Source organism: Pseudopodoces humilis, chromosome 1 (assembly GCF_049639895.1).
Source record: "Pseudopodoces humilis isolate 2021_Gansu_Grassland_sample_001 chromosome 1, ASM4963989v1, whole genome shotgun sequence".
Lineage (NCBI taxonomy): Eukaryota > Metazoa > Chordata > Aves > Passeriformes > Paridae > Pseudopodoces > Pseudopodoces humilis.
In genome coordinates this window covers 111245251-111389429 of record NC_142200.1, presented here as the reverse complement: position 1 = coordinate 111389429, position 144179 = coordinate 111245251, and the positions used below count along the sequence as shown (strand labels likewise).

The window sequence follows — 144179 nt, the reverse complement described above, 5'->3', positions numbered from 1 at the left end:
GGAGACCTGTATTAGGACAGAGATGAAACAAGGAACACTATCCCTATGACAAAAATTTCAGGATCCATTTTAATGAAACAGACTGGAACATCACCATGCTATTGTTATTAATCACCCTGTCAATTTGGAGATCTTTCCAGGTCAATCAGAGAAGTCTCCTGTAAACCAGGATCAGACCCTTCCTGAGAATGGGAATAAATACTGGTCTAATTCCTTAGTCAGTCTTCAGCTCATGAATTCTAAGTTGTTTCAGTCAAGTCAATGGTAATGATAAAGTCAAGAATTCCACCTGCAATGAACACAGCTCCCACTAAGTAGGGATGTGGGGGGGTTCTCTGAAAAGCAATTAATCTTCCTCACCAGAATTTTGCCTTTAAGTAGATGACTCAGCTTTTTAACAGAATTTAAGAACCAATGTGCAGCGTGTAAATAATAATTTTCATTTGTATTCAAAGGAAAACCCAAACCTACTTCATCCAGGTTTTTTTATAACCTACCATGTTCCTAAGCAAATCCTAACAAGGAAACGAACAGGCTACATAAATAATTTTTATGCTATTCATGTCCCTAACTGGGGATAAGTCTTTTTATATATCTATATAAATTTGTGTTTGTGTGTATATATATTTAGTTATATTTATCTATTTATGTTTATGGATTGTGCACATGCACCAGCCCAGAGAGAAAGGAAATGGTTGGATCACAGAAAAGGAAGGCGTAATTTCCATCAGCAGTACAATGTAAAATCTGTGGACTTCAGGGTGTTTCAGGAAAAAAAAAGAACAGGCCAGAATTTTTTGAATGTGTGTGCTTGGAGAAAGCTTAAAATTGTTATTTATTGCAAATACTTCACAGCCAGTGAAGAAATGCTGTATATTCCTTCTTTAGCTCTAACAAAGGCAAGAATAGTATAGCCTAACTTCAAAGAAAAGGAACAGTTTATTGAAACAGCTTCTTTTTCCAAACTATCAGACCTCTGGCCATAACTTACTTTGAATGGTACTTACAGAGTGGATCTTTCTTGCTCTTATCTTAATGTAAATAAATCATTGTTGATTCTGACCATTCTTGGGCATGAATATTAGGAGGACATGGTTGTGGGCAAGCTGGTTCTGTGCTGCATGCTGATCACTACTGTGTCTGAACATCCACCTCGGCTCTTTAGCAAAGTGACTGACACAAGTGGCTGCAGCACCAAGTTAGTCAAAAATCTCAGGTTCCATTGCCTTATCATAGGCAGTGACAGACAGGAACAAATGCATTCTGAAATAACTACAGGAATTCACTGCTTTGTTATTTTGTTTTCTGTGCAAAAGAGTAATTTTTTTCCTTAATTACTTGGCCACAAGTGAAACTGAACTTCTCTGTTAAGCTTTTTGCAAAGCGCGTCTCATGAATAGTGCAGCATAGAGGCAGGAACAAGCTCTTTATCTCTGGGAATACTTTTAGAAACAAAAAAAAGGCACAAAAGTTTTGTGGGTTCTTCAATTAGCAAGCAGCATCCTGTAGAGCTATATTGCTCTACCTTGTTTGCAGCAAACAATAGCACGTTAGAAAAGCCCTGAGAAGAAGAGTTTTTAGTTTCTCAAACATCAGCATTGCTTTGACTAAGTGGAGGAAAGGCTCCTTTCAGTGGTTCTGGTTTTATGTTCTTTTTTTTTTTCATATTTTATGGATTTCCATTTAACATAAGCATTCTAGCCGAGTTACAAAGGGAATTTTACACCACACATAGGTAGTTTGGTTTCTTTAAGAAGTGTTTGCTCACTTAAAGAATACCATGTTCAGTGCCTACCTCCCACTCCACATTCCTGGCTCATAGTTGAGCATCCCTGCCTTATCTTCTAGAGGTCTTTTTCAGTGGGAAGAGTAACCAGAGAGGCTATGTTCTTGTCTGAGGGAGAATACTCAGGTCCCTCTTCTTACCTTTCACTTGTTCTCTGCCTTACAGTCAACACTTGGAAAAGTACAAGTGTTTCAGAATGTTGTTTAACTTCAACATAATTGAGAAAAAAAATATTTTTATATCTGAGGGTTTGGAGATTGCAGAGACCAGTAGCTAAGAGTTGCCAATAGTCCAGACCACTTAGTATGTATATCTTAGACAAAAAAATAGGTGAAACTCTGATGAGGAAAACAAGGCTCAAATTTTCCAATTTTTTTTATTTTAGTCTAAATTAATTTTTTTATTTAGTCTAAATAACTATAAGAACTAGAATGCTCAGCCTTAGTGAATATAGCAAATCAATTTCCTCAAACCTCTGCTTTCAGAGACAGTCCTGGTTACTACATCCAAACCTACAAGCTCTTTGTTATTTAAATCATAACTATCAAATAGTATTTCACTTTTTTGATTAAACCACAATAAAGTACATGATCCTAACAAAGGGAAAAGCAGGTGAAGAATGAAGATAGAGCTAATTTTTACCACCTGGAACCTCAAAACTCTTTCCTTATGAGATTTTTATGTGAGTCAGGGCCACTGAAGAAATAACAGTCCATAAAATTGAATCAACACTCATTAAATCCAGAAGGTGAAGTTAGTTTACATGTAAAATAATCTACAAAATCAATGGCCTACACATTTTTCTATGGCTGTTTACGTTAACTGCATTCATGGTTAGAGGAAAACTTATCTCTGGGTAGGTCACCATAATTTCCTCGAAGTTAACTGAGCTACTCACACACTGAAATCGGTCTTTTATGTTTTGAATGTCAATGGTTCAAACTATAGTTTGGAAAGTATTGGTAGCTACAACAAAGGTTTTCCATTTGCATGTTGCTGCTGTATCTCCTGGCTTACACAATTGATAAGAATAGCATCAGATAGGACCCATCTGTGTCTCTGAGGTCTGAGCTTGTTGGGGAGTTCTGGTGCAGGGAACACCCCGGGTAGAGTTCTGGCTGACTCTGGAAATCAGCAGTGTGTGTTGAGATGTTAATTCTGTATCCAGCACGTACTCTATGGACACCACATATCCCCCTTGCAAGCCTACATCCACTGTACTGCCAGATACTTATCTCACAGAATAGATAAATATCCTTCTCTACTGCTTAATTATCTTCATGGAAACTGACATTTTTTTTATATGCAAGAAAAATCAGTTCATTCTGATTTATGGTTGCTGTTTCTTATTCTGCCACTGTTCACCTCAGCAAAGAGCCTGAGCCTCTGTAGGTCCTGGAGAGCAGCAGGTTCCTGAAGCCATCCCACCTCCAGATAGAGCCAGCCCCACTCCCTCAGCCTCTCCTCACTAGAGAAGTGCTTTAGCCTCAGCCACCTCAGGGACTCTCTGCTGAACTGCAGTTTATTGAGAACCTTCATGTACTCGGTGGCCCAGAGATGAACCCAGTATTCCAGAGACAGCCAAACAAATGCTTAGCAAAAAGGAATAACTGCTTCCCCCATCTGCTGGCTGTGTTCCTCCTGACACAGCCCAGGGCACTCAGCCTTCATCCCTGCCAGGATCCTGCGGGCTCAGGTTCAACCAGGTGTGCCCCAGGACCTCAGTCCCTGCTCCACAGGCAGTCCCAGCCTGTTTCCTGTTGGGTGTCAGTCTGTCCCAGACACAGGGCAGGTGTGCTGACTGAATTTCATGAAGTTTACTGTCAGTTCATTTCTCCCATCTAGCTCCCTCTGAATGCAGCCCTGCCCTTGAGCATATCAGCTGCGTCCCCCCACAGGCCTTGCAAACTTGGTGAGGATAATTCCGTCTCCTTCTCCAGACCTAGGCCAGGGCCCCTGAGCAAGGCGCCTTGTAACCATTTACAAACACTTGCATGTAACTTTTTTCCATCCATTCTTAATTACAAGTTAAATTGTTGTAAGTGTTGCACAAAAAAACTCTTGGACAGTAAATCTGTCCAACATGATATTTCCTGCAAACTTGTTGCAAGATGGTCTAAGGAAAATAAAATTAGCCTGCCAAGATATTTTGTAAGGCAACAGGAATTGATGGAGTAATTTTACACATAATTTTGGCGTTTTCCTATCTGACAAATTTATGGGCCTGGTGAGAAGTGACTTAGACTTCACTTATGGCTTAGCTCTAAAGTACCTCCAGAAACAAATATGGAGGAGTGTCAGCATGCCCAAAATGGAATTGAAGACAAAAAGGATAACATGGGGGTGGCAGGACACTGTTCAGGGAGAGAAAAAAAAAAAACCCACTCTGGTCTAATTGTATTTTTATTTATCTTGAGATAACTGTCTAACTCTCTGATGCTCATGTGGCTCTGACTTCAGAGATTGTTAGTAGGGTAATTAATTGGAAAAAAAGCAGAATAAAAGGTTCTTTAGAGTTAGGATCTCTTTACACTACTAAAACATGTACACACACAAAGAGGCAAAATGCCAAAAATGTCATATTTAAAGCACAAAAGATGCAGAGCCAGAAATTCCCTGGCTTCGTTAGAGGTGTGAAAATTTCTGTGTAGTTTTTACTCTGAGTTTTGGCTCGGTTCTCAGCTGTCATCTTTATTCATAAGCTCAGAAATTCTGCTGAGTGTGTCAACTGCCTCTTTGCTGCTGTGGCCAAATGTCTTTTCTTCTGGTTTAGAATATTTCTTGCAGATCCTCTCTCTGGTGATACATTCTTATTCATCTGTTGGCTTGATTTTGCTAAAAGGATGGGACAGGTAGGCTTGAGAAAGTAAAGAATTCTTTCTCTTAACCCCCCATAGTTTAGCATTTGCCATCTTGCTGCATGATTAACAGATTAGCTGATATGAGAGCTTTTCTTTTTTTAATAGATCCAGTGAGTATTTTGTGATTTTGTCCGACTATTCCCACTTGAGTGTCTGTTATCTTCATGGCAGCTCTCTGAGTTTGTATTCCATGAGATAAAGTGCTGTGTGAAAGATACCTGGCTATCCTGAGTGAGTTGCTCTGTACATATAACACAGCTCAAATTCCAGCAGACACTAGCTTCAGAAATGGAAGCAGCAGAGCTGCATCAACCCAGCACTAAACCCAGGCTAATTAATCTCCCTGCAAAGCTCACCACACCACCTAAGTCTTTCCAGCATCTTGGGTCACACCTTGTTTTTCCCCCTTGAATACATGGTGTGGCTGCTTGATGTCTAAGCAGCACTATTGAGCATGACTCCAGCATGCCCCCACTAATTGTATGGAACTGGGAATTAATTCATGACCATTGTTATAAAGTTTCTCATTCCTAAAGTCCCTTTCCTTTTGGCTCCCATGAGCCAGTGTGCTTAGGCAGCAGGATTGAGACACACAGAAGCTATTTTCAAAGAAGAACAAGAACAGCTCTGTTATCTGTAGACGTGAATGAGAAAAGTCCAACTTCTCTTGGAGAGAGAGAGGTACTACACAGAGTGGCAAAACCACCTTTGAAGATACTATCGGCACAATTTCTTCAGCTTGTACACTCTGTCTACAAGCATAACAATGATGGTTGAGCCCAGACAACTTTTAAAACCTAAAAGATGGCTCATATTGCTGCCTTTGTTCTGGTGTTTTGAAGACTGTCACTGAATTTTGACATCCACCAGGACAGAGGTTGCTCCAGGTCACGGCACCCAGAAAAGGTCCAAGAGGCCTCCCTTGCTCTGAACACAACTGGTCTGTCTTCCAAACCAGCCATGTGAGCCCACAGTACCCAAGCTGTTGTCAGTCCTGTTCTGGTGATTCTTCCATGTGGAAATAAAAACGTGTATTTTGCTGTCATAAAATATTAAGTTAATAGCCTTAGCAAATGCCAATAATTTCTGGTTAATGCATATTTTTCCAGTTGTAGAGCAAAATGTAGCCATATACAACCAAGCCATTTTTATTGTTTACCTAAGAAGGCTCAGCTTTGAGACAAAGCTTGGTCCTGTGTTTATCCATTTTTCCGTATAAAGCATGTGAGGTCCCAAGGAGTCTTGAGATTTTTTTGAAGACAAAGACATGGCTGTTATAGATTTGTATTGTTCATTTAAATCAATGGAGTTAATGTGATGCTTGCTAGCTCAGGATCAAGCCTCCAGACTCAGTGGAGGATTTTACTAAAATTAGAAACACCAGGTGTGTTTCTGATGTATCTCCAGGTTGCTTGTAAACAGATGGCAGAAGTTAAAACATTCATGATTTGCAGTGTATGAGCTTAAGGTCCAGATACCCACTGTGATCTCCAAAGTCAGATAGGAGGAGGACAAAACCGCGGCACTTATGTGCGCTCATTGCGAAAGGAAATATTGCCAAGGTAAGGATTCAGGGAAAAGTGCAAAAGTGAAACATAGAAATGGCATAGGAATTTTGTGACCTTCGATGTGAGAGAGACTTCTCTTTGAAATGAGGCATTTAGCTCGCTTAGCAAGTGCTGCACAGTGCTGCAGTGGCAGCCTCCAGTTTTAGCTGATTGTCACCTCTTTAAAAATGTTTAGGGTGAGCCGACACAGTACTTCCTTAAATACTGCATAAGATACCATTTATCAAAAAGAAATAGGTGCCATTTGGCACCTGCTGTAATTGCTGTGATGGAAATAGTAATACATAAGTCTCAGAAGAATGAGTGCCACATTTTTTAACAGCTCTCAGCTATTTTATGTATTTCTAATGGCCAATGAATAAATGATGCAACATACATTTTACATATCTGTGAAGTAATGAATCTGAGATTAAGTCTTACATAATGATTTTTAGGTGCTAGATACATATACTATACTGAAGGAAAGACTCATTTGATGTGAAGCATGAATATAATTACAAGTATGTTGGAGAGTTTGTGTGAGTTCTTGCTATACCTGTAGAAAATTTTGTGGCTTTAGAAGTAGATCCACCATAATACATGAAGAGCAGACCCACAGGCCTCACCCCAGCTGCTTAGGTCATCTTCTAAACCTCCAGCCTTTAAAATCAAATGCTTAAATAGTCTTGTTTTAATTGATCCTGCCCCTGCTTGCTACTAGTCTTCAACATGAACCACTAAAAGACACATGAACACATAAATAAGTGGTATAGACTTAAAAAACTTATAATAATGAAAGAATTACATGACCTTCTTCCTGCAAAAAAAAAACCCTCTCTTAATCAGCTGAAAAGAACACTTTTGTGTTGTTCAAATAGTAAGAAAAAAAATATTTTTTCTTTCAAACAAAATGTCTGATTTTTTTTTTTTTTTTTTTTACTCACTGGAAGGAAATGAGATAATCTTTAAATAATGGAATTTTTTAGTCATTTTTTGACTCTTAAGGAGAGAGTACATTGTCTGCCAGGCAGATAAATCTTTCATCAAAGAATTTTAGATGTGATTTTTTTTTTTTTTCCTAATGTAATAAGACACTATGCATTTTGTCCTCAGTTCTCTGGAAGAGATCTCAAAGAAGCAATTAATATCAAACTGAATGACTGACCAACCATCTGCCAATTCCAGCACATTCAATACAACTGATGCTTTATTCAAATACAGAATACAGACTCTGCCACCAGAAGAACTGATTCAGGTCAGATGGGAAGGGAAGAATAATATATGTAATTATACATACAGTGAGACCTGCTCATATAAGACTTTGATGCAGTAAAAGTGTTTTTCTGCTACAGTAAAGGAGAAAACACGAAACTTTCAATGTATTGCAACATGTAAGATTCAAGGCAAGTCATACTGAATCTTTACTTGTCATGAAGTTGTCTGGTGAAGAGGAGGAGTTGCCTCATTACAGAAGGTTTTGCTGTTTAAACTCACATATTCAGAGATGTTAAAAGGATTAAATGCTCAAATCTGATTTATTTTGGTGGACTTGGGCAACATAATCCTCAGGCAACACTTAACCCTCATGTTTTGACATCACAGAAGGCAGCTGCAGGAACAGGAAGCCATCCAACAAAGGGAGAGGAAATCCTGGGTTGTTTGGTTCAATAGAATACAAATGAAGAAGACATTATACTGAATAAGGAATCAAAGCTTGCAGAAGACATTTTGTGTCAGTTTCTGACCACTGATTTGGTGACAGCCTATAAATCAACTCCAAATTCAGCTGCAAAGACATGTGAAGTTTTCTACAACATTGGGTCTGTACTATATTTTGCCTCAGTTGATTTGCCTAGCTGCAGAGGGATGTGTTAGAATCTTTTCTGGAAACAAGGAGACAAAACCCTCGCATGTGTTAGCATTTCTGTATTTACACAGAAAATATCCTTAAGTCACTCTGCAGGATGTGAGGGGAAGTTAGAGGAAACATGATTTCTCAAAGTGGGATTTTCGTGGCTGGTTGTACAGATCCTAGGTTTTCATAGAGAAAAAAAAAATCATAACAGTGATCAAAATTAAAAAGACTAGTTCAGAGAATACCTACTTTTTCCTTTGTTTTTAAAACTTTTTCTCTGTTGAAAAAATGCTACTCTGTTATGTGATACGGACAGAAATCAGGAGGAGTCATATCAACCAGGCTTATCTCTACAGCATGGAATTCTGAAAACAGGCGAAATGCACACAAACTTGCACAGAAATGAAAGTGCTAGCCTATTTATTCTTGAGAATCTTAGAAGCTCTGCTTTGAAATTGCACAGAGTCAGTCATTCAGAAGAAGTGGACTGTGAGTCATCAACACCTCTATGATATCAGTTGCAGCTCAGGACATTTATGAGAAAACTTTGAAAACAGAACTTGATTCTTGACCCAAACACTTGAGCCTTAGGATTAACTAAGTACTTTCATTGTTCACCTATTGATTCCTATGTGAAGCACCTATAGAAAGCACAATATCTGCACGGTTCAGATATCATAGATAGTCAGTGCTTTCTCCTGAAAAATAGTTCTGAACCCAGCTATTCACACAGTCCATCCTTTGCCTTTAAAACAATTTGGAACTAATTAGCAGCATGTGAAAATAATTGCTAACAATTAAATCCCTGTTCATATAGCCTGGCCTGTTGTAAAGACAGCATAGTAGGTTTCCTGTTGGTGCCTATAGAAAACTTCTGCGTTAATTTTTAGTTATCTAGTAGTGCTTAAATCAGACCTTTGCCTGTTATTCTTTGTATTTCACAGGTCAGTGAGGATTTTTTTGGTTTTTTAAAATAAAGAAAATTAATTTACTTTAATTTTCAATCTCATTGAGTTAATTTGGTGTGAAGGAAGGAAACTTTCTGCTTCTAAGGAAACATTAACTGCTTTTATGTAATCTGACACTCTTGCTCTATCTGCCATCTCTTAAAATATTGCTGCTGACATTTGTCACCCTAGCAAGTGCAAGGAAATGAAATTTAGTGAACTTAAAATAATTCAGATCATCTAGCAAAAATTAAGCCTGCTGCAATTTTCTACCACTACTGGGGAAAAGGGTAGGAGACCTCTAGCCTAGAGTCAGGCTTGTCTGCAGCCAAACTTTCTTCTTGTTAGAGGTTCTCTCTCTGTGCATTCCACCAGGCTGCACCTCCAAACTGGCCTGCAGACAATGACACTGTGGGAAAGTTGACTGAAGTTCTTGACATTAAACTCTGCTAGCCCTTGTGTGCAGCTGCTATAGAGAGAAGCTCTTCTTTGCCTTCCTCGGCACCTTCCAGGGGCAGCTGTAGGTGCTGTGCTGAACAACCCTGCTGTACTGGCAGAGGGATAGCTGCGATGGCTGTTTACAGGTGGTGAGGTAATTCTGTTTCCCTGTATTTCTAGATACCATTTCCTTCTTCCTGTTGTTGCACATTTTATCTCAACAACATAGAGCATCAAAAAGGCCAGGTTTTAGCCCAGTGTGCTGGGTCTTTAGGCTGCCTTGCTCAGTCTGCTCTGATATTGAGACCTGTCTTGGCTGAAGGGCAGCCCCTGTCCAAGCCAATCCACAGCACCCTCATCCTGTCATCCCAGGAGGATTTGCTGTCTTGGAGGGGAACAAGGGCACAAGCACATCTTCAGGCTACTTTCACTTATATTAAGAAGTGATTTAAACAACAGCAACAGATTTCTCTGCACCAGTTTCTTTCCAGCAGCAGAGATTTCTAGGAAGACTTTCTGATTCGGCTGCCTGCTGAGAGACATAATATATGCAACTATCTCTCAGTAGACTTCTGCCCTAAAAATTATCTTTTCCATTTCATTCTTTTCATTGTTATGCCACCTAACATGAAGGTAGAAAGGACAAAAGTAATTCTTTTTAGGGATGTTTCTTACTGCAGATGTGAAGCTCTTAGTGGCCCTTTTAAGTTAATATGCATTAAAATACATGCTCAGACCAGCAGACCCTGAGTATCCCAGGAACAGATGGTGTATTGACTGCTAAGGGCTAATCTTCATTTAAGGTGCTCTGATTGCAACTGAATCTAATGAAAAGGTATGATTCTCAAACCCCCTGCTGCTTAAAATGCTCTGTTTTATTCCTGCTACTATAGTTCTCTTTCTTCTTTTCAAGATTGGGAAAATTAAAATATGAATGAGATCTCAAAATTGAAAGACAATGTGTAGCCTCGTGAAAATTAGATTTTTATTTCTTCCTGATAGCACTAAAGTTAAAAATTATTAACCTTGTATTCCAATTCCCTTCTCCAAGTTTCCAAATCTTTGTTATTTCTTATGAATATTTGTTTAATATAATATGAAAATCCTGCAATTCCCTCATCTACAGTGATGTTTAGTATTTTCTAATAACAAAAAATAGAAACCATTTTTACAAGATGAATGACTAAATACCTCTGTATTAATGCAAACCAAATTGCATTATATATCTCTGAGCTGTAAGATATAAATTTTTACTTTAAAAATATACAGCTTATTTCAAAAAATGTGATCATTAACAGCGGTATTTATTTTATACTTAACAATTGTATTTAAGTCACACTGACTACTACTTCCTTTTATGGACTTTTCCTCAGGATGCATTCTTATATTAGTATTTCCCATGCTTATACAAAAGTCTGTAAATGCTTGCAATGTTTTTTGATCCCTTTTTAGTCCTTATACTTTACTTTGTTGTCTAGTTTTTAACAAAGTATTTTAAATGGAACTTTTAAACATTTTTGATGCTTCTGCAAGGATTTGATCAAAAGTTTTTGCCAACCTTTGTGACTAGTAGAATACTTTCAGTAGTGTCATTGCTATTTTTCTTTGATAAATTAATTATTCACAAGAAATAAAAATTACTTCATTCTTGGGGCTGCCCTGTGCAGGGCCAGAAGCTGGACTTTGATGATTCTTGTAGGTCCCTTCCAACTTAAGATATTCTCTGATTCTATGATAAAAAAGATATTTCTTTACAAAGACTTCTTTGTATTTAATACAAAATACAGAAATGCAGAGGATGAATTGGGTGAACTTGGTGATCCTGAACGTTCACTAACAAGGGAACATAAAACCCAGAATTGTTTCTATGGTTTATATGTAAAATGGATCTCTAGGTTACAGTGAGAAAATAATAGCAATATTATTTCATCACAAAAGGAAATACCACTGTAGGAAATGAGAAACCATGCAGACAAATGATAAAGTCAGTGCAGTTTTGCTGTAATGGAATTGTGAGCCCAAATACATATTGAAATATTACTTTTTCTATTTAATTGAATGTTGTGGTTACTGTTTCACAGTCAATACCACAGAAATGACTGTACAGGCTGTATCTGTATATGATTTAAAGATGCAAACATTCACCACATTTCAGGCTTGAAAAAAAAAAACTGAAAAAAATTCAGGTGTCTTCTAAAGAAATATGTATATGTAAAAAAATGTAATGTAACCTCTTTGCTGGTTCAGCCTCACTGTAAATTTAAAAAGTTAGTAATAATTATGGATGCACCTTCCAGTGAAGTAAAGTTGTATGTTCAGTCTCTTCTGTATTTAGATCAATAGCATCTGAAAAATGGGGAGAGAATTAAAGGCAGGTAATTGCCCTTCAGTCTTACCTCAGAACCCCTAGCCCATGTCTGAAACATAGTCTGCTGCTCTAGTAGCGTTTTCAGGACGTCATGGAATACTTGGCACTAGAGTAGCTTAGTTTGGATTTCAGGTGTTTGCTGGAACAGTTGTGAAAAGTAATGCTTGGACTCATCTTAGAGGTTTTCCAACCACAATGGTTCCATGATTCTGTAAAAGATCCCAGTTGACAGGTCTGTACAGTGAACTCTTCTGTTAATTGCTCCACAGAAAATGTGCAGCAGCTGATACGAGCTCTCTGCACTTCAGAACCACCAACCTGCAGAGCTGCCTGGGGGAGTGGGAGGAACAATCTCATTTCTCTGCCTGTACCACTGCTGGGATTAAAGGTATTGACAGTCATCCTTCTGTAAAAGCCTTCAGTGCACATAAAAAGAGAGGAAAAAGGTACCAGAAATGATGCCTTAGCAAAGGTGCTTTTTAAGTGAAAGCAATTTGGCATCAATGTGAATAGTAGTAAATTATGGCACAACACCCTGCAAGAATGTTATAGGTAGCAGAAAGGTATTTATACATGGATTTTTTTTAAGCCTAGGGAATTCAGTGTTAAGAATAAATTCACAAGTCATCAAACAGCTGAAAGTTTGTAAATTCATAGTTAGGGTCCACAGATTTATGTGGCTTACTTCCATGGATGATAGCTATCTTTCCAAATTCTCTCTTGTAGTAAGTAGCATTTTCTTGGTTAAGAATTTTTAAAATACCTTAAGAAGTCAGCAAATTTGAAAACATTTTACTTTACTTGCACAGAAAATTCTGGAAGAGATCAAAGTGTGTGTATGGTTTTGGTTTTGGCTATCCCTTCTCTGTCCTTGAGTTGCTGGTGAGCAAATATTAGAACATCAGGATGGATTGTTAGGAAATCATTAATAAGCTCTGGAAGTCTGAGCGTAGCTGACTAATATATCCATTGAATCATGATGTATCTTGGTTTTTTGTCATGTTTTTGCCGTGAGAGGACAGAAACTGAGGAAGTATTGTGGGGTCTTGGTTTTGTCTCATAAATGATAAAAAATCTTCAAAAAAATCTAGAAGTCCTGGAAGGTTCAGACTATTGTAATGATTATTAAGTTCTCTTTTCTACAAAACAACAAGTAGAGGGGAAATTATATCTTAGTCCTTGCTTTGAATCTCGAGTTGTAGATGTGAGGGCATTGGGAAGGGCAAATTTTAAAATTAGGATAAAATTACAGATAACTATGAAATCTGTAGATGAGGCATCATTAATGTATGGTGTTGAGTATATAAGAACAAGGAATCTATTATGTGTGTTGAAAACACAGCTATTATCCTCGTGTGGATGCTTCACGCAGTTTAGTGGTGATCTTTTCAGTTCCAATACCTGTGTATTGTATGAGATACAAAGATACTAAGCCTCTATCTTTTTTACAAATCCCAGAGTACCAGAGGCACTGCAGAGTTCAGAGCAGAGCTTCCAGAAGCTTAACCAATGTCAGACTTCACTGATGCCCTTTCCAGTCAGGTGCATCCTGCTAGCTTTGCTTCTGAATACAAGTCAAATATAGCTGCCTGTAGAAGTAATGTAGAAATACATTACCAGTGTTTGGTTTTAATTCTCCTTGCGACCTGGACAGCTTATGAACAAATTTGGAAGCTTAATTAAAATAATGCATTGAAAGCTGTCATTGGGTTTGAACAGAGTGAAGAAGTAGTGTCACTTTTTTTAAAAAATTTAAAAGCAGAGCAAGTTTGGAATCAGAGAGAAAAATAAAACCCTCTTTATTTGATGGCTCTCATGATGAGCAAACAGTGGAGATGTCTGGAGAGGTCTCAGTTTTTCCATTCCTCTCCCTTGTGTATTGCAAATACTGTTACAAGAGAACCACAGGTAATTCTGGCTCTATGAATCAAATGGCTAGCAGTTTTTCAGGCTAGCAGCAGAGAATCACTTGTACTCTTCTTGGCTGGTGAAGACAACTAAAAGTGTTTTCAGTAGCTCAAAGAGGCTGTTTTGATTTAGAATCAGCACAGAATATGCCATTCCCTGCTTATCTGCAACAAACATCTGTTTAAAGATTACAGTACTTTCTGTAGAGCTGCAAAAAATGTGTTGACATGTTGTAAGTTAAAGGGAGATGGAATTCACAGTATAAGCACACGGGATATTGCTCCCACTGGAGCCAAAAGCAGAGCTTGCTGTGACTTCACACAGTTCAAGGATTCAGTCCCAGCTTCTGAAACAAATACAGTGAAAAGACAAGGCAGAGAGTAAAAAGGGCTGTGCAGTAGATGAGTACTGAGTCAAATACTTAAGAACAGTCAGTCAACCTCTGACCCTGGCCAGCCAGCAGTTCTTAAGTGGGTTAAGGCCAACAGGTTTCCACCTCTTCTGAGGAAAAGGAAATATGAATGTCAGAGTTTGGCTCTGTAGTCTCCATAGTGACATGAAAGCAGGTACATCATGATGCAGTTTGTTTGGCTGCGAGAGAACCTCTACAAACTTTGATGTTCCACAACCACCAGCCTCTTGTAATTTTCTCATGCATGTGTCTATGTATTCATACTTGATTTTTTTCTGAAACAAGGATTTCTTATTTAACATCATCAAAACAATGTGCAGAAACATGCATACACACATATATGCCAAGGGAGGAAATGTTCAATGTGTGTTCTGTAACATCCAAGATTAACTATTGTCTTTTACTGGAGTTATAAACACCAGTTAATATTTTCCACTGTCTGATACTAAGTCATGCTTATATTTCTACAGACATATTGCAATGCAATTTGTGTTTCTCTTGTGATACTTTAACAGAATTAAGGCTTTGGATTGATTAAAAGTAATCTTGGGGGAAAATTTCATAGCCATTTTTTTCTTAAAGCACCAGGTTAAATTTAATAGCAATTAAGAGCTTGGTGTTTCATATGTGCTATTCCTTTAGAAGTATCCATTGTCTTAATGTTTTCCTATTTCATCAGCTCTATATTTTATATTTCTTTTGTTTTTGTAACCTCACTTACCAAGAAGATAACTGGGGATGTAGGGATAATTTCTCAGCAAAAAAGCCTTCACGTCTTTGGGGGGTTGTAGGAACGTTGGACAGATTTAGCAGTGCCTTTCAATCAATGGAGACATAATCTTCTTAGTGTGATCCAATTTCATTGTGTGCATTTGTATTCTTGTGTGCTTTGAGAATACCTGTAGAGGTGCTTCTGGAGGAGGTAAAGGTAAGCAGCAATGAGCCCTTTGTGAAGAGCCCATGTAATTTACATGGATTAGTTTAAATAGGGAGCTCCTACCAGATACTACATGTCAGCTGTAGTTTGTTACATAAATATTCATAGGACAGAGATAATAAAAAGGAAATCTCCCATATTTTTCTTTCTTTAGTCTTTATGTCTAAAGACATTGAAAGTAAAATCTATGAAAAATTACACTGTACCCTTTTTCCAATTCACAACTGAATAATTTGCTCTCCTTCCAGCCAGATGTAGACAAGCTCCCTGGTCATGTGTTATCTCTTGGATTGAATTCCATGTGAGAAGTAAGACTCTCTTGTCATTCTCCTCTTGTGTCTGAGGGTCTGTGAGGGCTGATGCAACTTAAGGAGGAGAGCTGACAAGGTAGTACGTGCTGGTAGCTTTGTGGGGTGCTGCTGAGCACCTCCCTGCCTCAGACATCAGTGTCCCACCCAGGAATTCCCTTCACTTGTGATTCCCCTCTTTTTTGAGGAGCCTTGGAGGTAATGGCTGCTCCCCAGGATTCAGAACCTCCAGTGTGACATGTTTGGCCTGCTGTTGTGAATGTGTGAAGGGAGGGAGCTATGTTTGATGGCAGTCTTGGGTGAAGTCATTTCCCTGGTGATCGTGATCCCAGTCATGGGTTCTGAAATGCCTGACACAAATTAAGTATCCTTGTTGTTTTCCTCTACAGAAAACAAGACATTTTTCCTCCATGCTTGATAGAGAGGAACATAATTGAGAGAGATTAGCATATTTATTGACTGAAGTAACAGAAATTTGGGGAGGGGAAAAGTGGGGGGAAACGTCGTGAATAACAGTCAAGTATTACTTTCTTGACTGAAACTCAGTGTAAGAATATATGTTGACTTTGTTAAGGTTTGTAAAATAGCAGATGCTCTTACTGAGGCTTGCTTGTTCTGATAAAGCAGTATGGATGTGAGGAAAGCAGACCATGTCCATCAGAAAGACAAAAGAAAAATAAACAGGCCTTCCCACTCTTAAGTTCACCATATTTGGTCCCTTGAGGCTTGTTTCATATCAGTTTGGGCTTCCACTTCTAATGTGTCTGCCATGACTAATCACATAATTTCAAGTTTTAAGCCACTTAGGATATAGAATGGCAAAGCTCTTCCAGAAGGGTGACCAGCAATATATGAAACCCATCTTAATTACATTGTTTGAATCAAAACCACTTGCAGGTAAGAATTAGCTGGATAACAGAGCAAACTGCTGCTTTCTGTAAGTGTTAAACCAACCCTAGGAAATCTTGCACTGTTATGAAATTCTCTGATTTATATCAGCGATTAAGAAATATTAAAAGTCTTCAACTATGCAGAAGCGCACTATAGCTCGAGGGGATCTGGAGATGCTTGTATTGTGAAGTGATCCCTTATGAGAAAAACTCTTCTTTACTTAACAGCTGCATTGTTCACCCCATGATATGCTTCCAAAATATTTCAAGTTGTGGATTAGCTGCACTGTTTTAATTACAAAATACAGGCTTTTTTAATCAACCATGCTTCTAATGCCTGAGGAATTTGCCCGATCCTCTGGTAAATGTTAAGTCTTTGTTAGCAAGAGGCATTTGAAGAATAGCTCAGTAGTCTGAGGGCTAAAGAAAATCCATATAAAACAAAGATATTTTTTCAATTTTTTAGTTCTGTATATGACAAGAAAATGCTGATATGTTATAAACTATGTAGCCTTCTGCTATTTTTCTAACCCTTGGGGAATGCATCGCAGAATGGACACTTGTTCAGTCACTAAAATTTCTTTTCAGCCTCACAAAGACTTGGCTTCCCAGCTTGATGAAAACATTCTTAGGAGTTTATATATAGCACTGACTCTTTGAGCAGTATTGTTTAGTGACAATAATAACATTATTGTTTTAGTTTCTCAAAAGCTCCCTTCACAGCAGTAGTTGAATAGCAGCAGACTAAATGCCACAGTATGCTCCTATGTGTTATACCATTTTCTTCTGTACCCACAATCAGAGAAGATGCAGGTGTTTGCTTCTCTCACCAAATATTTTATATTGTTTCGTAATGTCTATGGGCATAAAAGTATTACTGCACGAACCACACCTTCATAAAATGTGACTACAGCTTCATGATTTGTAAAATAGAATGAAAACAGTGATTTTTGGAACAAGTCCCAGCTGGTGTCAATTAAATTAGATTTGTTGAAGTTTTTGGTTTTTTTTTTTTTTTCAAATGCCCCTATATAGTTTAAGGGAAATATTTTGGCACAGTCATTTTATCCTGGCTCTGGATTTGTCTGCCTAGAGAATTTGACAGCCCTTCCAGTGATATGAAGTCAATACAGAGGTTAAGCACTTTTTTGCCCACCCTGTCAAGATGCTTTCATTTAGAAGTAGACCTTTTTTCACTGCAGTTTGCACAATAGAATATTTGAAGTACTTTTAAGGAATTTTTTTTTTTTTTCAACTTCAAACATTAAGCTTAAGCTTCCAGAGCACCTCTAGACAGATAAGAGAAGAGTCCTTGACTTGCTCAAGCAGTTTAACTGCATATTTGCTTGGTATATATTTGTGGTGCCATAACTCATGTAAAAGTAATTTAAAAATCAGGGGATCTCTAGGTCTCTAATTTACTGTTCAGCACCCGTTCTTGTAAAACTGCCATTTTGCTTAGCCAGAGCTGTGAGAAAACACCATGGTCCCAACCCCAGTTTTACATTATGCTCACAGATGTTGCATAACCTCATGTAATTGAGACAATCCCTTGTGACATGCTATAATATAATATAATAGGCCAGCTGGTAAAAGTGGAATAATGAAGAAACGTAAGTAACTGTTGATGTCAAGATAGGGCTGATGTGAATGTTGTGCTCTGGCTAAATCCCAAATTAGAGCAAAAAACAGTCAGCTAAGTATGGTTTGAAGCAGCATTCAAAATGTTAGAATGCTGTTGCAATGTTTGAAAAGCTCCTAATTCACTTACTTTCAGAGGAACTGAGGATTATCAGCACCTCTGAAAGAGGCCCCTTTCTAAAGAATATTTCACGGTGAAGTCAGAATGCATGAGAAAAAGTACTTTGCAGAAATCCCTCTGCAAGAACTGTGGTACAACTTGCATCAGTCATACTTTTACTATATATTTGGTAAAAGTCAGGCGGTTGAGGGTGCAGGCACATTCTTACAAATCATATTGATAAAAAATGAGTTGTACTTGTTTGTGCTCAAAGATACAGGATGTGCATTGGCTAAAAAATCACTGTGAGATGCTTATCAGCTTGACTTCTTGGGAGCAGAGATACACTTGTATGTCCAGATGGTAAAAATTCCTTTTCTTTTTATGAATGTTGACTTGAGCACAGAAATATTGGAGTTTCTTGTCCAGAGTATTCCTGAAAGAAGAGAGTTAATTGTCTAGAAAAACAAATGTTTTAAGAAAACTTCAAAAGAAATAATCATGCTCCACAGAATGTATATTTTTTTCTCTTTTCCTCCCCTCCAGCCCCTATTTGCAAATATTTCTGGTTAATTAAAAATTTACTTTTTGATTTTTCTTTTGCATTTTTTGATGTTCAGGCTTGGAACACACAAAGTCCTTTCCCTGCTGTACTGATAATATTACCAACACTGGAGGTTAGAGTAGCCCCCTGGGGACTGTAATTTCTCCTGGTTTTCACGCAGTGTTTAGAAACAACCCTGAGACCTAAAATGATTGAAGTTTTGCAGCTTCTTTGGACCCACTCCTGTGCTAGTCTTCTAAGACTTGAGGTTTCACATTCAAGTTTATCATCAGTCTTGCAATATGAAAAATTATCTAAGAGGCTAGTAAGCTTCTCTCACATTGTTGAACAAGTTCAAAATCTGACCCATGATGTTTGATGGTATTTTGAGTATGAGTGAGGTCAGGAATGTTACTCAGGGTTTAGAATTTTTTTCACTTTGAGTTCAACAAATACAAGCCCTTTCTCTTCAACACTCATTTTGTTCAAACTACTGAAGGTTAGATGGTTTCTAATTTGGTACCAAATTGATCTTGTCAGTGGAAATAACCAAGTGCTTAACATGTTCAAATAGGCTCTAGCTGCAAGAGATAAGGCTTTGTAAGCACTGAAAAATTGAAACTCTTATTCAGCTATAATGTATCGAAAGCACAACTTACTGAGATAAATTTTTCACATCCCTCTGTTTCCGAGTGGAATGAGATGGCCAGGAAAGGACAGAAACAGCTTTAAAAGGGGATGTTGGAACACGTAAGTTTTTTAGATGGAGGAGACAAGTTATCAGTCAGGCATCCAGAGCTGTGTTTCTGTGTTGGGAAGGGAGAATACAAAGACACTTCAGAGGAAAGAGCAGTCTCCAATTATTATATTGCTGAACATGAGTTCAGCCTCTGTTCACGTCTGTCAAAAGCAAGCAAGTTCTTCTTGGTCAGTTCTGTAGAGCAGACAAGGAGAAAGTGAAAGGAGATGTTGTCAAAGTACAAAAGTATGCAGATGACTGTGTGTTCTTCTCCCTGCTGTCACATAAAATCAAAAATTTCTGGAAGTCCCTGACTGAGATGGGAAGGGGAAGGAGGAACCCAACAGCACATGTATTTTAAACAAAATTGAGACATTGAAGACAAGGTAGTTTGAGAAAATTCAATTGCAATTGATGTCGAAATCTTGATTTGCATTTTTTCATGGCCATCAAGCAATTGCTTGGTCTTTCTTATTTGAGAGCTATAAAAGCCACTCAAGTTTATGAGTTGAGACAGAAAAGAATCAAGAAAGAGAATAAAAAATTTCTCCCTCAAATTTTCATATTGTCCACATGTTACCTAGTGTAAATCCTCAATGAATACTGGTTTGAAGTACAGTGTGGCAGAGAAATGAACAAAACTAAATGCAAGAATTCTCTAGTTCCAAATGCATGCCCTTAAGGGAAAATCACTCAACTTAAACAACTCATTACTTTTTCTGTGTAATTGAAGAAATATTTACCTACCTCAAAGGAATTTATGGATTGGATCCTGACTCTGGTTTTATAGTCACATAAATGGAAATTTTAGCAATGAACATTTTGTCTGGTAAAAAGACAGGTTAAAAAAGAGTCCTTTTTCAAAAGAGCCTTGTGCAGGTGCAAAGCAGCAAACATTAGTATTTCCTTAATAGAATCTGACACTACATAAAATGTTAAATAGTTGCCCATCTCTTCAGATTCCAAAGCCACTGTTAATGATGATGCTACAAATAAAAGCTGGTTTATTTTGTGTCATGTTTAGACTGTTAGCTCCATATGGAAATTTTTAAAAAGTTTAATTTTAGTGTAGCTGGATTTTCACTACGTTGACAATAGTGTCTAGACTTGAAAAGAAATGTAACATAAGGATATCAAAACAAAAGTTTACATTCAAATCAGAATTAATGTGATGAGGTTCTGAGTTCCTTGTCTTCTGAAATTTGATGTCAGAAGTACTGCTGACTTGAAGGTGCTTCAAACATCTGTCCATGCCTGGTAAATTAGAAAAAAAAATCATAATTCGTCACACCCTCAAGCTTTAGGAATCTAAACTATCACATCCTTATCCATTTGCTGCTTCGTTTCTTTCCTGCAAACCTTTACCCTTCTGGTCCTTTGTCACAGCCCATGTTTGCTTTGCTGTACTTTTAGACATTTAGGATGGGATAAGCAGACACAGCTGGTCTGTGCTTGAAGTAGATAGTTGTGTGCCTTGAAATTGTTGGCATCAGATATATGGAATCATAGAATCCAAAAATGGTTTGGGTTGGGAAGGGCTTGAAAGATTATCTAGCCCCAAGCTCCCTGCTATGGGCAGGAACACCTCCCACTGGATGGGGTTGCTCCATCCAGCCTGACCTTGAATACCTCCAGGAATGGAGTAATAGTCACTGCTCTGCCTCAAAGATTACTTTTTGCTGTTTTATGAATTGCTTTCTCCCTGATGTCTTGGTGTATTCCCTTTTCATGAAAAAGTTAAAAATTGAAATTTAAAATGCTTCCTTGCCCCAGACTTTATGCTACTGGCAAGGGAGGGAAGACTGTGTCAGTAGCCTTGATGATGTTTTCAGTCAGACTTTTGAGCAAATCCAAACAAAACCACATAGGTCTCAACATAAAAAGTTTTACAATATTGCCAATTCCCTCACAGGCCCGGTGCTAAATTAAATTATTGATTGCTTTGCCCATTATAAATTATTGGGAAGGACATTTGCAGAAGTTCCTAACTTCTGATGTATTTAGTAGTACCAATCATGAGCATAGCTCCCTTCCCTACATTTATCCCCTAAAATATAATCTAGTGCTACCAGACTGTTCTGTGCCAGCAGTTCTTTTGCCATAGTGGTACAAGCAGCTGTGCTGTAACTTCAAGGAGGCCCAGACTTTGCTCTAAAAATTTTCTTAATTAAGTAGTCCAAAATGCAGATGAACATAGCAGAGTCTCTTGCTCATATAAGCAGTGCAAATGCAGCTGATGGTTGCTTCACTTTCTGAGTTCTAAATCTTTTACACCGCTGCACTCGATTGGATGTATGAAAGCTTCAGCACCTTAGAAACAGCTGCAGTTTGTCCTTACGTCAGAAGATAAAAATATTTTGCTCTAAATGTCTAATTATGTTCAGTTACAGTAAAACTGGTGCTGAATTTAGGGATTCTGGCTTTCAGGTTACTTAAAAAAAAATCTGATAAAGTTACATCAATTATAATTTTTCTAGAGTCAAAATAAATGTACTTGAATGGCAGAAAGTGACACATTTTCCTTTAAAAAGGTTTTTCTGGAATTCACCTTCTGTTCTCACAGTCTGCCACACAGCATATGCATCTCTTCCTGTTCATGATTTCTGTGGTTTACATGTGCGTTGGTAAAAGGAGTATCTTAAATAGCTTTTTATTTGTGTACTGAACTCCATGTGGGACCATATGTAGCAAATCGTAAATGAAGTAATGGCAAAGTTTGTATACACTTTCCTCCTACCTTTCTGTCTCTGTTACAAAACAGCTCATTTTTGCTCAGGTTTACATGGCTACCAATAAAATCATCATGTAAAAATCAATTTTCTAAGAATTTACAAAATACTAACCATTTGTAAAAGCAGACACTAAGGATTCACTAATTATACCTCTAATTAAAAAGAAACCTCTCTCATGGAGCTGTAAATAATTCATTTTTTATGTAATACGCCTGGGAGGAGTAGTCTCTTCTTTTTAGGGGAAAGGAGTCAGAGTTTTCTCTAAATGTTACCAAGTCAAGGATGGAAAATACAATTAAAAATGACATTTTGATCATAATCCTCCTTTCTGATACGGTATGTAAAAGAAAAGATATATTTAGTGTATGGATCATTTCACAGGAAGGCTTAAAATGTCAATGCTGCTCATATTTTCTACCTTTGCTCTGTGTGTGTCGATAAGCACTTGTTCCATTTGCCACCTACACACTGATAAAGCTTTAAGTCCCCTTCTCCAGGTGAAAGGATAATCCAGTGGTTAGACTGAAATTTTAATTTGATGAGCAGCTTTGCCCTGAAAATATATCTGGTCACCTGCCACAAATCCCTTATTGAGGTATGCAAACAAAAGGCAGTAAATGTTTCAAGTTTAGCTATTTTCTGGTATTTTCTGGCTTGTGCTAGGCCTAGTTGGGTTGGTGAGACACCTTGCCTGAAGAGAGCCACCTTGAAAAGTGGGAACGCTCAGCTTGGGGAACCAGGCTAACTCAAGGATGAAGTAAAACACATAAAATAACTTGCACAGGATCCTTTGCACCAACTGCTTGATCTTTTACCATTCCACCGTGCTTATTAGTGGGACTGACTCCTGACTGTTTCAGCGCCTCATCTTCCTGACTGTACGCAGCACTGTCTGCTTGCTAGACTGATCCCGAGATTTTTGCTGGAATGGGATAACTATTTCTCTGTCTGGATAAAGTTAGCAGCTATATGGGGTTTGAACAAAGATCATTCCACTGAGCAGGAGGGTCTTCTGGTACAGACTGGTCCTACAACCAGTCTGGTCAGTCACTCACTGCCATTCCAGAAAGCAACCGATGAGCACATGACCTCCTGAAACAGCATCCAGAGACTCATGCTTAGAAAAGCTTTAAAATGTATTTAAGATGTCTCAGCCCAAAAGAGGGACCACAGGGGAATTGGAGGAGAGATGGGACATTTACACCAATATTCCTAAAGCTGTGTCCCACGAGACTATGATATTGGTCAGCTACAGAGATGTGGAGTGGTTTCACCTGGAGGGGTTTAAAAACAGCGTTGAAACTGTGATCTATACTAAGGTTCAAGGCAGGAAACTGACATACCAAGCACAGGGCAGTAAGCCATGGACTAGAAATGCATTTGACAGAGGGAAAATGGAGGTATGTGGGACAGCTGTGGAGCCAGGGCTTGCAGTAAGGGGTGTGAATTGTGGAATTGACTGGATGAGGCTGGGTGTGGATAGAGGCAAGGCAGTGACAGCATGGGGCTACTCTGGACACCTTGGCTAAAGCAAAGCACCCACCCATGGGTGGAAACAGCAAAATGAGAAACTTACACACCTCAGTTCCCCAGTGTCAGAATGAATATTTCACTAATGTGTGTTGCGAAATGAAATTTCAGAGACACTTGGACATTATTAATGAGATTTGTGTAAGCAAGAACAAGATGTGCAGTGGATAACTATTGGCCCTTGAGTTAACAACATTTACACATTCTGCTAAACTAGGAAGGATTTAAACAACAGCACAAGGTCAGAGTCCCTGTTTTGTTGCTTTTTTCTCTTTGCTTGAGACCTATCAGCATCTGCTGCACTAAATCCTAAACACATTAAAATAGTCAGGACAACACTTCAGAAAAAGCCAGTTTTCATTTCATACTAATTTCCTGACAGGAATGGAGCTAAATTGGTTAGAACATTTTTTTTTAGGGAGCATCAGCATTTGGCAAATAAGGATGCATAAAACTAATTGAATACACTATACATTTCAGGAGAACAGGCTTGGATAGTTCCTGTACTAAATTACATATGTGGATCCCACTGTTTCATCTGAGATCATCTCAGCAGGGATGACTATGGAAATGCAAATTTACACTGCTGCTGACTCCTTGCAGATTTTACACTGTGTGTCAGTAATTCACTTAAGGATCTTGGCATGGTTTGTATTCTTTTTTAACATTTAACATCTCAAGCATTCTGCTCTCCAAATTAGATAAAATTATTTAAATAATAATAGTATTTTCAATATATGATCTTGGCCTCTTTTTCTTTTATGCAAGAAGTTCCACATTTCCCTGTCTCACCTTTGTGCAAGATATGCATATGTCCATCACTTCATCTAAAATATGGAGGGGACTTTATGACAATGATCTTTCATAAGATGATAAAATGTTCATTTTTCTTATAAATGATAAAATAAAATGACAAAATATAAATTTTCTTAATTTTCTAGTTTTCCAAAGACAGAGTCAACATGGTTGACAATTTTGCTGTGCACACAAAGCCCTACAGTTGTTCTGCCATCTATTGTTCTTACAAAGCTTCCTTCAAATTCACTGGAAGCTATGACAAGGTAATGACTGATGAAGCATTCCCTGTATGGAGGTATTAGATATCTTGTTAGACTGACTGATAGAATTGTTAAAAGACAGCCAAATTCTTGCCCATGCAAGCTGTTTTCACATAGTCTCTCTCATAGCCTCTCACAGACTATCACAGCCAGTCTGACTCCAAGTCTGTAACTATCCAAAACTGGCAAACTCCTAATTGCTTTAACCCTTGTACTAAAGAAGAAGCAATAAATGACCAAGAACTGGCTTGCTAAATTTAGGAAATAAACTACATCTCCTAATAACACTATCTTGCTTTTCTCCATTAGAAAAAAAATCAGCTGTACTGTAAACATCAAAAAGAAGAAAACTTACTTTCCTATGAATTTATTTGGTCCTTGACTTCACAGCCTAAGTTGGGAGGTTTTTCTTAAGCCTTACTAACAGTGGACTCATTAAGAGGGGTTTCTGATACGGCAGACTTCCTGGTATCCTATAAACACTGCATTTTTTTCCCTCATGGGAGGCACTGATGGCCTGACTCTACCCATCCTTCATGGGACTGGTAGGAAGTTAATGTCTCTGAAACTGCCGTCGCTCTGCCACGCTCGCTTGAGCGTGTTATTGGGAACTGAATGGACAGATAAGCACAACTTAACACAACTCCTGTGACTTAACAAGTCACAGGAGCATAGGTACCTTGCTAACTAGTGTAGAAAACCTGTAGCTAGGCTAGTTAAACTCATATTTTGGGATGTACCTTATTGTCAGGGGATTGTTAACTTCCTTTCAGTTTACAGTAAGACTCTGACACATGCTTCTCCATCTGCTAAAATCCAGTTGTGGTAGAAATTTAGGGATGTTTAAAATAAAGAAAACCCCAGTAATTCTGAAAAGTGAACTGGATTTAGAAGAATCCTCAGAATAAACTGATCTTTCTGTTACCTGTGCTCTTTAGTGCTGTTTCTGAGAGCAAAGATTTTTGGGAGACACGGTGAAAACGATAACACACTTGTGTGGCAGTGCTGAAGGTGCTTTTAGCTTACTGGTATTCCTTAAAATGAGAGAATTGTGGGAAACGCGCTTGGAGGCCTAACTGACCGAAGCATGCTGCTCTGGTCCACTTAGCTCAAGGGCTGTGTTTTCTGTAGGTCAAAGAACAAAAGGAAGTCTAGTACGAGAGAATTTCTAGCCATCCCAAGAACAGAATGGATATTTTCCAGTCAAACCATCCTTCTTCCTTTATTTTTTTTTTTTTTTTCCTGTCAGAAAATGGTGAGTCATCACATCTGGAATGATTTGTGGAACTCTGTCAGTTTAGCGAACTGACAGAGAACTGCAAGGAGATTTTCTTCATTGCAGTCCGTTTTCTGGCAGGAGGCTGTAGAGCCCAGCAACAGTCACTTCTTCAGCACCACAGGGCTTCTCTGGGTTTTTATGGCTGTCAGCATCTCTTGCAGGCATTTGGAGGCCAGAAACCCAAGAGCCTATGGTCCACTTGGAGTTTGGCCCACTGTTGTGCAGCAGCTGAGAGATCATGCTGGGAACCCCTCTTAGGGCCTTCATCCAGACACTGTTGAAATTTTCCAGAAATAAACTGCGTATTTTTTTCTTAATGCAAAAAATAGCTGTTTATATCCATACAAGAAACTTACAGATAATTTGGGTGGAAAAGAAAGTCAACACACTTCTTTCTTAAAATGACCTAAAATTAAAAATACTAAACCCCACCACAAATCCTTGAACTACAGCATTTCATTCTGCCCAGAAGAATCTTGCTTTTGTATTTGGAAGAAAGAGAGGCTGAGACATTGTTTCCTAGTTTTTGATGTTGGTAGAAATGCAGAAAGCAGGACTTAAATAAGCCAACTTAAAATCCTGCTCTATGTGAGAACCCTGCTCTGGACACCTTAGCCAATGAGCTGGAATGCTGATTGCTGTATTTCTCATCTGCTGCCTCACTCATGGAGTGTTTGGGCCTTGAGTCCCTGTTGCTACACTAGGGGCTGGGCATTGAGCAAGAGTCTGTCACAGTCTCCAGTTTCAGTGTCATTTTGGCTATTTCGAAACAAAATATTTGGGAATTTCTCACTTCCATAGGAAACTCTTGAAATGTCTGTATTTTTGTTCCAAAGAGGGAAAAAATCAGTCTAGAATTTCCTACAGAGAAGAAATGCCAGGCCTTAATGTGTTCTCCTCAGGAATATCCTTGCTAGAGGCTACAACATTGCAGCTTTAGAAGCAATAGAAGCTGGGTAAAATAGCTGGAGGCAATCTAAAGTGTCCATTTTATGTTATGTCATTTTATTTCTATCCAGGAGTAGCAGACTGCTCATGCTTTGGCAGCCAAAATCACAATAAGCTCTAGCTCTAATGAGTGTAGGGATGCAGGCTTGCCTGCAAATCATAAGAGGTGTGAGTTTTGAATGCAGTCATTTGTACTGCCAAACCTTACCCACATGTTGCTCTGTTCTATCGTTGGGATTTTTTCTACTGTTGCTTCTCTTAGGAAATAGCACTGCTCTCCGAAATTGCAGAAAGTGAAGCCTGCCGCCCCCTCCCCAAACATCCCATTGTCACCTTTTCCTTCCACAAATGTCTTGGAGCAATTAGAGTTTTTTAACATATCTGTTTATCAGTGAGTGACACTAGAGCCCTTCAACAGCAATTATTAGCAGGGGGACATTGATTAGCCAATCACCCACAGATTCTTTCCTTTCTCAAGCTTGGAAAATGATCGTGGTGAGATTAAAATTACCCTGAATGTGCTGTTTGCTAAAGAACAGCTTTTTGGCTCCATGGAATAAGAGTTGCCTCTTCTGCTGTGCTGTCAAAGCTTGTCCCCTACACTCCCAAATTAGTATGAGTCATTTCTGAGAGCACTGAATATTTGTCTGCTAGTGAGGCTGCAGGTGTTGGGTGTTATTCCCAGAGTCCTCTTCACATTCCATTCTTGCTGTTGTGTTCCCCAGCACTGCCCTTCACTCTTTGCTTGTTTGACTGAAGCATGTATTTGATTCCTTGCTTGGCCTTTGTTGCAGGGAGGCAGTGATCCAGGTCTTTTACAGTAACTTCTGACATCGGAAGTGTCTGCATGCTCTTTTTGAAAGCAACCACAGACTTGAAGGGAGAGGCTGGTTTGTGCATTAGACCAGCTGAAACACTTGGAGAACAGAGACAGGTCTTCACGCATGCAAACTGAACCTCTGGCCTGAAGGAAAAGCATCAGGCAGACTCAAATAGTATTGCTCATGGCTAAAAAAACCACTGCTATTATCATATTGTAATGTTGTTTGTAAAGATGCCAGAGAAACAGAAAATTGAAAGCTGGGGAGGCGTACTTTAAATTTTTAGTGTTCTGCATGAGAAGCAATTCCCTAAACAGAAATAATTTTGTTTGGCATCTTTCCTAGATTTGTACTTGCACAAATCTGACTCTAGAGTAAATATAATCACTTAACATAGTCACAAAAATATTTATCAGATGGCATCTTTAAGCTTGTCTTTCTCTCTTTTGCCTTCTTTCTGTCATCAGGACACTCCCTCAGCCCTGCAGTGCTTCATTTTCCTTCCAGCCTGAAGGATGGTTCTCAGATGTTTATTCACATGCATAATAATGTCTCAAAATATCAGGACCAAGCATGAGACTTTTCAGTTTGTAAATAAGGGCAAAATCTATTAGGTACGCAAGGAAGCAAGAATTCATCATTTAAACAATGGATTAGAAACAGTGGGTACAAAAAGGTTCTTGAAACTGTATCCTGCATTAAAAGGAAAACAGACCCTGTCATTTACTCACCAGAATTTACTATTTTGGCTTTTTTTTCTCTCATGCAAGGAGTGGGTTTCAGCTCAAGGATCATACTAACTACATCTTAAACTCATCTATTTTAAATATCACCCTTTAATCTACATGAATTATCCTAGTTCTCTCTGGAGATGGAGGAACAGAGACAGGCAGCTCCTGAGACTCATTCAACCCAACTCTCTTAAGAGAGAATGAGTAGTCCTATGTGACTGGCTTGGATTGCCTATCTTCAAGGTAGCTAAAGCTAGCTGAGATGAGCCTTATTTCCCAAAATGAAACCCTAGATTTTTTTCCTCATCCCCTCATCCTAATAATTGATATGTTTTTCTCAGAAGCACTAAAGGAAAAAAGAGTAGATATCGAGTCAGTTGGCAAGATCCCCACAGGATGATGCTTCTAATCATCTATATACTAAAAAAAAACAAAACTCCACTTAATATTGTAAAATCTATAAGGAGTTCTCTACATTTGGCAGAAATAAAATGTAAAGTATTTATCCCTATATTGAAAAGGCCCCTGGAGCTGCAGCAATCAACACTTTTAGCAGCTAAAGTGGTGTTGTAGGAGATGTGCTGTAAAGCAGAACCAGACTCTGTGGCTATGCAATTCCATGTCTGTGGTGACTTTGACAAAGAAGGAAAAGTGGAGATTGTTGTTTCACAAGGAGGTTTGGATAGCTTAATCCTGGGAATCCTAGTGGTAAATGCAATGTGGTTGGAGAAATTTTTTATAGTTGTATTAAAGTCTGAAGAGCATTCTCCACAGTGATGGAACTAGTGGGGCACAAGGAGGCTTGTATTTTGCATAATCAATCCCTTATTTATTGTTTGACTTTGTAAAGAAAATGTTATGAGAGAAAATCCATTTTCAATACCAGTGAAAATGACCAGAACAATCCACTTTGAGGGGCATCTTTAGGCTCCCAAAAGCATCCAACACAGTGTGGCCTGACTGCAAAGTGAGCTGGGGAGCAGTGGCCCTTCAAACTGTGTGGAGATCCGCCATGCAGGGTTCCTGTGTGATCTCCCCAAAGTGAATCTCACTGCCACCTATCCATGGGACTCTGCAAAAATGTTTCCAGTCAATACACAGTAAAAACCTTTATTTGGAGAGAGGTGCAGTTCTCCAGATTCCATGAGAAGTGCCTTTTCTTCAGCCTTCGTCAGAATTGGGGACTGACTCATTTCAGTACTTGAGTGGAGCCTACTCTGCCATCTCACAAGTATTTAACCACATTCCATGAGCCCCAAAACCCACAGAAATTATTTTGGGGTAAACCTTAATCTAGATGTTTTGAAGCAGATGAGCTGTTTCTGGAAAAAAAAATAAAAAATTAATTATTCTACTCTACCTTTGCATTTCTCTTTTCCTTAGAAAAGTCTGTAACTTCAACAATTAAATTGAGGCTTTAAAGAATAAATTTACCTAAAGCCATTTCTACAAATAGGAAGTAGTTAGACCACAGCCTTTGCTTCAGTCTTTGCCAGGAAGGTACTTCTTACAGTCACCTTCATGCAGGCAAACCCAAAATTGTCATATTGACATGTTCTGCAGCTGGATGGAGTGCTTGAACCATTTATGACTTTTTAGGCCAAATCTCATATTCAGTGGTTACCCCATGTCCCTCTATTTACTCTAACGATTTTGATATGGAAAGAAATGGAATTGTTAGGAACTCGCCCTGTGCTTTCAAGCCAAGACTGCAGGCAAGGAATTCAAAGCACATTGATTTCATGTGTTCTGATAAAGCAAATGTCTTGGTCCCAAAAATAAACAGCCTGCTTAAATGAGCAAGACTAATAGGCTAAAGTCTGCATGGTTCATTGCAAACAATCGCACATTATACTGGCAAGGCATGACTTGTAGGAATAAGAAATCCAAATTCTGGTAAATAGACACTAATTTTATACTCAGTAATTGTACAGCAACAGAAAAGGGAAGAAAAATGCTATCTTCTGAGATTTTCATCACTAGTCCTGCTAAATTTCAAGCACTCTGATCCCACAAATTAGGCAGACTTAGTTGCAAGTCTGTGAGTAGTCACATGGAATTAATTACCACCATTACATTTCTTTCATATGGATAATCAAACCTAAAGTTGCAGCTTCTTTTCTGGCTGACACATTGCACCTACATAAGGGTCTGTCTGTGGAGGTGCTTAAGGCCTTCCAGAAGGCAAATCATGTAACACAGGTAAGTGAACATGCTTCTAATTCTGGGTCTTCTCCTAAATGCCTGGATTTGGGTGGAAATAAAGCCAACTATAGCCTTTTCAGGAGGATACCAAAAGCCAACTGCTTATATATTTTCAAAAGGCAAATCTCACAGTGTCCAGAGTAGGTGCAGAAAGCACAGTGACAGATCATGAGTGTATGTGACATGCCCTTGAAATTTCTCATCCAGAAACACGATCTGTTTCTGAAGACAGGACTGGTGCTGGGCAACAAGGCTGCAAAACTACGTGGTTAAAAGAAGCAGTTAAGCTGCTGTGTTGACTGAAAGGCATTTGGGAAAGAATGAAATGGGGATGCCTTTGTGTGTTAAGTGTGAAGTTTAACAATTGCAAGAGGAAGGAAAATAGACTGTAAATCTCTCCACTACGATGGAAACACATGTAAGAGGAGGTTAGTTTTCTGGAAGATGGTCATTTGAAACACATTCTCTTCTCATTTGAACTTTACTTGCCCTTTGCTTCCTAAAATGAGTGAAGTTAGTTTCCAAAATGGAAGATGGGGAAACAAGCTCTGAAAATCTCATGTCACTTGAGTCTTTTCACTGGTATCTACCAGTGTTGTTATATAATCAGTATAGGAACAGAGAAAAAAAATCAAATAGGCAAGAGACCCTTGGAAGTATTCTGATTAAACTATTACTCATAAAAGGCTAGTGAGAATTTTCAGAATTTCTAACTTCTAAATCTTTGTTAGCAGTACCATAAACTGTGTTCTTTGATTTTGATCACTGTGGTTAGTGTAGAAACTGAAGAAAGAGAGAGATTTTTTAAAAAACCTCTTTGATTTTCCTGTATTTTTGTGCTCTCAGGTTTGACTGGCTCCCACTGTAAATTGAGATCTCTCTAAAGTGTGTTTTGTTAATGGGCCATGAGAAAGAAAATACAGATTTAGCACTCCCTCCTCTGCCTGTATCTTTTGTTCCCGTTTTAGAGGACTGCCATTTCAGAGGGAGCTGAGAAGAGAGCTGTAATAGGGTCATTCCCACAACCTGTGCTGATGGGGGAGGCTCCTTTGCCTGGTCCCACAGCACTTTTCATGCTGAAAGATAAAATCTAAACCTTTTTTTATATCTTTTGCTGTACTCCATGAGATAGTACAAAGGACCCATACATTTAGGTTTCAAATAACTGTGTTTGCTAATACACAGAGCCCGGCTGCATACAAACCTCTGATGTTTGGGGTGAGTTGGAATACGCCCACTTCTGAATTTCAAATTGGCACTTCATGCACCTCTCGGAAAAGCAATAAGAGGAACATAAAGAAGTGATATATATAGTTCCAGACCAAAATTTCCCTGTAATTAGGAATATTTCTAGTCCTCTTTTTCGATATCAGTTATATAAAGTGGAAAAACTCATCATAAGCTAAAGGCAAGAGATTTTCTATCTGCATGTGAGACATCATTTATCATTAGGAGCTATGAGAGCATGACCATTAATTTTTTCTCAAGTCTTTCATATCTTGTGATTTCTAACTCACTTTTATGTTACATATTTGAACGATAGTATTCAATTCACTACTTAGGGATTTTTCTCAAACTCTTTAATATAATCCACATCCATACAATATTGAAGGATCTGACTTAAATTAAATCTACAGAAGAAAGGATATTCAAAGTTCTCTATTTTTGAGTGTATCATTCATCTTCATCTGTCACATCAATCTTGCTCTGTACTGTAAGACTGTGCACTTGTTTTGCCCATTCTAAATTACTTACATATCCTCAAAGAGCCAGAAAAAAAGATTAGAACCAGTGAGCATTTTGTCATCAACTTCATGGAACCCAGAATTCAGCTTTTAAAAAAAGGAGTCCTGCTTATATGGAAGTCTTTGCTCAGCCACCACAGAAAATTAAGTATGACTTGTCAGAGGTTATGGAAATGATACTTTCATTAGTTACACAAATGTTGATCAAAACTATTTTGATTAACGGATGACTTAATTCCATGGATTTAAATGGAGGTGCAACAAGGTTGGCCAGATGCCAGACAAGAACCAGATTCATTGAGTCTTAAGGGAGTCACTTCCAGCAATTTTCTAGACATTGCATTCTCCCATATCATTGCAGGGTGAATGAAAAGCTATAGGCAGCAGTAAATAATAGAAGAGAATATGATGAAGTAGCAGGAAGGTTAAGGGCAACCCTCCTGTGAGGTTTTTCCCTGATATGCATTGCTTTACCCTGCAGTTGGTTTGCTAGCACACAGAATGCCAGGCTGTTGCAAGGCTGTTTCAGGCACAGCTGTCAATTCTCCAACCAGTGTTTGCTCTATGCGCTGTGTGTGTGCAACCTGGCTCCCACGTACTGTCTAAAAGGGCGCAACTGCATATGAACCTGAAATGTTGTTCATAGAGACCTTCAGTGGTCTGGCACCCATGGGAACACAGTAAATCATCTGATATCCATGCACCACTTGTGCAGGAATTTGCTTCTGAGAACACTTTTGGTACCGGCATTTCAGTTTTAAAATTTATCCCTGACCAGAAGTAGGTTTTACAGTGTCTGCTACTTAGAGCAGTTGTGCACTGTATATCTCCAGAGGACATTTGTATGCTTTTGTTGTAGTTTAAAAACAGATTTGCAGAACAAAATACAATCCAGTATAACACAGCAGTAGGAAGCTGGTTAATTTTTGCAGCCTAAATACTTATTCCACTTCTTAAAGTGAAAAGGCTTGGCTCACTTCACTACACCTTCTCTTGTGGAGAAATGCTATCATGCATAAGTGATGATTGTCTCTTAAGAGCTCTTTTCAATTAATTTATTACTATTTATTGTAGGCACTGTAATTATTAGAGCATTTCATTGAGCATTTTTGACTTTTTATCAATTTAAATAAGAAGACAGAATTTTCTTCTTGTTTGTGCTGCTGTAGCTCCATTGTTTTTAGTGTTTCAGGAACCAGTACAATTTAGAGGATAATTGGACTATATATATATAAAAAAGTTCATAATGAAGTTAATATAAAATTTTGTTTCCATTTCCCTTATTCCCAAATAAGCTGTCATAAGAAAATGCACTTCAGAGGAGTACCATTTGGTCATGGCATATCTTAGTAATTCAAAATCTTGGATTTAAAGTGAAAAATAGTAACTGGAGGAGAGGTTTTTTTTTTACTATTCCCCAGTATGTCACTGTTCTGCACTGGACACATGTGGGTTTTTAACATTCTAGTCTGGACACCTGCAGCTATTTTCCCTGTTAACAACTTTCAAGGCTCCAAACCCTCAGCAAGCAGAAATGCCTGACTGCAGAGCTGTGTCCTTGCTGCCCAGCTGGGAAAAGCTCTGCTTGACTTTACCATCTGCCTCCCTCCAGCACTTCTAAGAACACCGTGCGGTGGGGTGGAGCGCTCTTCTGGGAAGAGTTAGCACAAAATACAAGGAACCTGAAAAGAATGAACTCACTGTGTGGTTGGGGGAATGTGTGTGCATGAAATTCAAACCAAATGGCTTACAGAATTAAGACGGGGTTTGCAGGGAGACCTCCTGTGTTAAGATTGTAAGCTGAGCGTGTTCTGCCAGCAGAAAGAGATGAAATATGAATATCACGGACCCCGCAGATTTGCAGTCACCTGGGAACTTGGGCATGTGTGAAGCTTCTGGCACATAAGCAGCCACATGGAAGTCAGTGCCCACGATTAAACTTCTTCCTGAACTGGGACCTGGTTATGAATTATTGGGTTAGTTCTAATTCTTGCCACACAGGACTGCTTTTAATTCTAGATTCACTCATTAGTGTTTATAAGGTGCGCTGAGATCTTCCAACGTGCGAGGCACTATTGAAATGTTAAGCGTTGTTACAACTCGTGCTTGCAAAAGCAGCTGAAGATAAATGTACTTTAAGTGGCAGTCGGTAATGGCTCATTTGGAACAGTTACACATTCTATTGGGTAAATAACAGGACTGTTATAAATTGTAGCAGTGTTATGTTTACATAATAGACAGTAACCATTCCAGAGGTACCATAACAGTCAGCTTGATAATAGGCATTTTGAAAATTATGTAAATACATCTATATGTGAGGAAGCAAAAATGGCTGTAGTGGACAGAAAGCTGACAGTTACTAGTAAATACTGCATGCTTTCGATGTTTCCAGCATTTTAACCTTTTTATGCAAACACGTCCACCCGTTAACCAAACGTGATGGCAGAGCAGAAAAGGGGTTGAGTTCCACAGGCTTTTACTAGTGTATACACCAGTGCTATTAGAGGCACACTAAACAGTGTGCTGCTGAGTTTGCAAGTCAGGCAGCACTGCTAGAAGATTTCAGACATGTTTTTTTCCCCGGGACACTCCATCTTCTCATCCCCCTTTTGGCTGTGTGCTTTCACGTAAGCTTCCTCCCACACTTGAAAAAATGCCGCCACTTCATTTCTGCCAAGCACATTGCCTGTCCTCCAACTTCCCTGTGCATCAGGGGGGAAAGTCCTCCCAGCTTTGTTCTCTGTCTCTACAGCAGTTACCTGGTTGCTTCTCCTTTGTCTTGCCTTAATCTCTAATGTTCTGGGTAGTAAAGTTCTGGTAAGGAATGCTGCTTTATGGAACTGTGAAACCGTGTCTGCCATATCCCATAACCACGCTGTTAATGGTTGTGCTCACTATGTGTGAGGGGAATTAACACCATAGCATCAGCTCTAAGAATGAAACCCTGTTCTTGACAGGAACTGTTCTGTGGGTGTTTGCAAAACCCTTTTTCAACAAAAGTATTGGAAAAGCATGTTTTGATAAAAATCATTCATTTTGGAAAAGGAAAAGAGGGACTATATGAAAAAGATATCATTTTAATTTTAAAAAACATTAGGAAAATTATTATACCACTTTTTCCCCATAATATCCTGTCCAAAATGGTCATATCTATCTGTGTTATTCCATAGGCTTAATGATGCACCTACCATTACATATTTCATATCAGGTATTTCCCCATACCTCTTCCACCATTTTAAGAAAAATCACTCTGTATCAGTCTCTTTGGTTTCCCTGTCTGTTAAAAAATTAATTCTCTAATGAATTTTTAAGGATTAAGTAATAAGGAAAAGCTAAACATTTTAAAACTTTTTTTTTTTTTTATTAAAACTATTTTTACCAGCCAAAAATAACAACCCTAAAGGCAGGAAAATTTGTCAGCAAGGAGTTCTGTTAATCCCATGCTGCAATGGCTATACAACAGTCCAGGAGAACTGTATTCTTAGTAAGAATCATACTGGTCTTTCTATATTTATCTGGATTCTCTTTCTTCATAAGTCTGTACAATTGGGACCCTCATGACAGGTTTTCAGTGGGGCAAGCCACATGAGGTGCAGAAATCCAGCTGTTTCCTCAAATCTAAGTAGCACTCTGCAGGGACACAGCCTGCCTTTGTGGCTGCTGAGCTGCACAGGTTGCTTGGTGGCCAACCCTTCAGTCAGGCTCATGCAGTGGGGGCACAGCAGAAAACCCTGTTACAGGTGGAGTCCTCTGCTCCTCCTTGCCCTGACTGACACAGAGAACGTGATTCCTCCCATTGGGTCACCTGAGGTGACACTTGAGGAGAAAGAAGTCTGGTGGAGCTGGAGTAAGGCACTTTGGAGGTGTAGCCCACTGACAAACTGGGGTTAGTGTGTCAAATTTTATCTTTTTTTAGCAGTAAAAAATGGAAACATTTTCTTAGGGAGATTGGGCTGGGGAAATGCTTCACTCCACCAGAGCTCTTGTACATCCGGTTTGTTCATTAGGCATCTCCCTTAATCAGACAATGAACCTGGACTGCAGTTTTAATACACTCTTGCAATTCAGGGTTTGCTCCTTGCTCCATCCTCTTCCATAAAGCTCTCAAGACTCTTCCACTGCTTCGAGAAGCCAGAGAAGCTCTGGAACAAAAAGGTCTGGGCATAAGCACAGTGTCAAAGCTGAGCAAGTGGAGCAGCTTTGAAGATGATATGTCTTTCCATGTTCCTAATAAGGATTACTCAAATTTAGGCTAAAATTTACTGTTGGGATTTGATTTGTTTTTTAACTTACTGTCCTTCAATAGTGTCTACAACCAAAAAACTTTCTACTATTACCTAACTCAACTTAAGTCAGCTTAAAACAGTTGACTGTTTTAAAATCTGAGATAATACTTTGATCCAGATTTATCCATGACTTTATAAATATTTTACTTCTTTGAGAATTCTGTTACCAATTTACAAGTAATATCTCAGTGTTAGAGTACGTGGCAGATCGAGGGGTTTACAGTCAATAAGACAAAGCCCAGGGGAGGTGGGGAGTCTGGATTTCATTCTTATCTGTGTGTTCAGAAACTGGGTTAAGATGAGGACACGCTCATAAGATTGATTTTCTTTTCCTGTAAATACAATGGAGGGATGAGTCTCTACAACTATAGAGAAACACACCCTGCCATAAGAGGATCCCCACCCTGTCTCTGCTCGGTCCTTTTGATAAAAGCCCCATGCTGTGGGCAATGCAGATTAGTTTTAGATGAAGCAAACTGGAAAGGTTAAGGGGGGTGGGGATGTGTGTGTCCTCTGACTTACAATGCTGTCCATTCCGGTTTTCTAGGAAAATGCCTAGGACCCACATCTCATCCCAGCAGTTCCTAAAATCTCTGTGTCTTATCAATATTCAGTCCAGCTGTGGGACTGGGACAGTTTCACTTTTCATTTGGAATGGTCCTGTCTCCTCTCAGAAACATGACTTTAACTGAAATGTTGTGTTTACGGTATAATTTTTCTCATTTATTTTGCAACATCAGCTGTCATTAAAAAAAGACATTTACAGGAAATATTAGGGGAAAAGGAAAAAGTGCAAGAATTTCCATCAGCAAGACATTCACTGGGAAAGTGAGAGACATGCAGGCCAAAAAAGGAAAAGAGATATTACCAAGCGAACCTAGGGGCTGACATTTTTCTTTCTAAAGTCAAAATGTCATGGCAGTAGAAAGGAATGATATGTATATTATGATATTTTAACTGGGCTGATTTACGGTTGAGTCACAAGAGTTGCACAGAAACAACCCCAGTGACAGATAAATTTTAATCAAGATATAGGTCTTTCTCTTTCCCTTTATCCTTAAAATGTGTCATTAGCTTAAAGAGTGACTTTTGCTTTCTTTTTCCTGTTCAAGCAGTAAGAAAAGCTGGATAGGATAAAAAAAAAATCTAATCTATGGAATAAATCTAATCTATGGAATAGGCTAAGTTCTTAAAATTTAGATTTTGGACAACATATTTGGAAGTGCTAACTGGGGGACAAACAGAGTTTTTCCTTGCAAGTCCTTTAAGGTCCTATCCAGCAGCTCCAATCAGGTTGGTCTGAAGGACAGTTTCTCATAACCAGAGTCTCAGTATCCAGTGAGGAGTGGGATTGGCTTATACACATTGTTTAAATGCTTCATCCAAATAACAACAACAACAAAATTCTCTTTGCTCTCTTCCAAATATCCTTTGGGTGATGATGACCTGATTGTAGTCCAAACTTTGCTTGTAGTATTTTTAGTTGGGAGTTTCAAACTGCCTAGGCAAGTCTGATATTTCTTGCTACTGCAGTGCAGGGCTAACTGGGAATCATAACTATTTTTATTAGCTTCAAAAATCTGGTCTTTTATTTTTCCATCTGTTATTAATTTCTTTTAAGAGATTTCATTTTTTGAGGTGTGAAAAAGGCAAACAGATTTTATTGGCATTTTTTTCCCCCTGAAAAACCTGATTAAAACACAACTTTTTGCACAGAATACACTCAGCCTTTGACACTGTGGTTGTGGAACTCTTCCGAATCATGATGGAACAGGAGATACATTTAGTAGATAATTCACATTTTAGTAGGCAATATATTTTTCTTTCCAAAGTGTAGCTTCTTCTTATAATTTTGGTGACAACATTTGTCATCAAAAGAAGTGTATGCATATATGTATGTAATTCTACTGTGCTAGGGAATGTGGTGCTTTACACTGTCTAAAGGTACTGATGTCTGCATTGTAAAATCTAAAAAGAAAGTAAGTTAGCCATTGTGACACTGAGGGGGCACAGAATAACTAAGTACTTTCTTGTCTGCCAACTTGTACAAAGGCAGCAGGGCTGGTGTGCTGTGAGACTGGGGAGGACCTGTGGTGGTGCTGCTTAGTTCCTCAGGTATCACCATCTCTCATTCCCTTTACTTCTTTCTGTGTTGAGCACATCAGTTTCAAGTTTGGATATTTTGTCATCTTTCTTCAATTTTTAGAGGCATTTAAATAAGTGCCTTTCAAAGAAGCTCTCTGGTCTGGCTGCAGGAATTGTTCCTTAGAGGAAGACAGCCAGTAAAATACTCTAGAAACAAAAGAAGAAAATGAGAAAACCAGCCCTGATGGGAATGATTTACAGACAATCTCAGTGATTTTAGCAAAAGGAATAAAAGCCAAGTCCACAAAAGGAGAAATGAGATACTGATCTCTCTGCCAGAGACACTGTCCCAGAATTTTGGTCAGTTCAACTGAGCAGCAATAAACAAACAAACAAAAGCCAACAGAGCTTACAGTATTTGCGATCACAAAAGGCTTAAAACCATTCTGGAAGTCATATTAATGCTAAGCCAACAGAAGAAACAGAAAAACTTTTGAGTAAGCTACAGCACACCTCTTAAAAAAATTGCCTAGCATCCCCCTGAAGTTCTAACATGAATATACATTATGAGATTTCCTTAGCACTAGCTGACCATATCTTTTGCAAAGTACTTTACATGCTGTGCCTTGTTTCTGTTGCATTATTTCTAGTAGTCAATGCCTGTATCTTCTCACTGTCTTCATCCCTTCCTGAGAAACTTGTCCTCCAAATCCACACACTCAGGTCTGTCCTTGGAAGGTGGTTTGGAATCTTTCACCTTTTTTAAAAAATTATTTTATTTTTGGTAAAATTAAAATTTCTAAGGATGATGCATCATTTATGACAAAACTTTATTTGGAAAATGTTTTTCTGTTCCAGGAACTTGCGGTCCAAGTGAGAGAATAACATTGTTTCAGAGTAGGTTTCAGTATCTCCCACTAGAAAGAGATCACTGGTTTTCTACATTAAAGGCATGGCATCAGTTTTGGTGTCCTGATGGGTTAAAAGAATCTGACAATGGCATAGGAATGACAGGAAATATACTTTAGGCTTCTTTGTGTAAACTGTGAACATGAATGAATTATATATTAACAAAATGCAGTCAACTCATCTAAAGCGGTACTTGGTGTAGCACCATGATGGATATTTCTGAACTAGTTGTTCTGTTCCAGATCTGGGGCCCTCTTTGCTGCACCTCACTCTGTTATGCAGCAGACATATGACAAGTTCAGGCGCTGTAGATTTTGCCGAGGTTCATGTCTATTATGATCCAGATCATATTTCTGTCCACACAGTCACTGCCCACTCATTACTGCTGCAGGCAGCCCTTGAAGAGTTCTAGCAGTTTGCCCAGTCCCTATTCCTAATCATGTAGGCAAACACTCCTTAGTTCTGTAAAAATAAAACAGATCCCCACTTTACAATCAGCACATCCATTTTATGTTTTAAGAACAGATTGTTCTGTGCAGCAAAGTGCTATTCATCATGGAGGCATTTCCCACACTACAAGCCAGGATCTTTTAATTAGACTCCAGGGATTTTTGCTCCCTGGCCTGCATTTCCAGCTCAAGGGTATGGTGGAGAGAAGTTCAGCCTGAGAAACCTGTGTGGCAACTCACCTTCACTGGCAGATCTGAAAGCCTCACCTTCAGGGCCAAAACCTGCACTGAACTTTGAGTTAGTTCTTACTTCTCAGTTGTCTGCATGCTTGAGTTAGCTCAAAGAGAGTTACGACATAAGGCATAAAGGGACTCAAAATCCAGCTTTTTCTGGTTGAGTTGGAAAGGACATTTAGAGAACATCTGGTTCCAACCCTCCTGCCATGGGTAGGGAAAGCTCTTCAGTGTAGTGGGGGAATAAAAACAGAAATGCATAGAGGTTAATTAAAAATTATTTGCTGTATGAAGCAGTTATATAATGTCCTAAAATATAACATGGATAATAAATCAAATCATGGAGTTCTTTTATGTTCAGGATGAAACTCTCACTGATGAGCAATCCAGTAGCTGGAATTGCTGTGAATCCATGTTAGAAGTGGGTTGAGATTATTTTAGAACAACAGGAAAAGGATAAAAATCAATGAAATACAGCAGTTTGGAAAGACTTTTCCTGAAGGAGAGATATACCTTTTAGGGTGTTCATTACCCAGTGTTAATTCTACTGCTCTGAAAAATGATTTTTTTTTTGCTGCTTCACAGTCAAAGAGAGAGCCACTTTCCAGAGTGAATGGAGCTGGGTGAATCACATGGTCTATGGCAAGCTCTGGAGTGCTTAGTAAATGAAGTCATCCAGACAGGATTAAACACAGTTATGTCTCCGTAGCAGAGCCTTGTTTATGGAAAATGAGTTTGGGCCATTGGCTTAGCCTAAGCACATACTGTTCTTTTTTACCTAGGCACATAAGACTTTCTTCTGTCCCAGGCAGAAAAACGTTCCTGAGTTTAGTTCCTAGAGAAGGAGCTTAGAGCAAGGAGGCTGGCCTATCTGTTCCTCTGATTTCCCATAGGCTTGGCAAGCTCCTCAATGTATACAGCAGCCTGTGCTGCTGGTTTTTTCCTAATGAAACCTTACACTTTTTGAGGTCTCTGTGTCTTTTCCAAATGAAGCCGCCAAGAAACACATGAAGCATATATCAGCTGCAATTAGAAAATGGTGGTTTAAAATTAGGTTGGTATTTTAAAGCATAAATATTCCTATTCATATGCATCTAAAATGCAAAAATGCACCAGCTGTGAGGTTTTTCCTTTACTTCAGCTTATGAAAAACTCCAGGGGATCAGGAAATTTAGAGCCCAAGAATGGTTTATTTTTATACCTATTTCCCTTGTCATTTCCTTTTCCCATTCCAGTCCCTCTGAGAGGAACCAATTAACTTGAGACATTTTCCACATTCATTAGTATCTTCATTAAAAAAAAAAAACTCCCACAGAATTGTTTCAAGACTGGTATTTCATGCCCAGTAAACTGTGATAACATTGTCTGTCAGAGTGTACCAAATAGCAAAACTGTTAGAGATATAAAATCTGTGAATTAATAAAACTGCTACATTTTGCATCTGCACCTGTATCAAAATGGAACAGACACCACTACAAAACAGCAGGTTAATAAATAAAATGTACTTTAATAAAGCAGGGCAGTGGCCATAAATTAAAAGGTGATTGTCAATGCTGTTGGAGTTAGTTGCTGGAAAAGAACCTGATTAGCACTTTTCAATAGAAAAGTAAGGTGTTGTGACTCCAGCAAAAGGCTTTAACACTATCAGGCAAATAAAGAATCATCAAAATGTCACCTGGGCTACATGACACAATCAGAGAGGTGAGGCTGCCTCATCTGGAGGCTTCCTGGGGAGTCCTGGACCCATAGAGCCCCTGTTGCTGGTACTGGTGCATGTTTTCTCTTCTCGCTGTCTCTCCTCTCTTTCCTGCTGCCATTCAGTGATGCCACAGCCACTCTGCCATGATCACAACCAGAAGCACAGGCAGGTGATGAGGAGAAGCACAGTACACAGATGGGCAGGGAGAGCTGGTCCCTTATATGTGTGGTCTTTCCACCTGTTCTGGCTGGTTGGGGATATTGCTCTTGTCCCAGAACGCTTCTTACATGCCTGATTTGATTTGGGCCTGATGCTTTGTTCCCTTGCTTCTTGGCCTCAACAGAAAAACAAGAGGTCAGTAATAGTGTGGGAGAGAATTACTTTTGCTGGTACATATCACTCCCTGCTGTTTATCACTGTATTTCTATGGCCATACTGTTCCCTTTTTGCATACCTCCACATCATTGCATACCACTTTTTTATTATTGTTATTTCTAGGGGATACACTAGCAGGTTCCTTTCCGATGCTATTTTTTGCTTTTTCACTATTGAGGGAGCTGGAATTGGCTCAAAACATGCAGCCAAAATTGCCTATAATATTCAGAAGTCCTCAGATTTCACAAGACCAAGGTAGATGGTTCTTACAACCACTTTAATTCTTTGCTATGGAGACATGAAGTCCAGTGCAGCTTTTTCCCATCCTTCAAAAATTGAATGTTGTAGGGTCACCATTAGGTACTGAACAATAGTATACCTTGGAGCAACTCCAACAAATTTTCATTTTAAGATTAGGCATTCCTGTGTATCAGCAACACTTGATGCTACTCTCCACAGTCTTTGCTTTTTGCCATGATGAGCAACTTGTCATGAAGTTATCAGCTCTCACTAGCAACCCTTCTCTGACTGATTTACCACAAAGAACTCTGCAGTCTCTTGCAGTGACAGTTGCCCAGCACACACAGGTCTGACACTATTTTTGGTGAAGTTCCAGCAAGTTGCTCTGTAATTCCTAGCTGAATCTTTTTTCCTATTATTAGGGTTTTAAAGTTGCCAAGCACAGCCAGCATTTAAGACCTAGGTTTTGTGGTTGAAGTCAAATACAGTCAATTCTGAAGGCAACTAGGGTCTAGTTGCTGCTTGAATTAAATGACTAGGTCTTTGTAGCTCCATCTCAACCATTAAAATGAGAGAGAGAATGAAGATGGAAGGCAAATTAAAGCGTTTCTGATGAAACAAAACTGTCAACCCCAAAATAAATGAAGGACCCTTTTTCATAATTCTTAATCTGATCTCCCCAAACCTGTGGTAAGATTAGAGGGGCTTTTTGGTTGGAAGTCCTTAGTTCCCAAGCTCCTGTGTCTTCAAGACTTCACTCCCAAAATTCAATTTGCTCCTATGTGAAGGATTAAAGTTTTCCTGACTAAATTATCAAGATTGCAGCTGCATTCAGCAACTGCTTGAAAATTATTGTTTCTCTGGGGAAAAAAAAAAGACCCTCAGTTTTAGGGAAAGGACTTGCATATGCATGGCAGTCTGTAGGTTCAGACATAGAAAAGAGATTTCTAAATGCAAAATTTAATATGGGAAATACAATAACTGAGTTCTTGATAAACACTATATGACATCACAAACAGCCCTGAATATAACCTCCACCTCTCACTCATATTTGCTGCTGTAATATAGTATCTGTTATCACTTTGCTTTAGAGGCTTCACTACACATAGAAGATAAACCTGAGCCAAGTATCACAAGCATCTTTCAGAGTATGCAAGCACAATACCTTATAATAGAAAGTGTTTCAGAGTGCTGAAAAATTCTCATGTTTAAGAATGCTATGTATAGGACACTTCACCTCAAATTATGTTTAGCTTTTTAAAATAACATTTTTTTCTGATTTTAATCAGCTTAATTCTTCAGTCTCCTGTATTGAAAATACAGGAAACAAGAATTAGACAATGGATAAAAGAGCTCATAATAACTAAAACAAAATATCCTCCATGAAGTTGGAGATCTGAACCTTGCAGGAATATCAAAGTGCTGCATATATTTTATGTGCACTAAATATTTTTAAATACCACAAAGGCTTTTAAAAATAAATACTTTAAAGTACTATTCCCCTTAAAAAATATTTTTAACAGACAAAATTTTTGTTTTGGTTTCTATATTGCTGAAAAGAAGAAAAGAAATTCTGATGTGGTGGAAACCAGAAAACAAAGCAAAGGCTGCAGAATTCCTGTGGAAAAATAAACAAACAAAAAACAAAAACCACTGTAGGCAAAGATGCACTGAGCTATCAGATTGTAATGGCAGTGAAGGGAATCACAGACACCACACTAGAAAAGGGAAACTACATATAAAGACAAGTCAATCTCATTACAGAAAATAAAAAAGATAACTAAAGTATGTGCATGCATTCTGTCGGGTTTACTTGTCCCTGCCACACATCTGTGGGTTTCAGTTGTTGATTAAGGATATGGGAGGTTTTTATATTTTCACGTGTCTGCCACTGGCTTGAGGATATAAACTCTCTCCTTGACAGCATTCTGCACAGGAGAGATGGAAGCTTGCAAAAACAAATGCTGGGTGTCCTCAAGCCAAGCTTAGATCTGTGCATTTCAGTGTTTTCTGTGGAGCTGGTTGTGTAGTACTCAGCCTGCTATAGTCATTAGGGATACATCTGCCTTTTCCACAGGTTAAGATGGAGTGATAGAGCCAGATCACTTAACATGATGAAAAGTTGGATAATAATATTTGTGGATGTTTTCTAAACTGTGGAGTAACAGCTGGGACTGTTCTGATGGCACAAGTGCCTTTGCGGTGGAAAGGTCAGCAAAAAATGTTATCCACTGATTAGTGATAGAGTAGCTGCAGCTAAGTTTTGTGAGCTTTTTGTCTAATGAATTATGACTTCAGTGATATGATCATTGATCCAGCTCCTACTGAAGTCAACAAGAATATTTCCATTGATATTCAAGAGAAGCTGGATATAAATAGACCTACGAAGTCAGTAGTCTTCGGGAAGTACTTCTTTGGCTTTGGATGGAGAAAAATGCAGCCCAATAAGGCTGTAAATATTTCAGGATGGAGTTATATACTTCTGCTGGTGCAGCAGACAGTTCCTTTTTATCTGGACATAAAAAGCACTTCAGACAGCTTCTTGATTTTAGCTGGTTAGAACAGTTTTAAAATTCACAAAATACTGCATTACAAGTGGCAGATGTATTCCTCACTGCTGTGGGTCAACAGTAGGAAAGTTTTGAGAGAGCTTGAAAGAACTCACTGTTTGCCACATTGATGGACTTTCATCGATTTGCTGCATATTCTTGGGGGTTAATTGCAACTTTATGTGTAAGCATTCTGACACATCCATGGATCAGCAAAAGCTCTTTGTGGAGTTATTGCAGGACTGAACTTGCATAGTGTGGATGATTGAGTCAGAGAGGCTGAGCCTCCTCCTTGTGCCTAAGATCATCCTTTAGAGAGCCATTTTCCATGTTTGCTGAAGTTCCCTGAAGAGATTAAATTTATGGACTAAGGCAATAGCTAGAACTAGTGAAAGGGGGGTGGAAGAACCTCACAGCCCTTCACATACAGAAAATTGCTATGGGATTCAAGTTCTCCAGCATAAGAACCTGTTAGAAGTGGGCCAAGAACAAAGACGTGAACAGATCTCTGAAAACCTCAAAGGAATCAGAGGAAATCTAACTAAACAGACACAGAGCTACCTACATCTGAAAATAAACACACTGTATGGGGAAATAGAAGTATGTGCATAGTGGGGTGGAAGGAAATTCAGTTTCCCCATTAGAAAATCTGGCAATATATCTTGCACTAACCAATGTTAAATGAAGCAGACTATATTTTCATCACTACCTGATAACTCTGGCCGTGCCAATGTGTATGTGTGCATGCTAAAACCGTGTGTGTGTGTGGAAAAGGACATTTTTTCTGTCTGACTGCACCTTCTCTTCCCTTCAGTGGACAAATCTGGCAAGAGACTACTGTCTTTACCTCTACTTCTGCATGACCTCTCCTGAGAATAAACACTGTAAATGAAAGCTTTGCCCTGCAAATTTTTATAGCTCCACTAAAAATATTGTACACACACTTAAAAAGACATCTTATCAGAAAACAATTACGTGGAAGCCCTTTTAGAGTAAATTACTGTAGGAAAAACATATCCTTCCTCTCCTCACACAGCATCAACACATACCATTATTACCTATGTGTTCCTGTCAGGAGTCCAACCATGTATACTGCTACATATTAAAATGTCTGTACATTAGATAATTACATACTTTGACCAGTTTCAGAAATGGCAAGCAGATTTTAAGCACATTCTGTGCTTCGTCCTTATGGCCCAGTTCCTGTTATCCATCAAGCCTGTTTTAAAATAGGATGCATTTTTGGTACTGTAAAGTCAACAGTGCTGGAAAGTTGGCAGGTAAGCTTGTTTAAACAACATTCCCAAGTAGTCTCCTGGCAGGTGTTTCCAGAGTACTTTGAGCACAATTCTTTGGATGGGAGATCTGCCAAAGTACATAGCAACCGGGAAAGAAGTGTTTTCCTCTTACCACAGTTGGGACAGTGCAGTGTTTTAGATGCTGTGCTGTGCATCCATTTCGGGAGCTTATTTTGGCTCAGAGTCAGAACCTATACAATGGCAAAATACACAGCATCTTCCTGCCTGTTTAATGCAAGTGAGTTCCAGAATAGCCACTGGTAGGTTATCTTCGGCCCTGGGGCAGCCTCTGACACGCCTCTCGCGCCGATCCAGTCTGTCAGCTATATAGAAACCTTTCACCTTGGAACTGCTTCCCACAGACCGTCATGCTGCAGGGGTTTGTACAAGTTCAGAGCAAATGTTCTTCTCATAGCTGGCCAAAAGTACAAAATGGGAAGGGCAGATGGGGCAGGAGAGGGATCAGAGGAGCCTTGTCTACCTGGCACTGATTTCTGTTACAGCCAAACCTAGCTTTGCTTAATTGAAACCTGTCCTTTGTATTTGAAAAACACACGATTGGTTTTATAATCCTTCTGGCAGCCTGTCCACTTCTCAGTATGTGTCCTGGACCTAAAATTACCCTCTATAATATCCCTGCAGAAATAGCCTCTTAGATATGTATACTCTTACCTACATACAAATGCCCTCTGACCTAAAATAGAAACAGGTATGTGGAAGAGTAAACAGACATCAAAGGCTAAAGGAAACATTAACTGAGGGATATGCTGGTTTGAAATTTAACCTTTAATGCTGTACTGAAATAAGCCCTGTTCAAAGATATGGTCACAGCATGTTTGGTTGTTAAGCAAGTTCTTAGTAGTCTAATACCAGAGCTGCAGCTACAGGTGAGCTGCACTCATGCAGCCTTGGCACAGCTATGGAATGTGCTCTACAGCACAGAACTGTTTTCCAAAGTAAGGGCTTTAATCTAAAATCCAATTTTAGCTCTTAGTTGTAAAGGAAAAAAAATCCAACAAAAAACCAAAAAACTGGGTCAAACCAAAACACTTATATTTTCCTAGATATGTGGACAGCCTAATGAAAAAGTTTCAGATGTGACCTATTCCAATCACTTGAGAACCTTTCACCATTGAGACAACTGTGTCAGCATCTGTACTGAAGTTATTTCTCTTGAGCTGTTACTGGGCATGTGACAGCACTCCACACTGCCTCTGTACCCACACCCCTACTCTTCCCCATCCTCACCCACCCCACTGGCTGTACAGTGAGCTAGAAACACCTTCACCTCTCTCATTCCTAACTCTGCAAGCTGGCACATGGACAGAAACCTGCATTACTCTGTAAGCTGCAAATGACAACACCGTGTGGTAAATTCTGCAGGAGGACAAGCAGAGTGGGTGGTAACTTTTTTCTGTTTCATTTTGTAAAAATCTTCATTTCCCTATTGAAATTGTCTGGCACAGAATTTTCAGGTTGTTGGAGCAGTCTGACATCAAATCCAGCTGGCCTGTCTACAAAATATGCGGACTGGCAAGGACCCTCCTTTGTCCTATGTAACTGCCAACCTTCCTATTTCTCTGAGCCTGTCCTGTTTCCCACCCAAAATTCACCTTGGCCTGAGGCAGAGGCAGGCTGTTCTCTAGGGGCTTGGCTTCTCCAGTGAGTTGTGACTCCTCCCGGCTTCAAAATTAACTTCAATGCTCTCCTCTTATTAATATCTTACATGTGACTATTTTCATTACTTTTCTGTGTCTATTATGTGTAAGTATAAGGAGGATCTTGTTTTTCATATATTGTATCTTAGGTAAGTTAGAGAGCTTAGGTATATGTGCTTGCAGACAGGGACTCTGTGGGATCAGGCCCTGTGCAAACACAGCACAATCACAGGCAGCCTGGCATCAGACACCTCCTTGTCCTGGTGTGGAGGGTGGATGAGCAGGAGAGCACGAGGACACAGCTAAACACTGCATGGTCACATGGCAGATGTGAGCAGCCCTCCTCTTATTGCACTGGGAGGTCACGAGCATTGCAGCAAATGGAAGTTGTCAGCAGAATTTATGATAAAAACTGTCCAAAACAAAGCACAAAGTATTACTTCAAGGAAGCCCAGCAAGATAGTTAAGTATTATATTGTAGGGGAGAGTCTGCAGTATCTTCTTTCTAAAAAGTTCTTAATAAATTGTTTTCCATTATTTTGTGTAATAACTGTTTTAATTAATGAAACAAAGAAACATGAAACAAAGAAAATGTGCAATGGATCCGGGGGAATCAGCTATGCCTAGTTTTGGTGTCTGACTTATAAAACTAGTTCTCAGTGGTACACATTGATACCAGAGTAATACTGAGGCATTATTCTGAGAGTAACTAAGTGTCCTTTCCTCTTGTTTTTTAGAATAACCTAGTTATCAATCATTTCATATTCTCAGAGGGTGACATTTACTCTGATGTTGGCTCTGTCCCCAGGGAAGAGATTAATCCAAGAAAATAAATACCAACGCTCTAAGTCTGGGTGAAGCAAAATTTGTGTGACTATTTCCAGAAATGTTTACAGTACTTGCCAGTCTACATTGCTCAGATAAAAAATAGAGTGAATAATGCTAGTATGGTTTGTATAAAAAAAAAAGCTATATTCTGAGATGTTATTAAAATCCTAAACATTTCCAGGTGTTGTGTATGGCTTACAATAGTAAGGATTGACATTTTCCCAGCCTCTTTTTCCTTTTTGTTTTGACTTTTTCTAATGTTGTGGAGGGTACTAAACTCACAAGCCTAGAGAATATGCATTTGTCCTGACAGTGTATGCTCCTGATGATTAGGTTCTACCATTCTGATCTGTGATCATATTTCTTTTTTCACTTCATTCCTTTATTTTGGACTTGTCTACCTTCTCCAGACAATGGAGCATGACCATCACTGTTTTCTAACAAAAAATAAATTTAGTCCATTCCAGTTGCATAAATCACCACAGACATCAGTGTGAACACAACCACTTGCAGTGATGATAACACTTTTTAGTCATTACCAAAGTAGGCCAGATGTAGTCTAGTGACCTAAAAACCTTAGACTTACTTCATAAATCCTATAAATCTCTGGATTCCTCAACCAGAAGTTGGATCTGCTGCATCTAACTGTCAGGCTGATAGGCATGCCTGTTCAAGGGAATAAGGAAACTTAATTTCCCTAACAATTATGACTGGGCATATATTTTCAGCTTGCCTTTAATTTCTGGGGATTGCTGGTAATTATTACTTTTAGCTAGGAAATGCTCCTGTTGGGGAAGGTGTGGTATGACTGTTGCTTTTTAAAGGGAAATATTTAAACCTATGTCATCTCAGAGATCTGCATCAGTCAAACAGGCTCTTGGAAATAGAGCTTTGGAAACAGAAATTTTCAGAGCTTTTCTAAAACTCAGGGGGCATTGCCTGTCATTCTCACTGGTAGTTTTTGAAAGAGGAATGTTCTTGGATGTTTTACTTCCCTTACTATTCTAGATGTAATTTTACTCCAGTGCTGGCATAGCTTTTTCTAGTGTGGGCAAAGGTCTTGCAACCAAATGGAATTTCTGTGAGTGTGGTTGCAAAATGTTTCTTCTAGAGAACCTGACAAAGAAAACACAGAAGAATGTGCTGAGTTATCAGTGTGGGTTTTTTCTTTGCAAAGCATACTAATGCCCATCACCCTCTTTGAACGGTCTCTTCTGAAATTTGTGGGAGTTTATCCGTGCTGATGCCAAATTACCAACTAGGATTCGGTATTAAATCAACTTTTTGCTGTGCAAAGAAATCACATATTTTCCTCTGCTGGGTGAAAGGTGTACAACAGTAATTCAGTGGAGATTTTCCTGCAGAAAATAGAAAGCACTTAAAAGCCTTGGAACAAAATGTTTTCTAAGACTAGCTGAATGGTTACCAGGCTGTTGATTTGGAGCCAGCTTTCAGATCTTTGTTTGTTTGGACCTGTATCTAGGCACAGCTGCTAAATCAGCTTACCAGCACACCTCTGTGGAACAGATCCTCCATCTAGTAACTCTCAGCAGCATGTGCTGCTATCGCATTTAGCTGCCAGAGACCAGAGCATCAGTTCTGACACATCCCATTTCCTTTACTCACCTCAATAAATGAAATACACCCAATGCTCTACCCTTTGAGTTTTGTGACCAATTAATAAAGAGGACAGAGAATGTTAGCTGCCCGATTAGTTTGTTCCATTGCATGGAAGACAGTTTAGGAAATCCCACCCCATGCAGGAGAGGAATATGGAATAACAAAATTTAAATACAGGAAGAACAAGAAAGAAGTAGCACATTAGAATTGCCTGTTGGAAAGCAACTCACTTTCTAGCAAGACATGAAGACAAAGCTAGGAAGGCAAAAGAGATTCCAGATTCTTTGGAAGGGTGCTGTTGTCAGGATTTTTAGGGAAGGATTCTCAGTGGAGACAGTCAGAGAAGACCATGGATGTATCATAGGCTGTGTTCTTACAGGCAATTTCCACCTGAGCTTTGTCAATATGACATCTCATTTTAACAGCTCTTTTGTATGTGTTCTGTTCCGTGACACCACCTAGTTCTAGCTATTTCAGGTGTGTTTTAAAAATAACTGGCACAACTCAAGCAATTTTTTCCTGAATAAAAATCTGAGATTATCTTCAAGTTCAATGTGCAAATAGGAATAGCTATACTTGAGATGACCATTCCCTCATAACATCTTATATAACAGAGACAGACAAATAATTTTCAACATTTTGTTTAAGAAATATAATGGGAATAGCAATTCAACCTTTCCTTTTTATTTTTTTTTAACTTCTTGTTAGTTCTATGTTAATGTTTAGCATCTAACTTGCTGAACAAAAGTAGAAACTGTATTTCCAATACATCATTCTGCTCTACATATTTTTTTCAGGAATATTGCAGCAAATAAATTCACTAATAGCATTCTTAGAAACTATGAATTTTAAATGCACATTAGAGTTCATCTGCAGAAAATAAATTTTCAACTCATAAAGCTTAATTTTTAGACAAGATAATCTCCATCATATTTCAGCATTTTAAATAATTCCATCTAAGCTCAAAATTATTCCATGCAAACTGAGTCATTGCAACAGACCACTGCCATTTTTTAAAACCAGTACCAAGCAGAGTCAAATTAGTTATTGCAAATAACCTGTAGTTGTTATTCTGCCATGGGACAGGATGAATACTCTGTGGTGAATGAATCCAAACTGGACTAATCCTCAGCCATAGAATTTTAATTGTTGAATATTCTTACCCAACTCTCTGTAAAAGATGCAGTCATTGAACTTTCAAAAGCTTGTGCATTTAAAAAAAAAAAAAAAGGGAGGTGCTCACTATTTACTTCCAAATTTTTTATTCCATTAAAGTATGTGATTTGTTGCAAAATATTTACCAGTTCCATTAATGAGAGAAAGAGAGAGAAAAGAGAGAAAAGTCATACAATAGCTTCAAAATAGAGAATGGAGGTGTGTTGATTGCCTTAACTGAAGGATGAAGACTTTTCTCCTTCAGAGCAGGCTTCAACTGGTGCAGGAAACCATGTACAATGGAATTCATGTCCTAACACTTCAGTTATCTGGAAAGTAGATGTTTAATTTAGTAGCTGCCTCGGTATGCTCTGTAGCCAGCTGCAAGTAGGCACCGCCTGAAAATTCTCATCCACCTCAGGTGGGTTGAATACTCCTCCCCACTGACTACAGAGGAAGCATCAGTAACCAGCCCAATAGCTCAGACAGCTGCCTTTTAAAAGGGTAATATCAAGTGAGATGAATCCTCCTTAGGGAAAAGCTAAAATTACAGTTCAAAATTTATTGTGTGCACGTTTGTATTTTGTCACAAGGGCCTCTGGCTGGTGAGGGACACAACCATGACATGGTTGTCCTGCTCCTGGAGTGCTTCTCGCTCTGTGAAACACAACAGCCCTGGGGCTGGCAGCACTGGGAAAGAGCAGCTCAAGGAACAATGGGCTCGCAGCTGAGCTGGGCACAAACGAGGAAAGGAAGCCGTTTGTCATCTCTAGGCCTTAATGGAGAGACACATCCTATTAATTAGAGAAACACAGAAATTGAAAAAAAAAATAAAACAAGAAACTTACGTAATATGATCTCAGAGCTGGCTGATTTGCTAATGTAAAACACAGTGTGGAAAAAAAAAAGCTGATAATGTGGAACAGTAGGGCATGACTGCTGATCTCATAGAAAAAACATGCGGAAAATACTATTCAAAACACTGGCAAAATGACTTCATGTGAAAGGCAGAGTTCTCCTCTTCCAGTGGGCAGAATGTTCCAAAGGAACCTGCACGCTTCTGCATGTGTGCTTTTCCCATCAACAGCCTTGCAGAAGGCTTGGGTATCACGGAGTCAAATGGGCAGCATTTGGATCACACGGTGTGTGTGTGTCTTTGTCCTCGATTAGGGCACTGTTAGATTGTGTCTGAGGCTTTTCTCGCTTCAGCCCTGCATGTAAGGCTAAGAGAATTTTCTGGGGTTCCAACAGTTTGGGCAGCAAAAGAAAGTTCCTTACCAGATGCAGTCATTCACCACTAGCAGTCCAGACTCAAATGGTTAGAAAAGCAGAATTAGCAGCAGGATGTGCCCTGTCCAAACTGGAGTCTGGAGCATGGGCAAATGACCCAAGACACTCCCTACTACTCTCATTTAAACCTGTAACATGTACACGTTTTATTATTTTATCAGTTGTGAATGACTGACAAATTAGGCATTTGTTCACACAGAACAAAAAAAAAACCCTCCCTTCATGATACTATAAAAAAATTAAAATTTACCAAGCAAAACTTCCCTTCTCCTTCACATACTGCAAAAAGGGTTTAATAGTGACTGCTTTAGGAAGAGATAGTTTGCTGTACTAAAAATAGAAGCTGTCCAGTATTTTGCATGAAATTTTTAGTACTTACTAAAACGCTTTATTATTTTATATTAGTATTTATTTTTTAATTATTTATTTACTAATACATTAGTATTTCCTAAAATTTTAGGAGGGATTTCTCTAAGTGCTTATGAATTCCAGCTCCCACTGTTACGCATTCAAGCACTACACTCTTTTGCTTTTATTGGCAGGAAAAGGAGTTTGACAGGGGCTGATCAGAGACTTGAGAAACAAAATTGCTGGCCTCTGTTTCTCATGCTGTTTTCCCTTCCGTCACAAAATCTATAATAAGCCTGGACATTGAATGAGATTCCACATATGCAGAAAAATGAATCCAGATGTCCCTTTGGAGATGAGCGTGGTCTTCTCCTGAACAGTCATCTCTCCATCACTTCCCTGGAGGTAAACGTGCCATATCAGCACTACCTGTGTGAAAAGAGTCTCTGTCACCCTCTTCCTTCCTAGCAAACCTATGTTTCTCATCTGTGTATTTTTGGAAACATCTGAGTGAAGACAAAACTGCATGCCCAATAATAATAAGAGAAAGCTGTCAAGTCCTTTACCCTGGGTACAAGGTACTTGTTTGTGCACTGGTGTATTATTTTGTCTTCAGTTACCAGCTACTCTGACACCTGGTGTTATGACACTTTCTAATTCTTTGACAAGTGCAGTGGCAAAATGAATTATTTTATTGCTCATAACTGTTGCATGCACTGTCTTGCCTTAGTAGTGTGATTGTCTGGATTAAACTAGTCTGCTTCAGGTTAGCTCTACTAGGAGTGCCCAGTTTTAAGCAACAGTATTTTTGTTAGGTCAGGCACTGAGCTGACTCAGATGTAGCTTACACTGGCTTTGGGTTCTTTTTAAAGAGCTGTGCAGATGCCATGGCAACTGACCCAGGCTGAGAGAGGCAAGCATTACTAAACGAGGCTTTGAGATTTTCAATGCAGTTCACTGGAGAATAACCTGACATCCACAGACATATATATTATATATATATATATATATATAATATATATAATCAGTTGGGATTTTGAACTATTTGAACTATTTTTTTCATTAAGAAAATGTTTTCTGCATAATTTCTGACCTTAGGCAAAACAGCCTTGGCATTTGCAAAGGTTCTAAATATTGTTAATATTTGACTAGTCCCTATAACTTCAGCAAATCAAGCATCAAGTGGATATCCATATCCATAAGGGATAATAAGGGATAGGGATATGGAGTTTGTAAGGGACATGGAGTGTAACAGGAGTTTGTCTTTTTGTTATTCATGTAGGAAATATACATTATTCTGGGTCATTGAATTTACCAAGAATAGATCTAAGAGCTGCAATAGCCTGCAATAGAGATCAGCAAGAAGGCAGGAAAACCAAAGATGGCACAGACCTTCATGCTGTGTGGTCTAGAGGTAGGAGGAACATCATAGAAGAGAGATCTGTAAAAGGCAACACCTCCCTGCTCCTGTTTAAACTGTCTCCTGCAGTTTAAATTTAAATTTAAACTGCACTGGAAACCATTGTCTCATAAAGAATTTAAATAACCATCAGTTAAATATTCTGTCTTGGAGGTGCAACATGTGTTGGGTTTCTGGTGATCTTTTACTAGGCAGGTTTTAATCTCTATTTTGGGGGAAGAAATTACATCCCAATGCAACCCTTTCAGACAGGCTGCTGCCACCTACATGGAGCAATGGGCAAAAGACTGTATTACCTAGATAAGGGGAGTTTCGTAATGTAAATGGTTCCCCACATTTTCTTCTAATAAAATTTTCTTCACTCCCTCTCTCTCTCTCTCTTCCATTTTTAAAACAGCTGAAAATTTGTCATGTGCTTTAATGGAGGGCTGAAATCTTAATCCCAGTTTTATGAGGTCTATTAAACTGTTACGTATTGTGCTACGTGGGAATTAATCCCAGGTGGCCTCCAGGAAAGCCTGGTGTCTCTAGTTCTCAAGTGATAGTCTCCTGTGCATGTGATCTGTGTGTTTTCCAGTGTGTACAGTGTATTGTGTATTACAATTTAATGAGATAAAGACAAGTGGAACGTGCACACTTAATCAGTTCAAATGATAGTATTTCCTAACCCATATCACCAAGAAAGGCTCACAGATGTTCAGGCTCATTCCAGTGAATAATAGCTTTCAAAGAAAAATGAACCATAAAATATAGCAGAAATCAAAATGTAATTAGAGTTAACTAGTAATCTTTCTCTCTTAATTACAGCACTGCAATTGTCCTTACTTCAGAGAGAGAACTCCTGAGAGAATTTTGCTCACTGGATTGTTTAGAGGAAAAATCAAAACCCTGTAATTTTTTTCTCTCTTGTGTGGTTTATTCCTTTATCCTATAAACTGTCAGGTTCATGTCTTTTTAATTTCATTGTCTGGGAACATGTTAGATGTGGTATGGAAGTGACAAAGAGAAACAGAGTGTTTCTGAAAGCTTGTGAAAGAACTGGGCAAAGTTTGAAAAGATTGTTCTCCACATTGCTCCAGAAACTAGTGACTTATCTTTTTCAAGGAAAACTGCTTAAAAAGTGCTGGAAACTACTTTCATGAAGCAGTGTGAATTACTTCATGTATTTTGGACTTGGTGGATTGTACATGTTCTTCCAAATTAGACCTACCTTGCTCTTTGCTTCTCACCCTTCATGTCCCCTTTCCAGGATACATATCTCTAGTGCCTGTTTTTGCCCCTTGTTAGAATAAAGTTATTCTGAACAAAGTTCTTCTTTTTTTTTTTCCCTTTTCATCTTCTCCCCTCTTATCTTGTTATTCCTATAATGAGCTGTTTAATCCCATAGGTTTTCTAGAAGAGAATGTTGTGGGTATACTCTGACTGTCTTCTCATCTTCCACCTCAGATGTCTCTCTGCTTACCAGAACCCTTCTGCTACTTCATTTGATTGTCAGGGTGGGATTCAGGCATATAAACATACGTGTCCAGAGACCTTCCAATGCCTAGGGTATTCCCTAAGGCTTTCAGCTGTCTGTCTTGAAATCTTTCATAGGGCCCATGTCATTTGAGACCATCACAACTATGCTTAGGTAACTGAATTGTTCTCTCTTAAACCCTCTTGCTCTTCTCTGGCATAGCAACTTGTTCCCTGTGACAAATACAAAGTCTGTAGGCATGAAACAGCTCGTCAAATGTCTCCTTTCTGGCATATCTATTTCCTGGGAAGCTCCAGCTGTTGTTCCCCTTGAAACTTTTTTGCACAGTATCAACTTCCAATACTGAAAGAGTTATAGAAAAAAGAGTAAAGTCACTCAGTCACATCAAGGTTTATCCCTTGATAAACCACATTTGCCAGCAGGATATTGAAGAAAGACAGGCAAACTATCACCCACACTTGAATCTACATCCTGATTTATCTCACTATATGTTATCATAGGAGGCTTGACAGAAGGAAATGCATTCAGGATTTTGTCCCACTTATTCCTCAGATTGTGATTTTCCATTGCTAGTCTCTGATAACCCTTCTTTTTATGTTTCCCATGTGAGTTCCTGTGAAAATGCAGCTCAGTCAGGAGTTTTGGGTGTAAATCTGAAAGACTGAACAAGTGCAACGTGGGCTTAAAGTCTGATACCCCTTTATTTTCCCAAAACATTGCTCCATACGGAGCCTGAGGAGTAACTGTGAAGCTCAGCAGTACTTCAGGCAAATAGGGCTTTGAAAATGGTGGCAATAGCTTCTTTTTCACTCACTAATATCTTTCAAAACCCCACTTAACTCAACGTAATTCTTCCACGAATTTGGCTAAATATTTGACCTTAAGTGTCAGATTATGAAACAAATTACAGAAAATGCAATGTTTTTCTAAGAAGTTAATCCAATGCAACCATAAAATGTGTCTGGTCAGTCTAGAATCTGTCATCCTGGAATTTTCTTACATGTGCAAGTATTACTGGAAGGAGTCTAAAGAACTGACCTTTGGGAATCCTTTTTTATGGGAAAAAAAAATAAGCCAGAAAATACCAGTTTGCTGAAAGGGTTGAATGATTTTTCTTAAATACATTCTTCAGTGAGGTGGGAGAGCATCTATCTGAAAATCAGTTATTTTGCCAAATTTTGAATCTCCTCCTCAATATCTTTGTAATGACAGCCTGGGAAATCTGTGGGCAGTTGTTACCAGCAGTAGTTTTGCCTAATTTCCTCTCAAAAAAAAAAATAAAAAACAACCAAAAAAAAACCCAAAAAGCCACCCACCAACCAGAAAACCACAAACCTGTCCATTTTAGCCTACTGTCCTGCTTTCAGACACAGCCAACAACTTGATGTAAGTTAAGATAATGAACAGTGTCCGGTATTAAGTGTTGTTAACCAGGTATGTACTCTTAGCCAGGTGTGTAACATTGTTCTTGTACTTGCATGTGTGACGGGATTCCCTCTTGATCTCCCCTGAAGACTGACTGAAGTAACAATTAGAGGTCACAGTCTGATCTCACGGGGCAGTATCACAAGATGGTAGAAAACACTTGGCTGTGGACAGCACCCAGCACCACAGGCTGGGAATGAACAGATGGAGAGCAGCCCTAGGGAGAAGGCCTTGGGGGTGCAGGTGGGTGAGAGGCTGGACACAACCCAGCCATGGGCACTGACAGCCTGGAAAGCCAAACGTGTCCTGGGCTGCATCCAGAGCAGTGTGGGCAGGAAGGGGATTCTGCCCCTCTGCTCTGCTCTGCTCTGCTCTGCTCTGCTCTGCTCTGCTCTGCTCTGGTGAGACTCCACCTGGAACCCTGCACCCAGCTCTGGGGTCCCAGTACAGGAAGGACATGGAACTATTGGAGCAAGTCCAGAGGAGGCCACCAAGATGATCAGAGGGATGGAGCACCTCTCCTGGGAGGAAAGGCTGAGAGAACTGGGTTTATTCAGCCTGGAAAAGAGAAAGTTTCAGGGGGACCTAACTGAGATGTTTTAGTACCTGAAGGGAGCTTACAAGAAAGGCTGGAGAGAGAGAATCTACAAGGGCATGTAGTGATAGGACAAGGAGGAATGGCTTCAAACTGGAAGACAGTAGGCACAGATTAGATATTAGGAAGAAATTCTTTACTGTGAGGTTAGTGAGCCTCCCTCTGTCCCTCATCCTCCTACAGATCACTGGCTTTATTTGGCAGCTGAGTGAGCACTTACTGTTGTGGAGATCTCCCCAGTTTGTCAGGTGGCCAGCAGTCAGTCAGCCCTGCCTGAGAAATGGCAGAATGGTGTCTCTGCGGGGTTTGATAACTGAGACATTTTGCAAAAGTACCCAGAACCATCAGGGGAAGTATTTATAAAGCAATTGGAATAACTTCCCTGTAGTGCTTTCCCAGACTTTTCCAGCCTCACAGCTCTCTTAGATAACTTTTCCCTCTCATCCATTTTCATTTTCTCAGGTACTTGGGTAGCCACTTCTATAGTCTATTGCTCAAAAAAATTCTTTCTGATTTGCAGGGGGTTTATCCCTGCACATAGTTCAGAGTCAGAAATCAGTCTCCAGTGACAGATAAAGTCTCCCCCTTTACTGCCTTTTAACCCTTTCCTTAACTTGGTCTTAAGTGTGTAGAGGAGATGCAAAGAACCAAGTTGTAAACTCTTAAAAGAGTAAGGAATGCAACTTCGCTGGGAAAACACATTCTAAACACCTCAGCTCTAAATACAATGATTAAGAACCAGCAATATTTTTTTATCTACTCTAACACCGAGTTAGGTAACACCACTTAGTAGGAACTTCTATGTTACTGATTGTTGAGTCAAAATATTTTCCCTGACAGGTCACAAAATGGTTTTGCAGCATTTCCACACAGCTGGAGAAATAATCATACAACCAAAAGGTCGGCAGCTGTGACATTTCTAAGTCTTACCAGGAATGGAATTCTGGAAATGTAACAGATGTTTAAAAGTCCCCATCATGTGTCCAGTCCTCCCCACCTCTTTCTCTTTCTTGCCTACATATGTATTATATAACAAGTAAAATATTACTGATACAGTATAGTTCTGGTTTCCAACTTATATTATCTGGTATTGGAAAGAAAATCTATCCATATTAAAAAAAAAGAAAAAAAAGAGTATAGGTATTTGTCTTGAGGGTTGGATGTCTCAGCTTTAAGTATTAAATTGTGCTTTAAGAACTAATAAACTGTAGACATCCATTTGAATCCAGCAATTCAAGGCTGTGCTGTGAAAAAAAGACTGAAAGGAAACCTCCAAAACTCTGAGTTCACATCAGCCATTGACTAACTTTCAGACCACCAGACAACTGAATGGACAGCTTGCTTTTTTCAGCATTTACCTGAGTCTAACAGACCATACTGCTTGCATGCACTGTGAAAATTATTATCCTGAGATTGCAAGTTTGAAGACATGGATGAATTGCAGGAAGAGAAAATTACATAGTAGTCAAGTGCAATCAGCATAGTGATTTTTAGAGCAAATTTTTTCATGACTTGCTTTCTGTCTTTGGGGATAGTTTGAGTTTGCACATATTTTCTTGAACAATTTTATTTTAGAGCATTTTTCCTCCTGCAAAAGGGACATTATTTTCAATTTACAATCTTTCAGCTAAAATGAAAGATCAATTTATTTAACACTCTTGAATGTAGTTGTATGTATTTCACATAACAGCATTTATATTTCACCTGTATTTCATTTTCTCAGCAATAGTATAATGCAGAGGAGTACTGACCAGCACATGTTTTGCTGTTTTTAAAGCTTGAATTTCTTCTTTGATTCATTATGAAGCATCTTTGTATTCAATTTACCAACTTCTGCAGGTAGTTTCTCCATGGCCACCTTTAACAATAAACACTTCATGACTTCAGTGGTATCAAGAATGTGTGTTAGGCAGAATCAAAAAAGAACACAAAAGCACTCAGAAAGCAGGAACACTGAGCAGATGGCAGTTTTGGATTTGCAATATGAGAATCCACTGGTTTCATTAATACAATCTAAAAATAGCTAAAGGCATCTATTGGTGATTTTTCTGTACCAAGGTATGAGGCTGCAGCAATGAAGGATGCATTCTGAAGGACTTAGCAGCCCCGTGCAGAGCTCCTGTTCTTGGAGCACTCAGTTCCTTTGAGCCATCTCAGTCACAGACTGTCCAAGGTTCCCATTGCTCTTATTGGCATCAGAGTGGGTTTTGGTTTATTCAGTTTGGAAAATTTCTTTCTGGCTCCTGCATGAGTGCTGCGGCTTTTGAAAATCTGGGCATTTATTTGAGATGTTCAGACCATCTGAATGGCAAGTTTGTACTTGCATGCAGTGATTTGCATGCACATTTATAAGGGGACAGAAGTGTTTGGGGGGAATCTCTCTTGGCCAGCACAGCCTGTTTATAACCTACTGACAACATAGGGTAGGCACAGCTGTGCTGAAGGGAAGGAGCCTTCTGATGTATATCTCGTGTCACAAGGCCTTATCCAGAAGGGCTCCAGTAGGAGGCTCTGACAGCTGATCCCTGTTAGCCCAACTCAGTTCAGTCTGGACAAGTGAGCTCCTACGGAGACACAGGTTGGCACCTTTTCCTGAGTGCTCAGAGTGTGTGGTGAGGCTGTTGATGTTGCTAAGGTGTTACTGAAGTACCTAGAAGGGAATTCTGCCTTAATGTAAGCTATCTCACATTTTCCATGTCCACCCAAACTTGTCTTCTTTGTCCTCCTGTACACCCCCTGTAGAACAACGCAACCAGCACCACTTGTACCGTGTCGAAATGTTACAGGGAAGTGTGTAGATGAAGCACAGTCAGCTCAGGCTGAACCCAGGCAAGACTGGAGTGTTTCTGGATGAAAGGAGAAACACTTTGAAGAGCTGGCCAAAACATTGTCACCACATTTCCTCAAGAATATATAGCCTTTATTCATCAAAGTTGTGGCTGGCTCCTTGTTATGGATGATCATATTTGCAGCAATTCCCAGAAAAACTTTCTCTCAGTTTCAGCTCACTAGGAAACTCCGTCATTTCCTTGTAGATGGACATGTCGTCCCAGTGATTCATGCAGTTGTCACCTCCATCCTGAACTCTTGTAACAGAAGTGGAATCCAAAACCTGTGAATAAGGTTCAGAAAGTAACTGCTGACTTTTTCCATAGTGTAAGGTGCTTTTAGCACTGAATGTCTGAACTCAAGTCCCTCAGCAGGCTTTCACTCTCTCTCAGTACCTGCTTACAGCCTTGGCCATCATTTTCAAAGGAATTGAAGAAATGTCAGAGTAAACTGGGTACTTCTGATGTGCTTTAGATTACAGGATTCAGGAAAAAATGTGGGAGAACTGTTTGCAAAATCAATCTTGTTTTGCTTTGTGATGCCTGTACCTCTTGCCAAGGTAATGCTGCTGTGGAATGCTCTTCTGGATTCTGATCATCTTGATGAAATATTGGTGTTTTCCCTATGTGATTGGGTGGGAGAGGAAAGGAGCTTATTACCACATATGACACAATTCAACAGCTGCTTCTATTCCATAATCCCCTCTTCCTTTTACCCCAAAAAACAAAACAAAACAAAACCAACCTCCCAAAAGCACCCCATAACTTAGTAAATCTTGATCCCACAGGCCGTATGCACAGGCAAACCAAGGACTTTACTTTTGCTTTTGATGTTCTGTGGAAGAAATTCAGATAGTGCCTTGTTCTGTTTAGGATTTAAGGCTTTAAATCCTTAACTCTTTTTTTTTTTTTTTTTTTTTTTAACCTTCAGGCTCTTTCCAGCTTCAGTTACATTTACTTCAAGGGAGGCTATAAAGGTTTTCAAATACTCTGGGGTTGAAAAAGTTTGAATTCTAGAGCTCCATGAGTGAGACCTTCTGAGTGCAAAAGTCAGTTCATATGATTTATTCGCATGGAACAGAATTTGTTTCTGCTTAAATACTGAGAAGTTCTCTGCCGCTTCATACTCAGTTTGAGGTTGTTAAGACAGTGTATTCCTTATGCAATAACAAAAATTATGGAATTAGTTAAGTAAATCAACAGCTTCATTCAGAATGAAAACACAGGAGGGTGGAAGGAGGTTATATTTAGAAACTGCTTTTAAAACACTGAAGCAGTTTAATATTTAGGTTTATTTTGACAAGTGACTAAATACAAGGGGATACAGGTTAAACCACTGTGAAAAGGGTGGTTTTCATATGATAGTAAAGAATGTGAATAAAAGTAAATTAAACTGAAAGGATTACTCTATCAAAATGCATGTTTTTCTTTGGAAAAGCGGGATAGTAAAAGTTGACACAGAGAGCTTAGGTGAAAGTGAGGATACACAGACTGTTACTGCACTGAGGCCAAAAGGCTTGCAAGAGTAAGTAAATTGCATAGGAAAACTGCTTTTGATCTTCAAAATATAAATCACTCTTGAGTCAGTATACCTGTCACAAGGAGAATTCATGGTCAAACTGGCTTGCCTACACCCTTTTTCATTTTAGAATATCTTACAGAGCTAAGAGGACAATAGCCATATGTTTTAGCTAGCTCTATGGACCAGTCTCAGGTCTCAGAGATGAGCTTGATCCTAAATTGTGAAGCACCAGCTGGGAAACGGGCTGCTGCTTTGAATTAAACAGAGCAGCAGACCTGACTGGAATTCATGACAGAAAGCCAGCTGTAAATATGTGGCTAACACACATTTCAATGGAGAAGAAGATTAAAAGCTCTTTTGCACCAGTTACGGGTTGTTTTGGTTGTTCATATGGCTAGAGAGCAGTTGTGTGTCTGTCAAGTTTTTCCCCAATTTCCTTTCCCACCACCATCCTGGCTGCATTAGTTTCTGGCTGAGACACACATTGGCCAAACAAATCTTTGCTATGTTTTGGGACAACCTCACAGCCTAAACTTCACATCTGATGAATGCAACTAGTTCACAGAGTAGAAGAAAGAAGGCTGGTAGAAAATACGTATTTATGTATGGTTGTCAATGTTTTGGGAACAGAGCCTGCCTTTTAGCTCTGTGCATTCAGCTAGCTGGGCTAGATGATCTTTCAAAGTCCCTTCCAGCCCAGGATGTTCTGTGATTCTATAATGAAATAAATTATTTACTCTATCTCCTGTATATAACTGCAGAAAAAAAAAAAAAAAAGGAGAAATAATAATTTGAAACTGCCATTCTTGCAGCAAAACTGGGTAGGCAGGTGGGCAGAAACATCCAACACAGATGTTATTGGTGGGGGCCACTCATGGGAAGAGCCATTCTCCCATTCATAATGACTATTGCTGGGAAAAATGGGTACCCCAGAGTGTATAGACCAGGCATTTGATGTGCAGTTAATAAAATTCATACAAATACTTGAGCATAAATTTCCACATTCCTGTCACTGAAGGCAAGGATGTTTGCCCCAAGTAGACCCCATGAAACTGAAACCATGGTTCTTCCTTTCTGCCATACATGGAGGAACTTCTACAAGAAATCCAAAGTTATCCATGTAGAAAGAGCCTGGTAGAAATGGCAAAGAAACTCAGAGAGAAAGATTATTTCAAAACAAAAAAGCTAAAGGATCTCACTTTCCTAGTTGCCATGGATTAGAAAAGTGTTCTGCCCTGAGCCCATAGCCAGTGAGAAGAAGCAGCTGGATCTAGACTGAGAAAGCTGCTTCTGCCCACACTTTTCCTACGATTTTTATACTTTTTTTGAGATTCCTGTAACTTATGGTCAGAAAATATTATCAGTTAACTTAGTCTGACCCATGTTTTTTGGTTTTTTTTAATTCTGAATTAGTCCAGCAACTTGTCTTTAGTTGCAACACATTTCCTCAATCTGAAGACATCAAGGGATGCAGAATCTACCACCATCTGGGCATGGGGTTTTTTCCCAATGACCAGTCATCCTTCCAATTTTCAAAAGAATGTATGTCAGTTCACAAGCATTTCCCTTAAGCTTCTGGTCATTTACTACATACAATTTTTTTTCCCAGTATTTTCTCTAGATAAGCATAATTAATGGAGACATCTCAGTCTTATTCATCCCAACTGAATTAATCTCTGGCAACATAAACCAGGAGTAAAGCTGTCTAACAGTGTCTATGGAGAAACAGAACTGGTTTAATTCAAATTATTCATTTTAGTGTTGCATTTTACTTAGCACAGAAGACTCTACCACCACCACCACCCTTCTTTAGGGACCTGAGGCAGTCCCCATAATTATTGCCAGTGCTCCTAAGACCCAAAAAGGTAATAAAAAAATAGATTGTATAATTCCTTTAATGATAAATTTGCATTATTTTGAAGATTATATTTTATTGTTGTTTAAATTATTATTATTATTGTTATTATTATTCAGAGTAGTCTGAAATTAAAATGTAGTGGTTTTCTAATTATTCCATCATTTGATCATTTTAGTGGCAAACTGCAGTGGATGGGGGAAAGAGGAGTGGCAGTAAAACCAGCAAGACAAACACTTGTGAAAATTCTAAATATTTTTTAGATATTTTTTACAGAATGGGCTTAGGGAATGAAATGGCATTCCCTTTCAAAACTTAGAAAACATTACTTCTTTTGATTTTCTGAGAAGATTTCACCAAACCTTAGTTCTTTCTAATGTCATGAATAAGAAGAGCTCCTGGGGAATATGGAACTAGGCTGGTTTACCCAACAGATCCTCTTAGGGATATCATAAAAAATGTTTCTTGTGCAACTTCCTTAGATCAGGGAAAGCTGCTATATTTGCTGCTTCCCTCTTTTCCTTCCTTTGTGGAGAAGTAACCCAGAGGAGCCATTTCTCAGGGGTGTCACAAAACATGAATACATGGATCTAATGGCTATAGCTCACACTGAAGAAAAAAACATTCTTGATCAGCTGAGAATTTTTTAAGCTTCCAGCATGAGAAGAGTTCTAACTACCCAGTAATACTTCAGTAGTTTAGGAACAGTTACATTAGAAATTAGAAAAGCACTCAGAGTAAATAGCAGTAAAATAATGATAGCCCCTAGGGAAGGGTTTAGAATTTTGCTTCAATATTGGAAACAGGACCTTGTTAGGTGAGCAAGAGGAATATTAATGCCTTTATCCTTTCCAGATGATTCACACTGAATCCTGATTTTCCAGTGTTGTTTGAAATTAACAAAGGTAAATAAATTCAAAGATATCTCTCTCACTGATTTAATCTAATTGATTCTGATTACAAATTATTCTGAGAATGCCATGGTTTGTTCAAGGAAGAAGCTTGGACACCTTTGCATTTGACTGCCTATATTTGATTCTTGGCCACAGCTCAGAGCTAGACCCCGTAACCTGTGCTAACTATTTTGCAAAACTGTTTGAACTCGAACATTAACCCCAGTACAAATATCAGTCAGCTTTAAATAAGGCATTTGTGCTATGCTCCACCTGAACAAGGGCTCTGTGTGCTGCACTCTCCTCCTCCAAAGGAAGGCCAGGTGGCACTGTTGCAAAACAGGCTTGCTAACTCTGCCAACCCATGTGTAAACTGGTAGGCCTTGAAGAGCTGCTTCTTGTCACTTGTAAGGCATTGTTTTATAAATCTCCCCAATAAAAATTGCTTTCCTTGCTTTAATCTCTCTGCAAAACCACTGTAGGTAGGTTTGCTGTCACAGCAATCGCACAAAATACTGTACAATGCCAAGATACTATGCTACATGTGAGTTCTTACCACATCACTATCCAAGAACTTCTTTCCACCCAGTTAAAAAGGGGTGGCACTTTTTCTCTCATTTCCCTTGGCAGTCCCTTCAACAGCTATTTTAAATAATTCCATTGTGGGTTTTTTTTGCCTGAAATTACTTTATGGAAAATCTTAAATCTCTTGCCTATACTTATGTGGTAAGAGCAGCAACAGGACTGAGATGGGACCATAAGTAACCGCAGGAATTTATTCCTCTATCCTTCCTTACACAGCCTAACCTACACGAATAAGTAGCTTGACATGACAGGTGCTGCTGCAGCTGTAGATTTTCCCAGGGCTCTGTTCTGACCTCTAAAGTCTGATAGAGCCTTTTTGCTCTTGCTGGTTTTCTAAGCACTTTAAAAACAGCTGTCATTATCAGCTGAAATGAAATTCAGATAGATGAAGATTTCCTTCATCCAACACAATGGAGTTTCACACAGAGGGTGAACAGAACCCGCTGGTGTGTTTCAGAGGCTGACAAGAGCCAGGAGTAATGTAGTGCTAGGTTAGTAATCTAAGGTCACTGAGACTGCTTGGCTGTGACCACAGCCACCCCCTGCTACTGATAGCGTTTCTCTGTACGCTGCTGGAGAAGCAACTGTTTATACAAATAAACTTTATCACACTTTTACAAGGAAATTGTCCAACATATCAGAAGATGAGGGTTTTCAACTCGAGCTCATTTCATTTCCAACCAACTGCTGTTTCTGTGCTGCTCAGTGAGCACAATCCATTCAATTTTAATTTTGTTACAAACAAACAAAGATAACTAATAACGTACACTTTAGAAAGACTCTTTTTCCTAGAGCAAGATGTTTGCCAAAACCCTTTGCAGCAAAGCAAGAGCAAAAACTGTTCTAAAGACTCGTGACCCTGGGGAGTGCTGTGCTCTGCTCACAGTGCTGTCTTTTTCTTTGGGCTACAGGGGTTCTGAGCCACTCAATGCACTATCAGCTCTCGCCTACCCGGCTCCAACCTGGGTTTTACACAGTGTCAGGAATATAACAGTCATTTTCCTGCAATGGCTGGATAGTCCACTCTAATCTGTTATCCTATCTCTGCACTAAATCTCTTAGAGGAAACAACCTACCCCTCCAGAAGCAATGATTGGAAGGTATAAGGACAAACTAAGCAAGGACTGTCTTTTGGACACTTTTCTTGAGTTAATATTAAATAGAGATGTCTATGCATGTAATGTAATAAAATGAGATCACAAAATGGAGAATTCTACAGACCTAGGGTGGCTGATTTGCAAGCAAAGGTTAGGCCTCTAGGAAAAATAATATTCTAGTTAGTATTAATCTTATCTATATGACCTAAGTGCCCTTTTTTAATCAGTGTCAAGAAAGCAAGACTACTAACTTCAATAGGAAAAATGTCTGGCCTTAAATATTCTACATATAGTTTTCTAAATTAGCTAGAAATGGAGGTAAACCAGAGCTGCAACCCCAGACCCCAAAACTGGGAAGAAGTTTTAGTTGGAATAAAAGTTTTACAGCTGGTCTTTGATCTGAAAGGAGCAAGCCCAAACCTAGAATAAGATCTCCTGTGAATGCTGAAGAAAATTGTGTTTGGATCCAGATTCAGACTTTACAACATGGGGCCCATCTCCTAATGGTGCTGGTGAAGGCCAGAAGTGGCTGCCTGCTGCAAGAAGGAGGCAGAAAGCCCCCAGCAGCTGCATGCTCTGAGCAGCACAGCTGCCTGTGTTCAAGAGCACCAGCACGGCAGGGGTGAGCCCACAAAGTGTCTGCGACAAACTGCTGTACAAAAGCTGGAAGTGGTGTGCACCCTTTGTAGAGCAACAGCAGAAGGTTATTCTGTGGGTGCTGCAAAACAACCTCTAGCTCCTGTCAAGGGCTGCCTTTGCAAAAAATGTGTTAGTCTTTGAAACCAAAGTTCATACTGGTTCCTGCTTATCGCATATTGGCTTGCACACTCTGTCAACACCTGCAGTTCTCACTTGTCACCACTTCTTTCACACCTGGAAGCTCACGTTGCTAGTCTATGATTGGTACTCAGCTACAAGTAGTAAGTGGTGATGTTAGCAAGCCTTAGATGGATCCTTTTTTGATACTACAGATGTCTTGTTAAGAGTCATCAACAAGAACACTGGAAAGAGATGGATGTTTGAACCTGAAAAGCTGTGTAGGAGAAAACATGTTAGAGTTATGAACTACATATATAATTCATTGTGTTTTACACCTGTGAAGTTAATTCTGCCTTATAAACCCTAATAGAAAAATGCTATCCACACTGTGGGCCAGTTGTTATTACTTACATGTTGCACAGAAAAAAACATGTCCACAGAGTTATGAGTTATCCCCACTTTGTCCATTCATGTCCCAAACAGAAAAGTAACCAACAGAAATAAGGATAAGTACACTTCTTTGTTTAAAATCCCATTCAGTGCTGTGGGCAAAACAATCATATTTTTAGGTCATAATGTTCACTCATGAGAAATTTTCCCATTCTTCCCAGAAGCCTCTTTCTTCATGCATTCCAGTTGAGAATCTTTGAGCACTTTGTCAGAAGCAGTGTATCTCTTCATGTATATAATTATTTGGTTTCCTCTAATTCTTAGAAAATTATTATGGCTCCCTGAAGAGAGGAAGAGGCTGTGGTCATGAATGGTGCAGCTGTGATAATTTGCACCTTGAGTGGTTTATTCCAATGCAAAAATATAAAAAATATAAAAAATATAAAAAATATAAAAAATAAAAAAAAGCTTTTCACAAAAATTAGCAGTTAAACAAAATGACTCAGGTTCCTCTAGTGGTTACCTCCAGTGGAAGGTTGAGTTATATTTATGTTTGCTTCACTAGCAGTTTGAGGGAGGTCTACATGCCCATGTAGAAGTGGCAAAATGGTACCTTGCTCCCTTCTTCACCTCCATGACCTGCCTTCCCTCTGGTTGTCAGAGAAACCCCTTCAAAGGTGTGGCTTCCTTTGCCTTGACGTGGGTGTACAATTAGCAGAAAACAGGAAGGCAGTGAAGCTTGGCTCTATGCTCCAAGCATCACGCAATACAACCACAGCTGGAATCATTTGTCATGGCACATGGAAGGAATTGTGACTTTCAGGGGATGTTCTGTAGCACTGGAGACTTTTGGAGCCTGTGTTCTAAATGATTGGGCTGACAGCCATGTCTGGCTTAGTATGAGCAAGGGAAGGAACAGTACTTGAACTGTCTGAGTAAATTTGTTCTTTGACAGATTCTTATTGCTCTCACCAACACCCAGGAGGATGAACAACATCAAAACTAATCAATAAGCAACAGCTAGATAGCCAAGTTCTTCAAGAGTCCAAGACAGCACTTACTCCACATTTTTATGGGTAGAAATTCAGAGATGAAAACCTCCTTGTCAATCATTATTGACTGTATGACTGTGACATTAGCAAACTTTAATCACATCATTGAAGAGCTAAAAATCCTGTTTGCCTTTTAAATTCTCTTGCCCACTGCAGCTAAATAATGAGAGAAATTAAACAGTGACCTAGTAGGTGTTTCAGGTTGCATTTTTCCTTGAATCTTTATTGGGTTTAAGAAACTTGGCAGGAAATGCCATGTAAATCTTTCACAAGAGCCATGGAGTGTGACCCACACAGGACAGACAAAGGTGTGTACCCTAGCATTTCTCTGAAGGGCACAACAACACAAAGCAGCTATGTTAAACCATGCCAGCCCTGGGGGCTGCTGCCTAGCAGGCCATGCAGTGTGCTGAGTGGGCTGAGCAGGGAGTGGCAGCTGGCAGGAGCTCAGAGGGGCTAGAAGTAGCTACAGGGAGACAGCAAGAGAGGACTCAGGAACTGGAAGGAGCAGGTGAGAGAATGCATTGATGGCAGAGGGGAAGGCAGGACAGAGAGGAGATGCTCTGAGACTGAAATACCCTGCTACAGCTCTTATGGTAGAAGTCTGCTGGTGTTTTAGCTTCCCATTTAGTTATATAGAAGACAGGTCTTCACTGCAGTCAGCATGGGCCCTGGTAACCTGAATCTGGGTGTGTAAGTTAGCCTACTCTACCTTTGTCCCCACTGTATCCTTCAGGAGTGAGTGTGGAACAAGTCTGGCAGTGGATCACAGTGCAGCACTCAAAGTGCAAATGATATGGTCCCTGGAAAAGGTGGAAGAACTCACAGACAGGCAAACTGTGGGACAGCACCAGCAGACAGTCAACACTCTCATGGGTCAGTTTGTGTTATTGCTGCAAATTAGACACCTTTTTATAGTGAAAATAGGAACTGTACACCCCAACATGCAGATCCATAAGCAGATCAGACAGGAGTGGAAACAGGTTCTGTACAGGAAGCCAAGCTCATTCTGCTATACCAACCCCAGTTCAGCTGCCAGCACATGCACATATATGACTGCACTGCTAGAAAGGTGGGAACTTGTGCCATGGTGTTTTTACAGGACTTTACATATCAGCTTATCAGCACATCTGAAAATACCTAGAAATTTTTGAGGATGGTAATGAAATGGAGGCCAGCCTGGGCTGGGATTCTTTATTGTGGTTAAGAGGGCAAATAAATGAGCTGTGAAGTATGTTATGCCACTCTCATTTCCCTGTGTCTTTTATTCGGGGCTTTGACTAAAAAACACTACATAAGGCCCAGAGGTTTTACCACTGTTTAATTAAGTGTGGTAGTTGCTAATTGCACAACTAATAGTCATGATTTTTTCTTTTATTAAACGTTAATGTGCACACACAAGCAAAGATACTTTTAAAAAAGCAGTTTATAAGTCTAACATTACCATAGTTTGACATAGTAGTAATAGCAAAGATGATAAAAAATTATTTTTTTTTAATAGTAGTCTATAATTGACACCCAAAGGAAACATCAATGGGGATGGATTATAACACTCAGAACAAATTAACTGAAAGAAACAAAGGAAAGATTTAAGAAAGAACAGGAGAAATGGGAGAAAGGAAGCCAAAGAATGGAGGCAAAAAAAGGCAACAAAATGAAGAAAAGAAAGACGTGCCAATTCAGAACAGCATGCTCTTTAAAGGAAAATCATTGAAAACATACAAGAGTAATGTCATGCAGACAGCTGAAAATTATTTTTCTTTTGTGATGGAGATTATTGAAGTTTATTCTTCAATCTTTTTTTATTTCTGAATCACACTAAAAAATCATCAAAGAAAGATAGAGATGGAAACCAGGCTAGTATTTATGGCAAGAAAAAGCATGCATCGAATGGCAAGGACTATAATAGCTCTTCAGAAAATTCAGTCTGACTTCAACAGGATATTCTTACTCCCTATGGAGCATCACGACACTTCTCTACCACTCTTCTGCCTGTCTGTCTTGTTTTACTCACCATAAAGCCTACAAATTCCTCAATTTCTGAGCATTTTTTATATAAGATTGGCAGAGGTCCCTCAGGACAGGAAAGCTCCAACTGCTGCATGATTCAGAGATCAAACTGTGGTAGCACTGAACAAGATATCTCCTTATCTATACTTCAAAGCATGTGAAGGGACATCAAATATTCACTCACACTCTCATCCTTCATCGTTGTCAATTGCACCTCTATTTGTAGTAGGCAGAAGAATTACCAAACCGCTTTCTCCAAAGACAGAAATATTCTTACAGACAGGGCAAAGTTGAGCAAGAAGTGTTGTACATTTTTTTATGGAAGGGAAAACTGACTTTGAACCTGCAATGTGCATTTGTTCCCTCACTGAAGTCTGGGCATAGGACTTGGGAAATTGACACTCCAGAACTTCCAAATTGACAGCAAATAGTGTTATTTCTCCATAGATAGTGGAGTCATTGACAAATCTTTTATTAACTCCAAAGCATTTAATTCTCAGTTAAGGACTACCTATAACACTTTAATATTGAAAAAGGTTATAAAATGGGTGCAAATTGCTTTAAAGCTTTCTCTAAAACCCACTATGTTGTTCCAGTGATGCAGGAAATGTTGAGTATCACTGAAGCCGTGGTCTAACAATCTTTGCCTCATCCTTGCAGAGGTCTTTAATGCCCCGATGTTTGTCCTGATTTACCAGACAGAGTAGGTATCCTTCACATCTGAGAGTTTGAGGTCAGCACAATGTAATTTTCACTGCTCAGTGTTAGACTGCCACAGCCAGGATTTGAAGCCACTGATGGTGACCTGGCCAGAGATGTGACTGGAAATGCTTGCCCAACATTCAAAGCTGGTAGGATTGCATGGAGAGCATCTTCCAACTGGGGAGATGTCACATCAGTTGGAAGGTGTGGGAGACTGTGTGTGCACAGCCTGAAAATGGGGCTTGTAGGCTAGCTTGATGAAGAGCTTAGTCACAGATGAGGTAGATAGCAAAAGCAAATTTTATTAGCTAAGTTATTTGCAAGCCACAGTTAGCTCATTTGTTATGGGGTTAGCTCTGTTGGAACAATATCCATCTCCCAAGGCATTCTGTATCCTCCTGAACTGCTTGCTTTTGACCTCTAAAGCACAGTAGCCACCTCCTGTGACCGCAGATCATAAAGTTGCCTTGCAGATAAAAATTATGGAACCGTGCATTTCCTTCCTGAGAGGAACAGCTGTGCTATCGCAAATAAATTTGTTTAAAGATCACGGTCAAATGAGCCAGTTTAACATCATCAGTGTGCTGCATTCCTGAGCAACACAGACATGATCTTCTGCTTGGTGGGGTGGGAGGATGCTTTCCTCTGTTCTGGGGCCTTGTGGTTGAAGTATTGAGATTCTTTCAGATTAGATGTAGGGATATATTTTATGATAGATTCACAACTCCCTTTTGTTCCTGTGGGAAAAATGAAATAGAAGGGCCTCTGTGTTATACTACTGAGGTTCTTTGATAGTTTCAGATATTTCTGAGGCTTAGCATCCAATGTTCAAATTCTTTCTAATGAAGAGCCTATAAAAACAAGCTTTGATGACAGTAAATACTACAAATTATGCGGTAATGAAGACAGGTTGAATGGGTAACCATATTTTTGAGCAACTTAAATTGCATGTAGAGTATATTCGTAATAATTTGTTTCCACATCTTGTCTGTTTCCATGCCTTTGTACATGTAAAAGATTCCACACAAAAATGCAACACACTTGTGGAAGTGTGCAAGTTTCCCTTCAGCTCAGACACTCATTGTAGAAGCTGAAGATAACAGTATAAAGTCTCCAAATGTCCTTTGCTTTTGGAAAAATAGGATGGGGGTTTTAATTTTAAATGTTGTGTGGTGAGATTAATGGTGTTTCCTGCCAGAAGCACAGCAGAAAGATATCTCTTCTGAGCACTAATGTAGTTCTGCTTTCACTGTTGCAAGGTATTTACACATTCACAGTAAACACAGTGCAAGCCAATGCAGTGAAGCTTAAAAATGGTTGATTTTCATTATAGCTAAAAGTCAGAGATCAGTGAACAGCAGTGCCCTGAGAATCTAATGCTAATTCGAATAATATTTCAAAACCTTATTTTGATAAGTGTCATTCAGGAGATTTGTGCAGAAAGCTTTACTAAGATAAATGTTGAAGATAACATTATTCTTGCTGCCTCTGATGTATGCAGGAGTTGATAACAAGCTGATTTCCTTTTTCTGATGGATGATTACACACAACAGATGTTTTAATTTGATTATATCTACGAGATAAGCATAATGCTGTGTTAAGTCCAAGCACATTTTATAAGTTTTTCAAAACATTTTACAATGAATGTCCTTTTGTAAATGTCCTTGCTTGAGGCTGCGTGTGTTCTCATAATGGTGCAAATTATCAATAACCAGTTGAAACCACCGATTATACAAAAGAAAAAAACTGAATTTAACAGTAGCTGTAATTCTATGCTCTATGATAACCTAAATTAAGAGAGAAATATGATTCAAATGGTGATACAGGGCACAACAGTTTCACACTGTTTCAAAGAGGACAACATGTTCTTTAGCTAATGATACACAAGACAGGCAGAGCTTTTATCAAGGATGCTGAAAGGCTAATACTCCATGCCAAGCACCCTCAATTTGAAAATTAGCAGGCAAATGTCAATTTTGTGAACAGAGCACTGCAGTGAAAAGAGGTTTTGAGTTTCAAATAATACAGGCGTACAAAATTTGACTTTGATTTAAACTGAAATGCCAAAATTTCTCTGAAAGATAAATCTCTTGCCTACCTGTGGTGAAATCAAAGTGTTGAATGTGTTCCCATATCCCTTTTTTTATATGTAACATGATGAGAACAAAAAAAAAAAAAATTCAAAACTATAGTCTGCTTCAAAACAAAACCCAATCTGTATCACAAAAAATAAATAAAAATGGGACATGTCAGTTTTTCAAGCAGATTTCCTATTTTTACTTTGAAAGTAGTTATAACAAAACTTGTCCAGAGTTCATCAGTGCTTTTATTTGGGTCAAACTATTTATTCCAGTTACTTCATTAATAGTTTCAGTAAGGCAGTAACAGCATACTATGTACCTGGTTGCCTTGTATCATTCCAAACAAAAATCACAGGCATTATCTCCAATGACTGCTAGTTGGTAAAGTATCTTGTCATTTACTTTATGAAATGTATGCAGTACAAAGAGCATTTCCTTTAGGGTTTATGTCATCTAACATCAGACACCTAACAAGTAGATGTCTGTGCTAATTATGTTCCTTATCATCAGCTCACTGTGTTTAGAAGGTTTTTAAAACATCTAGACTCCTTTCCCTCCTTGGATGACCAAGGGAAGGTGGGTGATCTGCTGCCACCATAATGGCAGTTCTGTTCATACAGCAGTTGCCCTCCATCCTTTGGTTCTTCAACCTGATATGGGACTATCCCATCTCAGTCAGACAAAAAGGACCACTCAATTTAATGGTGAGAAAGGCAATGGGTTTTCTCAGCCATCTCCTGGAATTTCAGTCCAAGGCTAACTTTTAGGCAGCTAAAGTAAGTGGAGAAGTCCCACCCTACACCACATATATCAGCTCTACACAGGCATGAATATTATGTTTATGTTTATGATATTATGTTGTGTTAGTGTAACTGTATAGGCCTTAATTCTCCATCTGGGAATTATCTTGTTCTGGGATTCTTAAATAAAGCAATACGAGAGCTAATAAACTAATCAAAATAACTGCTTTTTTGTGCACATCAGCAGTTTGTGGCTGTGAGCAGAATGGTTTTGAGTTGAGTGTATGTTAAGTACTGTGAAACAACAATGAATACTACAGCAATGTAGTATTTTAGTAACAATGCATGTTTTGTAGAAGCTTGAAAGTGTTCTTCTATGAGAATAATGCTGTAGTTGACATGGGATTTTGACAGAAATATGATACTAAAAGCTAGAAAATAGTCAGAATAACAAAGAGAGATCATTTATACTTGGGAGTTTTATGGACTGTTTTAAAAGCTGTACTTAAAAACTGCAGCAAGAAGAAGTTAGTGTGTTTTCACTAATAGGCCCTGAGATAGAAGAGGTACTAAATTGTTTGTGTTCTGGGTATATATTTCAGGCTCAGAAAGAAAACACAATATTCAGTGCTTTGATATTTTGCCTTTCTAAGTGAGGAACTGAACATAGCTGTCTTCCTTATCCCATCAGGATGGAGATTATTATTTACACCATTAATCTCCTGCTCTTTGAAGAGGACCTTCTCTACCTCAGTCAGGCTGAGGTTAAATACTCACAATTTCAATCTAGAAGAAAATGCTATCTGAAAACAGGGAACTGGGAGCTATGAACAAAGAAATGGAAAGAAATTACCAGCTTAGTCTTGTTTCATATATTTTGGTTCTCCAGGGAATCCTGATTAAGCTGCATTTGGGCCCTAACAGGGAGGTTAATAGTACTCAAAAAGGCAAAATATGAGTTTTCCCTAGTAAGTTTGTCTAGGATAAATCTGTGAACCAAAGCTGGCTTTACTTCAACTTCCACACAGGCTATTGGTGACAAAGACACTACTCTTCCCCTGAGGATATCTAGGTAAGATTTGATTTCTACACAAAATCTTTCTAGTAACACCTCTCACTCTCATGGGTTCCCTGAACATCCAAAGCGCAGTTGTAGCGCAATCATCACTGCATGATGTATCTGTAAAAATAAAGGCAGTGTTTACAGGGAAATATCAGATTCCTGAAGTCCACTTGTAGAAGACTCCTCACTTGCTGGGTAATGGGTGCTGTATCACCTCATGTGAGAAGGGGCAGTGATGCCTGGCTGCACTCAAGGATTTGAGACTATTGGAAATCTGAGCATAGCCCTTCCCAAAGCCCCCATCTCTCTTGCAAGCCCCTCACCTACTGCCAGACTGGGCACAATATGCCCATATTGGAGAAGAGCCATAGCACTCATGTGAGGGAGAGAGATGCAGGTGAGACAATGTCAGGCTTGCCAAGTCACACCTGGATTATGACAGGTTTGAAGAATAAAGTTTTAATATTAAATATGTACTTATTTGCTTTGAAACTTCTTTTTCATGTTGCAAGGTAGTCACCAAAAACCAACAGGAGAGTTCAGCACAGACAGCCAACTTTCTAAGCAAACACCAACTCTTTGGCACCTGCAGCTTGACAGCTCCAAGGAGAGAGCAGTGTACAGCAGTGTACAGCACAGAGTATATACTGTGGTGGCTGAGAAATGCTTGTGTTTAAATGGATACTGGAAACACCTTCTAGCACAGAGCTGGTACACAGGAACTGGTAAGAACACACCAGTCTGTGCTCAAAGGGGAGTCTGCAACTTTTCTTACCTCTGGAAGGTAGTGACTGAAGTGAATCTTGACTATATTAAAAAGAGGTGAGAGAGAGGAAAATGCTCTTGGAGAGGTTTATGAGACTCTGTACCATAAACTGAGACTTCATGGTGAAAATATGCATTTAGGGAATTTTAAAAACTAAATTTACATAAAATCACAACAATTTTTTTTAAAAGGTCTGTTAAAATTATTTATACAAACATTTCCAAATTCAAAGAGAGGTGATCTGGGACATTCAAAGCACAATTACATATATTCCCCCTGAGGGCTTACCCCTTTTTCTGAAATACCCAAATCTGTATATCTACAAAAACAAACCAACAACGTTTGAACAATTGCCCTCAAATTATCCCTATGTGCATCAGTTTACCCTTTAACCAATGCCCGGCCATTTAACTCAGAGAGGAAGGAAGACTGTGAGCTGAAAACGGGTCTCAATACAACTGCTGGCAATGCAGTGGCTGGATTTATACTGGCAGAGAGCTCAAGCCTTATTCAGGTTCAAAACAGAATGGTTCTTACAGTCACTGACTGGGCCATGAAAAGGTGGTGCCACCAGTGTGGTCCTACTCTCTAAATCCTAGATGTAACTTCCCCCTTTCAGAGAAGGCAAAATCTCTTCTGATAGAAGTTCCTTTGGAGAGGGATGGAACTTCATTTCTGTCACATACACAGCATTTGAGATAAACTTGTGCACGACCAGCCTATTTGGGAATAAAATAAGCAGCAGGTGACAAGTCGTTCCAGTCAACTTCAACATCTGCAAGCTGAGTGCCCAGCTAGTCTGTGTGAACATTTCCTGCTATTACCCTGACTTCAACCCACCCTGCTCCCTGCTTTAGGTCATCTGGGGGTTACGTTCTTCTTTCCGATACCAGTTCTGCAGAGGAGGAAACAGGCTGCTGCAGCAGCATCGTTAAGGGCAGGGATACGGATGCGAGGAGGAGCCCTGCAAAGTCCCCATGTCCCAGATGACACGACTGGGTCCTTTTCAACTCGCAGGGAGAAGGAGCCCTCCGAGCTGGCGGTTTCCTGCCGACCTTGATCCTCCTCGCAAGGCACGGTGCAGCTCCGGGCGGGCGGCAGTGCCCGGTCCCCGCCTCGGAGGGAGGCAGGCGGAGGGATCCGGGCTGCACGTCGGGGCTGGGAGAGCCAGACCTGAGAGGGGCTGGCCTCTGGCAGATGATTGACACCCAACTGGGTGAGGTTTCATGTTAAAAGGAAAAAAAAAAAGAAAAAGGAAAGAAAAAGGGCGAGAGCAGGGGAGGGGGTGACTGTGGGAAGGGGGAGAAGGAACTACTGTAAGAGTAAGAAAGTCCTGCCCAGCTGTTTGCGAAGTTTTAAGATTTCCTGTTTCCCCTGCAGCGCCGAAGTGAAGTTTCAGTGAGTCACCCGCGGTCCCGAGCAGCGGAGCGGCGCAGCCCCGCTCGCCGCCAGCCCCGCCACCGCCGCCGCGGCCTCCCCGCCGCCCCCGCGCCCCGCCCGCGGCTCGCCGGCCGATCGTGCCGATCCGGCTCCGCGATGACTCCCCGGCTGCCGAGGAGCCTGCGGCGGCTGCTGCTGCGCCTTTCCCTCTGGGTGCTCATGGGCAGCTCGGTCCCCGCTCTGCTCCGGGGTAAGTGCGCGCCGGCCCGCGCTGCCGCTTGACAGCTGCCGGGGCCGGAGGCAGCGGCGGGGCGGGAGGGGAGGGCGGCCGGCGGCGAGGGACAGGCGTCCGCCGCGGGAGGCGGGCGACACGGTTGCTAAGAAAGTTTTGAGGCTGGAAACATTGCAGGAGGGGCGAGCGTGTTTGTTGATGGCCCTGCGGGAGCGAAAGCGGGGAAGAAAGGGCTGGGAATCTCGGGGTTTCGCGGCCAAAGCTGAGGTCCGTCCGTGGAGGGAGTAGGAGGGAGAAAGGAGCGGATTTGGCAGGAAATCAGCAGGGTCTGCTGGGGCCGGAGGAGGCCGGAGAGGGCATGTGGGGAGCTGCCTGCGGTGGCCGGGGAAGGGCTGCAGGCCCTGCCCGCAGCTGCTGCGGCGGCTCCCGCACCTGGCGCCGGCCCCGTGCGTGAGGGACGGGCCGGGGGCGCGGGCCGGGAAGCCGCGGCCCCTCGGCAGCGCAGCTCCGGCCGCGCACCGGCTGTCCCTGCACACGGGGATGGAGGTGCCTCGGGCGGCTCTGGGGGCGAGGGCCTGTGCGTGGCCACAGAGCCCGCTGCTGCTGCGTGCGTCTGCACTTAGTTACCAAAACTTGGGTTTAGTGTGAGTTTCTGCTAAGAGCAGAGTTTATCCGTGACTGTGAGCAGTTGGACTGAAAAGCACTCATTCCTCTGGCACTGACTGGGCATGTTGTTTGACTCGCTTTAAAAGTGACACTTTATAATCCTTACCCTGCTTCTACCAAGACATCCTTAGATAGGTTTTTAGGGTCTGTGGCTGGCAGTATTCTTCATATTATAATTTATAATATGTTACGAGCTTAAAGTTCCACTGCAGAAACAGGATTCCTGCCCTGAGGAGTTTTCTGCCCCGTCCTGCCAGTAGGTATCCACATCTGTGAATTAACATCTGTAATATCAAGGTTAGGTCCTAAATCACGTTGCAGCACAAGTGGTGAACCTAAAAAGAGAACAGCAGATTGCAGCAAACTGCATCCAAAACACTTGTGAAGAAGTAAGTAGATTTCTAAGATGTCTTGTGATAGCACATCTAGTTTTAGTCTTCAGGTAAGGTATGCAGATATCTGGGTTAATACAAACTTTGCTCTGGGCCTGCTGATTCTCCTGTCTGGTCCTTTCGTGGTCAGCTGTGATCCCAAATTTTGGCTGAAACATATCAACATAAAGTAGATAACTCTTGAATAGCTACTGCCTTTAGCTATGTGCAGTTTTGAATAACTTCATGCTTCATTAATAGCCCTGTCAAAGTCAACAGGTCTTGCATACCTGCAAAGTTACTCATGAAAGCTTAAGGCAGGAGAACAGTATAAGAATAAGACACTATGGTATCCCACAAATCAAAATTATATTAAATTTGAGGTGTGTGGCTTCTTTTTAATTTTTTTATATGTATTTTATAATTTTTCATAAATAAAAATCATACTCAACTAGTGATGGCTTTCTTTTGACCCCAGCCCCAAACTTTTGCAGATTCCCATTGCAAAAACTTTAAATGGAGAAGCTCAGTTTTCATTAATCTTGTGTTATTTATTATTATACTGGTTTTTTTTCTACTCAGTCAGTTAGACAGTCTCAACCTGTGGGTAGATTTAAAAACCGGCATAGCTCAAGAGTTTATTCTTCTTTCTTGTCATAGGTCCAGTGAGGAAAAAGAACATAAACTGGCTACAATTCCAGCATTTTCCATACTCATCTTCATCTACACCCTATAATGACCAAAACTGAGTAGTTATTCAGATGATAATCTATCCCATAGCTCCAAAAGCTGTTTTGATAATCACCACAGGATTCTGTTGTGCCATAGAGTTCTATTACAACAGGAAGAGTGGATCAGAAAGCAACAGTTCTGTGGAGCAGAAAGTGTGAGGTTTGGATGTTGGTAGTTATTTGGCACCAGAATGAAAACTAGAGCTGCCAAATCCTTGGGGGAAAACAAAACAGAAAAAAAAAAACCAACAAAAAACCTACTTATTTTGTAAATAACTCAGCAGTATAGTAAGACTGAAAAAGGAGATGTATCAGTCTGAAAAGAGCTCAGTTCCCAGGTATGCCTACTAACTAACCAGATGGCTGGTTAACAAAGCACCAGCTAAAATTTCATTTTAACATTCTTCACAGCAAAATATTAAACAAGAATGACACATTCCCATAAAGATTTTGGACAAACCCACAAATTCATGAACAGGTTCAATAGGAATTATCTGCTTTGAAAAAGATACTCTTGTGTCCTGTTCTACACACAAGTAATTGACTTTTTTTCCATAGAGTAAAAGGGCAAGGTGTGATTTTTGTGAATGATTTTGAATGATTTATTGAGCATTTATTCAATGTCAGTGCAAAACAGCAGTTGCCCACGTAAGAAATTAGTATTCGTGTGTTCAAGGGAATATGAATTTCTAGCTTATCTTTGGGTTATCATAACCAGAAATTTGTTTTTTTGAATCATCCATATAATAGTTGTTCATTGCTGAACATCAGGAACTTAATTTCTCTGTTCAGCCAAACTCTATTTGCATTATTGTCTATTTTTTTGAAAGCCATATCAGAGTCAGTTAATTTTATAGTATGAAAATCAAATTTAGAGATTCAGATATTTGCAAAAGGGAAGTAGCAGAGTAAACATCTTGTAATGGGATGGAACATGTTTGTAACAGGATTGAGTCTAAAATGTATTCCTGCCCCACATTAAAACTGGCATTTTTCCAGGTATTTCAGGAGGGAAGTAGGGATATATCAGTGATGATATTGCATTTTCTTCTATTTATGGGGTATCCTTGAATTGTGAGGTTTTTATACATAAGACTTTGAAAAACACTTTTGTTTACTTGCTATTTTTAGTTCCTTGGCATAACACACTTCTCTAATACTCAGGCGGTGAATTCTGTATCGGAATGGTTTCTATTAAAAAATTATGAGGCTAGGATCTTAAGCTGCTGCAAATGAATATAGTTCCATTAGCATTAGTAGAGTTAAATAGAGTTATAGCAGGTTTCCTGAGACAGTTTCCAAAGTAATGTCAAAAAAAAGGGCAATGGAGTAATTCAGAGTTTTTCATATTCATCGTATTTTTTTCACTCATATTTTATAAACACTCACTATTATATGACCCATATTTAGTCAAACAGCATTGCTTCAAAATGAAATTCTCCTTTCTGGGATGAATTGTTACAGTTTCAAAGATGCAGCATACTATAATGGTGCCTGATAAAAGTTGTCATTGTGACAGGGTTAACTTTGAACATAGGAGGAAATACATAGGTGTCGGGCTCTTACCAGAAGGAAAATTCCTCATGGTTTGATTTGTGGAGGTTTTTGCAAGTTTGTTTTTTTCAAAGACTTTTAGAAAGCATTTGTTCTTTTGAGGGGAGGGAAAAAAAAAAAAGAGCATAGTATCTCTGTAACACCAGTTATTGGAGTTTCCAATGCTTGTATTTCCTCTGCTATATATTTTTAAAGTGATATTTTGATATTTTTTCGCATTTGTGGCATAGAAACTCTTTTCTCAATAGTGTGTGTATGTGCTATATGCACTTTTTTAGCATTCACTGCCACTGCTCTGACCTCAGAGGAAGAGGTTACTTACTTTCAGTACTGCCAAAATGAGCAAAACCAACTGGTTGAGCCCAATCTGTTGCTCTTGGATCTTTTATAACAGGGTTCATTTGTATCAGCTAGGTATGAAACATGCTCAGCGCTCTGTGCAGTGACAGATTCTGATGGAAAGTGGTCCGTGCAATCTCCACACTGGCTGGCATGGCTACAGCCCATCGTTGGTGGCACGGTGAAAGGCAGGGCTTCCAGCCACCTCTGTGGTCCCTGGGTCAGCAGAATGGGCTGATCTACTACAGTCTTGATTTGTCTGTGGTTCCCACAGCCCTCCTGGCACCTGACAAGCAGAGGAATGAAAGTGTGCCCTGAGGCAGGTGGGAGACAACAGCATCATTTCCTTTGCTGCAGAGGAGCCTTCTGACTCAGGGGAAATACCCAGGTAGGCACATCCCAGGAACATTAGATAGTTTGTATTGCCAGAGCACTGCAAACTCAGTAAAATTGACTGAGATATCAACCAGTCTCTAAAGATGTTGGAGAGTACAAGGGGTTCCTAGCATGAAATAGTGGAGAACCAGTCCTGATACAAAAAAGAAAGTTGGCTGAATCCTAGTCTAAGAGAGTTAGTGCTGAGATTTGGGTTACTTAGTAAGTCTTTAGCAGTAACTTTTGTTGGTGTTAGAAGGGTTTTTGTTTCTTTTTTTTTTCTTTTTTTTTTTTACAGGATAATGGGAAGTGTTTTTTGAACCCTTACAAAATAGTTTCAGGAATAAAATCAAAGGTAATGAAAAAATACTTGCGCTTTTCTCTGAACTCTTATTTCGAAAGTTAAAATAGACTAAAATAAATCAGAAGGAATATGTCTTGGCTTTGACAGCCAAAGTCCTTTTGAAGTTTAATTTCACTGGCAGGTGTTGTATTAAGAAACAACAGAGAAGCTTCTTACTACAATGGATAGATTGCTTTTACAGCAGGGAGTGGGTGTACACACTGGGACAGGGCAAATGCCACTGTAAGCAATAGGTTGACACTAAACATTTGCAGAATTGGGTTCTCAGTGACCCAGCTAAGTCTTCAGCAGTTGTTTTTCATATTATGTCTGCTCTCTGGCATAGCAACAGAGCAGCAGTAGCACTGGCATTTGTTGAGTACAACATTTTATATCCTACTGCCTGAAAGAACACAGTTTTAGTTGTGTACTGATGTTTAGGGTAAGATATGTAACAAGAGCAAATTGCTTCAAACTTCATCCACTGATGGAATCTCATCCAGAGGAGTAGTTAGAACTAACAAATCTCACCAGGAATTGCCTAATTCTGTTTTTGCTGGTGACAGCATGCTCCTTTTGTATGTCCATTAGCTTCCAGGAATTTAAGCAGAATTTAAATTGAAGCAGGTATTAAGAGCTCTGGCCAGCAGTTCATATGGACAAATGTCAGCTTGTTTGCATTGCTGCAGAGCTTTAGCAACTGTTCTAGATTTTAAGAAACAATAACATTAGTAGCGTCAGGGGAAATACTAGTTGCTGATTTGTCCATGGTCATGCATATTTTTTAAAATATGCCATTTCCTTGCTCTTTCTCTTGCTGTGAATGTCATTGTAGTTGTTACAGCTGGAACTACCTGCCTTTTTTTTCATATGGGTTTTAAAGCCTTTTCACCTCTGGGAAGATCATCTCGGGAAGAAGTAGTTTTCCTTTGCTCAAACAACAGGTATTTAGCAAGAACTTCCTGCTGGCATTCATCCCTGAGTTAATCTGGTTAGAATTAGAGCTAGTTGAGAGTTTTTGACACTGTTTTTCATGGGAAAATGCTGATTTGTCTAAACTGAAACAATTTGTGGAAATGTACCAGTTTCCATTAAACTTTCATCAGGAAACATTTCCTTTTTGTTTTTTTTTTTTTTTTTGTTTTTTGTTTTTGTTTCTTCCATAGTCCACAGTGGAATTTCTGATATAGAAAGACAGAGAAATAATCATTAATCAATAATTAGAATAAACACTGGTCAGTGGAAGAAAGGTGGGATTAAGTGCATGGCCTGACTCACAAAATGCACATTTGAAACTGGAGCTCCCCCTATCCACTCTCCCCAGGATATTGGAGGGCTGTCACTCTCACTGGGTATGCATATACAGACATCCCCTTATCTACCACCTCAAATGATTTTGGTTTCACTCTGTTGTGAGTATGAAAATGTATGAAATGTTGAAGCACTCTGTGGGGCAGGAAAAACATTTCCCTGACAGCATTTTTAAGGTTGACCTGTAGCCATGTGTTCCTTGGCTCCTTGGGTGGGAATGGCAGTGCTCTGAATGGCTGGCGTCTTCTGCTCTTTGTTTCATATCGTAATACCAAGCTGTATTCAGAAGTTTCTGTCATGGAAAGGAACCACAATTATGGTTATTAACAGTCCTGTTTGTCTAATTCCAGGATTCCAGTTCTCTGCTCACCCAGAGTAGTGTTTTTGGCAAAAATTTGACTGAAACTAATATATTTCAGGAACAGATAGCAGAATCTGCTTCCTCTCAGTTAAAGCATCCTTCAGTTGACAGCCCAGCAGTTACATCCCTACAATGACACCTGGGATTAACACTGTGCCTTTTCAATGACACTCTGAAACCAGAGGTATTAGAAAGCTGTCTTTTGTTTCCTACTATCTTCTGTTTGTACCCAACCACTTCAGCCCACACCCTCAAACGAGCTGTTTCCCTGTTCTGTAAGTAGATACCTGAGGTTTTAGGGAAAAAAAAGAAAGATTTCTCGAACAGCCAAAGCTGTGCGTACAGCCAGTGATTTGCAAGTCACACCACATTCTTTATAGTGTGTTTATAGTTACCAGTAACACAAGTTCTGAAGGATCAATTCTGCCCTCTGAGCAGCAGATCAGTTCCTCCAAAACACTGCATTGGTGTTCCCGTGGGTTTCGTTTAATGCAGCATTAAAGCTCAGTTAAAAAACTGGTCTATGCAGGGGACATTAGAAAATGCATCTTTGTTCCTAAGGTCATGGTGACTCTCTCAGGGCTTAGAGACTTTCTTCTGTTAGAAATGCAAGTGAATTTGCACAGTACACCCAGAGAGCAGCAGGAAGGTCTCACAGTTCTAATCCTCCGAGCAACATTTTCCAAGTAAAGACCCGAGCGTGGTTCTTACGTGCCTGGGGCACTTTAACAGGTCTCTTTAAAAACCAGCATTGTGCAAGTGGAACGTGTGCAGCCAGACTGTCAGCTGGCATAAATCAGCTTCCTCTGTTGAAGGCGAGGAACCTGCCCTGATTTATACCAGCTGGCAGAATCTGGCCACAGAATAAATAATAGGCAACTGTATGTTATGAGGCTGTAATTCCCTTGAGGGGACTTTTGTGGTATCAGTCTTACAGGAGCCAGAGTGATCTGATTCTCTTTCTTGGAGCTAAAGAGTAATTTGACTGCAGCTTTTTGAAGTCCTCAGAACATGAAGAATGGGAGATTTCAGGCAGTCAAGGGAAAGAGAATACTTCGAAATTTCTTGTGAGGTATCATTAAGGATTTTTACCCAGGAAGTCATGGTAGGGAAATCTGGGAGGATGCAGATGAATTGTGGGATAAATAGTTCCAAAAAAAGATAAATATCTAAGAAGGATAATCTGTCATCAAGACCAGGCCTTTCCTTTGAAATCAGTTATGTGCATTTCCTAAGATGTATGAAAACTGACACTCCCTCATCACTGGTAAGCTTCTAGTGCTGGTGTAGTTGGTTAATAAGGGAGAAAAATGGAGAATGGGAAATGAGGACTAAAGGACAAGTTCCTCCTCAGAATGTGGATGTGGTTTTTAATTTTGTTTAATATTTTATCCAGAAGGACCATAAGTGAGCTGGTACTCAATTTATTGACTTAGAAAGAAAAGGGGAGTCAGTTAGGTTGATCAAGTGTTGACCTGTAATTCTCCTGGATCTAAATATTTTAGATGTGAGGTGCATGTGAGCCATCTCCCTCCAGTTTTAATCCTGTTGTGGATTCTGCAGCCCAAAATGGGATTAAGTTCATCATGTCTATACATCACCTGTTGGCATGGTTTGATGGTGCCTGGGGCTTTTGGATGATAATGTGGCAATTTGGTAGATTTCATGGTTTGATGGTGCCTGGGGCTTTTGGATGATAATGTGGCAATTTGGTAGATTTCATCTCACTCACTAATATAAGCACATCTTTAATGTTGCTGTACAAGGAGACGAACTTTGAAGCAGACCACAGATGATTAATAATGGGTTATTTCTTCTGGTTATTTTCAGGGAAGAAAGCAGAAGCAGCTATCCAGGATTCCTGTGTGTCTTGAGATACTGATCTAGTCTGATCTCTGAGCCTAATTAGCAGCTTAGATATTGCTGAAAACTTGTTATATAAAGTTGCAGTACATCAGTGGTTTGAATAGCACAGCTTCGGCAATAATTAAAGAAAGGTCTTAGTGCTCAAAGGAAGATTAAATTCCGTACCATTTTGGCTGGCCTTCTGATTTTAGCATTACCAGGCTGTCCTGTCCAACTTCCATATGCTTTGGGAGCTCTGTGGCTGGAGCAAATGTGAAGTCACAGTTTCACCAGGACTCAGTGTACCTTCAAGTACTGCAGCCAGCAGTGTACATTAATAACTTGTGGCCACTGAAGTGTGTGCTTGGGAAATAGGATAGATGTAACTACATCTTTTACTTTTCCCAGCTTTTTTCCTTCACCTGTCTGGTCTTTTAAAATATTCCTTCTTTATGCAATTAGTATCCACTGTGCAAATTCGGGCTCCACTTGGGATGCTCAGCTCTCAGTTCTGTAGCTATCTTAAGCTTTCCTTTAACATGACTGAGCAGTGATTTTAGAGTGTTCCATTCTTCTTGAGAAACTTAGAGAAAGGGTGCAGGAAGTAAGGAGTAAATCTTTGTGTGTTTCACTAATGGGAAGCATTTAATGAGACTTTGAAAAATTTTGAACAAATTTGTCAATCTACAGTCAGGAACCAATAGAGAAGAGCTGTCATTTGCAGGTGGTGGTTGATCTTTTATTCCTTTTGACTGGTTCTGCCCACCAGCATGCAGCAATTACCCTTCTCATTTGTCTCTGGCATACAAGGAGATCTGTGATTCTGCAGTGACCGTGCTGTGGCAGTAGGCCAGCTGCCCTGCTGTGTACCTTCTACCTCGCCACAGTTCCTATTACCAATTTTCACGGTTGCCTTGCCCCCTTTTCCTACAGTGGTTAGAGTTTTTGCCCTGAAAGTGGGAGACCCGTGGTCATGTCGCTCCTCAGCCTGAGAGTAGCTAAACTCCATGAGTGAAGGGTTCTAGGATGAAGGATCCTTGCTGGCTGAGACAGGGAAGACTTTAGCAGCAGCACTTTGCAGAAAAAGGGCTGACATGTGTGTGGGTGGTCCCCCAAAGCATGTCACAGGAGAAGAAAGCCTGTTCCCTGATGGATTCATTCATTATTCCAGCCCCTGCAGGGTGACTGATATTCTCTCCAGGGAGTTCATAGCACAACAAAGAGACACTTTACATACAGAATCTTTTTTCCTTTCTAAACTGAAAACAACCGTTTCTCATCTTCATGAAAAGATCAGAGGGGACCATGTAATAGTCATGACTTCGTAAGCTTCTTTATTTAAGCCTTCACAAAGTAACTAGGTCAGCAATACATGCTTCTGGGCTATTGAATTTCCCTTCTTCCCCTCAGTCTATTCTTCCATTTCCTCACCCAATTTTACCACAAGGGAATGCCTTAAGTGAAAAATCTGGGAAGCTGATCCTTTTATTGCATTTGTAGTATTCTCATCTGGTAAGTATAGTGCCAGGCCATGAGCCTTTCAGAGCTATCATAACCCAAGTTTGCATGTAAACAGGAATACCACACTGTCTGGTTGTAACTAAAGCCGTATCTGCTCTCTCTTTGTTCTGGACAATAGGTATAGGAAGACATTCATCAGGAAGGAATTGGTAAACTATTCTGGAAAAAAAATACAACCAAAACATGTTTCCATTTTTTGTTTTTCTTTCTCCATCAGCTTCTTGCTCACACATTCCTTACTTCTCACATTTTATACTTTTGCCCTAAGGTTTCTGGCTGGCTGGAGGCTTTGCTGTTCTCACTTCTCCCTGAGGCCATGCTGGTATGATGAATATTTATTAGAGCATGAGCAGCCTAGGGATTCTTATACATATGTGTCCCCTGATTTTGATGTTTATGAAGGAAAATAAAAATGTGATTCCAGCTAAATCACCAATATTCAGTAACTGAGGTTCAGACTGAAGAATCAGGCATATCCTGTTGAGTTATTGAAAAAAATATGCACTTGACCCCAAAAAGATTTCAAAGTATCTGTATTAGACACAAAAGTTCCTTCTGTACAGACTGGAAGGGATTAACGGCTCCTTATTTTACATGAGAGAAGGAGAGGAGATTTGTTGGTGACTTACAACTAAGAACAACTTTTGCATTTTGGCCTATGGTTAAAGCAGTGAACTAGGAAATGAGAAGCCTCTTAGTCTCTGAAGACTCAAACGCAGATTTCCAGTTTCCCATGATTTCATCCATTGTATTTTTGATGCCATCATTAAACTGCAGTACAATCATATGTATTAGTATTTCCACAGTTCAACTTGTGTTGCTTAACATGTGGCAAAAAACAATGCAATGATGTGTTAATTACAGTTTCTATAGACAATTCTAGAACTTGTGGGAAATGAACAGAGATTGTTTCAACACTTATCTATTGTGATTGGGAAACTGAGGTTGAAAGAGTCTCATAACCCCTGTTCTTTCTCTGCAGAAATTCTGAATTAAAGCCTTTAGAGCATCTACATTTCTCAAACACCCTGCCAAGTTCAATAATATATTAGCACTTTTTTTCTCCCCTGTTTTTCTCAGGTTAAGGGGCTGTGTGCCAGGAGCTTGGTGAGGCACATGGAAGCATTGGTAACTTGCTTCTGTTTGATGACTGAAGGCCTCAACTTTCCCCTCAGTTGTCTACATATATATTATTCATGGTTCAGCCAATTTGCACATTCCCAAAGTAGGCTTTTTTCTTCTGCTGGCTTATAGTATGATTATTAGGCAAGTACCTAAGTTTGAAGGCAGAAACTTACTGGCCTTCTCATGGGTGAAGGTGAGTAGCAAATGCTAGAAGCAAACCACTAATTATTTGAAGTATCTTACCCTTGAAAGCTAATGACAAGGCACATTTACCACTATGATAACCACATACCTAGAAATAGAAAGCACTGACACCTGCTTTTCCAAGTTGTTGCTTAGCATGACTACTTAGACTACTCGTAAAATCACCACTTTTCCCTTTGAAAGGTGGGGTTTGATTTAAGTTTCCACTGTGCTTTTGAAAATGAGATATAGTTTGCTTTCACCAGGGCCTCAATTTCTACTCTATTGTCCTTAGCCTGCAGTGGGTAAGGAAGAAGGGTGTACTGTTTGTTTAGGGAACCGTGCTGTCTTTTTTGCATTCTCAGGTAAGAGTTTAATGTTAATTTCCTGCTTTTTCAACATGATGGACTGTTGCGGTTTTGGGCATAGGGAGAGCTGAAGAATTAGGACTAGTACCTACAGCTGCTGTTCTCTGGCTGGATATGAGATATGGTTGGTCAGATTGGTCAGATTTGCAGGCACTTTGCCATGCCTCGTTAAGATACCGTACATAACATAAACACCACTAGCTGGGGTAATTTGCCTTAAGGCACACTTAAGATAGTGCAACCTAGTTTAATCTGCTCTGCCAGAATGCTTAGCTGTAGGTAGCAGAGCTCACGTGGAAGTTTGCCACAGTTAGTTGGTGGAAAATAAGATTTCAAGCTGTGCTAACTTGATATTTTAGACTCTGTGGGGGAGGATATTATGAAAGGTACAAAAGCATCCGTTCAGACAAATGGAAGCTGTAGGAGAATGAAACCACCCCAGACACAAGGGGTGCATTTTTAGCAAACAGGATACTTCCGCTATTAGAGTACGGCCAAGTGATGTGATGGACTTTCCAATGTGAATCTCTAAATTAAGACAGAGTTTAGCTTGTAAAACACATATCCAGATAAGCTAGGGCTTTGCAAAGCTACCTGAGTGGAATGGCTTCACTTTCAGAAGGCCAGACTGGGAATAACATCCATAGAGTCATAGAGTTCTTGCAACCTTTGAATCTGTGATGCAGCAGGTTTCTACCACCAGGCTGGTATCACTCACATCCCTCTCAGAATTAAGACTAGCATCTCCAGAAGTAACAAAACAGTTAAACTGCTCTGCTAACTAATGTTGTACAGGAATATTTCAAATATGCATGGGTTATAAAATTTTACATCCGAGGAATTAAAAAAATGTCTCTATTGCTATGGAACGCTTTCCTCTGGTATAGTCTAAGCCATTACTGTGTTGGGAAAGCTTGGAATTGTTTTGCCTTATGAGAACGCTTTTCAAAACAAACTGTGTTCTACATGAGTGCAGTATTTGTGGGAAATGCCAAAGTGACAGCTTTAGAGAATGAGCTGCCCGTGTCACTGAACAGTTTTGCCAGAAACCATAGCAAAGCATGTAAGTGGCTCGTGGTGTTGGAAGGGATGCTGAGTGGTTGGGCTGCTATGACCATGCTATGCACAGCCTCCTCAATGACAGTTGTTGAAATAGTATTTTCATGACGAAACTATTAATCCACTTGGCATTTGATTAAAAAGATCAAGGCATTTCACAGAAGGCCTTAGACATCCTTCAGACTCTTACTGATTTCTACAGTTGAATAAGTGCCCTCCAGATGAAGGATGATGATGATCAATGTCCAGAAACATTTGATGACTCTAAAATATTAAACATCCATGAGTATAATTTGACATAGGAACACTCAGAAATTACAGAATCTGCTGAAGATCTTATGCTATTAAATTTAACTCATATATGTGACAATAAACATCTTCTGTCCTGCATTAGTAGGAACATTATGTAGTAGCAGAGGAACATGATGCAGTGTCAGAAATGAACTGAACCATTTAAAAATTTATCAAGTGTCATCATATTTTCACAGGTCTCAGTTGTCAGAAAAAAAAAAAGGTTGAAGTAAGTGGATGAAGTTTGAGGTATTCAGATGAAAATTGAGAGGCAGCGGTAGGTTCTGAGCTGCTGCTTGGTACACTTGCTCTCGTGATTCTGTCTTCTCTTCCCAGCCTTCTCTTCAATAGAAGGAATTGTTTTGTAGTGGTTTAAATTAGTCTCTTCTTTTCAATGTTTCTTTTAAACAAGGTTGTAAGTGTATATTCTGTCTTGAAGTCCTGGTGAAAGATTATGGTCTTAAGAATGAAGAGATAGCTGGGGGACTGAAATAGTGGATTTAGAGTAACAACTATTATGTAAAGCAACTGGGGTGGAGGGGGGAGGGGTGAACCTTGAAAATCCAACTTGAGGTGTACTTTCAAATTTACAATTACATTCTGCCTCGTCATAGATGAAGTGTAAGAGCCTGAAGTCCCTCACACATCCTCGGGCAGGTAGACTAAACATTTCAGATTGGCAGGTCCCTTTGTGCTGAGCAGTACCTAATGTGGGAATGTCGTCCCCCTTACATTGTAGTGCAAGCCCTGAAAGCAGTGAGTGATGTGTTGTTGTATGGAGTGAGAAGTGTTGTGTTCCTACATGCAGGTCTTTTAGTGTCCACAACTAATTTTTTTAGTGTAGGTGGACCATGCACTCATATAGATGCATGTGTCCTTAAAATATTCAGTTTTGTGATATAGTGAATGAATTCTCTTTGCCTGTGTTTAGAAACAATGGCAAAGATAAGGACCTTTCAGTGACATTTCAAGAGAGGTATTTAAGGCTGAAACACCTATTTGTGTCAGAATGGGCAGGTTTCACTCATGGCTTTTATTTTCCTTTACGCCCAGTAAAATTTCAACCTCAAATAGAAACGAAGGAGCTGATCTTTCCTGTCCTTATTTCAGCAGGGTGGTATTGCCAGCTAATGATGCACAGTCTCAAAGGTAACTGGAGGGAGTAATTTGCAAATGCATGAAAAGGAGCAGCTAATACCCAGGGGATATGTTAGCAAATTTACCTTTGGCAGACAAAGGAGATGGTGCTTTGTTGAGAGAGATACTTCTTTATCAAGAAATCTGATAACTCACTAACAGTGTACCACAGCAGTAGGATCTTTGCAACAGAAGTCTGAAAAAGAAAGTTTTCCTAAGGTTGAATATCATTAGAAGCCTGTGGTTTTATGCATATGCCCTTTTCTCAATACTCAGTATATAATTCCCATTAATAGTTGTGGCAGTTAGATGCATCTATCAAGATAGCATATCCCCAGGGTATTGAATTCTATTATTCTGCTTCTTTGCATGTAATTTGACAGAGACAAATATAACCATCTGAGCTACTGAATTTGAGAAAGATGTGTATTTTTCTTTGAATCTATTCAAAGGGATTCTACTCCTAGGGGATTACATTTGTGTCTAACTTTCCTCTGATTTACTATTTTAGCTGAGCTGATGGATTATGAAAGAGAGTAATTTCTTTTTAATACTGTTTTCCTGAGTCTGTCATTCAAAACTTGCTATGTGGGGATAGAATGGTTCATAAACACCATTTTCCTGAAGGAAAATGGCTTCTCACAGTAAAAAGGAGCTCTGAACAGAGCTTCCGCATAAACATGTTTGCCCATCAGTATCTGACAGAGGAGCCTCTGTGTGTGTGTTAAGGATGTGGACTTGTTAAATGAGTCTTCTTATTTGGAAACAGTTTTTCAAATAGACTAGGAAGGATGGATTATATTCAGGTCTACAGAAAGAAATTGCACAGAATTCTATCTTATCATAATTGGTAGATTATATTGTCAACTAGTGCCATAATAGCATCCTCTAGTCATGGAATGTGCCTTAACTTAAATTCCAGATCTCTCAAATGTTCCTCGAGTTCAGTTTCTAAATAAAATCAGGTATTTCATGCTCCTTACATTAGTAAGTTGTCTTTTTATGTTCAGCTTAAACCAAGATCCCCAAGTCTAAAATTGTGTCTACAATTTCGGCATGCATAACATCCTTGGTTTTGTTTTGTTTCCTTGTTTGTTCATTAATGGCTGGGAGGGACAGATAGTGGCTGTGAATGCACTTTTAAAAATCCCACTAATATTCTCCTTTTATCTGGAAAAACAAATATTTATAAATCCCTCTGATTTATGTAGCTGTGTAATGATTGAAAGTTTGAAAAAACAGTTGTCTGGTTAATCCATTTAAATGCTTATTTTGATTGGGCAGCTGTGAGTCTTTGTGTGCACGCAGCTTCTCCCCACACTTACTGGAGTGTTACAAAATATCACAGAAATTCTGGTTTGGTTCAGCCCAACTGGTGTACACACACACAGTTTTCTGTTGTACAGATAGAGACTCTTGCCATGCAGACCTCATCCTGGTTTAAGATGGCCTTAGGAGCTGTGGCCGAAGCCAGTTTGCTCTGCCAGTTCCCATCCTGGCTGTATGATCCTTGCTGAGATCATGCCTAAAGAATGTGGGTTCTGGATGGAGGCACAAAGCACCCCCTAACTCACAGCTGGAACACGCTCCGGCAGTGATACAAAAGGTGCACTTGCGAAGGGCCAGTGCAGAGGCTCACTACAGAGCTGTGCATGGAAAAAGTACAAGAAACTTCTGTTCAAATATCTCTGCCTAGGTGAAATTAAAACACTGAATGGCAGGCCTGCGATTTACGTGCTCCAAACCATGCCATTGTACATAAAATCTTTTTATGTCTTACTCATGCTATTTCTGCCCCTTGTGCTTTGTAATTATGAAGTATTTCCTACTTGTAAATGTGATGCTTAAACTGATATTTGAACAGATGCAGCCCATTCCAATTACCATGTTATATTTTACGATTGCTTTTGGTTTTGTGTTTTTTGTGGGGTTTTTTTAATCCCAAATCCACTATTTGAGTTTGGCCTTGTTTGACTAAATTTTTGTCTGTTGTTCCATAGGATCTCAATTCCAGTTTAGAAAAAGGAATTGTAGTCAGAATCAGGATCTTTGAAATCAGAGATACAAGTTGCAGTTCAGCAGAAGTTTCAGAACAAAAGGTAAAACTTTCGTCTGGGTTTACAGAATGTTTTCCCAGACTAGTGGCAGTTTCAGGTAAATATTCATCACACTTTTGCCCCGAAACAAAGCAGGATTGTGTCGACTGATGGAATTTTATTTTTTGTGTTCACATTACAGAACTGCAGCAAAATCAGATATTTCACATCAGGCAGAGAATATATGTGCTTCACATGCTCTCTGTCCCTTTAATATCCTTCCTCTTGAAAAAATTGTAGTCTAAAACCAAAACCGTTCTGACTCTTCCAGCATCCTGTGAAGGGAGGCATCTGATAGGTCTCTGTACTGCAGAAGCAACAGTCACGGAGAGTAGTACCTGTCTTCTCAGATGTCTCCCGTAAATGTTAACTCCAGACACCAAAAGTCCTTTTTTCTATACTTCAAAATCAAAATAACCTCCAACCTACTCTTCCAGCGGATTTAAACAACTGTGAGGCCTGAGGTGCTTCTGCAGATATGTCTGGGATGAAACATCAATCCTTGGAGTGCTCCCCAAAGCATTGTAATCCATGCTGATGAGTCCTGAGCAAATCCCATCTGCCCTTGCAGTGATGACGCCAGGCAGAAAAGACTAACTGAGCAGAGCCCCTGTTTCCTCTCCTGGAAGGGCTGTGACATCTCCTGTCTCGGGGCAAGTAACATTTGAAAGCAGCCTGTGGTTTGGAGGCAGCAGCAGATGGCAGGTCCCCTGTGTCCCTGGCACGTTGGGGAGCCTGACCTTTCCCCAGGAGTAGCTCCAGCCATAGCTCCACTGAGACTTTTCTCTGCCCTCGGCAGTGCTACCGCAGCTGAAATATGCAGTTTTGCCTTACCCCAGCTGTGGGTTGCCGCTCCTCATACCACATTCTTCATTGTGTTTGTGTTGTCAGATTGATGTCTAGACTGGAGAGCTCTTCTGGGTCAGGCTGGCCTTTGGAGGGGGAGGGAGGTGTGGTAAGGTGCGGTCTGATTCCTCTGGGAGCGAGGAGAAAGTGAGACGTGGGATGTGAACTAATAATGAGCAGGGGAGCATGACTGATGTTTTTGCAAAATTCTTTGTGCAGATATTCCTCTATGGCCTCACTAGAGAGAAAGGGAAGAAAAAGGGGGAAAAGGGAAGATCTGTTGTGTTCACAGTGCTTTAGAAACAAATTTGTGATTTTTCTGAAAATGGTCTGAGGATTTCTCCACGAGGCAGATAATTGTTGTTCCCAAAATATGTTGTTTCTTTGCATCAGAAAGGAATATTAAAAATAAGATGTCAGAAGAGATGTGCTTGTGAACGGGCCTTTGCAGTGGCACCCCCAGAGGAGGGATCAGATGAGGGCTCTGTAAAGTTGCATGTGGCAGGAGCCTTTCAAAGGGGAATATGGGTATGGCTTTCTGACTTCTAAACCTGTCAGGAAAGTGTGTGTCAGTAGTTTTCAGGGCATACTAGTAAAGCAAATAAAAACGAGAATTAAAGGCATAAAATGGCAAATACAGGAGTGATACTTTTTCTGATTCACCAAGCAACCTGGCTGTATCAAAGGAAACCTGTGGGAGTCAGATGTAACTTTGAATTTCCTGTTTTGTGTGATTTGTCACAGTCTTTGTCTGTGCTTCATTTTCACTACTTTAAAAAGCAAGCTAAAGTCTTCCCCCAAAGTAGCATATTCTCATAACCTTTCCTGGAGGTAGGTCTTTAAGACCAGAGAGGGTTTGGAAGTGCCTACCAGTCTCCTGAGTGAATAAACAGGATTAATGAATATCTCCCCACCTGCATTAACTCTAGGCAAGCCATGGCAATTTTTAGTTATTATTAACACAGTTTCTTCTATATTTTAGTTATCTCAGTGTGCTCTTTTGAATACAGTAGATGATATACATTTGGCAAGAGTTTAGCTGTAGCAAGGGTTAACTAGTGAGAGTTAACTGTAGTTTCAGCAGAAAGATTTGGCTTTTTGCCACCTGAGTGTTTGTATGCTGCCAGTGTAAAGAACAGTCTTTAAATAATTTCCATTTGCATTTGGAAGAGATTATTTTCTGCTGTCTATCCAACCTTCCTTATTACTGCTGAAAATGCTGCATGTAGATAATCAAGTGATACAAAAACTTTTTTCACATACGGAATTCAGACCTCTTGAGCTTATAGCTGATTATAAAGTAATTGAATAAACCACAACAACTTTATGTGTGGTAAGTCTCAATTTTGAGTCTGACTAGACTTGTTCCTAATACAACCTGTATTGAGGTAACTTAACAGGATCCAGCTTTAACAGGTTTTGATGATCTACATGAGAACTTTAAAACCTCCAGCCCTTTAATTAAAATGCAATAAACTCCTGTGGTAGTGTTCCTGGCCAGCACTTAGTTATTTGTAGCCATTCAGAAAGTTAGGCAGGATGAGGCCTTGTACTAAATAAGAGTAAAGTCCTGTGAGAGTGTCATTTGTGAGTGTTTGGCCAAGCAAGTATGTTACTGTTTTTGATTTGTGTGTGTCTTTGGTGGTGCAGGGGGAGTTGAGGGCAGGGCTCCATCTGCCCAGGGTGCTCTGGTGTGGCAGTGAGGAGCCACCACAGCAGTTGTCATTGTAAGGGAAAAATAGGAACTGTACCCATGTGCCCACCGACTCTGTCCATCACAAGATAGGCATTTAGGACTGCCTTTAAGTAAGAAAGTGATGCCTTCCAATAAGCAGCACTGCTACCTTAAGAATATGATAAATTTCTTTTATGATCTCATGGGCTTTTCAGTTTGCATGTGACATTGAGCACATTCAGTAGCCTTGCAGATAAACTGAAGTGCCAGCATGTGTCTCTGTGGAACAATTCATGGCTAATAGAAATAGCTTAGCCATAACATTTCTAGCTAATAAGTTCTGTTCCACCAACACTGGGTGGACTTCTGAATTTCCCCGTTGGAAACTGGGAGTTTAATAAATAGACCCTTGAAAACAGGGTAAATGGCTCTTTAAGATCTATGTTCCTCATTACTTTTGTCATAAGATACATAAGGGGAAGAAATATAAATTCAGCTTTTGGAGGGAATATGTGCCTCTATCAGGACAAATGATTCACCTTCCCCATTGCTATTATGAAGAATTAAGAACTCTATCATATTTTGAAGCAGGCAGGCAGTGGTGTGACTACTGAGGGAACAGGAGTGGAGAGAAGCAGGTTACTCTAAACAGGCTTTCTTACCTGGCTGCAGGAAGAGATGAAATAGGTCCAGAAACTCCATTCAAGCTTCTACCTGTAGAAGGTACAATTGTATGGGTTTGTACTGGCAAGGTTCTGTAGCAGAGAGTAGAGGCACGTTTGTGTTTTTCTGAGTCAGAATTGTTTCTAATTATGTACGTTCTGAATGTTAGGGGGTCTTCCACAGAGACTCATCTGTCATGAAAAAATATCACAGAAATAGCGGTATTATGCTTGAATGATTGCTGTCTATTTTCAGACTGTGTAAGTTGGAAAAATAATATTTGTACAAAGCTGAAGTGTTTATACTCTTTCAGCCCTGTTTCAAGTGAAGTAATGGCAGTTTTCACTGAGCAGAGGAGAATACAAAGTGAGGTTTAGATGCAGGATATGCTTCTTAGTGCACAGGTCAGAGTTAGTTATGCAAATGTCAGTTCTGAACCATGAATCATGCTTATTCCAACAAAGCAGAAAAGCTGTTTTTGCTGATTTTGAGAACCAGATGAGCATTGCTGTGTTCGATGTCCATTGTATATCTGAAGTCCTGGGAGGGGTAAACCACCAAAGACAACTTCCAGTAAATTCCAAACTCAGTGTATTATGCAGAAAAAAACCCCTCGACACTGTAGTCATTACTGAATAAATTTAACTTTGTGTTATATCACATATGGTTCCCCATATGTGATATGTGCGCTGTTTACCAGCTTCATTAGGGAGACTGTGGGTTAAAGTCAGAAGATGAAATGTCCATGTAAGTGCCCTATGAGAAGCCATCATTTAGATTTTTTTCAGCGTCTTTGCTTGGAGACAGTATTCTTTTGTTCTGCCAACCATGCAGTGCTAAATAGGGGCCAGAAAATGTGCTGCAAGTTAAAGAATCGCAGGTGAAAATCCATCTCATTATTTGAGGCATCACAATAATGTTTTCAGAATGCTTTCACACTTGTATTGTACGTGCTGAGCTGGAGTCTCCTCTCACCTGCACTGCTGTCAGTCAGGAGTCACGACAGTGAGACCTGTTCTTAGGCATGTTTGAGGCACTGCCGTGCCCTGTACTAGCCTAGCCCATGATTAAAACTGCTAATGAATGCTCATTTTGAAAATAGTGGATAAAAATAGTAGTATTTTAATGCTTTAAATGCAAAAATTATTTCGATCTTCAGGATCTCCAGCTTAGTGTGCTGTTCCCTCTCTTATTTGGGTGTCCCTTCCCCCAGCTCCTGCCAGGTTTGATTCTGTGTCTGTGTCAATGCCTGCAGCAATCCCTAAAGCAAAGTTTTGCCAGTTCCACTTGCTGTTAAAAGCCAGGCACTTCTACTGCAGAGGCAAGTTAAATGAAGTTTTCCAACTCCTGCTCCTTTTCTTTTGCCTCCTCCCTCTGCATGGACCTTCCTCTATACTTTGCTTGCTGGTAGGTGAGAAATGTTTGTTTCTCAAATTCAGTGCAGTTCATCAGTGGCTTTCTGGCTTCCTTTCTTCTGTTTTGGTCTTCCTTCAGCAGGGGGTGGCCAAACTACTCCTGGCTAGGTCTAGCTGGTCAACATAGCTTACCTAGTCTGCTGTCTTCTTTCCTAGCAGACTTCTCAGTCATGGCTGAAGAGCAGGTCACACAAACCTGAAAAAAGCCTGTGGGGGCCCCACCAAAATATTCTTTGGTGTGATAGGTGTGACTTGCATTTTATTCATATAATGGGCAAAAGCCTTTACATGACAGGGGGAAGCCATGACATGCATCTCCTCCAAGTAGTTTACAAAGTACTGTGTTGAAACAGGAAGTTATTTTGGCTTTTATCCACTGCTTTGCCCCTGAAATTTGCAAAAGTGCAATCAGTACACACGTAAAGGCACAACTTTAGGTACTGACTAAGGCAGCTGTTGTGCTCTGTGGTAGTCAGTGATCTGTGACTATGTATGATAAAGATCAAGGCTGAAAGATTCTGCAAAACAATCCATAGGAATGTGGTTTCCTGGAGTCCTGCCACAGGGATAGTTAAACATTCATGGAACCTGTTTTCCTCTGACATATTTTAGTTATACGTAAAAGATAGCACATGTTTGGCTTTACAGAGGCTGTCTCAGCACTCTTGATAATCATTGTTGCTAATCTTAATAGAAAGTCACCAAATCATGAAAGTCCAGTACCCATGGTAATCCTGCTGGGGTAACTCTTAGTTGAGATAAAGGACTACGCCCAAAGCAGTGAACAAGATGGTGTGAACACTGTGAGCTCATTCTCACATGGCAAAAATAGGAGTATGCACCAGAGTGACACTCCATTTCAGCTCAGACAACATTCAGCTTGGAAATGGCAGCTACAACTGAAATACTGAAAATACATATTTCATAGGGTTACCCTAAAGGTATTGTGATGAGAATTACCAGGTGATCTGCAGTGCTGCAAGCTCCTGTGATTTCATGATGAGTAATACAACGCAGCTATTTTTCTTGAAGATCCACCTCCTGGATCCAAATGATTTATTTTCATTTTATCTTCTCTTTTATTTTTTAGTTAGACGGTAATTCCAACCCTCCTGCTCATGGCCAAAGTTTCAAAACATATCTCAAAAAGTACTTCTACGAGTACAGCCAGCAATGGCAAGTAGGGGATAACCCAGCAGTTGTTTTTTTGGTTGCTTGGGGTTTGGTTTTTTGGTTTTGGGGTTTTTTTTTGGCTGTGTTTTTTCCCTTCCTTTATTTCCATGATCTGTCTGGCTAGTCTTGTGATTTTGTAACTCATGATTTTTTTTATCTTTAGGATTGATTATGTTTCTGTCTTCACTTCCTTGTATTACCACACTGGACATTATCAGTATAATTAAGAATAACCATGGGTTATTCATCCAGGTCTTGAAAGCAAAGCTCAGATCATACATTTTCCTTGACTCTCACTCCTGCAATTAATTCAGCAATATGTGTAAGGCAGATTTAATGAATCTGGCAGTGTCTCCATAACTGTTCCACTAGGGTTGTAGATCGTGTACTGGGGATAGTAGTCAAAACAGAAGTCATGCTGTGTTTAGTGCAGTTCCTGGAAAAACTTGATGTCTTTCTGTTGGATGAGAAGATAATACAGTTTGGATGCTCTTCATAGCTGCTGCTGTTCTTTCCAAACATGGATATATGATGTCATGGAGCTATGCTCTTTGGGAGAACAAGGACAATCTGCTTCAAGGCTCTCTGATAAAGGCATTGTCCTCCTGGCAGATTTCCATGATGTAAGATTTCCATGGAGTGAAATCTTAAAATCTCTCCCATCAGGTGGAATTAGCTCACAGCAGCTGAATACTTGAGTTCCCATCCCAACATCTCTCTCAGCATTTTTTTTTGAGGGGGTGGGATGAGATCTGCCTGCTGTTTTATAAGTATTCGTGTGCCAGAGACACTGGATGAGAGAATAGAAGTGCTGTGACAGGATTTTACAAGATAGGAGTAAGAGAAGTTGGCTTCTGTTTCTGAAATGCATCCTATGGCATAAAAAGCTTTCCAGTGTAGAAAGTTCTGGAAAGACAGCATGCTGGTTTGGGGTTTACTTAATGTTGTTAGCTTGTGAGAATTCTGTAATGATATTAAAAATAAGCGAAAAGTAAACTACAATGTTAGGCCTCAATAGAAGCTACATATCTATAAACAACAGATGCAAACAATTTCATGCCAAGTCAATAGACTTTGGGTGAGGTGTCCTGTTTATGATGTCCCAAGAAATCATAAATAAAGATGTGAACCATAGATGTTCTGCAAGCCTGGCTCTACCAGAATCCCTGGAGTGGACATTTCTAACGTGACTGCACTAGTGTCTCTTCCACAATGTCCAGCCCACGTGTTGGCTTACATGTTCTGTGCATTTTAACCATGGCAGCTGATCTCTGCTGAACTGGTTGGCTGAAAGTTTCATAGCCTAGAAACCACAGTCTTTTATTTGGAGCCCTCTCCATGGACAAGGAAGCAAGAAAAGCTAGAATTAGGCTTCCTGTAGAAGTCAAAATAAGAAAACTAACATTAGACAGTGGATGGCAAATTCAAATTTTAGGAGACAAGCACACATTTTAAGATGGCTTCATTCACCTGTGAAAATCTCTGATTTCTCTTTTGACTTTTTCATTATATTCACTTTTTTTGTTATGCCAAATCAAAGGCTTTTCTGTCCACAGTGTTCACAGTGGCTTTACTTGTCTTAACAGGAGAAAATCTTCAGTTGGCTCATGTGTATGAAGTGTGCAGCAGGATAGTCAAACATTTTTAGAGATGAATATTCAAGTGACTACAAGAAGAGGAGCAGTCTGCTGGTCCTGAACCACTCCTTGCTTATGAGTCCCTCAGGGAATGAGTGAAAACACTTTCCTGGGGAAGAATCCTACCAATTTGTCATTCTCCAGGCAGGACTTTGTTGATTAAATATAGGTGTGAGTTCATGTGACTTAGAAGAAGACCCATCTTTTCAGGATTTCTAAGGCCTCAGAGGCTAGTAGCAGGCTTTGATCAAGGAGTGATGTCAAAGTTCCTATCTAACTCCAGATTTCCCCTCACGCCATCTGCAGGGTGTGGTTTCAGCATCAGATAGAAAAAGTCAAACTTGACTTTAGTTTGGAACTAGATGGGTTATCACAGTGCACAAGGTCAAGGAGTAATAACAAACAACACACCAACACCTGCTAGAGCATTATGACATATAGGGAGAGTAAACTGCAGTCTCACTTTAAACCAAATGTTGAAGCAGGGAATAAAATTTGTCTACCTGGGCAGTTTAGACAGTTCTTTGAACTGCCACAGGCATGAATAAAGAGTCACTGATCTGTCAGCCTCTGTTAGAAGAATTTCAGGGAGAAAATGTAAGTGTAGTCAGTTCTGGAACTCCCAAAACCCCATTAGCTTTTGACAGTAATGAAACCTGATCAGAAATTACCTGGTCCTAACTGCCCAAACTTTTGCTATTGTTGCTAGTGATTAAACTAATGCCTACCTTAGAAACTTAAAGTTTATGACCTTACAGTGGATTTCTACTTCCAGATGGATTTTTTCCCTTTTTTTTTTTGTTTTTGGTGGGGTTTTTTGTTTGTTTGTTTTTGTTTTAGTCAGGTAGTTTGATTTGGATATCTCTCCTTGGAAGAGGGCCAAACATATTTATTTTCATCCATTTGTTCTGGTGGGTAAGCCTTGGCAGAACCTGGCACAGCCAGGAACGACATAGGAATCAAAACCTTTCTCTCAACAAATATAATGTGTTCAAAATACTTTACCTAAGGACCCACCTTCATGTGGCTCTTGGCTCCAGTGCTGTGGGCACTGGAGGGAACTGAGTCATATTTATGGCAGAGCGATCCATCGTGCCACAGCTGCCATGTGAGCTCAGAGCTGAAAGCAGCACTGATGCAGCTGAAGTCTTTGCAGTTTGAGGAGTGGATGCCTTTCCCCCGTGTTCAGTTGTGAGATGCTTGGCACCCTGCCGCAGGTTTCCTGTGTACATTTGGGTGAGTCACTTTACCTCTCCCTCAGTATTTGTCTCTATTTTTGTTCCAGGCTTTTAGGACCATTGATTTTTATTTTTTTTTTCTGGGTAGAGGGGCAATCCCTCGCTATCATGTTGTTTCGATCATTACTGCAACCTAGATAAGTTGTGACAGCTATTAGTTTCTCCTCAGGATGTGGTAAGAGACACCATCCAGAAGAGATGTCCAATTTGCTATAGTGAGGATTATGTTAACATGTATTTCATAGAACACTATATTCAAGACCTTCTGAGTTCCTACCATACCTACTTCAGTGAGGCTTTGTTCCTCTACATGGCTGTTGCAACACACAATTAAGAACAATAAATGTTTATCTGGGGCTTAAAATTCTGTCAGCCCACAATATACTGCCAGTATTCTCCACCCATGTAAATGTTCCCAGTGTTGCAGAGGGGTTGACACACTTCCCTTGGAAGAGAAAAGTAGCAATGTTTATTTCAACAAAGTTTGATAGTAAATGTGACAGTGCTGTAGCAAGCTTTGATGGCAAGGTACACTTGGTTGTTTACTGCATAGAGGACAAGGTGGGACAAAACTGTCAGAGACACCCTCGTTTTGAGTAATGAGGTTCAGAAAGGATGCCCTCACATTCTAAACCCCTTTCTCAGGGGTTTTCCAGGTGTGGCTGGATCCAGACCGAGCTCCAGGCTAGGAACTTAAGTCTAAAGGATTATATGTGCACAAGCAGTCCTTTATCTCATTTAGCTAAGATTTCAAAGTTTCAGCATGCTTATTCCCCTTATACTTACTGAGTATCTGATGCAATAAGGATTCCCTCAACCTCAAGGAGCAACATGAAGAGGCATCTCTGTTCAAGAGGAGATCCTGGCATGCAGCCCATTGCTGTGCAGGAGAGCTCAGCAGACCCTGGGCTGTTCCCTATTTATGGAGTAAGATGATTGACTTATAGGAGTATTTGCATGCCAGCTGTATTTTGGTTGGCGCATGTTCAACTAGTCCTCAGCTGTTGAGTAAATTTTATGGCCCTCAGCTATTGTGTTGCTATCTGTCTTCCCAGAGTCCAGCTTTAAGCCAGGTGCAGCCCTCACAACCTCCACTGTTAGCTCTTGCTTAAGCCAAAAGCCAGGGGGGAGCATGCTGCCACACCCAGTGAGCTCATCCTAACCATCCCCTCTGTGTAGCATCTTCTTCTATACTATAAAACCATTGGAAGTTTTGCCACTGATTATAGTGGCTGTTAGATCAGAAACCTTAGATCAGCATGCTACTGATGAGAAAGATATGTGATTTGGATGAAGAGAGGATTTTTCTCTCAGTCCCTCACAATGGTTCAGAAATCCATTTAAAATGTTAGCAAGAGGCCCTTTTATTTCCTCCTGGAAAAATCATGTGTATTTATTTCCTGTAATAAAATAGTCTAATGGTAGTAAAGAGTGAAGTTTCTAGAAGGAAAAAATTGATTTCCCAGCTAATTGAGTAGAGAGGGGGAAATTATAAATCCCTGGTTGCCTATTACAGGTTGACTAGCAAAATTTGGCCACAGAAAGCAACATGAACACAGTTTTAACTAGCTAGTTAAACATGAACTAGTTTTAACTTGTAGCAGATGGCTACAAGAGAAGGGCTGTGCTGCACGTAAGCCCAGTATCTCCTCAATGTGGTTCACCCTACTTTTCCAAATACATTGCAAAATGAGTCAGACTGAAACCGTTGTTGATTATCTGCTCCACTTCAGATAGTTGCATGTTCGTTTTAGCTTTAGAAAGAGGTTTGTGTCAGCGTTTTCTGTTCCTTGTAGTTACACTGTCTTTTCAAAATAGTTTTTGAGCTTAAAGTATGTTTCCTCAAGTTCAAACACTGATACAAAAAATATCTCTTTCCTTACCGCTGCCACACTGAAGCAGATGGTGAGTTCTAAGACTCAGAACCGGTAAGCATGTAATTATTCAATTTCTGGGTACAGAAAAGTAGCTGTTGGGTCAAAGCAGGCATCTACAGGACAGGCTGTCATTGCAAGTTAGAGTTCAAGTCCCCTGCAGTTAGGCCAGTTAGACTCCTGCAGTAGATCACATGAGCTGCACAGCTGCCCTATTGCATTTCTAGCTTGAGTTTCACCCACAGCCTCTGGCAGACCATCTATCTTAAGCTCAAAGTCTGTTCTAGCTCTGTGGTCTTTATGTGTGAACAGTGATCAGATTAGGGATAACACCTAAATTATGCCTTAGGTTAGTAAAGACAAAATTGCAAGCTTCATCCTGATCCATGTTATAATGATGTCACACAGCTAATGTGCGTTCTCACTGTGGAACCCGCAGTTACTGTGGCACACAGACCATGATGCAGTGTTATGCAAGGGGGACAGATACACTGCCTGGAGTAAGGCAAATGGGTGAGTGCAGAGGAGCTGTTTCAGTACAAACTGCTCTTGGAAAATGCACAATTCTGCAAATTACGAAGCAACTTTTGCTCCCTCTGAAGTCAATAGCAGTTCATTTTGCTTTTTCAAATTCACTTTGATTAACCTGGTCTTGACATTGTGGCACTTTCCTTGTTGTAAAGAAAATTGGTAGCTGTGAAAGATCAAAGATTTTCTAATATAAGGTAGGAGGAAATGTTTGCTGCTGATGAAAACCTTATCTTCATAATAAGCAATAAAGCAATCTGATCTACCATTATTGAGTTTTGAGTTTCTTTTTTTTTTTTTTTTTAGCTGAATTTACATCACCTGTAGACAGAAATAAGGAAAGTGGACTGAAAATGTCAAACCTATGCAAATTTTGTGATATTAAAATAACAACCTGCTCAAACCAACATCAGTGCAAGAGCAACTGCAATATCACTTCTATCTGTGAGAAGAGCAGTGAAGTCTGTGTTGCTATATGGTAAGTTATTTCTTCATACAGGGGGACAGGAGCACACCCTCATTCATCATTGCTTAGTACTTTCCTCGATTGCTCTGATATTCAGAATGTCCCAGGCTTTGCTCTCCTGCTTCCTACTCATATCTCTGCACAGCATACCGAGAGTTGTTTGAGGTTAACAATTCTGATATTAAATGTTCTGGGGACTTTTTTTACTTCTAAAACAGTCCTGTTCCAGCTTAAGCTGTTATTGGAAAAGAGGCATGGTTTTGTGCAAGCCATTAAGCTGTATCCACCCACAGCACTCAAGAGTAGAAACAAATTTGAGGCTCAAGAGAGGACTGTAGTGACAGTTGCTGAACAAAGACAATTCTCTCTCAGGTTTCAAGGGAACTAGATTAAGTAGATTTATCAGAAGAAGCTTAATGCCTTGTATAGGTAGAAATACTTCCTCTTAATGGGAAAAAAAATTCTACATAGGTAGAGACTTTGATGTAGGCATGATGCTTTTTATGTAGCCTATGTCTAGGTTCACAGAAATCAAGAGTTTAAGAAAATGAGTTGTAATCCATTTTTAGGATTTATTGGCTTTAAGCTTGTGTTCTAGTCTAAAAACTGAGGATTTCCTTGCCCTTCCATAATAGGAATCCAGTCCTACCAAAGAAAGCCAGTAACACTCTTAATGAGTTAATAATTCGACTGAAGGAACACAACTGACATTTTGCAGCATTGCTGCTGATTTAGTAAAATAATTAGAACCACTTACAGAGGGACATAACTAATTAATGTGCTGAGGGATTAGTTGTGTCCATTGACTTGAGATGTTTGGCATAACTGAAAGTAGGCATTTCAGTTCAGGATCAGTCCAGTGTACTTTTCCATATTTGTCCTGTGCTTCTTTAGTAAGTCATCGGTGTCTGTCATTGCCATGAAAAGGAGCTGCTGTACAATTTAAGACACCTTTTGGATTTTTCATGACCATTTATCCAAAAGGCAAGTAAGTTGAGAACTGTAAAGTGCTTTTTGCCTTTGAGTCTTTTGTCAATGAAATTAAATCTGTGGACCAGAACAAAACACAGGAATATGGTCCAGATTATCAGCTGTAAATATTTCCCTGAGTGTGAGGCAACTCTAATTTGCATCAGTTTTTATGACTGGTATTTTTCTGAGGTTTTTTTTTTTGGTTGGTTGAGGGGTTATTTTGTATATAACTCCCTCAGTGCACAGTTTGTGGCTGATTGTAGGCTTCAAAAGCAAAATGAAAAGACCAACTCACTAGAAATTCCTCCGATTTTGAGGAAATAATTCCATTTTTATCGTAATTTCCCACAGATTTTTACTGTCTGTTCAGTGACCACAAAAACCAAAAGTATGTTCTGAAGTTCATAGCAGTTCATTGAGCATTAGCTTGAATAATTCTGAGATTTTCAGAGGCACTCTTTTGAGCTTAGCAGTAATATGATACAGGAATAGCCGTGACATTGTACAAATGTGAGGAGTCCAGGCAGTGCCAAATTTACCCCATTCAGGAAAGACAGAGAAAAACATATGATGCTCTTTAAATGTCATTTATATTCGCAAAAGAGGCAAGTTTTGGGCAGGCGAGGTCCTGTCTGCTCCCTTTATAAAATATTCCTTTTTTGATTTCAATTTTCTCCTTTTCCTTTTTAGGAGACAGAATGATGAAAATGTGACATTAGAAACAATATGCCATGATCCCCAGGAAACACTATATGGTCACTTTTTGGATGACTATAAATCAGAGCAGTGTTTGATGAGGGAAAAGAAGGACGATGGGGGATTGATGTTCATGTGTTCCTGCACAGGTGAAGAATGCAATGATATGCTCATCTTTACATCAGGTAGGTTTAATAATTCACCTTGCATTCCTGCATTCCTTGCAAGTAGTATTAACTATGTTAATATTAGCTGTGTTAATTAAGCTTGATTTGAAACTAGATGTCCTGACTGCTGATCCATGGTTGTGTGATCAGTGCTTACTTGGGTGATCTTTAAAGGATTTGGAGCATAAACTGGTATTGGTATGAGCACAAGTGGTAGACCCTGTACCACTAGGGTAATTCTAACCACTGTGTGTTAATTCTAACACATTGCCTTGGTTTTATTGAAGAGAACGTGTTCCCAGAGAAGAGATCTTACTCTGTGTCAGCTGTCTAGTGTTTTTGTTCAACATGAACCACACCCTTGTGGATTTTGGCTAAATTGTTATGAGTTAGGCATGTTATAGCTGTTTTTCCTGGAGCTATGTAGCTGAATGCAGTCACTGATAAATGTGTGTCTTTAGTTTGCATGGTTATGAAAACTGTTCTAGCAATTCAGCACCAAGTGCCTTCATTCATATCAACTCTGCAGCTCATTCACACTTCAAGATCAACCCAAAAAGAGTAGTAGAAATTTAAACTCAGTCTTCCTACCCTAATTCCTTTCACTGTTCTGAGTGGAGCCTTTCCTTCTAGGTCATGTGCTGTAAGCACTTCAAGTGACTCATGAAAACCATGTGCTGCATTCTTATGTATTAAGTGAATAACTACAGATAAAAATTAAAGTAATGTAAAACTTCGCTTTGTAAAATTTCCAGTTCATTCACAAACACAGGCATTAACTCCAGGAGGAGGGGGAGAATTGAGGCTTTGTCATTCCTTTTTTATTGTTGTGGATTAGTGTTTCTTTGAAATGAAAACAGCCCCTTTGGGTTGCTTGCCTGGTTAGCCATGGCAGGAAGACAAACGATTTTTACAGTATCAGACATGCGGTTTCCTGTCTGTGTTTAACTTTGAGCAGAACATCACAGCCAGCTGGTCCATGGCTCCTCCAGACAACTAGATAATAGCCTGTAATAATTTTGCCTTTGGAATGACTGTCATCCAAATCTATTCTATACATTGTTCTTGCAGGGTTTTTTTTCTACATTTTTCGTACACCAAGAACAAGAATTTTTTTGCAGTGGTTTTGCACATTCTGAAGTTTTAGAGAGCAAGACAAGAACTAGTCTAAAAATGCCTGATCAAACAGTGATCTTAATAATATTAGCAGAAACTGAGATAAAAAAGATTGCAATTTTTCACCTGTTAATCACAGTATTTCCTTTCAAGCTATTGCTATAAAAGACTAGTGTTTTACCTCTTCTTCCTGTATGCACACTTAAGACAGACCAGATTTAGTTTGTTTATGGTGTTTCTGAGGTAAGAAAGAAAATCCTGGGTAAAGCAACAAGTTCTAACTTCCACCAAAGGTTAGTCACTAAATTCCAGTGATTCACAGCTGAGCTGTTATTGCTTATGGAAGAACTGGTTTATAGCGCTACTGGTTTGCATGAGTCTTGACTGTGAAGGGCAAACCCCCTGACTCCATTTTTAGACACAAGCATCTGAAGGTTTTGGGTATTGGAGGTGTTGTGACTCACTCAAAAGTGACTTTAGAAATGTCTGAAGTAGTTACATCAAAATCAAATGCCTGTTTATTGTATGGATTTTCATTTAAATTGCCAGTCTGCAAGATAAGCAAGACAGTCAAACATGTGCCTAAACATGCCCGTAGCTCTGCTGTGTCAGGGGGCTGACCCTGATTCAGATCCCTGGCATTCAAGGCCACAGGCAGCTGGTGGAAAATACGGAGTGCAGAATCACTCCAAATAATGTCCTGTAGAAATAACATGCAGGAGACAGGTAACCATTGTAAATCTGACTACTCTGTGTTTATTTTTTAATCCTTCTCTATTTTTGCCAAAAAAAAATTGTGGGTGACTGGCAGGCAGCTTACACCCCTGTGGTGGAAAAATGCTTCTCACAGCAAATATTATTTATTCAAAAGTCTAATATTAGTGTTACCAGAAGGCAAACCCAGGGAGCAAAGCCACTGGAAAAGATTAGCCAGAATCAGGGGTAAAAGGCCTTGGTTGGCTAGAAGTTGACTAGGTGGCAGACAGAGGCCTGGTCCCTCTGTAGTGGAAAAAATGAGTGCAGGACTAGACTATGAGGGTTTTTTGCTCCCTGATGTCTGGTTGTGTCTGGCGGATCTTCTGCATCTTGCTTTACCTTCTTCTACTTTGATCTGCTGTGATGAATCAGGTCTGTCTGTAGTTGTTTGTACAGTCCCAGTCCTCCTGTGATGTTTGGGCAGCTTTGTTCCTCACCTTTCCCTTCACTACATCTCCCAGCCATCAGCCAATGTGAGCATGACAGCTGCCTAACAAAGCTGGGTTTTATTAACAATTCCAAGTTATTTGACTGAAGTCGAGCCTTGTTTATCCTAAGGGACCAAGCAGGACTGTGCCTTTTCCAGCCCCACATCTGACCCATTCTCCATGGATGGAGAGGACCAGGTACTCATTGTGGAAAAGAAAATGGGATTCCTGCATGTTATTTAGTGCATGACCTACCTGCCTGCTGTGCCATGCAACTGCATCCTCTTGTGCAGCTCATTTAGACACAGTCATTCAGCAATATGCAAACCAGCAGTGGAGACTGCAAACAAGAAAAGAAATCCTTTAAATACTGTTGTTAATATATATGCAGTTGTTGTCCTGAGCATCAAATTCAAATCCAAGCAACAGTGCAGGGAACTCAAAAGTTGGAGCCAGGATTTCAACACAGCTGTGTTTGGTTTATAGTTAGTTGTTTCATTATAACTTACATGGTGATAATTTTTTATCCTCACCTGTCTCTTGCCATGCTGTGCAGATCTCCATGCAGCTTGCAAGCGACATATCTGTGGGATTGTTTAGGGAGCCTGTGTTTAGTGTTCACCTTTTGCAAGATGAAGTCATTATTTTGGGCATTCCCACCACATCCAAATATGGGAGAAACCTTTAGCAGCAACTCTGAACCATCCAGACAGTTGCCTTGAAATACCAAAAACTCAGTGGTAGAGATGAGTGACAGGTCAACAAGAGTTTATGAGGATAATGAAAATGAACACTGGGGAAGTGTGTCGAGGGAGGGAGAGTGTTGTGCTACTAAAAAACTTCACATTGATCATGGTTTTACAGAGTTGGCTAATTGAGAGTGTAAGAGACATGCCTATTTGATTAATCAATTGTGGCTGAGTCATTTGCCTGAGCATTACAGCCTGTGGATTTGCAGTGTGTCAAGTGCTGTGATTGCTCACTGTGTACAGTTGTTGCCTGGGAGAGCTGGTGTTGTTCTGCTGCCTGAACCACTACAAGCATGCCTGTGTGATGCCTTGCCCTGCACCCATATTGCAGGAGATATGGATAATGTTTCAATGTCCTTAACTTCATATCTCTCATTTGTCTCTAACATGTTGTCCCTGTCTTTTCCTTTCTTTCTCTCCTCTTCCTCTCCTTACTAGAGTCAAAGTGTTAGTGATTTTACTTGACTACATAGGAGGATCTCAAACTTAAGAACAGACTTAAGACAAGTGCACAAACAGTCACCAGTCCATAAATACTTGTGTGATGAGTTGTCCGGTGCTCAAGGAACATCAGAAGGGAGATGATTACAGCTGGACTGCTTTCAAGTGAATTTTAACAAAGGCTTTCATTAATCTCTTTTTCTGTTATCCAACTAACATGTTCAGAAGGTAACTCTTCCAGCTGCCCCATAAAAGAGGTCAGTAACATTACATAACATTGCACAGAGCCTCTCACTGCTTGTATGTTGGCTTTGTTCTCTATGTTTCCTCTTAGGTATTTGCAGGCACTAGAGTCCCACCCAGTGCCTGCAGCTGTGTGTAACCAAAGGAGAGGCTGTCTAATGCTGAACATCTGATTCATTTAATGGGATAGAGAGGAAATAGAATGAAAAGAGGCTAAAGAAGCCAAAATTTTGTTTTGCTCTGTATTATTTATATTGTTTGCTTCTTAGGAAAATAACCATGCTCAGTTACAGATTTGTGTAAAAACAAACTAGGCAGTGCTCTTTTAGTCTCGTTGGCATATTTGTTACAATTTGCATCACTTGAGAGCTTAATAAGTATGGGAATGTGGCCAACCTTTTATCAGGTTGTCATGAAAGAGACTTTAATAATTACAGACAGAAACAAACTGTAACTAACACTGGCAACATAATATTTTGGGAAAGGTTGGAGGGGTGAAACTCAGGCTGAGAATAAAAATACTGGTTAATGTGTGGCATCTGTTGAAACATATTGAAACTGGAGAGATTGATTTGTTCCAGAAACCCACCAGCAAACAGCAGCAGACACCCAAACTCTATAACTGAGCCATGTATCACAGGAACTCAGTCACATCATGTAAAGTCAAAATACATTGGCTTTCATATTGCTGAGTAGGAAAGCTCAGCTACAAGTAAAGTCAGAGTGTGTGAAAGATGCCATGTACACACAGTGAAGGGACCTATTAGAATGGGAGAGATAAGAAGGGAATGCATTAATGGGGTGGAAGATTTTAAGCAAATAAGTGCTGTGCCAGCAAACCAAGGAATTACACTTTCTAGCCAGGAGTGAGAGAATAAAAACAGCAACAAACTATTTGTTCTGTCTTAGAGCTTAAGAGTTTCTTAAACCTCCTGGGTGCTGAATAGCATACTTGGCAATCAGTTGAAAAATGAAATTCTGCTTACAATAGATGAAATATCCATGAGGTCATTGCTGCCCAGCCTTTTTGCTGAAGTAAGCCACCCAGAGGCAATGAAGTTGCCTGCCTCCCACCCCTGTGACTAAGATATGTCAGCGGCAGCTAGATGCAGCCATTCCCATCAGGTGACAGATGCATATGCATGACTCTTCCAACATGTAACACATGTACCTGGGTCATGTAACTGGGGATTATCCCTGGGCATTACAGAGAAGTCTTGAGTCCTGATCCCCTAGATAGTTGTATGCAAAGGCCAAAGGTGCAAGTCCACAGGGGAGAGCAGTACTGGGTGTGCCACTGGTCTTCAAAACAGCTCATACTTCCTACCTTTCAGGAAAAGAGATGGCACTGGGCAGTGACATGCATTAAGTGCTCTGAGAGCTGGGTCTGGTTTGCCAGCCATTTGTTGACCTCAGAGCAACATTTAGGCAGCCAAGTACCCAAAAGAGCAGATGAATGAGTTCTCATATCTTTAAGTAAACCTTTAGGGCACAAAGTGCTGGGACCTGCACTCGAGTCACATGCAATGCTGCAGGCTGAAGGAAGAGTGGCAGGAAAGCTGCCTGGAGGAAAAGGACCTGGGGCTGCTGACCACCAGTGGCTGAACGTGAGCCAGCAGAGAGAACATATGGCCAAGAGGGTCCATGGCATCCTGGCTTGTTTCAGAAAGAGTGGAGCCAATATAACCAGTGCAGCGATTATCCCCCTCAGCTCAGGACTGGTGAGGGCACGTCAAATCCTGTGGGCCCCTCACTACAAGGAGGACATTGAGGTGCTGGAGTGAGACCAGAGAAGCGCAGCAAAGCTGGGAAAGGATCTGGAGCACAAGTCCTGTGAAGAGTGTCTGAGGGAGTTGGGGTTGTCTGGCCAAGAGAAAAGGAGGTTAACCAGCTTTCTACTGCTGTCTGAAAGGAGGTTGTAGCAAGGGGGGGTCAACCTCTTCCCCCAAGTAAGAAGCATGGAACAAGAGGAAATGGCCTCAAGTTGTGCAAGGGATGTTTAGATTGGATAACTGGAAAAATTTCTTCACCAAAAGGGTTGTTAAGCACTGGAACAGGTTCCCCAAGGAAGTGGTTGAATCCCTGGAGGTATTTAAAAGACCTGTAGATGTGGCACTTAGAGACATGGTTTAGTGGTGGACTTGGCAGTGCTGGGTTTGCAGTTGGACTTGATGATCTTAGAGATCTTTTCCAACCTAAACAATTCCATGGTTCTATAGCAGGCCAGGCAGACCTGCCAACTACCGGAGGCAGTGCCTCTCCAGGAGAGAGATACTCTCTTGGATACCCTGGTAGTATCATTTTCAGACTAAAAGATGAAGACATACAAACAGCTCAAGCAAAACATACTGACCTTGACAGACTTAGTTTACCTAGTCCAAAAAAAGCTCCTGTCAAATACAGGAACTTGTTGAAGGAATTCAACGTTCAGGAAAGTTTGCAAGAAATGCCAGGGTTTATTTTCCACTGAATAGTAAGATAGAGCCCATTTTGATTTTAAAATCTGGTAATCTCTCTCTTTTGCCACAAGCTGGTTCAGCATAGAGCTGAGGGAGTGGTGCAACTGATTTCCTGTGCAACAAAACTATTAAATTGAAAAAAAAAAAATTGTCTCCAGCAAGTATGAAAAATTAAAAAGTTTCCAAGAAGCTGTCATGATAAAAAAAGGCAGGTCAGTTTGAGGTGCAGCATTTGAATTTGATTATTATCAAGTATTTTGTGTCAAGATCAACCATTTTCCTAAGGAAAAACCCTCTACCCTGAGTAAGAAAGCTCCCCACCCCCATGTGCAACCCCCCCAAATCAATGCCTGTAAAACTAGCAGAAGTTTTTAAAAGTTGGATCAACTTTTCTCAAGATAGGGGTTTCAGGGAAAAGTATAAGAGTGTCAGAAGCAGAGTTTCTGTTTTAAAAATCAGTATTTCCCACCGAAAAGTGTTTTGCTGAAGATTTCCAAGTCATTTTAATTCTAAAAAGGCCACAGTTGGGAGGGTACATGTGACACTGAGCTACAGAATTTCATTTCCACCTTAGGATTCTTCAATAGAGATTAAGTAAATTACTGCAAGCAGCTGCTTAGAGTAAATTTAATTTCACTGAAAGGAAATTTTATGGCATAGCATTTTATGGAGCTAGTTTTCATCCAGAAAGTACTAAAAAGATGGGTAGGCTTTTCCGTATTTTGTTGCCTATTGCCTTGCTCAGAAATCACTACACATGCAAGGTTCAAACCTCCTATTTTGTGAAAAGCTCTCCCTTGATTCAAACAGAGCAGGTCTTGAACTTGAAACTCCTGTACCCCACCCATAGCAGTCCACTCACCACTAGGGATTCAGCACTCACATACATCTCTTGCCAAATTGCAACATTTGAACAGAAATTCTGTTCATGCAAAAGCATTCAAAAAGTGTTGGTTTTCATTCCAGTGTGGAACTCAAATCAAACTTTGAAACCTCAGGATTTCTACAAAATGGAGTTTTCCTCCAGTCAGCTCAAAGGGCTGCTTTGTGTCTTGGGATCTTGCAAAATAACTAGATCACAGTTCTGTGTCTGGGACCATGTTTTGTGACCTGGTGTTTCTGGGAATTTTTAAGACACTGCACAAGCTTGCAATACATCAGTGTCAATATATTTCATGTCAGTTCTGCTAATATCAAACATATTCTTTCTGTGCTGTGTGGCTTTGACTAGCAGTTGAATAGGCAGCAGCTTTAGAGCTCACTTTAGAGCAGAAGACAGCGAGGAAGTAGTTCTGTCAGTGCTGGCTGGGCATTCTGCTGCCCTGCCATTCAAGTGTGTGTCCTCATTTCATTGCCATTGTTTTACTTACTCCTTCCAAAGTTCAGTGACACTAAAGTTGTATCAAAGGCATGAAAACCAACCTAAAGAATTTGCAAGCTCTTGTGCTTTGAAGCTCCCTGACCAAACAGCGGCTGTACAGTGTTTCCATTTTCCTTGGCACCTGAGCCCTATTCCCCCAAGGCTTAGGTAGTGTTAAGGGTTATGCAGCTGGTTTGTGCTTAGTTTAAACCACACACAGGAAGCTTTCTTTTAGCTCAACTTCTCTATTGTTATACTATATTAATAGGATCTTTTGAAGCTTAAGAAAGGACTGATCCACCCAAATAATAGTTCTGGGTGGGGAAAGTTATTTAGGAGCACGTTTGAAAACATGGAAGGCTATTTCGTTTAACCATTTCCTTGCCTGCCTGTGCAGACAAGTTTTGCTCATTCCAGTGCCCAGAAAGAGGAAGCTGCACTCCCATTTTTTAAATTATGAGGTTTCAGTCATGGGTATTTATTTATAAGTGAACGTATTTATTCTTAGGTCCCTGTAGTCAAGCCATAAAATGTTGGCTAGCCACTATGAAAACATACAGCTATGCTCTGAATTTTGATCCTGTCCTGATTTTGTACACAGATTTTGCAGAGAGGTACCCCATCCTTAGTTTGTGCTGGAATGGCTGATTTGATTCTGCTCATAACATCAAAGGCAGTTCCAGAAGTGTCTTGCTCGGGACACACCTCAGTGACACCAGCTCTTTGCTCTTGCTATCTCCTTTAATTCTCCTGTCAGGCAGCTTGGTCCCCTCCTAAACTTAGAGTTCAGCCTTGTCAGTCCTGACACTCAGTTCTCCCTGATGTGTGCTCATTCTTGCACTTCCCAAACTGTGGAATTTGAGTGGAATTTGTGGAAGCTGTGGGATTTGCCTAGTGTCTTAAGTACTGAAAATCAGCACAGCCTTTGTCCCTGCTGCTTTAGGTGGGGTTGTGCAGCTGTATGCTTTTCACCCCCTGCTTCTCTGCTTCCTCCAAGCGACCGTGCCAAAGCGGATGTGTCACTTTGCAGCAGGGCTGCAGGATGATGCTCAGGGGGAAGTGGCCAAGCTGCTCAGCTTCTGCTTTGATTAAATTTTTTTTTACATTCTTTTTCAAGTAACATTTGCAACATCGACAGTTTTTCCCTTCTACCCAAAAATCCCCCTGCACCACAAGCAGAGCTTTCTCTTGTGCAAAAAAAGGAAGAGCTGAAGGAACTGTGAACTCTGCTGGAGAGTTCTCAGCTGTAGAGCAAAATAATACAGCCTACTCTAGGACATTGTAGGAATGATTGGAGATCCTCACACAGGCTGCCATAACAGTAAAGGAGCAAGGATTTTGGATGAGTTTCTCCTCAATTAGAGCTGAACGTGCACCCAGCTACCTACAACTGCTTGGACTCAGGGGGAGCTATTTGAAAGACAACTAATACATCTTAGGGCTTTTGTCACTCATTTTGAAAGATATTTGTATTTCAAATATCTGGTCTACATACTGCAACTCTGTGGCAAAAAAAAAATGGCTTAAAAGGCCCTAAAGAAATATTTTCATCATTGTGAAAGAGTGTGCCCTATGATATAGATGACATATAACTCATTTCCAAGAGCAGAGTCCAGACTTAAGCATGCTTTTCTGTGGTCAAGGAAAAACCAAGAACAACCAATACCAGCAAAACAGAACCATAAATGTTCAATAAAGTTACTTTCTCTGATTTTTATAGGTCATAGTTGTGTCACGTAGTTGTGACCTGCTTGCTGCCAAAACTCCAAAACAGCCATCCCACAATGAAGTCAATTCTCCTCCATCAGGGTGTTTTCCAAGTTCTTAATAAAGTAGATTTTCTAGAAACAAAGAATGCACAAGGGAATAAGCAATGCAAATCTATTTACTGACAGTGACATTTGACTTTCTAAATATATTCCTCTTCTTCCCATAAGGGCTGCACAGACACAGTGGTTTTTTCTCCTCTTCAATATGTTGAAAAGCAAAAGAGTTGCCTTTAATCTGTGATGAAATTTTAGGTATTGTTTTTATTTAAAATCCAATATTTTTTAAATTTACTAACATTTTGTTTTCAAGAGAAATCACTGGAGAATAAGGATTTGTGGTTGCCACAGGTCTGGGAAGGAGGGATTGCCTTAAAAATTCTTTTGCATAAATGAAGGAAAAACATTCTTTGTAGGTATTGCTGGTGCTTGTCATTGACCTGTGCCAGGCTGGGAATGACAGTGCTAGAAAGGCAATTCCTCTTCCTTGAAACCCTAGAGAGGCTTACATCTGGTTGATGAACCTTTCAAACAGAGGAAGCACATCCTGGTTCAGGATTCAAGGCTTTTTCTTAATAGAAAGACTATACTTTTCAGATTCCCTATCACCTGCCTTTGAATAGCTGATGGCTTCTGCTGCTTGCCAACTGGGTTTACAATGGAAACATGATTACAAGTGAAATTGGAGGGTCAGAGGTAGTGCTTGTTCTAATTGTAAACTTTTACCCTTATCCCTTTTAGCATTGTTCACCTTTGTTCTGAAAGGCACAGAGGAGGGGAAACAGAGGCTTGTGGCTAGTGTAGTTAGTGACAGCTTCCCTTCAGAGCCTATTAAACTTTTGCTATTCATATTGACTTATTTGGCCTGATGCACAGAGCCTGAGTCAATGACATGACTGTAAGCATCCACCAGAGCATCCTGCTGCCACCACAAGCCACTTGCTTAACTGTGGTTGCAGCTTCATTTGTTTTAGTCCATTCAGGTTAGGCTCCCAGGACTTCTTCCAAACAGTCCCCTCCCTCATACAAAGATAATACAGTACATTTTATCTGCCTCAAAGGAAGAAAAGATTGAGAGAGTAAATTTCCATATGTTCGATCAAATCAGGTTCAGATATAAACTCTGGCCTTCCTTTAATCTCTTCTTGGAACAAAACTCTTCCCTTTCAAACTGGTTATCTTCCCTAAGAAATACTGAACCAGAAGGCAGTTTTTAGAGGTGACAGGGCAGCTCTCACCTCTAGGATAATAATCTGTACTCTTCCCAGAATGCATCCCTATTCTAGAATAGGTCCCTGTTGTTCTTCTATTCCCTATATCTATATCTAGGAATTCCTATATCTATATCTATATCTATATCTAGGAATACGTTGGTGTGTGCACTGCACCAGGTGTGGAGTTTGGAGTGAACGTCTTCTTTACAGCAGAAAAGCAGTGTACAGCACACAAGGAACTCACAGAGTTCCTTGAAAACTTCCTGAGAAGTTTTCTGATACATATATCCATGCAGAAGTACCTGGAGGATGGTGATGGTGACCATTCTGAGCCTGTTTACATGCAGGTGTTTGAATTAGTTCTAGCATCACTCACATACATCAAAGCATGAGAATGAGTTCTGGGTTTTGTGTCTGTATGCAAGCACACATATTGTGCCTGAATATTGTCTTACAGAGTGTGAACAGACTTCCTGAAGGTGGCTTTGCAGGGATCCTACTAAAACATACTGGATCTGGAGTAATAACTGGGCAAGTGGGAGTTCACAGACTTAATTGTCTGTTTATTTATAGAAAAATTAATGTGTTCTAGTAATTAGTGGTTAAAGGAGCAGTTCTGTCAAGAATACATTGACAGAGTAAGTACAGGAGGCTTTGCCTATTGTATTCAGGAAAGTGAAGGTTTCATCCATTATGTATTAAAAGCGTGAGTGAAGAACAAAACTACTAAATTACATTAGGTTCTTAAATTTGTTCAGTTCTGGCTTTTTATAAAGTAAGCAGACACAAAAGTCCTGGTAAGCAGAGGCCTACCTACAAAACAACATTTTGAAGCAAGAAAGCAGTGACAATTTTTATTATTTGCTCTTAGTGCAGAAGATAATGTATTGAATTCTGGATAAAAATTATAATTATTGATGGCCTTCTGTACATATCAAATTATGATACAATTTCATGTATGCCTTCCTTCTATTCTTTACAGATGACCCTCATAAGCCAGAGGAGAAAGATGAAATTTCCAAAGTCACAATCATAAGTCTTGTCCCTTTACTGGTGATTTCTGTTGCTGTGATTGTTATCTTTTATGCCTACCGCACTCATAAGAAGAGGAAACTCAACAAGGCATGGGAGAAGAATGTTAAGCCCAAGAAGCATAAGGACTGCAGTGATGTCTGTGCCATTATGTTAGATGATGACCGCTCAGACATCAGCTCCACGTGTGCTAACAACATCAACCACAACACAGAGCTGCTGCCCATTGAGTTGGACGTGGTTGTTGGCAAAGGAAGGTTTGCTGAAGTGTATAAAGCCAAACTGAAGCAAAACACATCAGAACAGTATGAAACTGTGGCAGTCAAGATTTTCTCCTATGAAGAATATGCTTCCTGGAAAACTGAGAAAGACATTTTTTCGGATGTAAACCTCAAGCATGAGAACATCCTCCAGTTCTTGACAGCAGAGGAGCGTAAGACAGATCTTGGCAAACAGTATTGGTTGATCACTGCCTTCCATGCTAAAGGAAACTTGCAGGAATATCTCACACGGCACATTATCAGCTGGGAGGACCTCTGGAAACTTGGCGGGTCCTTGGCCCGAGGGATTGCCCATCTGCACAGTGATCACACACCTTGTGGTCGTCCCAAAACACCTATTGTACACAGAGACCTGAAGAGTTCCAACATCCTGGTGAAAAATGATTTAACCTGCTGTCTCTGTGACTTTGGGTTATCCCTGAGGCTGGACCCTTCCCTGTCTGTGGATGACTTGGCTAACAGTGGGCAGGTAAGTTAGAAGGTTGAAGCAGGGGGTGGAATGAGTAATGTTGGTCTGACAGTTCCTGGGCTGAAAAGATGAAAAAAACCTTAAGCTTCTATGGCAGCTTTGACTTAAAACCACAAAAAATTAACGTCAATGTCTTTACAAATGAAGAGGCTCTAAACATTAAAGCAACAACAAGAGAAGTGCAATGTAAGTTTTGTTATGATTTGAGATCTGCATGTGTGTGTGACGCAGCCATCCTCTCACTCATGCTAAACATGTATGAGCTTGTTAGCAACTGTTCGTGGTGCTGCTGCAATGCACACACACACACACACAAATACAATAAGTATCTGCTTCGTGTTGTGAGGTTTTGACACATCAAGTTTTCACTGATGGCATTACACTTCTGTGTGACTTGACCCAATCCTGGTCTATCCCAGCATATGCAAAGTCAGTCTCATGTCCTCAAAAGCTGTAAGCACATAACTGCTGATAGATAATAATTTTAAAATTAAAAAAAAAAGAGATCTCTGTAGTGAACGGTACATTCTCCACATGCAAGAAAATACAAGGATGTCAAATAAAAACTATTGCCCTGGTGTGATTTTTCAGCTGAGGAGAGTGGATAATACTCATCTATTTGACAGGGATGCCTGGGGGATGTTTATGAATGCATTGGAGACTACATACATCTCTAAATATTGTCTCTTTTAATGAAAACTCGCATAGTATAAATTCAGACCATTTGTTAACCTAATTCCTAATGCTTTTTTAATTTACTTTTTAATTTATACTTTAATTATATATTTTACACATTTTTATATTCATATTTTTATATATAGGTCACTCAAAGCCTCTCCATTTAAACTGACTTTAACCTCACACGGAACAAATACTTTCGCTTAGAACATTTTCAGGGACAGATCTTCAGTCTGTAGTGCTTTGTTGAGTTCACAGGAGCTTTACTGTTCTTTATCAAATGAAGACATGCCTTTGAAAGTCTCCTTATTGAAAAGTACCTGTCCTGATCTCATTTTAGAAGATCTATCAACCAGAACCAGGAGTGAATGTTAATCAGTAGATCCATATTTAAAATACTACAAACACCACTCCATTACATATAATTTCTCTCCATCATGCCAGATCTTTTCAGAGTTCAGTGAAGTCATACCAGATTGTCAGTCATAAGACTGGTCCCATTTGAAGCAAGACAAGGACTATGAAATTCATCACCCACAGACACTTTGCTTAAAGCAGACCATTACTGCAAGCTGATTCCTCTGGCATTGCTCAGAGTCACTTGGAAGTAGGAGAATAGTGTTGATACTGCCACTTCCACAGTCCACAGCAACACTGATGACAAAGTACAGGGCTGCCCAGATCAGGTTATGGCTTTGGAGTTGGTGTCCTTGAGCAATGGTGTTGAGACCAACTGTTTTATAGTTTGTTTAGCGTCAGTGAATCTTTTCCAGGGTGGTGACCCTGCAGGAGTCATTCTCCTCTGTGACAAGGAGTATAACTCAATTGATTTGACTCCAACTTCTGCCTTGTTCTTTCTGAGGACACAAGTGCAGCCCACTTTAATTCCCCAACATGCCGGCTTCATTGCTGTACATTTTACTAAAGAAGTCTTACACCAAGACTTGCCTTATGCATAATATCTAAAATTTACCCTGTGACTCAAACCCTTGCCACCAGGAGATTCAACTTCATAACATGCATAATGCAGCTGACCCTATTTTTAACTCAAGAAAATCTTGAGTTTTCGATGAAATAAATGTTAGTATTTAAGTGTTTTTCTGGTCATCCTTAGACACTAATACTGAAGGCAAGTTGTTTGGATTACAAAGCCATCTTCTTTCCAATCTACTCAACTACCTTCCATATCATGCAGATATAGCCATTATTGACTACAATACCAGGCTGGAAAACACCTTTTTCCCCATGAGGACCTTTGCAATCTTTTGAGTTTGGTCATCCATGATGGTTAATATTTGCAGATATTACTTAATGTGACCGTATAAACCTGGACCTTCTTCCCACTGTGTTCGAAGGACTGATAGGTGCCTGCAAGGCCAGCAGTTCTGTACCTCAGCAGCATCAGCACCCTTGTAATAGATGGCTTCCCATATCATAAAAAGAGAAATATCTACTGCCTCTCTGACTGGTACAGCTTAGGGCATGAAACATCTCTCAACAGCTTCAAAGAAATGTAAGGCTTCCAATAAACGAAGATTCAGGTGTCACAAAAAATGATAGGGCAGTGCAGGAAGAAAGATGGTCCCTCACGAGAAGTTTTGGAAAATCAAGAACTGAAAGCAGACTGGTATTTGCAAAGAAGAAGCATATCCAGACCCTAGAGGAGCAAGCAGCTTGGAATTGCCAGAGTTTAGGTGCTTAAAAATGCCTTCGAGAATCAGGAGTCACTTGTTTTCAAGATACAGAAAAAGTGTCTTTGACCAAAAGACCTAATGATCTAAATGCAGATAAAAGGACATAAGCAGACTGGAATACATGATAAATTCTGAGTAGAATTGATATAGATTGGTTTGACAGCATTCTTCAAGTCAGTTTTTCTCTGCACTTTCTTCTGTGCATTTTATTATAGGGCTTCATCCTCCATTGTCCTGCAAAAGTCAAAAGTGCAGAATTATTTTCATTGCTGTGAAGAGTGTGTGAAATGCCAGACCAGAACAGAACTTTGTGGCAATGTGAGGAGTCTGTGTTTAGGCATCATTAACTCTTGTTAAAATCAGCAAGGTTTGCAGGAGTTGGGCCACATGCACAGGTAACCTTCTTAAGCTTTGGGTGGTATCTGCTTGGGGAAGAAATCAAGTGCTAGGGAGTTAATGGTGGGTAGCAACCTCTGCTTCAGTGTTTCCATATGTATGTTTTATGTAGGGAAGGGAGTTGGTGCTCACCTCGGTGGTGCTGAGACATGACTGTCCCAAGTACCTCTTCAGTGTCTAGCTGCTATTAATGTGCTTGGCCTTAAATTCATCAATGTAGCAGGGAACTTAACTTTGAGACTGCTCACACTGAATTTTTTTCCTGTCCTCTGTTTATAAAGGCTTTGATCCTACAACCATTCAGATATTTTTGACACAGAGATTTTCTGCTGTTGCAAGGTCCTATGACAAAGCTATGTTCTTGATCTTTCCTTCTTCTTATGATACTTTCCACTTTTTGTGGAACATCTTCTCATTTGCCCTGAGCCTGAGGTGATAAGACATGTTTACAGAAGCTTATAAAAGGGGTGTCATAGGGCTCTCTCAAGACTGTACATTTACTATGTGGCTGCCTGCAGTTGCAGACGCAGTAACCAAAATGATCTTTTGCAGCCCTGCTTGCCTCTGGGCTCTGGAGTGATTGCTGTAGTGTAAACAGCTCTTTCAAATCATACATCCTACTGCATCACCCATTTGTGTTTGTTCATCTCTGCCATTAACCAGTCTCCAACTTGATGCTGTCTTTGCCTGATGAAAGACTTCTATTTGCAATTTTTCAAGGGGGGATACGTTATTTATACCTTGTGAAGAGTTTGTTATTTGAGAGAACCGTTGAGTGATCCAAGAATTCTTCTTAAATCCTTTCTTGTGATAAAAACAGACTTTTAAACTTCCCCTTCTGTAACGCAAAGTCATAATCTAGATCTCAGCAAAGCTGCTAAAGTCGTAGCTGAATATTGCTCAGTATGAATAAAGTTTATGAGAATGTTTTTTCAAAGGTTTTTGGTTTCAGTTCAAATGTGTGGTTCTGCATTCAGTATTTGTGTGTTTGCTTTCTTTTCCCAGGCCTGCATTTACTCTCCTTTTAAGCCTACCATGAAAAGAAACAGCTAACACTGTAATATGCTGTGCAATATAATACAATGTGTTTCTTGCTCATCTGAAAGACACTTGGTGAGCAGCAATTGCTTCAGGCCCAAAGGTCAGAGTTTATCTGTGAATAGCCAAAGAGTGAGAAAACTTGTCAGTGTCAAAATTATTTGCTTAAGGAACTAGAAAGGGCTATTTTTTTTTCTCCCCACCAAGAGAGGTGCAAGTAAGTTGGTAGTCAGGACAAAGCCAGATTCCCCTGGCAGCAGAAAATACGGCCTGTGCCAAGTGTAGCCTGAATTTTTGGATACATGTCAAATGGCACTGTTTCTGTGAAAGCTGAAGTTAAATCACAGTGGAATCCAAAACATGAATTGCAATTTCAGCTCATGAGCTCTCCCCAATCTCTTCTCCTGTAGGTTGGCACAGCAAGATATATGGCCCCTGAGGTTTTGGAGTCCAGGATGAACCTGGAGAACATGGAGTCCTTCAAACAAACAGATGTGTACTCCATGGCTTTGGTCCTCTGGGAAATGACATCTCGCTGTAACGCTGTCGGAGGTAAGTGCCATCTGTTTTCTTCTCTCTAAAGGTATGTTGAGACAGACATGCTCTCATGGTTGTCTGGGGAGGGGGTGATTCTTTTTAACTATCACCAGGTTTTCTAGTGTATCTGGGTGCTGCAAATTAACAGTCCTTCCATAGTGTGAGGTGCATATGTGCATGAGCAGGCTTGAACACCAAACAGCTGAGCACAAGAGTAAATTGATCCTCAGTTGGTGTAAGGATAAATTTGCTGTTAGGTAGGTCACTTCTAAAGATTATTAAAGTCTGCTTTCCCTATGACATCTTGGATGCCATGGATTGACTCAGTCTGGTTGATCTCACGCAAAATAATTGGAAAGATAAGTCAATTTGAAATATTAAACTAAAGAAGTGATAACTGCTTCCCATTTACTTTCATGAAATGTTAATTCTCAAACCTAGTAAGGGCCAGTTAAGTGTCACATTTACTAATTGAAAATTTCAGTAAGAGGCATCATAGTGATATGGAAAGTTTCCTGTTTTCCCAAAATCACCAGCTGCTGCACATCATGTTTTGTGATTTTGCAAGAGATGGTCCATATGAGAAATCAAGGGATGTTTGCTGTATAAAGTGTAGTAACAAAATTAAAGTATCGGAACTGACTATCCAGAACAGCTCCAGGAAAAGCTGCTATGCTTGTTCATATTCAGAGTTTCTTCTGAAACAAAAATCTCCATTTCTGCTTTGACTAAAGTTGACCCAGAATTCCCAGCATGCAATGCTGGTATATGCTAGAAATCAGCAAAGTTGCTGTTGGGATATCTACAATACATATTGCCATGTTTGAAGTTTTTCACCTTACTTCAGGAATTAAAATAAAACAAAGTTGCATGTAAAATTCTTGAGCCTGCTGGAATCATCTAAGAGTCATTCTAAAAAATATTGATGCACAGTGCTCACACAGGCAGTCTAAGGAGTGGGCCTGTACAAGGTAACAGTAATGTGGGTATGATAGTAGATATACAACTGTGATTTGATTTGTTATCCTTCTTCCAAAACCACAGAGGCTCCCTTTTCATTGGGCTTGGCACAGTTCCACCTTGAAGGGCTGCCATAGACACAGAGGCAGGACAGTCTTGCAGGCTGGAGCACTGTGCTATGAGGAACATGATGTTCAGGAGGGAAACCAATGTCCCAGGGGAAGATGTGCATAGCTGCTCCTTGTTTCTCTACCAGCATCTGTGGGATACCACAAGGGAGGTCTCTAAAGCCACTCAGCACAGTCACTGTGTGGCTGCACCACGATGTCCATGTGCAGGAGGGAGGAATTGACTCCATCTCAGTCTCCTGCTCTATCTGACCAGCATTCGGTCTCACTGGGTGGGCTGTATTGTGGGCAAGAGTTTTTTCCCTGTTTGCACCCTGCCAGGAAAGCTACAAAGCGAGTATGTGTGCCGAACCTGCTAGCATAAAAGCATGAAAAAGAACACCAAATTCTTTTTTAGTCAAACATTTAAGGGTAAAACATTTGGTGCTCAGGAGCTGAACCTCAATCTGACATATTCCAAGGCAAACCTATCCATATTTAATGGATCATGGTCATGCCTGTTTCTAAGTGCATTGGCACAACCTCAGCCTTTCATTAGCACTTTTATAAATGTGGCAGAGGAGATTTAAAACCTGAAAAAAAGGAATTGTGCCATGTTTCATGCTCTGTCTCTGTTTCTTGCATTTAGGAACTCACCTGATTAGTACAAGTATGAGCTGTTCACTGTGGAATCCTTTATCTTTGATGATGCCTGAGTCCCTTCCTGTTCAGATTTGCTGAGTAGGGCAAAATTAAGATTGTAGGAAATGCAAACCTTATTGCTGCTGTTCTCAGAAGGCAACTGCTAAAAGAGGATATAAAGGGTGTTTCATAAGGAAGGAAAACCACCAGCATGTTTAGCTAGAAGAGGTTGACCCATTATAACCTTGAGAAGAGGAGCTGAAGTCATTTCAGTAAAGGGAAATATTTCTCTGGCCCACCATCCCCTTTCAAGTGATGCTTAACCCTCACCCACATCCTGATTTTCCCTATTCATTTCATCCCTCAGTCATTCTCATCTCCAGAAACACTTTTCTTGAGTTTTATTTCCCTATTTCAATCATCTTTTCTGAGGTGAGGTCCGCAGCAAAACCCCAGGAGCACTAGGGCAGATCTGTGGGGGTTGGAACTTGCGCTTAGCATCTCTGGCTAAAGCAGTGAAACACAACTCCGAAGATGTAGATCCCTTAACTTATCACTGGTACTGAGCTGCAACAGCATTGCACCATTACTCTCATTTCCTTCTCAGATTTTCCCCTGGTTTGTGCAGTCTGGTTATCTTTGCAGCCAGCTGGTGAAATACCCTTACAGTGATTCATGACTACAGCTCCCCCTCTGCTTTCTTTCTCCATCTGTCACTTGAGAGACTCCGTCCTCTCCTCGCAGCCTTCCTGAGGAGCTGCCTCTGCTCACGCAACTCCTCTTTTACTCCTAGACTGTTTAGCAGTGAGAGAAATGTCTTTGCATGTAAGGCGGAGTAGCTGTCCTGATTGCAGACAGTCTTTTCAAAGGAGCCTAAAAGATCTAGGCTCTGTCTTTGCAGGGCATGCTTGGCTGTGCTGTCAGCTCAGGGCAATTTTGAGGACAAGAGCGGGAGTCTTAGCCAAGGCAACAGCATTAACAACTTTATTTAGGGAGGGAAGCATGCAAGGAAGGGGGGCTAATTGCCATTCAGCGATGTAGAGGTACAGGGACTTATTTCTTTTTCAAAGGGAGCTCTTGGGATTCATTTGTCAGCATGCAGGTGTTCGGTGAGTGTGGGAGGTGATGCAGGCAGGTCCTTTCACTACAGACGCTTTGTCAAACACAGCCTCCACGCTATGCCAGGCCTCTTCAGTCAGCAGACGTTTAAATAAAAATACCCAGCAGCACAACCCATACTGTGAGGCTGCTGTAGTAAATAAGCAGGTGGGGTTCGGCTTTTGAGAAAGGCCACGCTGTTCGTTGTTTCTTTGTTGTGCTAAATACAGAGAAGCAGAAATGGGGCACGAGGGAAAGGGAGACAGAGGCGAAGATCGAGGTTGACTGATTTTTCACCAGAGTATAATTTAAGAGGCATATTTAGAAACTCAGCAACACTACTTTGGGGAGAACTTCGACTGTTCCATGCTGCTGTTAACGTGGTATTTCATCCAGCATAACAGCTGTGCACCAGATGCTGCACGTTGCAAGAAATATAATTTTCATCTCAACCACTTGCTTTCAGAGTGACACAGCTTTGGTGACTGAGACAAGTGTAATTTCTCTGACAGCCTCCTAGAAAGAAAAGAAAACCATCTGGTTTGTATTGCAACTGCTATGGGTGAGGGACTATTGGGGGTGGCAGGGGAGAAGGAGAGTAAAGGGAACTTCTGAATACATGGGTTTGGTGAAGAGGGAGAATAAAAACCCCCTCAGAAAATTGCAATGTAGCTGGAGGAGTATTGCCTGGAGTGGTGTCTGGCTTCAGTGTAGTATCAGAGCTGTGTTTAAAATGGCAGTCTTAATTTACCAGAGCTGTGTTTCATGAGAATAAAATCAAGATTTTATCTTATGCATGGTAAGAGTCATCCAAGAGCCACAGTTTCACAACTAAACATTTGCGCATCCTGTACCTCATTAAATGCTCAGCTTTCATCACAATGACGTGGAGCGGTGACGTTTCTGGCAGCAGAGAGCAATTAGATGGCCTGTACAGCAGGGCTGTGCCTCTGCAAAGAGCCCTGAGGTGGCTGCAGCAGGGGGATGATTTAAATTTCTCCTTCTGTGAAGTAGAGCCCAGTTAGGGCATGTCTGCACTGCGCTGACTTGTAATGGCATACAACCCTGGCTGGTAGATCCATACAGTGCAGCATCACCCCATGACAGGCACCCATGTGCTGGAAATTCTCCAAACAGCACTACAGTGCTGTATGTAAGGTAGAGTGTGCTGTCCTTCAGCAAGCCCATGTGGCAGTGGATAAGGTCTCTGCACCAGACCCCATGTTGAGCACTGATGTGCTCTGTGCCACTTTCCCACCTCAGGATTCACTCTGCACTGACTGAGCAGCCCCTAAGCCTACCCTGATGGCAGGGCTCATGGACTCCCAAAGCTTTAGAGGGGTGACTGTGTCTTTGATCATCAGATTGAAGTCACTTAAGAGGTATGTGTGCACAGTGAGTTCACTCATCCCAATGCATCCTTACATCAACAGGGAAACCTAGGGAAATTTATAAAGTAAGCATTTGACAGTATCTTAAAATTGGCCATGAAACAGCTTTTGGGCCCCTGTTTTGGGCATTATTTTCCCTTTGTGCAACTAGTGCAAGTTAGCAGACTCACTACCAAATTCCTCTAGCATGAAGAAAGACACTATCTGAAGGACTCTACCTGTGTTTGCATGAGCTGTCGCATTAGCTCCATCATCAACTGATTTATCCCTTCTTCCCCCTCATAAACTCTAAATAAAAGGGTATTTCAAACGGACCTAGAAGTTCCCAAACACAAGCTCACTTCTGTGGGCTGTGCCTCACAGTTTACTTCTGCTGGCCTTTCACCGCACTCCTGCTTTGGTTCTACAAATAAAACACCATCATCCAGCACGAGAAGTTGTCCCACAGAATTCAGTAAGGCAGGTCACATAAGGGAGTGTCAGCAGGGATTGTGGGTGTGCTCTTCTGACCCAAAGAAAATTTCACTGAAAAAAGCTTAGAGTAGAAAAAGTCCACAAGTGAGCCAAATTTTCCAAACTTTCCTTACACACAACAAATAGATTTTCAGTAATGTCTCTGGGGCTAAAAATCCAATCCCAGCCTTTTAGAAAATTACAGCTAGGCCAATGTCAAAAGAAACTAGAGGTACAGCAGTTAGTAGTGCAATTCAGCTCTCAACCATAAAGAATAAATGCTGGAGGCTAAAGTTGAAGGAAGTATGCCATTTTTGAATGCTAAAGGTTCTGTAGTTCATGGTTCCTGACATACTTATGGTACTTCATCTAGGTGTCATTTTTAGTACCCAACCAGTCTAAAACCAATGAAAATAATCATACAAGGCATGAGAACTAGAATCAGCATCTGTATACAGCCACACACAGGTATCTGAGCACAAACTTCTTAACCTACCTCTAATTGACATCTGTTACATCTACTGTAGCACATAAACATGATCCATGGATAACACCAGCTATTACTGCAAAATGTGTCTGGCTTGAGATTCCACAGCATTAGGATGACTTACTGCATGAGGATTTAGTGGGCTTTTTTTTTTTTACTTTCCAAGGAAAAGAGAAGCATGATAATAAATAGCAAGAAGGTTCTGCATGCTTTTCAAAGTGAGGGAAGGCATAACTGTATTGGTAGAAAATTATTATAGTGAATTGGCGTCTGGCCTCAATTTCTCTTTCTTTACCATAAACAAAAACCTGAAAAACCTATTCAATCTTTGTATTTGGAAGAGGAATGCTCATAACTTACAAACAATTTCTCAAACAGAAAAAATGTATTATGAACCTATCAATTCCCAGGATAGGCTTTCCCTTCTCCTGCTTGAACCATCTCATAAACCTGAGCAACCTTGAGATTAAATCAGTGAGAGGAAACAAGAAGTCAGCACCACAGCATCAGCTTCCCTCCGTTGGACATTTAGACTCTGACTCCTCACCCTGCAAGATCTCAGCACCTTGGCTGGTGTCCATGACAATACCAGAACTAAACTATGATTGATGGAGATGGTGCAGGAAATGGCCATCTAGGTCACGTGATTTAAATTTTCCCAGTGAACTTTAATATTTTTATTGGCTTTGAACATATAGGTATGTGCAATATAGTCATTGCGCATCCACTGCATGCTAACCCAGGTGTGACTAGCAAGATTGCAACTTCCCAATTCATTTCTAGGGCTAAAGTCTTGTCAATTTACTTTGGCTGAGTCATCTCAGACTCAGATTAATGTGGGTGAAACTGGTTTGCCTTCTTGTACAGGAAAGAAAGCCAAGCAGACTTTGGCCCTTGGGTCTGAGAAGATGGGAGTTTTATTTCTGGATTACAGCCATTCTCCAGAGCATTTTATGGAAAGTGGTGAGCTGCAGATGGCTAGGGAGAAGGAAGGAGAGCTCTGCAGGAGGCATCTATGGGGTGATCTGCTGCTCTGCACACAGTTGATTGCAGCTGAATCTCTAGATGCTGAGCATTTGAAGCACAAGGTTTAATATCCTTTCCAAATGTTTGGTTAGTCTTTTTAAGCATTAGCCTGATAAAGTCTTCATCTCATGGCCATCACATACAAGTGAGATCTACAGCCTGACTTCAAGGCTTTGGAGAAAAGTCCAGTTAGTTGTCTTCAATACTACCTTGTTTTTATCATGAGACATGACAGAAGGATATCTGTCCTGTGTTATCTTTATCATTAGTTATTTTCGGTAGTGTATTACATGACCCCATCCTTACTTTTCTCTCCCAAAGTAAAGTGCACCCAAGTGCTGGAGATTCTTCCCATTTCTTCTGGGCCTTTAATCCTTATTCCCATTCCTTGGCACTTTTTACCCCTTTAGAGGAGTGAGCAACATTGGGCACTGCAGTTGAACTTGGTTGTAACATCATGCAAGAGCGGTTTGTCTCTCCGCTCATTCGTCTCTGTTCACACATCATCTGGGCATTCGCATACATTCTCCAGACTGCTTTGTAGATTACACTTCAGTTTTTCTTGCCCTCAATTAATTCCTAGAAAGAAATAAGAGGCAGCAGAGCAGGCCAACTTCATAAATCTTTTTCTGATAGCAGCAAGTCATTAGGCTTGTGAGTAAAGTCTCCATCTGTTCCCAAAGAAACCACAGCATTTTCTACACTGTGTCAGCATCTACTATAATATTTCCGCTCTCAGAGATTTCTTGAGTTTTCTCCAAAAGGTCCCATATGTCTGCCTCTTCCTTTCTCTCTCCAAAGAAAAGCAAAGAAAATATGCAACATGCAAACAAAAAACTAGAGTGGCAGCAGCCCCTTCAGAAAGCTGTGCCCCTGTATCACAGGCCAAAACTGATCCATTTAGGGAAGGGTGTCTAAAATAAGAACAGACTTCTACTTTCTACAAAAGAATGCAGCTTAGGAGTAAACAAGGGCAGTATGGCAGCTTCCAGCATTCCTCCTTAACTCTATCTTTGTCCTTTCCAAGCAACTGTTTCATCCTAGCAATCTGCACATTCACATCTCCCATGTACCTAGATAGATTTCAGTTTATATTTCACCTGGTAAGTGTTGTGTGGACTCCAGGAGAGCTAAGGGTGACCAACTCTTCAAAAGCTTGGCTCATGCAAAACTCACATTAAAGCTCCTGTGCGTTTTACCTCAGCAGAGATTGAAAGGCTCACAAACCATCATAGATTACTCTGCTTCTTGGACTGTTGCTAATATTATTATGTACTAAAGGGTTTAAATGAGAATTGTTTTGTTGGCTAGGAAACAAAAAGGGAGGGAGGGAGTGTGGGAGAAACACATTTGAAACATTTTTGAAAATGCCAACTGGCTTTGCTTTGTTTAGAGCTGGTCAAGCAGAACAGTGGCAGTGAGCAGCTAATCAGTAGCTCCTGCTCCTCAGGGAGCAGCCACCTCCCTTCATTCTCAGCACCAGCACAGCCCCACTAAATACCCTGTGTTTGCTTCCTCTTTTGTCAGAAGTGAAAGAGTATGAGCCCCCATTCGGCTCCAAAGTGCGAGAACACCCTTGTGTGGAAAGCATGAAGGACAATGTCCTGAGGGACAGAGGGCGACCCGAAATCCCCAGCTCCTGGCTTAACCATCAGGTAAGAGCACCACACGTGAGCGGTGGGAGCTGTGCTGTGCATAGCCTGAGCCTTACCTCAGTGCCCTGCCCAACAGGCTGGACCTCTCTTTGCATGGAGAGGTCTGTCACACGTGGAGACATCTTTATCACAGAGTGGCACTGGTGCTGACGTGGTTCAGACGCCACAGTTCTCTGCACCGTGCCTGCCCCCAGTGCCCTGGTATTCCTGCTGCACACCAGTGTAACCTAAAAGCAATCAAAACAGAAACATTGGAAGCCTGAGATCCAACAATCATCCAGAGAGCCACAGAATAATTAGGCCCTTAAAGCACACTGTGTGTAGGCTCTGAAAGGGCAAAGAAAACAACTTCACACATGGACCCTCTGTTGCAGGCAGAATGGGAGCTTCAGACAAAATTTAATAGAGAAGCCCTCCTGTTGAGTCATGAGGTACAGAAAGGATCCCTTTGCTTTCTAAACTCCTTCTCAGAGAGGTGTCTAGGTGTGGCTGGATCTGGTCTTCGCCCCAGATTTTGTCAACAGTTTACGTTTTAAGGATTATATCATTACAATTAATATATAATAATTAATATAATTAATATAAATTATAATTATTTAAGGTGCAACTGAACCATTATACAACTTTGTCCCACATGATTAAGGATGGCAAACTGGATATAAAAATATAAATTATTTATTATGATAATGACTAGCCAAAAAGGTCTTAATCAGCGTATGTACTACACAGTATAGGAGCTAGAACTGGTTATATAGCGTGCACTATGAAGCAATATTGAAGCAATCATGTTGGAGCAACAGTACTAAAGGTTGCAAAACCAATCATTAACTAAAGATTGATGTCAGCCACCCATGCCAACACCCATAGGCAAATCTCTTCCCCTCAGCCTCGAGGAGTAACCTTGAGGGTGTGGGAGTAACCTTGAGACACTGGACTCCTCAAGGAGAAGAATCTCTACGCTCACACCAAGAAGGGTTATGTTAGAAGATGCTGTTGTTAAAAAGCAGAACTGGGCTTTCATAGTATAAAGTGATTGACTGTCAGTCAGATGTCTGCAGGCCAGCTTGGTCAGCTCAGCAGCTTTAGATAAGTTATTAGTAGTATCACTTGTTTGTTCCCTTGTTGGGCAGTTTACCAGGTCAACGACATCTTCACCTCACTATCAAGATGTTTGAGTTAGACTGATTTCAGCATTATTCAACGCCAAAAACAGCATGACCCCCTTCTCCATTCACCGCTGGCACCTTTGCAAACAAGGCACTGTTCAATTTTCTTTACCCCATTTCCAGGGAGATCATCCTGCTACACAGGATCTTCAGCAGAGGAAGCAAATCTCAGTACTTTACCATGGAAACCAGTCATAGTTGTATCCCAGCTGTTGACAGGTTTAAGGAAATACAAAATTTGTCTTCAGCGAGCCAGTCTGCTTTTCTTCAGGTTGTGCATTAGCAGTCCGTTTCCCTTGCATATCACAAAGCACTTTGTCAGCTTCCTCCATTCACGAGCACCACTGTTCCACTTCCTAGGCAATAGTAGATTTTTCAGTAGATGAAACTGAATGGAAACAAGCCAAACACATGCACTTCTTCACCTTTGCTCTCAGTAGTTTTATCAGTAGAGACAAAATGTGAATCATATCAGAGAAGTGTGGCTTGGTCATTCCACTTTTCAATTAAACATGCTGAGTGACAAAAGGAAAGTATCACAAATGTTTATAAAAGCCCAGGCAACCAAGAATATCATCTACTATTTCCATCAGGAGCAATGTAACTCTCCCTTTTTAATTCCATTTGGGAAGTTAAAATCAGTCTGATAGCTACTTAAAAAAGTGTCTAAAATCAATTATTTTTCCAGCCAAGAACACCTGCCACCTGATGACTATGGGAGCAGAGTGCAGCCCCTTCCCGGACTGCAGGGACTTGCTCTTTATGTACTCAGCTGTGAACAGTAGGGTTATTGAGGAGGAGCTTTTAACGAGGGAAGAAATTTGAATTTTGAGGGACACCTGGATACCTGATACTACCAGCACTAAAAACCCTTGACAGCAAGGCTGAGTGTGCAGAGTTGTAGCTTGAGGTACTACTGAGCTGTAGGATACACTGTAGATTTCATCACCTCTGGGTTTATAAAGCAAGTAAAATGATCATGGATCTGGACCTAGGTGTCCTGCATTTGACTTCAGAGATTTCTTCCCTATATAAAACCCACACTTCAATCTACCCCCAGGGCAGAGAACCCCAGCAACTGGGAGGGGTGTGCCTGTGTGTCGCCAGAATGGGCACAGCTGACTCCAACAGGGTTCAGCTAAGAGTCTAAGGAAGGAAATGGATGCCTGATAACACACTCAGAGGACATTTAATAAAGGGTGGATTTAATTCTCCTTGCCTGAATCCCTTCAGCGTTTCTCATTGTGCTATCTAAAATGCAGTGATGCATCAGTTTCCACAGGGCTGTGACAGTTTGCAGCAGCTGAGGATCTGCTTTGAACTCCATAGAAGTTGTTCTTACTGTAATGGCTCTTCCATATTCATTTCCTTCACTGCAGTCGTGTTTTTGTAATGAACTCATTATTCATCATGATAAAATTCTGGAATGGATTTAAATATTACAATTACCCCCACACCCCCCCTTAATGTGATTTGTTGCACTATTGATTTCAAGTTAATGTTTAATATTTAATTTAATTTACTGCTTGTAATTTCAATGCCAGCAGAAAACTAATGTTATTTGTATACAGACAGTAACATTCTGCTATTAGCATTGACATCAGTCAACATCACCAATTAGGTAAATTATACAATTAATGCGGTGTTGTGAAATGTTATTTTTTTAAATAAGTTTAAGATAAATCCTACTTAATGGGCTTTTAGTGTCATAAAGCAAAACACAGTTTCCTGGCAAATACCTCATGTTTATAAAATTCATTACAGAGATGCAACTGGTTTTTTGCTCCTGTAAACATTTGCATCAGAATTGAAATGAAGGTTAAACAGTTACAACTGTGAGTGATGTTTTTAAGTGTTTGTGGGACTGTGGCCCATATTTGCACATAGATTTAGGTAGTCTACAAGGAATTCATAAAGAGCTGATGTACACCCCAATATTGCTGGCAATCAGAATTTTGTTTGAAAAACCCAGGCAGAATTCAAGCATGCAGAGGCATGGGTTGAGCAGGAGGTGATGTTATCCAAGAATTTTGATCATATTTATTACAAAAAACAAAAAACCCTGCTTGATTCTAGAGCACTAGTCAGAAGCATAGTTGCTGTTGTTTTATCAGACCACATGCCCAGAAATGACAGTACCAACTAAAGAGCTGAAAATACTGTAGTAGGGTTTGTTAAAAAAAACGAAAAGAAAACAATGCCCCATGACAGAAGCGGCAGATCCCATAAAGAATCCCCAGGACAGACATGAAATAACACCAAACTTCTGAGGGCACCGAAGCAGCTCTCAGAGAGAGGCTTTGTTGGTGTCTGGCTCCCTCACAGCTGCTCTCTCTGTGCTCCCTGCAGGGCATTCAGATGGTGTGTGAGACCCTCATCGAGTGCTGGGACCACGACCCCGAGGCCCGGCTGACAGCGCAGTGCGTGGCCGAGCGCTTCAGCGAGCTCAAGCACCTCGACAGGCTCTCGGGAAGGAGCTGCTCGGAGGAGAAGATTCCCGAGGACGACTCCGTGACCACTGCGAAGTAGCGCATGCCCGAGAGCTCCGGAACAGAGGGAACTCGCTCCTAGACGTGTTCACCTTGGCAAAGGAAGAAGTCTTGATCAGTGCCTTGACTTGCTTCCTGGAGGACTGAGGCTGTCACCACCCCTTTAGGCTCCAGCTCTGGACAGGGAGATGTATTCTGGGAATTAAAAGCTGGGGGAGTAGCAGTCATACCCTAGCACGGGTGGTCAGCATCATGTCGTAGGAGGAGCTATATATGGTAGCACTTCCTCAGGAAAAGGATTTGAAAATAGCCAATAACATTATGCACTTTATTAATGCCTGTATATAACTATGAAATTGCTATTTTTTTATATATATATATATACATATATATCTATAAAATGTGTGTGTATGTATATATATATATATATATATATATCTCTATATGTCTGTAAACAGCCATGTCCTGGGAAAAGAAAAGTTATTAAAAAAAAGTGCTTCCAGGAAATTACCAGTGCATTAGAAATCCCACCCCTTAGGAAGGAGCCTGGGGTGACTGGTACAGCACCAGACCAGCAATTGTGCACTAAGCGTTCTGCCAAAAAATAGGAATAATATGCAATAAGAGGATGACTTTCAAAGCATCTGCTGTGACCACCTGGCTGTGGTCCTGCTCTTCACAGTTGCAGGAGCAGTCTCACAGCAGACAGGCCAAATTGTATGGTCCTGTCTGCAGCACATTGTGGAAGGTTCAGGAATGCCTTTTCCCTCTCACCTTAACCCCAGAGTCCTCAAAGTGTTCCAGAACAGGCAAGTGAGGAGGTTTGGTCCTTCCCACATGTGTTTTGTTATCAAGTTCATTAATGTTGTATGATTATTGCTTTGAATTTGTTTGCTGCTTGCAAACAGGTTGCAAAATATCATCTGGATGAGTTTTCCCCTCCTCCCATCCCCACCCCTAAACCATACAGAGCAGGACAGGGCCAGCAGCAAGCCAAGCAGATGTTTTATGTTTGCTGTGCGTTCTGAGTGTGGGCAGTACTTTTTTTTTTTTCCCTTTTACCTTGATTGTGTTGCTGTAAGAACAAACTTCTTTTTTTTCCTGCGCAGTGTGTCTAATTGCTAGACAAACCACAGCCTGACTCTGTTCCATGCTTTCTAAAGTAAGAGGCAACAGCTGGTGCCTTTCATTTTGCAAAAAGACCTTGGAGGTGAGGGAAAGCTCCATAGCAATAGGTTAATGGCATATCCTGCCCTCAGCATTGCTTGCATTTAGGGCTGCCTCAGCAAGTCAGCAATTCACAGAACAAAAAAAAAAAAACCAAAAAAACAAAGAAAGGCCTTTTTCAACAGGATCCTTCAGACATTGCTTGCATTCTTCCTGTTCCCCAAAAGACAGTTGATATCACGTTGGGCCTATATACATGACAGCACTGTGTTTAATAAGTGCTAAAAATTTTGCCTTTAGGTGTTTTACAGTGATTTATCCACTTTTCTCTTCCTCATGGTATGTCAGCAGGCCTTGCAAATTAGAAATTCAACCAGCACAAACCAATCCTGGACAGATGTCTTTGGTGTGATTTATTAAACACCTTTGACAGATAAACATCAATATTCCCTCCGAAAATGTTGCCATGCAAGTCAATAGGAATCATGCTTATTCAAATAGGAGTTAAGATTTATGATGGCAAATACTTTATTTGAAATGGTTCTGTAACTGCTTTTTTTTTTTTTTTTTTTTTTTTTTTTTATTTGCATTTTAACCAAACTGCTCAGAAATGCTAAAACAGAGCAGGGCAAAACCTCCACACCTACAGTGGAACTTAGAGAATACTATGGCATTTTTTGTAGGGATGGAATGTTGTAAATTCACAGGTCAAGGAATGGCAACCAGTAGTTCCTGACAGTACTGACAATTTTTATGGGGTTTTCTAACACTACATGTAAAACAAAATTTTTATTCTTTTAAGGAATATTTCACCTGTGCATCATGTATGAAATAGGAATGTGAGCGATATATACTCTTGTATATCAAAAGTTTCAAACACTTAATTTGCTTTGTAAACTGTATTGAGGGGGTTTTAGTCTTGTTTTGTTTTGTATAAATCAAATGTTTATTGGAGCAAATAAAATAACACCAACTCAAGTTCATCTCTTGAGCATCCAGGATAGGGAGAGGGCTCTTCCTAAAATGAACTCTATCCTAAAATGATTCCATTCCTTCCCACCAGGGGCCTGGATGTCACTCTCAATGCATCCAGTGTGCGTGGGTGCTGCTTTTCTAATGACTCCTTCCCCTAGTCTGCACCCTGCCCTTCAGCAGAACAGCACTAGCAGATGGCCAAACTTGCTGTTCCCTTAGCTTCTGCTTCTGGATTGCTCAGGTCTCAGTGCAGATGTGACTCTTACAGACATGGTTTAGTCACGGACTTGGCAGTTTTGGGTTACCGGTTGGACTCCGTGATCTCGATGGTGTTTCCAACCTACTGGATTCTATGGCTATATGATAAGGCCATAGTTAGACCTCAGTCATTTTGGTGCTGATATTCAAGTGAGCCAGAAGACAGCCCACTAAATCTGTGTCACTGAGAAGAGCGTGATTAATGTGCTTGTGCCTTACAGCTACTGTTCTCCACAAAGAGCTTTTAAGCTTCCCTCCCGTGGAAGACATGTGGAACACAGGTACCACATAAACAACGAGCAAGATACCTCACTCTGCCCTCTTCAAATTGCCTTGAATGTTACTTGGGTTGAATCTAAGCCTTTGCACAGGGTGCTATTCACCAGTGCCTGATACTGGCATCTGAGATGCTCCAGACATGGCCATATTTTTGTGGATTGTGTTTTCATGCCAAAACCTCCACTGGCCCTCATACTTGGCTGCACTGACTATCTCCTTTTGAGCCTTCAAGTGTGGATATCTCAAAGAGGTACCCACATGTCTTCTTTCATGAGTTGAGCAAAATCACAGAATAACTGAGCCTGGCAGGGGCTTCCAAGTCTGTTCTGTGCTTGTTTGTCATCTGCTCCAGGGTCATGTTCAAAACGGGCACCTTAAATCAGATTGCTCAAGGCCTTGTGGAATGTTGAGCACATCAATGGTTTCACAGTCTCTCTGGGCACCCAGTACTCTGAACAACACACACTGGCAGTGTCAGGTGTGTGAAGGACAGTGGCCACACCTAGTTTAAAATTGGCAAAATGAGGGCTTTGTGAAGGAGGCCTTGCATAGGTGCCCCTCAAGCAGACAGCCACAGGTGAGCAGCTCTTCCCTCAAGCCATCTACCCTCTGCCAAGTACAAGGGCAGCTCTCAGCTTCCCGAGAAGCATGCAAAGGCTCACTGCCCACACCTCTATGGTTTCCAGCAGTGCCCTGCTGAGCCTTGGCAAGACAAGCATCCCTGTGGCTGGCCCTAGCGTGTGCCAGTGCACTGGTGGCAGTGGCCACCCCTCAGCAGTCCCCACCACTGGCCACGTATTGGCAGAGGTCCTCGGGCCCCGACATCCTGTTTATGCTGGCTCAAAATCAGTCCTTTTTGGCATAACACAGCAAGCAAGTGTTGCAAATGCCTTTTAAAAATGTAGCAGGCAAATTCCACGGACCTTTTAGTCTTGAAGTACACTACATCCTTGAAGTAAAGTACTCTGTATACTTCTAATATTTATTTTTTTTTTTCAGTTAAGGCTTTTGCCCACCTTTCTTATCCTAAATATTGTATTTTACATCCTACTGTGAGCAGTTCTTAATTAGCATGTCGGTCACTGTTTTATCACCAGGGTGCACAGCAAGGAGGCTCCAGCTGTGCAGCGCAGAAAGCAGCCCTTGGGTTTACTGCTGAACCTTGCAAGTGCTCTGTACGGGATAAGGAGGTTTCCCAGTGCAGCCTGCCTCTGTCACCAGTTCACATAATTTCCAGCACAGTGGGGATTTCACCCCCTTCTAGGATATTCCAGATTGCTGCTGGAATAGACATGAATGACAAAAGAAGGAAAAATCATGACCCAGCTCCTGAGGAGAAAAAAAAAAATTAAAAAAACAGAAAAGCATTAAGACATCATTGTTCCAAATGCACCTGGAAACAAACTGGGCCACATGTAGAGCACCTGCGATATTGTTCTCTTGTCAGGCCAGCTGTACCAGGGCCCAAGGGTTTCCTCTGTTTCCAGAGGAACATTGATTAATTAATTTCCCAATCCTTCGATCCTTAGTTCTTTCTCTCTTGCCTGCTTTTTTTTTTTTCTTTTTTTTTTTTTTTGGCATTATGTTTTTAATAAAATGCTGCCCATGGCAATTTTTCCCTCTGGCCACAAAGAAGATGGAGTGAATTCTGTTCCAGACTGTCTGCCTGTTCCTGAATGCTGTTTGGCTGCCTTCATGCTGATTATTACTTGGCAAACCTTCCTGCAAGTTGGTGCACACCATGTGCGTGTAGAGAAGGCTCTTGATGGGGGGGGATGGAAGAAATTCAAGTCTCAGCCTGGGTCAATGTAAGTGATGCACCTCATTGCAGGATTTTGGTGCCTGGTTTTTGTTTTTTTTTCTTTCAGGCACCTGTATCCTACTGGGTTACACTTCCCAGCACGACCCACAAGATTCAGCTGGCCTGAGCCCATGGTGCCCAGCCTGGTTGTCTGGACGCCATTTCCTCTCCATGCCTTGACCTACTGGCCACTCTCACCTATTTTTGACCTCTGGATGCTGAATGGCATTGCTCATGGGCAGAAAGCTGGAGACAGTCAGTGGTTTGTTGAAATACAGCCAGATTGTGAGGCTCCTGAGAGGACCGAGCCCAGGAAATAGATTTAAAATTCTTGACTAATGAATGCTTTGAGCACCATCTAATCACTTCATGAAGAGGCAAAGGCAAAAGGCAGCTCACAAATTATCTATTGTGAATTATTTGCTCAGCTATAATGGTGATAAAACGATCTCATCAGACAGTTTCATTATGGTAGCTAAACTCTTAAAAAAATTAGACAGTCACCTGATCAAGTCTGGCATGATTAAACCCTCACTGCTGAAATGTCTCTCTCACAAAGACGTTGCCATGTGAAGCCAGGGAGGGCAAGGATCCCTGGCATTTCTTCCCATGCTGACCCTCTCCTGTGTCACAGGAGGGAGCACTCACAGCACTCACAGCTGAAAACACTTCTCGTTCTCCTCTGCTGCAGCAAGCATTTTCTGTGGAAGAAGAAACAAAAAGCAATTCACCTTGCTCTTTGTTCACTCATCCATGGCTTCAAGCACAGGCTGCCGGCAGCCTCTCCCCTCCTCTTCCCCAGCACCTTCTGATGCCCAACAGAGGCTGCACAGTGACCTTCCTCTGCCTCCAGTTTTGGATCAGGATGCTGGTTTTCTCTCACAAAAACTGTCCTCTGTGTTTTTGTTTCAGAACAAGATCTGCACCAGATAGTGCATGACCTCCCAAAGGACACCTCACCATTGTTTCTTGGCAGTCTGGAGCTGTGCCCTTCCTCCTGCACCCCTCTCTCCCCCAGCCTCATATTTACCCCGAAAAGGACTGCCTGACCACCAGGGTCTGTCCTCCAGAAAGAGCACCTGAGCAAGCAAACCCATTGCATACACCTGTTTAAGACACTGCCCCTTGGCTCATTTAGGGCAGAGGCAATGCAGAGGAAGCAAAGCCCAAGAGAACCACACAGTAGATGTGCTTCTAACAGGCTTGCATGGACATGGTGGTCAGGTTTCTAGCCTGGTTTGTTGTCTTTCTGCATCCATGAGTTGTTTGTGTGAGGCTCCCTGGACCACAATTGTTTTCTTCTCTTTCTGAAGGAGAGGACAACCACATCATCTGCTCCAGGTAACCCTGGGGTGAAGCCTCCATCAGTTTGTAATACACATGAGCAACTTGCATTAGGCCCCCCAACCTCACCCTCGACTCTCACTCCCCCTCCCCATGAATCCCAGGTGCTGAGCCAGGAATTAAAACAGTCCTACAACATTTCCAGCCCTGCTGGAGCAGGGGTTTCTGTATTGTACAGCTCAGCTGCCTGCCAGCCTCACATAAGGCTCTCTGAAATGTCCCAGTTTTTACAGAGTGCTTCAGCCACCAGCTGGCAGTGTGTGGGGCACAGACAAGTGCTTTATTTTGCATGAACTAAACGAGCTTGAGATGTAGGACCTGTTATCAGAGCTGTATCCTGAGCTAAAGAAATGGAGCTTCCATCCCTCCTCCCCCCACCAATAAAGCCTGCGCTGCACAAAGAGCTCCAGAAATAGATTCCCTTCTGTTAAAAACATGACAGGGTCTTCGTGATTCAACCTTTCATGAGACCATTTAAGGTTAGAAAATTTTTTACAGAAGCTATTGATTGCATCTAATTCCTGATTTTGCTTGAAGGTGAAAACTGTCTTTCTAGTTCTCAAACAGAAGCCAGTATAAACTTCTCCTCAGATAAACATCTGTCTGTCTGTGGCTGCAAACATTCAGCTCTTAAGGATGGGCTTTATCTGACTTCCTCATACATGTATGTGAGTGCTGAGAGGATCTCTGCACTCACTGATCAAGGCTGTCTATGCTATGACTATTCAGTAAAAAAGGATTTGAAAGATATCCATTTTAAATTGGGAATACATTGTTTGGCAACATATAAGAAATGCTTCCCCAGACCTAGAAGTGCCAAGGGTTGTTGCTTCAGAGATTGAGATGGAAATAGAAGGCCTACTCTGGGGTCTTTCAGTGCATTCTCACGGTGACTTTTTGAGAATCATTTAAAGAAAAATACTATTTTTTGAAAGAGCAAAGCTTTTTATATGCCTAGCATGACAAAAACAGCATTTCATCTTTCATCCAACAAAACTGAAATAAAGGCTGTCAGGGAAAGGATCCAGTGAAAGAAAACACAAAGCCCATCTGCTCAAAACAGCTATGTGGTGCTGCCACCAAGGAGAAATACAATTTGCAGCACATGGGTTAGCAGACAGCATATTCAGGAGCAGCCCATCAATAAGACAGGCGCTAAGCAAGTTAAAAATAATAACTGCTGATATTTGAATCCAGACATTTCTGTAAAGATGAGGTTTCCTCCTTTCATCAAATTAAAGTCAAGCTACTGATTTTCTTCAACAAAAATTCTTGCTTTCCATAAGCCATCTGGTGCTTCTGGAGCAAGAAGAAAATAGGCCACACCTTTAATTAGATAAAAAGTTTAGACAGAACATAAATCTTATACCAAGACTTTTAATTTTCCAGTTGGTAAGTCCTGTACAATTCTATGCAGACTCACTCATGTACTTGGGCTACCACCCCTTTTGCTCATCTAATCCCCATGTGAGCAGCAGGAGCAGGGTTTCTGTGACATGACATCACTGACACTTCAGCCTCAACACTGAGGAAGAGTCTGCAGAAGAACTTGCAGGGAATTGAATATCAAGAAAAAGCTTTTCACTCGGAGGGTGACTGGACACTGGAACAGGCTCCCCAGGGAAATGGTCACAGCACCGAGCCTGGCAGAGTTCAAGAAGTGTTTGGACAATGGTCTCAGGCACATGGTGTGACTCTTGGAGCTGTCCTGTGCAGGGCCAGGAGTTGGACTTGATGCTCCTGAGAGTTCCCTTCCAACTCAGCATATTCTGTGATTCTAAGATTCTAAGTATTTCTTGTAATGCTTAGAATGCCAGAGTGGAATGCTCCTGTGTTTTCAGCATAAGGACATCTCCCATTAAGCAGCAGGTTGTTTAGCTTGTGTACAACTGGAAAAGACATGTAAGCCTTATTAAATAAGGGGGGAGGAGGAGGAACCCCATAATTTCATTTTAATGTAATAATGTTAATATTAATTTTCTTGCCTTGAAATCATTTCTGGAATAGTTGCTTTAAGAACCTAACCTTAGGAAAGCTGTAGGAAATGGAAGAAAGAATTTAAATTAACTTGTTTCAACATTTCCCAATTGTTTAGGTTAATCACAGTAAACCAAACAGGATCCAGCCAAACTTAAACACAGCCTTTGCCCAAGTATAAACTGTTTACTCTAGCCATGACACACAACCAGACAAAATTAATTCCTGATCTGAGGAAGAGTCTAATTTGCTTTTATTAGGTCTAGATGGAAACATTTTGGCAGAATAAGCTTTGCTTTTCAATGTGAAACAGTCTCAAAATGTCCTGAGAGCAGGCAGGCACTGCAGCAGTCTCACCATCCTCACCACATCAACAGCTCAGCCCAAGCGTGGCTCCTGTGGCCAGGCTGGAGCAGGGCTGTGCAAGGAGCTGGGGGCAGCTGAGCATGGGCAGCAAATGTCCCCACAGCTTTGGGACCCTTGGGACCTGAAACCTGGAGAGCAGAATCCTGCTCCATGTGCTTTCACAGGCTCGCTTTGGGACCATCCCTTTGCTTCACCAACACTGCCCAGGCCAATAGACTTGATTTCAGCAATTTGACTTCTCATGTCTACAGATTGCAGGCAGGTTTTCAGCACTGAGAGCTTTGCCTGCCAACACATGGAGAGTGCTCACAGAATAGCTTAAAGACCAGTTGTTCTATCCTTTAGGGCCCTTTACATTTGTGCTAATAATACAAAGTATTAAATTCAAAAACATGAGCAAGAAATACAATGGATTTTTTACAAAAAATCTTTTGCTTTTCAGTTTTCCAATGTGCATTTTGACAATGCTTGCTGAGACTTGATTGCCATGGGGGATGGCTAGGCTGGAGCTCTCTATTTTTGCACTACTTGTCCTGATGTGCAGAATCAATCATATTAGCTTCTAGAAGAGATGGAAATTTTTTTCATGGACAAATGCATGAAACAGGCTTTGGATACAGGGTCAGAGAG

General features: G+C 40.4%; 1 protein-coding gene across 1 annotated transcript; it reads left to right on the top strand.

Annotated features, from left to right (window-relative positions):
• The first annotated feature begins 78081 nt into the window (after positions 1 to 78081).
• TGFBR2 (transforming growth factor beta receptor 2) lies at positions 78082 to 137521 on the top strand. The gene is made up of 7 exons (XM_005519145.3): positions 78082 to 78243; positions 105257 to 105428; positions 107079 to 107269; positions 118766 to 119565; positions 123782 to 123923; positions 131600 to 131727; positions 135243 to 137521. The coding sequence occupies exons 1-7, from the start codon at positions 78150 to 78152 to the stop codon at positions 135420 to 135422; spliced, it is 1707 nt and encodes a 568-aa protein (XP_005519202.1). The 5' UTR covers positions 78082 to 78149; the 3' UTR covers positions 135423 to 137521.
• Positions 137522 to 144179: the final 6658 nt, after the last annotated feature.

What these genes read in the sequence shown, in the direction of transcription:
- TGFBR2 (XM_005519145.3), top strand. Translation starts at nt 78,150, where the DNA reads ATGACTCCCCGGCTGCCGAGGAGCCTGCGGCGGCTGCTGCTGCGCCTT. An exon ending in GAAGTCTGTGTTGCTATATG is followed by an intron (nt 105,429 to 107,078) that starts GTAAGTTATTTC and finishes TTTCCTTTTTAG; the next exon opens with GAGACAGAATGATGAAAATG. An exon ending in ACTTGGCTAACAGTGGGCAG is followed by an intron (nt 119,566 to 123,781) that starts GTAAGTTAGAAG and finishes CTTCTCCTGTAG; the next exon opens with GTTGGCACAGCAAGATATAT.